The sequence below is a fragment of the Glandiceps talaboti genome, chromosome 4 (assembly GCF_964340395.1).
Source record: "Glandiceps talaboti chromosome 4, keGlaTala1.1, whole genome shotgun sequence".
Taxonomy (NCBI): Eukaryota; Metazoa; Hemichordata; class Enteropneusta; family Spengelidae; genus Glandiceps; species Glandiceps talaboti.
The window spans coordinates 3,144,326-3,285,397 of NC_135552.1; the positions used below are offsets into that span (position 1 = coordinate 3,144,326).

General features: G+C 35.8%; 3 protein-coding genes across 3 annotated transcripts; 2 read left to right on the forward strand and 1 right to left on the reverse strand.

The window, feature by feature from the left end:
- Nucleotides 1-4,862: 4,862 nt before the first annotated feature.
- LOC144434528 (pyridoxal phosphate phosphatase PHOSPHO2-like) lies at nucleotides 4,863-9,473 on the forward strand. The gene is made up of 2 exons (XM_078122991.1): nucleotides 4,863-4,893; nucleotides 8,324-9,473. The coding sequence occupies exon 2, from the start codon at nucleotides 8,332-8,334 to the stop codon at nucleotides 9,064-9,066; it is 735 nt and encodes a 244-aa protein (XP_077979117.1). The 5' UTR covers nucleotides 4,863-4,893; nucleotides 8,324-8,331; the 3' UTR covers nucleotides 9,067-9,473.
- A 3,261-nt stretch (nucleotides 9,474-12,734) lies between these two features.
- LOC144433544 (ORM1-like protein 2) lies at nucleotides 12,735-40,935 on the reverse strand. The gene is made up of 4 exons (XM_078121857.1): nucleotides 40,840-40,935; nucleotides 21,265-21,451; nucleotides 20,235-20,386; nucleotides 12,735-18,665 (listed from the first exon to the last, which is right to left on the reverse strand). The coding sequence occupies exons 2-4, from the start codon at nucleotides 21,436-21,438 to the stop codon at nucleotides 18,530-18,532; spliced, it is 462 nt and encodes a 153-aa protein (XP_077977983.1). The 5' UTR covers nucleotides 21,439-21,451; nucleotides 40,840-40,935; the 3' UTR covers nucleotides 12,735-18,529.
- Nucleotides 40,936-41,128: 193 nt separating this feature from the next.
- Nucleotides 41,129-85,676, forward strand: LOC144433668 (PMS1 protein homolog 1-like). The gene is made up of 16 exons (XM_078122015.1): nucleotides 41,129-41,260; nucleotides 44,031-44,316; nucleotides 46,105-46,385; nucleotides 49,816-49,938; nucleotides 56,491-56,637; nucleotides 57,777-58,598; nucleotides 58,930-59,127; nucleotides 59,879-59,975; nucleotides 60,589-60,712; nucleotides 61,640-61,730; nucleotides 71,915-72,069; nucleotides 72,941-73,042; nucleotides 74,132-74,221; nucleotides 76,641-76,771; nucleotides 83,967-84,127; nucleotides 85,437-85,676. The coding sequence occupies exons 1-16, from the start codon at nucleotides 41,129-41,131 to the stop codon at nucleotides 85,596-85,598; spliced, it is 3,102 nt and encodes a 1,033-aa protein (XP_077978141.1). The 3' UTR covers nucleotides 85,599-85,676.
- The last annotated feature ends 55,396 nt before the right edge of the window (nucleotides 85,677-141,072 follow it).

The following is a 141,072-nucleotide window of genomic DNA, read 5'->3' on the forward strand; positions in this document are numbered from 1 at the left end:
AACTCTTAAAGTCCACACACGAGCGCATTTTGGGTTTCTCTCTAATATTACACCACCATATTTGTTTGGAAATATCTTGTGACCTTTTTACATATTCGGAGAGAAATATTCCTTATTGCCTACTTCCTGACACAACCAAAACATGACCAAACCCATACGAATAAAGAATATTTTTGACAGAAGATACGCGTATACCCAGATACGTTTCGTGTATGGTCTATATTATAACACGGAATGCTAAATAGAGTGTAGAGTTGTTACAAAACGTGGCTAATGTATTCGTGATGTATACGACGTCCTCAGTTTGTCTTTTTCTTCATTTAATACATTTTGTTTTTATCTATGGAATCCCAACCGCATTGGTATCAGGACAACTGCACTCCCCCGGGACAATTTCCCCCGAACAATTGCCCCCCCCCATGCAGGACAATCCCCCGGACAATTGCCGATCTGGATGAATGTCTAACTCAAACTTTAGAATGCAAGCAAACGTGTATCCTTCGATGTATGTGCATCATGCCGATTAGTGAAAACTGAGAAAGGTGATAAGAGTGACCCTATTTTTTCTGTTTCTTATTACACGACCGACCCAAATTTTCAGCTCTGACATCAAAATAAAAAATATTTTTATTTTCGCCCGTCCTTCCATAATATTCTTGCAACAGCGCCATCTATGACAAGAATAAAAAAAGTGTCTGGTCTGTCGATGTCATCTACAGTCATGGCGGTGGCAGTAACACTTGTTCACGAACAAAGCATTTCTTTCGTGACAGAAGTTAAATGCAAGTAGGGGAGGGCTGAGAACATGCCAATTGTGTAGAGAAGCTGGGTTGTTACCAGGAATCCAATAAAAAGAAGATAGAGAGGAGGAAAAGGAGAGGCAGAAAAACAGAGGATGATTTTTAAAATAATTTTTTAACTTTTTTAAAACCAACCGACCGGCCCATAGTTGCCGTGACAACGTATTAGAAACATTTAAAAAATGGGGTCACCCTAAATTGATAATGACGTTTTCTATGTGAATCTTATTACACATACAAACATGTACAGGAGGATGTCTGAGCAGTACTCACCATTGTTGCAGGTGAAAATTAATGAGGTTCTCTACGACATGTGAATATATAATCTATAATGAAACCACTATTAATAAACCCCGACCACTTTATCATAATTGGCGGTCTATCAAACGGACACTTTTACCAATTCAAATTCTCATAGCCTACAACTTACATTGTTAAACTGTATCAATATGTTTGTCATCAGAAAGAACATATGAATCTGAACATTATTTGTAGTTCTATTTTTCCAACTAAATGTTTTGCAATAGACGACCAAGAATATGAGAAATATGTGAAATGAAATATGTTGTACCTGCACTTGTCTTAGAAAAGTGAAGCTTGTATGTCTTTGTGAACATTATTCTTACGAGTAACTGTGTTCTCTATTTAAATCATGTGGCTCCTTGGGGGGGGGGGGGGCAGTTGTCATACGGGGGCAATTCTCTGGGGCAATTGTCCCAGGAGGAAATATGTTTTACTTGCGCTTATCTTAAAAAAGTGAAATAAAGTTTGTATATCTTTGTGGACATTGTTCTTCTGATTTACTCTGTTCTCTATTTCAATCATGTGGGGTTCTTATCGGGGGGGGGGGGCAGTTGTCTGGGGAGCATTTGTCCTAGTAGAACCGTATACATTCTTTTGATTGGCGGTTGTTTAGATTTTGCTGCATGGACACCTGTTTGATACTTAGACGTCACTTTGAGTGCGAATGAGCTGACCATTTTTTTCAACTAGGCCTTCTTCCAGAATTTATGGTGTATGGATGTCCGGACACTTGGCGAAGGAGTTATGAGAGAGTTTTTTTTAAAAGATAGACTGAATATGTTTGGGTAAGTAAAGGCTGATTAATGACATTACCATTGTTCTGCTTCTGCCGTGTCGTACATAAGTGTGTTCAACAGGAACCAAAATGATGTTGCAATGTCGACAGAATTCGAAAACTTGAGTTAATAATGTTGTGTTACATCTCAAAAAATTGTTGCAGATTCACTTTAAATTTATGTAGTTTTAAATGTCTGGTCTTCTTTGGTATCGTTCTACATTGCGTTCATTTTATCAATATGTTTAATATTCTCGTTTATTGGTGTCTGTAAATATTAAGTTTTCGGACAATCTAATGATTGACTTTCTTGGCTAACAACTGTTTTCAAATCAGTCTTAAGGTAATGTATTAATACATATATTTTTACCTAGATTATAAATAATTCAGTGACATAATATATTATGTTCACTAAACTGGACCAGGTATGGCCGGGGAATTCAACTGAGATTAAAAGTAATAAAGTTTATGTTATATAATAACTTTTGAAATAGAAGATTATTCTTGCCGCCCATATCTCTTTAAGTATACATAACGGTAGTGTTAAATGTGACAGCCAGACTTCAGTCGATGCAACAAGTTTGAAATGTATCAACTTTGAAAGAATCAAGACGACAATCACTAGTTTAGCATTCAAAGACGTGAATCAATATGGCCATGTGACACACACACACACACACTAAAAACGACCCCATTTTAGACCGAATGGCTAGAAAAAGGAACCTCAAAGGCGGCGCATATCGTTCCAATATATTCATGCGTATAATCATATAGGGGAAGTAATCCCCCCCCCCCCCCATCGGATGATTAGGCCTATATAAATCTATATAAACCTGTACTTTCCTTGTCGGTGATATAATGCTTTTACATTGTTAATTACAAAAAAAAGAAAGTCAAGTCGTGTATGTAAAGCGCGGCAGTGGGGGTGGGGGTAGAGGTGGGACAAATATATATGACCAGGGTAGCAGTAGTCCGAAGCTGGCCTGCTAACATAAAATCTGGACTATCTGGTAAATTGTCAATGGCCACTTTTAATCATGTGACAGCAAAACAATTAAACCTGTCCAAACTTGTCACATCAAAACGAGTAAGGTATTCGATGCAACTTTGTATATTAGGGCGCCTTCAGTTATTATAACGGGGGAGGAGGGGGGACACTTTTTATAAAACGGTTCTCAGGGGATAGCCATATATTAGATAACGGGATTAGAGGAGAGTTTGATTTTACCCTGTCAGTGACTATATTGTATTTGTCTAACTTTATGGCATCATTTTAACATTTGTGATTTTTGCATTCAACCGCTGCCATCAAGACAACAGAATAATACGTTGAGCAGCTGTACATTTTGTGTGAGGACACGGTACTATTAAACTATGCAAGTCAAAACAATGTGAAGAACTTGATAGTGAAGTTTTTATCAAACATGCGTTTAGTGATAAACACTCTTTTGAACAAATACATTCTGCAATTGCAGTAACTTTGTCCAATGTTTTTTATTATTTATTTATTATATACTTTATTGTCATGCTAAATTTACATGAAATTCGATGTACATTGGCAGGGGGAAAGAGAAGAACACACAGAGACTAATTCAACTTATTTTACCTACATACATATACATAAACACACGTCAGACTGCTACTGATTCAATAGATGGAAGTTGACCTTGGTACAAAACTGTGCTTAAATCTCAGAAAAGAAAGGCATGGTAATACATGGACATCCTTTGTCAATAAGTTGTATGGTATAACTGGAAAAGTGACATCTCTGAGATATGTAACGAATCTTACTACAAGTTAATTGAAAAAAAAATCATATCGATAGTATTTGGATACCAACGATTAAAAAAACTGACAACAAATTACGTACAACAGCCGCTCATTTAGTTTGGGTTTTGTTTATTTACTGTTTTCCTACCTGTTTTAAAATTGAGCGTAATCGGAACCACACATTTTTTTTGTTAGGCCTAACTAAGCTCAGGATCTCAGTACATATATTTACCAATGGTAAGACTACGCTACCAATGAATTCCCCAATTGAAAGAATATGTCATTTTATGTGTAACACTATTATTAATGAAATCCATGCTATAATGCATTACAGCAATACACCTACGTAAGTGAAGCTAGAATACAATTTCAAAGAACAATTAAAATTTATGATAACATTTTTTTTTCAAAAAAAATATTTCAAAAGAATAATGAGTTACTGTTTGAATGGTGATTTTATCACTAATAGCTTTGGAAAGTTCACTAATTCATTATTATCATTGTGTTCAGTACTTTATTTTAGTGTTTTATATATATTTATATCTAATGTTTTAATTGTTTCAGTATGTAATATGTTGTTTTGACTCTGGATAATGTATTTTTTACATTATGTCAAATGTCAACTACACTACACTACACTACACTACACTACACTACACTACACTATTATGTCAAATGTCAACTACACTACACTACACTACACTACACTACACTACACTACACTACACTATTATTACATTTATTCTATAACATTGTTCATAGTGATCGAAGGCGGGTAACGACCGCAGGGTGGCGCTGTCACGAGAATGCATTGCATCATCGCATCGACCCAACGTCAGACCCAACGTCACTAACGCCCTCTCAACGACCAGGGGTCATGTCATTAGAATCTGCAAAGTAATAACAAAGACGTCAGAAGATCGATGTTGGCAAAATATTAATTGCTTTATTTAGGGGTGGGGGTTGACTTAATATAATTATTTTAATTATTGGAAGTTCTCGTGCTTCAAACATGAAAAACGATTTTACATTCGTACTGCGTTTTTTGTAATATCAGTAATCTGTGTCCGGTGCATTACGTAATTTATGTCATATAATCGCCCAGTAAAAATAAGGAAACATAAACAAACAAACAACGCTTTGAAAGAAAAAGGACCCCCCCCCCCGCGGTGACCCAATGACGTCACTCGAGGCTCTCCGGGTCACCACATAATCGAACACAACCCAACATAGATCGTGTTACAGGTAAGGAAATGTAACACTCATTTTCAATAGCTAAATTTCCTTGTTATAACAATGTCATAATGTTGTTTCAATCATGAAGATAGGGGTCCAATTCCTAGGTTGTCTTTCAACTCGTCCCAAACTAGTCTGGATGCCAACGTGGCCTCTAACTAAACTGTGAGTGGGTGGAGGTGTAAATTCGCCAATTGCAATGATACCGGTTATGTGGCGCGCCAAAGTTTCCCACCTCCGGATTGGGTCATCACAGGGTCATCGCACGTGCGCACATTGGTCATACACATTAATAAAATAATAGGGTGTCATTGCATTGGTCTAGTCTCTGGTCAATAAATACTTTAATACCCCAGTTACAGTGAATTGTCAATAAATGCTGTAATACCCCAGTTACAGTGTATTATCAATGGTCTCTGGTCAATAAATACTGTAATACCCCATTTACAGTGTATTATCAATGGTCTCTGGTCAATAAATACTTAAATACCCCACTTACAGTGTATTATCAATGGTCTCTGGTCAATAAATACTTTAATACCCCACTTACAGTGTATCATCAATGGTCTCTGGTCAACAAATACTTTAATACCCCACTTACAGTGTATTATCAATGGTCTCTGGTCAATAAATACTTTAATACCCCACTTACAGTGAATTGTCAATAAATTCTGTTTATACCCTAGTTACAGTGAATTATCAATGGTTACACTAACAGTGTATTATTAATGGTCTCTGGTCAATAGTTACAGTGAATTATCAATGGTCTCTGGTCAATAAATGCTGTAATACCCTAGTTACAGTGAATTATCAATGGTTACACTAACAGTGTATTATTAATGGTCTCTGGTCAGTAGTTACAGTGAATTATCAATGGTCTCTGGTCAATAAGTAATGTAATACCCCAGTTACAGTAAATTACCAATGGTCTCTGGTCAATAAATACTGTAATACCCAGTTACAGTAAATTATCAATGGTCTCTGGTCAATAAATAATGTAATACCCCAGTTACAGTAAATTATCAATGGTCTCTGGTCAATAAATACTGTAATACCCAGTTACAGTAAATTACCAATGGTCTCTGGTCAATAAATACTGTAATACCCCAGTTACAGTAAATTATCAATGGTCTCTGGTCAATAAATACTGTAATACCCAGTTACAGTAAATTATCAATGGTCTCTGGTCAATAAATAATGTAATACCCCAGTTACAGTAAATTATCAATGGTCTCTGGTCAATAAATACTGTAATACCCAGTTACAGTAAATTACCAATGGTCTCTGGTCAATAAATACTGTAATACCCCAGTTACAGTAAATTATCAATGGTCTCTGGTCAATAAATACTGTAATACCCCAGTTACAGTAAATTATCAATGGTCTCTGGTCAATAAGTAATGTAATACCCCAGTTACAGTAAATTACCAATGGTCTCTGGTCAATAAATACTGTAATACCCCAGTTACAGTAAATTATCAATGGTCTCTGGTCAATAAATAATGTAATACCCCAGTTACAGTAAATTATCAATGGTCTCTGGTCAATAAATACTGTAATACCCAGTTACAGTAAATTACCAATGGTCTCTGTTCAATAAATACTGTAATACCCCAGTTACAGTAAATTATCAATGGTCTCTGGTCAATAAATACTGTAATACCCCAGTTACAGTAAATTATCAATGGTCTCTGGTCAATAAATACTGTAATACCCAGTTACAGTAAATTATCAATGGTCTCTGGTCAATAAATACTGTAATACCCCAGTTACAGTAAATTACCAATGGTCTCTGGTCAATAAGTAATGTAATACCCCAGTTATGTCTAGTGCAACTTTAAGTCTTTAAGTAATATTTAACAGTCCTAGTAATTTCTAGAAACATGAAAGGACAGATATGATTTAAGTGTCATATACTATTTCAGGTGCTGGAGTCTGAGCATGACCAGATTATGTTGCATACTTGCTATTTTGTTACTGTGGCACTGTCTCGACTTTCCCAGTCATTCCACAGGTTCTCCCTGCATCACTCAGGCCAGGCAATTCATAGTACATTTGGTCTGTTGACTTTCCCGGTCATTCCACAGGTTCTCCCTGCATCACTCAGGCCAGGCAATTCATAGTACATTTGGTCTGTTGACTTTCCCAGTCAGTCCACAGGTTCTCCCTGCATCACTCAGGCCAGGAAATTCATAGTACATTTGGTCTGTTGACTTTCCCAGTCAGTCCACAGGTTCTCCCTGCATCACTCAGGCCAGGAAATTCATAGTACATTTGGTGAGTAATTGTGGGATGTCCTTTCAGTCCCAACTTTTAGTGCTGAGCATTTATTATTTTATCACTTTGCCACATTTGGATGTTTAAATTGTTAATTTCTGAAAATTGTATGAAATATTAGATACATACAACATTCAATGAGATTAATACTTGGTAATAAGTTGGAAACCTTATGCCTGAAGGAGTACATGTACATATATACATGTACAGGTGATACACTTGAGATTGTTTTCTTTTAAAACTGGACTGACTTTTGAGACATTGTAGAGCTGTTAAGATTTTAAGAAGACCAGGTTGACAATGAATGACAGCGAGAACACTGTAGTTAACATATAAACATGTACATGTATGTGCAGAGAGACACACTGAGACATAAACACACCCATGGATATGTGTGTAATTAATATCATATATTTATGTGCACTGCATGTGCATCTGTATCATCATGTATACGTGTACATGTAGTGTACACACGTCTGACTCTTCTGTCTTTGAACATGTACATATACTATTGAGCTAATTAACATTATCATAACAATACTTGCAAACAAAAGTGGCCTTGGTAATACAATGTATTTAAGCATATTCATAGTAATACTTTACTTAAATTCATAATGCATAAGGGAATGAACTTAATTCCCATGGGGGGGGGGGGGGGGGCTGAGGAGAAAATATTTTGAAAACATCAATTAAGTTACATCCCTCCCCCTTACCATTTTGCACTCACAAATAATATGATGCCTGTCCCGTAATATACTGAAGAATTCAAAAACTTGCAATACAGAGAGACTCCATTGATGTGTCTGCCCCCATATAATCATGTACAAGCTTTCTTTTAAGACTTGAGAGTTGACCATGACCTTTAACCTTCAGAGTCAATTTTCAAAATTAAGCTATTTCATGCATACTGGTGTTAACCAATTTTTTGTTAATCTTATTCATTATTCACTGTATGTGTTCAAGTTTGGCAATAACCCCCACAAAGTTAGGGGGTCTTTATATCCCTGCCGTTCATATCCACCCCCCCCCCACCCCCCGATATACCTCCCCCACACACTTTGCAATGCCTAAACCACTAGTGATTCTAATTTGTGCTAAAAATGATCCCAAATTAAGCCCATATCACTGAATTTCATTTTTTTTCTGACCCTATCTCTTGTAGGAATAAGAATGATGGCTACCAGCAAGAAAATCCTGCTTGTATGTGACTTTGATAACACAATTATTAATGGTGCATGTGATTGGCTTGTAACAAATCTGATGCCAGGTGTGAATGCTCGTGAACGCATCCTTCAACACTATAGATTGTCTGGAAACTGGTCCAGTACTATGCAGGAGATTTACAAATCAATGCGCAATTTGAATATAACCCCAAACCAGATGATTGAGTGTTTGCATACAGTTAATGTCATAGATGGAATGAGAGAGCTGTTGGAGTACCAATCAAAACAAGATGGCATAGATTTTATACTGATGTCAGGTTGCAACACAGTGTTGATCAATGTAGCCATTGAGGGCGCTAGACTAAAAGGCCTTGCCATGGACATTATAGCCAATCCTGCGAAGTTCAACGATGAAGGTTACTTGGAAATTGAGAACTATCACACACATGACTGTGATAATTGTTCTACAGACATGTGCAAGAGAATAGCCCTGAAGGACTACAGAGAAAAGCAGCACAAGGAGGGCATAGTATATGATAGAGTCTGCTATGTAGGAGATGGTGGAAATGATTTTTGTCCATCCCAGTCTCTGTGTGAATCTGATATAGTATTTCCTAGAGTTGGGTTTGCTTTGATGGATAAAATTACTCAGTTTCAAGAGGAAGGTAAAAGTTTAAATGCTAGAGTTGTTCCGTGGGTTTCTGGTCAAGAAGTACTTGACACAATCAAGACATTTCTATGAATACCAATCAAATACGGCAATTTCTGTATAGCCCCTACACACGGTCTATGGTTCCTTTAAAGACAATACACCCACTATTGCATAATTCTCAGTTATTTCAACATCGATGTAAACTAGTATAAATTATATTGTACCTCTAAATACTAAATATAATGCCTGCCTAAATAGTTAGAACTTTGTACAAAGAATTATCACCTGAACAAGATTCACCACTACTGCTGAAAGAAATATTGATCATGTGAAAACAAATATTAGACAATTTTATTGATTGCAGAAGTGTACACACTGACATCAGCTACCACTTCCCAAAAATCAATTATCTTAAACACATTTTTAAAGACAATACCTTTTTTTTTTTTTTTTTACAAATGTGACTTTAAAATTTTTCTTGTGTGTTATATTTTGATGTGTGAAAGAGATATTTAGTGGAGTATTGATTATTTAGATTGGAGTGAATACTTAGTATTTACATTAGTTGATTGATACCCTTCTCTATAGTAATATGTATTCTGATTTTGAACCATTTGAAATAAATATAGTTTGTGAATGGTGTATGAAGTAGGTTTACTTTCTGGTATTGGTTTGAATGAAGTGTAAACACCATATAGACTCTACACTTAGTAAGTTTTCAAGTAATACAAGGTGATCCATATACCTGCATGAAGTGTAAACACCATATATTAGACTACATTAGTAAGTTTTCAAATAACACGAGGTGATCCATACCTGTATGAAGTGTAATGAATTGAAGGCAAAGGCTATCCGAGAAATATACAATCTGCTATTGTGACTGTACCATCTAGTGGCACTGAGTGACCAAGGCTAGGTGAAAGCTGTCTTTAACACTTCTATGATTCTAGTTTTATGACATTGGGTTACACAATTTCAGCATAAAATGTGTAATTTGAATGAATGTATCTGAAGGTGTAGGTTTTTAAATAAATATCTAGTCGCTGTTTATGACACACACACACACACACACACACACACACACACACACACATACAAACACACATGCACAGACATACATGTACACACATGCAAATACACACACATGCACAGACATGGACAAATAATTTTGCTAAGGTTAGGAACCCAGTAACGTAGGTGCAAACTCTGGTAAAAGTTCACAGATTGCCATAGTAACCCTGAAATTTATACCTTGGAACACAAGTGGATTTCAATTATTGCCTTAACAAAAAATAGCACCAATGGTGTTGTAGCACAACTGTATTTGGCTGTTGCTATGGGCATGGTCTTGTTGTTAGGCATATTTGCATACCTTTTCAGAATCTTTATTCACTTGCCTACCCTTCCCAGTTTTCATCTTTGCAATATAAACCATCATTTGGATGTTGCTATATACATGGTCTTGTTGCTAGGCATATTAAAATACATTTTTTGATTCTTTAATCACTTACCTGTCTCTGTTGTTATCCTTGTAATATGCATCATCACTTCATTGTTGCTAAGGGCAGGGCCATGGTTGCTAGAGCCAGTTGTGTCAAAATATTTTGAGCAAAAATTGCAGATAACACCTCCATAACATCCCTACCAATTTTCAGCACCATTGACTATAGTTTTCATGATATGTTTTTGACCAAAATTGAGATTTTTAGACCTATTAAAGTTGCATAGTGCTGATGGGATGATCATATTGTGATTACATCTTCATGTACACATCCCTATAGCCATCCCCATTAAATTTCATCCCAATCTGCTAAGTAGTTTTGAATTACAGAATTTTGACCAAAAAGACTCATTTTAGCCTAATTTGCATATCACTGATGGGATCATCATGTCATGAACAATTCTTAAACTAAACACCCCAAAAACCCTCCCACCAAATTTCAGTCAAACTGCTCTGTAGTTTGGAATTACAGATTTTTGACCAAAAAAGACACATTTTAGTCCTAATTTCCATATCACTGATGATATCATCACATTAAGAATACATCTTAATCTAAACACCCCTTAGAACTTTCCCACCACATCCCAGCCGCATCTACTCAGTAATTTTGGAATTATAGACTTTTGATAAAAAAAAGACACATTTTATCTCCCGTACCCTATTGAAAGGGGATGTCTGTGTGTCTGTATGTCCGTATGTATGTATGTATGTATGTATGTATGTATGTATGTATGTATGTATGTATGTATGTATGTATGTGTGTGTGTGTGTGTGTGTGTGTGTGTGTGTGTGTGTGTGTAATTTGGCACATACATTAACCTAAGAAAGCACGCTTGTCCAAAAAAGGCTGTTACCATAGTTTTTTTTAGTTTAATGAGTTATTTGCATGATTAGTTATTCCCTGATGAGAGGAATTCAGTTTAAATCTGGTTAGCCCTAATTTGCATATCACTGATGGGATCATCATGTTATGAACAATTCTTAAACTAAACCATTCAAGAACATTCCCCCCTGAATTCAGGCCAATCTGCGTGGAGTTTTGGAGTTTAAGTTTTTTGACCAAAAATCACATTTTTTAAACCCAAAACGCACATCTCTGTTGCGATCATGTCATTTGAACAATTTCTCATCTCGACTCCCTAAGTAATGTCCCCACCAAATACGAAAGCAATTGGTCTGGCGGTTTTTGACTTTAAGTCATTTACACACACACACACACACACACACACACACACACACACACACACACACACACACACAGACATTTCACCATGCCTATTAGCACTACTGAACCTCACTAGAAACAGCCATACACAAAAAATATACCAGTAACATATATTAATCATTCCAGGTAGCAGCAAGACCATGCTGGAGAGATGATAATGTCAATATTGCAATGGAAGCCAATTTAGTTTAAACAAACAGTCTGGCTCCAGAAAAACTAGACTAATATCTTATCAACACTGTTAATCTTATTGTCTGACTACACTAATATCTTATCAACACTGTTAATCTTATTGTCAGACTACACTAATATCTTATCAACACTGTTAATATTATTGTCAGACTACACTAATATCTTATCAACACTGTTAATCTTATTGTCAGACTACACTAATATCTTATCAACACTGTTAATATTATTGTCAGACTACACTAATATCTTATCAACACTGTTAATCTTATTGTCAGACTACACTAATATCTTATCAACACTGTTAATCTTATTGTCTGACTACACTAATATCTTATCAACACTGCTAATCTTATTGTCTGACTACACTAATATCTTATCAACACTGTTAATCTTATTGTCAGACTACACTAATATCTTATCAACACTGTTAATATTATTGTCTGACTACATTAATATCTTTATATCAACACTTAATCTTGTCTGACTACACTAATATCTTATCAACACTGTTAATCTTATTGTCTGACTACACTAATATCTTATCAACACTGTTAATACATGTATTATTGTCTGACTACACTAATATCTTATCAACACTGTTAATCTTATTGTCTGACTACACTAATATCTTATCAACACTGTTAATCTTATTGTCTGACTACACTAATATCTTATCAACACTGTTAATCTTATAAAATATGATAAAATGTAGCAATATTAGTAAGATTTTTGTTGAGCCTTTGTTGACATTGTGTTTCAAGTCAATTGGCTTGTATTGTATGACCAAACATAAACTACCTACTAGTACACACAATCGTAAACACATATTATAATACAGTGTTAATTTCAGAAAAAGATCTTTATTTCTCCAATTAGTGATGTTACAACTCTTATTGAAACGTAATACAACACAAATCAAACCAAACAGCTGCAATTACAATTGAAATTCTTATTTTAATAACCCAGAATCTAAGAAATTGAAACAGTATACCCTACCAGCGGGTTATTTTTTTCCTGTTTTCAACAGACAAACAGGGCATCATTAACTGCTATAGATTTGACAAACACATCAATTTGAGCCTTCACCATGCATTTCTGTATCTCCATCTATTAGTCTTAATACAATTAATAATCAATTAATCAGCAAAAATGTTATGGTTTTCTTGAAGGCTAAGATTCAATCCCAGGTTCTCACATTAGTATTACTGGTATCTCATCTATAGAGTGCTAGACCAGGTTCTCACATTAGTATTACTGGTATATCATCTATAGAGTGCTAGACCAGGTTCTCACATTAGTATTACTGGTATCTCATCTATAGAGTGCTAGACCAGGTTCTCACATTAGTATTACTGGTATCTCATCTATAGAGTGCTAGACCAGGTTCTCACATTAGTATTACTGGTATATCATCTATAGAGTGCTAGACCAGGTTCTCACATTAGTATTACTGGTATCTCATCTATAGAGTGCTAGACCAGGTTCTCACATTAGTATTACTGGTATCTCATCTATAGAGTGCTAGACCAGGTTCTCACATTAGTATTACTGGTATATCATCTATAGAGTGCTAGACCAGGTTCTCACATTAGTATTACTGGTATCTCATCTATAGAGTGCTAGACCAGGTTCTCACATTAGTATTACTGGTATCTCATCTATAGAGTGCTAGACCAGGTTCTCACATTAGTATTACTGGTATATCATCTATAGAGTGCTAGACCAGGTTCTCACATTAGTATTACTGGTATATCATCTATAGAGTGCTAGACCAGGTTCTCACATTAGTATTACTGGTATCTCATCTATAGAGTGCTAGACCAGGTTCTCACATTAGTATTACTGGTATATCATCTATAGAGTGCTAGACCAGACAACTGTTTTTCACACCTAGATTTTAATCTCTAATGGGAACTGAACCTTAGAAAAACTACCAGAAAAATTTCTGGAATTTGAATAAACTCACAGGACAGCTAGTGTTCAAAAAATGTGTTGAAACTGATCAAATTTGATATTTGCACAGCACAGCACAGCACTGTTCAGTTCAGTTCAGTTCAGTACTAGTATATAATGCTATGTCAGAATGATTTGAGAATACAAGTGTCCACATCTTTGAAACTAAGTTATGAAATACATCATAGTAGTGAGTGCTGAATACACAGGGAACCTTATACACCCCTGTAACATTCACATACCTAGGACAGGGTTGTGCACATAGCTGTACCAGCTCAGTGGAGCCGCAGGGACTGTACCAGCTATGTGTACAATATCCCTGTAACAGCTCTGGCCAACATCAATGTAACATGGATGTGAAAAATAGCAATGTAGCATACTATAGGTTTTTACAACATTCATGTACAAGAGTTTTTTCCCACAGCTATGTACAAGCTATGTTAGCATAGCTGTAACATAGGTATTTTCCACAGCCATGTACCAGCTATGTGAGCCATGCTAGTCAAATATGAACAAAGGGTTGCTACAGGGTATTATTCCACCATAGCTGTTACATATATATGCACAACTGTGTGCTAGGTGTGCAGTACACAGCTATGGTACTTGGATGTGCAAAACAGTCATGGCACAGAGGTGGTACTCCACATCCATGTAACAGGCTTATTTTTCACAACCATGTACCAGGCCACATCCTTGTGCTAGGATGTGCAAGGTTCCCTGTGTAATACTTTCCAGTTTGAGAAGGAATTCATACACATTTCATAACATTCTGGCACTACACAGACTTTTGTGTAAAGAAATCAAACCATTTTCTGTTGAGTCATTCAACTTGGCACTTGATACAAATGTATGCTGGGCTGTTATCATTAATTTATAATGAGAAGTTGCTATTTTACATAACAATAATGTACAGTGTTATGTAAATGTAGCTATTGCCAAAACAATCTATGGAGAACAGACACATTTATACAGATGTTTTGGTTTTGGGTCATTTTTGGTTGACATTTCATGTTCCAAACTTGTGACTGGAAAGTAAGTTTGCCAAGTACAACACATCTAATGAAAAAAAAGATCTGCTATATATAAACTTAGTCTATGGGACAGTTTCCTTTTTAAGACTACAGCTGTACATACCATGGACATTTTGGTTGTAATACCGTTACAAAATAACATCTCAATGACAAATCTCAAAGTACCCTAGTCATTTCAAAAGACTAAGGCTTTAAATTCAGGTAAATAAAGATGACATGAACAGTGACAGTGATATCAATCACGTTAATTGTTTAGGACTTTGAATCCATCATAGATTTGAAATAATGTTGCACTTTGCTATGAGGAAAGAGGTACTAATCTAAGAATCTTAATTAGCTTACAGGTGTGGCTCTAGTTTGTCTTTGTCTTTACATGTTTTGAAGTCAGCAATCATTATACACAGTAGAGTCTTCTCATGTCCACAACAATAAGAACTGGTGACCAGCACCACAAGACTCTATAATGATGCAAACCTAGCACAAATGACAAACAGCCACTGCTAACCAATAATTCTTGGTACCTGAAATAGAATTATCCACCTAAGTAAATCATAAAAATAATGCTCATTCAATTTGTTGGTTGACACATTGACTTCCATTCCATGTGTCACAAATGTATTAGTATAAGTGCACATGAGAATAAATTGACCTTCTTGTTCTATTTTGACCAGGTGAAATGCTATTACAGGTACCATCAACTGACTTGTATCAATTATACATGATACTATGAACTGTAAGCTTTTAAATAAAGAAATATTTCACCAGGAATTGTATTTGTAAGAACATAGTCCCTCCTCAAACATGCTACAGGGACAATGTTCACACACAATAACTAACTCTATAATGACTACAATATTAATACTCAAAAACACATTTGTTACTAAAAATTACATCAAAGCGCCAAAATGTATTTTCATAATAATTCAGATAAAATTAAATATTTGTCTCAATACTTGTTTCATCTGTTCACTGACTTTTAGTCAACAGAGTTGTCAAATACCAAGATGGTTCGCTTGTATTAAAATGCCCTCAGTTGGGAAGTTCAAAGAATTTGGTTTGATTCCTCTTTTTCCTTTCACTGTTGATAATGAACACAGATCGCACTGTACCGATGTATTTCAAAAACTTTGAAATGAGGTAAATATGCAGTAAAAACAAGGTATGTAAAGATAACAAAGTCTGAGATGACAGGCTAATTTGCATATTGATTTTTTTCATACAGATTTTTTGCCAGATTTTGATAGTTATAAGTAAAGTTAAACCTAGACTGGCATCACTTCCTTGTCAGATTTTGTTTTGTACTGTAATCACTTGTAAGTTCTGTAACTTTATCTGACCATGTTTTATTATACAATTGGGAAACAAGGACAAACCAAATCTTTCCCTCACTGGTTAAAAATCAACTAAATCAAGACATTTCTGTTGCACTTTCAACTGCAAATATAGGAGACTCAACACTGACTTTTATGACAGTAATACCAAGTGAGAAGTTATTCTTAAACTTACACTTTGAGTTTATAGCTGCAACATGTGCCCAAATCAAAATGAACACTTTATATTTGTAATATAATTATATTCTTTCATTGCATTGATTGTGTAGTGATCAAAACCATCCCTAGAGGGCTCCCTACATCTTGGAGGGTAAAAATCAAAGTTTTCACAACTTAGAAGTAAGTTTACATTTCACACTAATTCTTACTACGCCATTAGTTTATTTCAAGATTTTCAAGCGTATTTTTTATAGTAAGGAATTTGCAATGAATATTATGGATATTTTCAACATGAATGATTAAAATACCAAATATGTGTAGTTTTTTTGAAGGGTAAATTTATCATACCTCTATACATTACATTGTATAATAACATATTTCCTGCCAAAATGAAATGACAATTTTCCTAATATTAAAAAAATTCTCAGTTGATTTAATAGTCCAGTATTTCTTAAATAATGAATTAGATTTACAATTCTACCCTTGCGTACTGGCTCAAGTGTTCTGTCTATATGTTTGAGACAAAACAAGGGTGAACGAACTCTCATGATTCTAGAGAGAATACAATCTATTGTGGTTGAAATAATTGATGACTAGAATAAGGCTACATTTACATGATGATCAAATAAAAATGCTAATAATCAGTAAAATGTTCTTTTTGTTTCAACATTAGGCAGACAAATGTTTTGACTGTTTACAAGAAAACACTGAAGACTGAAGAAAAAACACAATGATTTGGGGTGTGTGTAAGTATTTCATTGATGGGACTACAGTTGTTCTTAAGGTCAAACATGTGTTTTTGTTCTATTTTTGGTCGACTACATAATTATGATGTTCATGAATTTTTTGTAAAATGTTTTGTAGTGGGTTCAGGTTTTACAATAAAACTAACCAAAAAACAACTTCTTTATCCTCTAGTATTAGTAATTATGAAATATGACATAAAATCCCCAAATGACAATTTGTTAGTCTGTTCAAGAAACTGATAAATCTGTAGATATTGTTGATTTTGTAGCACTGATAGGTGACATCACTAAATACTGAAGTACAAGACAATTATTATCAAGTTTGTCAATACACTTGTTTGCAAATATTAACAGAATTTCATTTGAACACAAGTATCTTGTGAACTCTAAAATTAGACTGCACATCAAAGCTGTAAAAGGCAATACCAAACACTATAACAGAGAGACTTTAAATAGTTTGAATATTATTATCAAGATCTGAAGTGTTCAAAAAGAGACATTGTGTACAGAAATATCTTATATATTCACATTGGAAACTGTGTTTGACAAAAAATTCATTATAAGTTTGATATTATGATCAGTTCATTTAAATGTCATGATGATGGGGGGGGGGGGGTAGTTTATAGTTTTTGAGTATACATGGAAAGAGTGCACTAGTGACTTGTTCTGGGTAATGTCCCTATTCTAGTACATGCATCCTACAACAGACTCTCCTAGGAGAGAGAGAGAGAGATAGGTCAAGTCAAGCCAAGCCTGTAGGCTATTCCTATAGACAGCATAGCACACTACCTCTAGTACCAGCCCTTTTGAAAGACCACTTTACAATTCTGTACAGATTCAAAAATGTAATTTAAAATAGAAACTGGTTTATTGGCCTCTAAATTTCAAAAAAACATTGCTGAATAGTTGGAGAGGGGTGTGTTACCGGGACAAGTACAGCACATACCAGTGAAGACAATATTAAGAAAACAAGTCAATATTTACATTTGTCAAGATCAAATACATGTAGATGCAACCATCATTTAGATAATTCTTCCCTAAAAAATCTTAGTAACCATGGTAATGAGGTTTACAAGTTGAAATAAACTTATAAAAGGAAAGTCAACCCAGATCAAAGGCCCATTTTCATTATGCTCACATCAGGGTAGGGCTTTCTTTGCATTATGCTCACATCTGGGTAGGCTTTCCTTTCATTCTTTACTGCATATAATGATGTCAGCAAAATTTAGCATGCACAGATAAATTGACAAAGATCTGCAGTAACAGAAAAACAATGTTTTTTATTGTAAATCTCCTATATCCCACTATTGGGAAAGACAATCAAGTTGACAGCCTGTCATGCAAATGGTATTTTTTTGAAGATAAGTTTTTACAATGAATGTTTAAATTGATGTGACTGTTGGTATATTTCCACCTTAGTACTCGTTGATACCAAAAAGCCTTTTGCGATGAAAGTAAGGTAGTTTTGGCAATAACACAGCTAAGAGTGCCACTGCATTGACAGCAAAATGCTGACTGTCATATTTGGTGTAGAAACTTGCAAGGAGAAACCTGTAAGAAAACAAAGGAAAGAGCCAGTCACTATCTCTTCAACACTTTTAACAGCTAGGATCTTTTACATGAATACTGGGATGTCTATAAAAAACTGTTGTGTTTGGTGTTAGTCTCTAGGATATGGTGTATCATGGGAGTTGGCCAATGCATGAAGGCACCCTGCCATGGCACACCTTACAGACTAGCTTGGTTCTTGATAATAAAGTGTTTTTTCACACAGTGTGCTCAAAGTACTTTACAATTATTACCCCTGCCATGGACCTATAGCAGCACAACAACACTCAAATCACTGTGGAGCATACATGTACAATCCATTGCATCCTACAAATGTGGAAGTGCATAGGATTAAAGAATTCACATTGCAACAGTTCCTTTTATCCTACCAGGTGTATTAAACTATACAGCTACTGGGTTGACTAGGGCACATCATGTTTCAAATCTTGCCCAAAGATTTTAGCCACATTGAAAGGAGGCAGTGAGGCTTGAACCTACAACATTCCAAGTCGGCCGCTCTAACCACTTCATAATGTTATGTTATATCATCATGACTCCTGATTAGACATGCTAAATTCATTCACATAAATGTCTTTAGCACACTAGCTACAACAGATTCCATGCTGTACTGTTTCACTGTACATGTATGTCTGTAGTACATACAATAGCTAATATGGATTCCATGCTGTCCTCTTTTACTGTCTATGAATACCTGTAGTACATAGCTAATATGGATTCCATGCTGTCCTCTTTTACTGTCTGTGAATACCTGTAGTACATAGCTAATATGGATTCCATGCTGTCCTATTTTACTGTCTGTGAATACCTGTAGTACATAGCTAATATGGATTCCATGCTGTCCTCTTTTACTGTCTATGAATACCTGTAGTACATAGCTAATATGGATTCCATGCTGTCCGATTTTACTGTCTGTGAATACCTGTAGTACATAGCTAATATGGATTCCATGCTGTCCTCTTTTACTCTCTATGAATACCTGTAGTACATAGCTAATATGGATTCCATGCTGTCCTCTTTTACTGTCTATGAATACCTGTAGTACATAGCTAATATGGATTCCATGCTGTCCGATTTTACTGTCTGTGAATACCTGTAGTACATAGCTAATATAAATTCCATGCTGTCCTCTTTTACTCTCTATGAATACCTGCAGTACATAGCTAATATGGATTCCATGCTGTCCTCTTTTACTGTCTATGAATACCTGTATTACATAGCTAATATGGATTCCATGCTGTCCTATTTTACTGTCTATGAATACATGTAGTACATACAATAGCTAATATGGATTCCATGCTGTCCTCTTTTACTGTCTATGAATACCTGTAGTACATAGCTAATATGGATTCCATGCTGTCCTTTTTTACTGTCTATGAATACCTGTAGTACATAGCTAATATGGATTCCATGCTGTCCTCTTTTGCCATCTATTAATACCTGTAGTACATAGCTAATATGAATTTCATGCTGTCCTCTTTTACTGTATGTGTGAATTCAAAATTTACCAATTATAGCTAATATAGATAAATCAGAATTGTACAGATTACTTACAGTACAATTGGTACAAGTGTAAGAAATTTTTTAGTGGCTGTATAATGTTCCCCATAGTCCATCTGTTCCCAGTGTGTTAGGTAGCGGGCTTTGCCTTGATCACCCGTCTGCCAAGGAGCACCTTTTACATAATGAAATGCCATATACATAATCTGTATACAAAAGATGAGAAGATTATTTAAGTCAAGTCATGCAGTTGGTGTTTTTGTTTACTTTTAGAACAGTAATGTATGGAAAAGATAGTTTTCTGACAAATGTTGTCTCTGTAGATTTCAGCAGAGTTATTGGTAGACATCACTACCTATCACAAAGCACAAATGATATATACAATGCACAGGTATGATATGGAAAATTATTGCACAGGTCAAGCCCACGATTTCTCTATAGCAAATATGTAAGATGTGATAAAGCATGTGATGAATACCATATATACCAGATGGTCAAGTTTGGATTTTTACATGTTACGGTCAAGATGGTCAAGTTCGCATTTTTACATGCTACTCGCCAATATTTTTCTTCATTTAGCCAAGGAAAGTACAAGTGACCTATGAGGCCTTCTCACTATGAGTCGCTAGATGAGTATTTATCAGCAGAATGAAGAAAAAAATTGGGGAATAATATTATCATACAATGTATCCCCTCAAGCATAATGCATGATAAATGGTGAAAAATAATGGTGATTTGGAACAGTTTGACTTGTCATATGCTGAACACCACACAATCAGTGAAGTAGACACAGGTTGTTGGTCTGTATGTTGTGTTGACGGACAATAACTTGGCTTGTGAATAGTACATTGTGTATAACATAACATGCTTTATTACTTAAAACATGCTACATTTGTATATGGAAAGCATGGTATACAATGTAGTAAATACACCATTCATAAATTAGCTGCTGAAAAGATCAATCTGTGACTAGGAATTAGCTCTAGATGTCTACGCTGCCGGGTTTCCACACATCTTCTTGACTCGAAACCCTGCAACGTGTACATCCAAAGCTACATCTACATGTAACAAGAAATATACTCACTATATTGTGTATGACGTTTGTCAATGTCCATGCCACAGCAACACTGAACCATGGGATACTTAGTATTATGTAGTGGATTGCTGCTACTGCTAATATATATGTAACCCATATTCCTCTGCTATTAAGCCATGTTGTATTAGGATTCAACTCACTATGTGCCACACCAACATTCATTGTGGCAGTGGATCTGAAAGTGCAAACAAAATCAAACTGTGATTACTGCAGTAACAGACAATGTAAAATGGTGCTAGTAGTCATGAATATACATGAACATAAAATTTCAGTTTTGAATCGTTGACCAACCATTTCCAAATCTGATCAAATGTGACCAAGGTGACCCTATTTTTTTGTCTGTCTGTCAACCAACCCAAATTTTCAGCTCTGACATCAAAAAAAAAAAAAAATTATTTTCACTCGCCCTTAATATTTTGCTGAACAGTGCCCTCTTTGGCAAGAATAAGCAAGTATCTGGATGTTCAATGTCATCTACCGTCATGGCGGCGATGACGACACTTGTTCATGAACAGAGCATTTTTTCATGATGGAAGTTATTCAAGTAGGGGGTTGAGAATATGCCAATTGTGTAGAGAAGATGGGAAAGGGCTTGTTACCAGGAATCCAATAAAAAGAAGATAGAGAGGAGGAAAAGGAGAGGCAGAAAAACATGAAGAATATTATTTTTTTTGTTACCTTTTTAAAAAAAAATTGACTGACCGATCCATAGTTGCCATGAAAAAGTAATGTATGAGAAACATAAAAAAAATACCACAAATGGCATTGCAGCACAACTGTAGTTGGCTGTTGGTATGAGCGTGGTCTTGTTGCTAGGCATACATTTTTGGAATCTTTATTAATTTGCCTACCCTTTCCAGTATTCAACTTGCAATATAAACCATCATTTATTATTTAGCCATTGCTATGAGCGTGGTCCTGTTGCCATGTAGTTTCAAAATATTAGTTTTTGACCAAAATTCAGATGTTTAGACCTAATTTGCATATCACTGATTGGAATCATCAAGTTGTGAATACAGCTTCATCTACACATCCCCAGATGCATCCCCATAAAATTATTGGCTAATCTGATTGGTAGTTTTGCAATTACAGATTTGTTATTAAAAAGACACATTTTTAGACCTAATTTGCATATCACAGATGGGATCATCATGTTATGAATAATTCTTAATCTAAACAGCACTAAGAACGTTCCTATCAAATTTCAATTTTTCAAATTTCACCCCAATCTGCTTAATAACTTTGGAATTATAGATTTTTCACTAAAAGGACACATGTTTAGCCCTAATTTGCATATTACTGATGGTACATGTATCATCATGTCATGAATCTCAACAACACCCCTAAGAATGTTCCCACCAAATTTCAGATGATCATCTGCCCAGTAGTTTTGGAATTATAGATTTTTAACCCAAATCACACACAGCTGGTAAGATCATTTTGATTAGGGTCAGCGTTACAGCAATCCTCAGTCACACAATCACATGGCAGTATGGTTATAACAATCCTAACAGCCTATGAATACCTCAGTTACTTTCAATGCAGTTCTTTCACAATGAAAATACACAATGTACATCTTACATTGAAAGTAGCATTTAGATATCTCACAGATGTACATGTGGTTATGTGTCCTACACAATGTTGAAAGACATTTATCTTACATTTCAACATCAAAGGAAATATCACAATGGCATGAAATACATGTATCATATCAAAGTGAATAGAAATATTGTTACTATGACTACCATTTATGATATTTTCAAAAGAAATGTTTCAATCATTTTTACATGTGTTAGAGATTGTCAAAAAGTAATTGAACACATACATGTACTGTACAAACATTATATCAGTCATTATTCTACTCTCTTGTGAAATACTTACATGAGTTTGGTAAACACGCTTTTTATTGTTATGTTGTCAAATAAATGTCTGATTTACGTGACTGTATATAGGGTAAAATATTAGTTTCCACTGATCAAGGTATTCTGGCCAACTGATACTCTACCAGTATTACCATATTACTTTAATTTGATTAAATGTCAATTTTAATGTACTTTCATCAAATTCAACTTCATCCGACAAGGAATTGTAATCGCCACACCTCCTAATAAAGTCTGCCCAGGTGCATAAGTATTTGTATTTAGACTTCTAGCCATTTTAGGATTTTTGGAGGGTGAGTAGTCTATTTGACTCTTACCACTACAGTGACTCACTGGGTTCAAAGTTGCCCAGTGGTCACTGTGTTTCTTTGATGAAGTTAACCAGGTACATGTATACATACATGTATATGTATATGAACTGCATGGCTAAGAACACAGGTACTTGTTTCCCAAGATGTACATGATGTATGCTCTTGAACACATTAAGATATCGATAATATTGAGATATTTTGCAAAGAATATATGTGGACTTACGCGATCTTAGAAACCCGGTAAAATAACATGGGTTTCTAAGATCGCGTAAGTCCACACACCACGAAATACACACAATGTACATATACAATACATGTACATGTATAAACAAGGCTTGCAACAGAACACAATCACAGAATAACAACATGTACTTTCAAACAACCGTTTTACTCAACAAACATTTCAACAATTTTATGTTCCGTCTACTTCCTAGTTCCCACATTTAATAACCTCCGATAAATCACATTGCTGTTACTATAGGACCATGCCAACCAAATATATTAACCGATTCCTGACACCATGCATTGTGAAATGAAGGAAACAAGTTTTTCTATCTACAACATCTACCTATTATGCTGCTGCAGATTAGACTGCATAACCCAAGCCTTACCCTTGACAGCCTTGCCTTCACTTAACGTGATTGGATAATCTGTGTTTATGGAGAAGGCTGCTATGGTTCTATTTGAATTTCTATCTGTCCCAAGGGGTAAAGCATGGCTGTTACATAGAGGTCTTTGAAGGACTTGAGTTACATTGAGTGGATTCATTGATGTACATGTATACATCTTCTGTTCAGAAGGCCACATACATCGGTATTTGTTGGTATTTTTGCCATTTTCCCCACAACTACATGTACATGCACCCAATTAAAAAACTGAACAATTCGTTTACAGTTCTGCTTCTGAACTTTGATATACAAAATACAACATTTAATACTGAAAAATGGCAAACTAAACATGTATTTACAGTTACGTGTAGACTGCCATTTTGATGTACAATGCACATGTAACATCGTCTGATACAGAATGCCTGGGTGGTTTTGAATCATATGGCTATAGTGCTACGCATACAGAACACACATAAATATGCCCAACTAAACCTCTCTGGTATAGCTAGATCTAAATACCTACATGACGTACCTGTACCTGTACATGTATGTTACAGGTACATGTACATATACAAGTACATTCATGCCATACATGTACCAGTAGATTTATAAATAAGGTAACTTATAACTAGCAGCTCAAAGTCTTTAGCATTCAGCTTTCAATCTTTCTTGATGATGATCCTAACTTTGCAAATCATTTGATCTACATTTTGTACGTACCACCGATCTAATGAATTTTTATAAAGGTCATTTACTTGTCACTATTTTGTTGAGCTACATGTACATGTAGGTGACACTTTCAGAGTGTGATAAGTAGGTGACATCTATCCAAGTATCCCAGACATTTTACTACCACTACCAGGTATATACAATGTACCCACAAAAAACTTGGTAAAAGTATGGAAATTGCACAAGTTTACATAATGGCATATACACACATGAGTATTTCCCATGGTCTCAAACTTATAATGAAATATTTTCAGTAATAACCCAATGCATTTTGAATGTGCATGCTCCATACATGGATGTTATTGTAACATTTCCATTAAAATCAGTCAAGCCTACAACGTTTGATGAATGTATAATCAATTTACACAATGTACATGTACTAAACAACTGGTGAGTGGTCATATACATATAGTGTATTCAGGAATGCTCTTTCAATATACTACATGTAGTATACAATGTAGCTAAATTGAAAATTTGCCCCAGATGGCAGAAACAAGTCTTCTTTGTACATACATTTTTAAATCAATATCTTAAGGCCAGAAAAATTACGCTGTTCAATGGGCCTGACCTGCATGTACCCTTATTTTTTTATTGGGGGGGGGGGGGGGGGACTTACACATACCGGATGTTGCCAATAACATAACAGTACGGACATTACATATTTATGTTGAAAGGTTTTTTTAATGTACACAACACGTACATATGATATACCCGGTATACATTTTTGTGCATGGTAACATTAAGTTAAAGATAACTGATAACTCTAAATTTCCATAGTTCAAACATGTGTTTAATTTTCAGACTACCAGATCAATATTTCAGATGGTGACCCAAAGTTGGGGTTCTATTATCAATTTATTTGCTACATGATGTATTCAGGTATTCAGATGCATGTGTCATTTGTGCTATAATTTCCCATGGATACTGCTGTCTGGTTTCCATTACATTGTACATTTAGGAAAGCAAATTTGACACAATTTATGTATTCCCTATCCTATACTACAATATGTGATGACAGCAAGAAACCCCATTTTATACCAGAATGCTGCACATGTATGTACCGTATGTATGTATGTATGTATGTATGTATGTATGTATGTATGTATGTATGTACATACATGTTATGTTATAACTTATAAGTTATATTATATACATGTACATATACTTATGTATACATGTCACATGATGTGTGTGTGTCTGTGTGTGTGTGTGTGTGTGTGTGTGTGTGTGTGTGTGTGTGTGTGTGTGTGTGTGTGTGTGTGTGTGTGTTTGATGTCTACATGCCATGACTTACATTATGCACTGACAGTCTGAAAGCTTTCATGTACATTTGTTGTACAAAGAAATACATTGTGAAGCAGTGTTGTAAAACATTCCTGTGATAATACCACTGGTATTATCACAGGAATGTTTTACAACACTGCTTCACAATGTATTTCTTTGTACAACAAATGTACATAATAAATCAAATTACAAATATTGGCAAATAAGTTCTGATACAATAACTCAAACTACATGTACATGCGCTCCAAAGTACTTTCAGTAGTCAAGGAATGTCATACTACACACTCCCCTCCAAAGGGAAGGCAGCCAGAGAATCTTTCAGTTAATCTGGTGGTAGTAAAACAAATACATTTGTATGCTAATAACTCTTCCCACAACAGCTAAATGAGAAATATGATGATGGGGACCAGACTATTAAGCAAGTACTGAAGTACTGTACTAGCTAGGAGTGAAAGACATACGCACCTTTAGTACCCTACAGAGGAATAATCTTAATCATATGAATTTCACACTGTTTGATAGCCTCCATGTAAAATCCAGTCATGTGGGGATCTCACTTTTACCCTTGCACTTTGCTATTGGCCATGTATTCAAATCTAAAATTAGCTTAGCATTTTCCATATGATGAATATGGTACATGTATATGTCTACATTGTATAGCTCAACCCTTAATTGAGTTGATTCTAATGATATGTCGACAATATTGGCGTCATATCACAGTGAGAAAAAATGACACTCAATGATTAATTTCCACCTTCTTAAAGTTCTTCCTGACTGAAGCTTCACTCAGTAAAATACCACAAGCGAAATGCCAGGTGGTATGGGAAAGGCAAGAAGAAAATCCCAATGACTGAAATTCTAGGCCAACTACATCCAATTGATGGCACCGTGCACCATTGACACTGCACTGGGATTGTTCCACTGAAAACAAGTCATTGAGAATGACATAGTCCCCGCTATAATTGGGTTTTAAGGAATTATCACTACTCTGATCACGCAACAACATTTGTGAACCTAAAACAAACAGACTTAGATATGTTGTGTGTGCTTGTTGGACATGGAATATGCCTCCAACAATAAAGGATTGGTTGGGTATGGGGGATCATATCACGATGAAAATGGAGTCTGAGTTATGGCTTTGGACATGGAAAATTCACAAAACACAAGCCATTGAGAATGACATAGTCCCCGCTATGATTGGGTTTTAAGGAATTAGCACTACTCTGATCACGCAACAACACTTGTGAACCTAAATCAAACAGACTTAGATATGTTGTGTCTGCTTGTCGGACATGGAACATGCCTACAACAAGAAAGGATTGCTCGGGTATGGGGGATCATATCAATATGAAAATGGATATGCAAATGTATGTCATAGAACACTGTCCTAATACCAACTCTGAATGAGATCTGTTCAAGCATGTCTGAGTTATGGCTTTGGACATGGAAAATTCACAAACAAAATGGCTGCCAGGCAGCCATATTGGATCGTATCATGACGAAAATGGATATGCACATGTATGTCATAGAACACTGTCCTAATACCAACTTCGAATGAGATCTGTTCAAGCATGTCTGAGTTATGGCTTTGGACATGGAAAATTTGCAAACAAAATGGCTGCCAGGCAGCCATATTGGATTGTATCACAATGAAAATGGATATGCACATGTATGTCATAGAACACTGTCCTAATACCAACTTTAAATGAGATCTGTTCAAGCATGTCTAAGTTATGGCTTTGGACATGAAAATTCACAAACAAAATGGCTGCCAGGCGGCCATATTGGATCGTATCACAATGAAAATGGATATGCACATGTATGTCATAGAACACTGTCCTAATACCAACTTTGAATGAGATCTGTTCAAGCATGTCTGAGTTATGGCTTTGGACATGGAAAATTTGCAAACAAAATGGCTGCCAGGCAGCCATATTGGATTGTATCACAATGAAAATGGATATGCACATGTATGTCATAGAACACTGTCCTAATACCAACTTTAAATGAGATCTGTTCAAGCATGTCTAAGTTATGGCTTTGGACATGAAAATTCACAAACAAAATGGCTGCCAGGCGGCCATATTGGATCGTATCATGACAACAATGAATATGCACATATATGCCATAGAACACTGTCCTAATACCAACTCTGAATGAGATCTGTGTGAGCATGTCTGAGTTATGGCTTTAGACAGGGAAAATTCGCAAACAAAATGGCTGCTAGGCGGCCATATTGGATCGTATCATAAAACAAATTGACGTGCATATGTATGCCATAGCATGTTGCCCCTGTACCAAGTTTGAAAAAAATCGGTACAGGCATCTCCAAGAAACGGCTGCGGACGGACGGACGGACGGACGGACGCACGGACCCACGGACGGACAGACGGAACCCAATCCATAAGTCCCCGTTCCGGACTTCGTCCGCGGGGACTAAAAATGGCTGCCAGGCAGCCATATTGGATCGTATCACGACGAAAATGGATATGCACATGTATGTCATAGAACACTGTCCTAATACCAACTTTGAATGAGATCTGTTTAAGCATGTCTGAGTTATGGCTTTGGACATGGAAAATTCACAAACAAAATGGCTGCCAAGCAGCCATATTGGATCGTATCACGACGAAAATGGATATGCACATGTATGTCATAGAACACTGTCCTAATACCAACTTTGAATGAGATCTGTTCAAGCATGTCTGAGTTATGGCTTTGGACATGGAAAATTCACAAACAAAATGGCTGCCAGGCAGCCATATTGGATCGTATCACAATGAAAATGGATATGCACATGTATGTTATAGAACGCTGTCCTAATACCAACTTTGAATGAGATCTGTTCAAGCATGTCTGAGTTATGGCTTTGGACATGAAAATTCGCAATCAAAATGGCTACCAGGCAGCCATATTGGATCGTATCACGACGAAAATGGATATGCACATGTATGTCATAGAACACTGTCCTAATACCAACTTTGAATGAGATCTGTTCAAGCATGTCTGAGTTATGGCTTTGGACATGAAAATTCACAAACAAAATGGCTGCTTGGCGGCCATATTGGATCGTATCATGACAACAATGAATATGCACATGTATGTCATAGAACACTGTCCTAATACCAACTTTGAATGAGATCTGTTGAAGCATGTCTGAGTTATGGCTTTAGACAGGGAAAATTCGCAAACAAAATGGTTGCTAGGCGGCCATATTGGATCGTATCATAAAACAAATTGACGTGCATATGTATGCCATAGCATGTTGCCCCTGTACCGGGTTTGAAAAAAAACGGTCCAGGCATCTCCAAGAAACGGCTGTGGACGGACGGACGGACGGAACCCAATCCAAAAGTCCCTGTTCCGGACTTCGTCAGCGGGGACTAATAAACTGGTAGATGTCATTCTGCCATATTTGATTCAGTCACAAAACAAATTGACACATACCATATACATGTATGTCTACATATATATAGTACAAATGTATGTTACCTTTGTGCCAGGTTTGGTTAAAATTGGTTGGTGCATGCCAGAGATATGAGGGTGAATGCATGGATGGATAGATGGATGGACAGAACCCAATGTATAAGTCCCCTCTGGGCAGTGCCATTAGGGACTAATTAAGGAACTTAAAAAATAAAATGCACTAATTTAGTGAAATGCTTTCTACATGCATGTGTACATGTATATACAAATGTACAATGTATTTGTATTTTCATTTCAAATGTCTGCACTACATGTATATGTATGTATACATTACCACTGAACAGATGGTGACATGCTTAACAAGTGTTGTGCTTTTGTTAACATGTCCAATTCATGTGATAGTGGTAGTGACCAGACAATTTTGATATTATAAACATGTACCGTATACTTGTACATGTATCCATTCATGAAGAATGGATAGATGGAAAACTTTGCATGTTTCACCATCCATGTACATGTATCTGTATATGACTGGTGTTTCACCTAAAAATACAACAATGACAGAAAGAATGGACTATCGAATATGGGTATTATTGTTTCATTTATAGGAGTCATGACTTATTATTTGCATGTGCCAGTTTGTGTCATATATCTCAATATCTGACTACATGTGATTACTGTAGGCCTAAAAAAAAATAACTGTTTGGTTCTGGTTACCCGACCCCACCTAGCTTTTCACTGCCGACCCTAAACTTTTTTTTTTACATATTCAAGAAAAAAATAATAAAATTGCAAAAACTGTGAAGTCTCACGAGAAATAGTGGATGCGGAAACTGACATCAACTTAAAAAGACAAAATAAAACTGTTCTTACAATCTGTAATGGCAGTACAAATGTACATCTGATAGGAAGAAATAAACAACACAGAGACCATTTGGAAAACAATGGAAAACCTGAACTAGACACTCACACAAAAAATAAAATAAAAAAATACCACCAATGGTGTTGTAGCACAACTGTACAGTTTTTAAAATGTTTATCCATATGGTAGTCCATGCTAACAATAAGTGAATGCTGAATGACTATCCAGTTGCCTATCCAACCATGTTGCTATCTTTACAATATATGCTATCATTTGGCTGTTGCTATGGGCGTGGTCTTGTGAGTAGGCATATTTACATAAATTTTTTGAATGTTTATTCAATTGTCTATTAATCCCCGTTGTTACATTTTTTTTTGTACCTTTGCAATATACATGATTATTTGGCTGTTGCTATGGGCATGGTCTTGTTGCTGGGCACATTTGCATACATTTTTTGAATGTTCATTCATTTGTCTTTCTATTCCTGTTGTTATCTTTGCAATATACATGATTATTGGGCTGTTGCTATGGGCGTGGTCTTGTTGCTAGGCGAATTTACATACATCTTTTTAATGTTTATTCAATTGTCTTTGTGAAATACAGGACCGTTTGGCTGTTGCTATGGGCGTGGTCATGGTTGCTAGGGTATTTGCATACATTTTTTTTGTTTACTCATTTGCCACCAGATGATGTTGTTATTTGACCAAAATATACTGTCATTTGTTTGTTGCTAAGGCCGTGGTCATGGTCACTAGGGCCAATTTTGTCAAAATGTTTTGAAGAAAATCTGCAGAATAACACTTTAAGAAACATCTCACCAAGTTTCAGACTCAGTGACCAAGTACTTTTTGAGATATACCGGAGTTTTCCGAAAACAAGCCCATCCGAAAAGTTGCCCATGGGCGATCATTTGGCGGGTGGGCGTCTAATGGGGTTTTCAGATTCACTACGGCAAGAATTTTGCCTTGTTATATTGGTAACGTTAGTTTTTATTTAGTTCGAATGTTCCATTGAAAAAAACCATAAACTTAGAGTGCCAATAAAAAATGGATGTTTTTTACACGAGGAGAATGTGATCGTGAAGGTAGGTACATACACCTTTGTGCTGAGATCGATCAACAAGTCGGCAGATGACTCATGGAGACCTGCAGACATCACTGTCAATGCGACACACTGGGTCTAAAAATAGGTCAGGGTAATTTGCATGGTGAGTGTGCACACAAAGTGAATTACATCGAGTGAGAGTTGAAGTAATGTGTAATGTCATGTATAAATCAGTTCATGGAGATTTAACGATCGGTACAAGGCTAATGTCAAGTTTATCCAGAGTGAACAAATCATTTTGTGAACTGGTGGTCCGCGGACCAGTGATGAAAAAAATGCAGTGGTCCTGCTAAAAAAATTAGTGGTCCCAAGTCCCGCTAATGTGAAACATTGAATCTTGCCTATTAATCTGTATATTCAGACGTACACTATTTTTAGTTGAACAATATCCACTTTATAATAATAAATATAAAGTTGACATGCTTGGTTTCAGTCAATTGACAATTCTATTCTATTTGTAATGGTTATTTTTGAGGCATCGACGCAACAATACAATCAATGCTGATAGAATGATAGCAAATAAAATGTTTCATTTGATATATTTGAATTATTATAAAATGAAATTATTATTCTTGTCTTCCTAATTGTTGTGTCCCTAAACTGGTATGTCCCCATTAGTAATGATATAGCCACATGGCTGTTGAGTGTTGACTGCCAAATAATCGCCCTGAGCTTCTATTTAGTTCCTCTGTTGTGGTTCCGAATTTGCTGATTTTCCGAATAGTGGCCCAGGGCTAGTTTTCGGAAAACTCCAGTAAGTTTTTGACCAAAATTGAACATTTTTACACCTAATTTGCATATCAGTCATGGAATCATTGTATGCTTAATATTTCTTAGTCCATACATCCCTAGATGCATTCCCATTAAATTTCAGCCCAATCTGCTCAGTAGTTTTGGAATTATAGATTTTTAACCAATTTTAACACATTTTTAGCCCAAATTTCATATTACTGATGGAATCATCATGTCATGAACAAATCTTACTTTGCACCCCCTTAAGAATGTTCCCATCAAATTTCGCACAATCTGCCCAGTAGTTTCTGAGTTAAGTTTTTTGACCAAAAATCACATTTTTTGACCCAAATCACACACCTGTGATGCGATCATTTTGATTTAAACAATCAAAAAATGTTTACTTTATCTACATGCTGATCCATGCTAGGTCTAGGTGTTCATTTGCTGAATGACTATCCAGTTGCCTATCCAACCCCGTTGTTATCATTGCAATATACACATGTACGTCACCCGTGATCATTTGGCTGTTGCTATGGGCGTGGGTCATGTTGCTAGACATATTTACATACATTTTTTGAAATGTTCATTCACTTGTCTATGAATCCCTGATGTTATCTTTGCAATATACGTGATCATTTGGTTGTTGCTATGGGTGTGGTCTTGTTGCTATTTGACCTTGAAGGAGACTTTCAAGGGGCACCTAAATGGAGTCACTACATATTCCACCTACAAGTTATGATGCATATTGTAAAATTCAACAAACAAATATGGCTGCCATTTGGCCACATTTGATTCGGGCGTAAAACAAAGTGTGATCAGTGTTCTCCCCAGAGGGTTTTCACATATCTGGCCCGATATCTTTTAATTTTCGCCGATATATGATCAGTTTTCCCGATATGCAAATCAGATTGCTTAGGGTTCGGTATATTGCACGTTGCATTGTTCATCTGTCACTCAGTAAATCTGAACTGGGCCTTTAAATAACACTTACTGTGTCATCAATCTCTCAAGATTTACACAACATTATTTCAACTCTTTCTATGTGCTGTTTTCACATTGTACAAAATAATTGCACGTACAAAAATTATTGAATATCACAAAATAAAATAAGTGCTATAGCAAATAAATAAACTACATTACAAAACTAAATAAATCCTTCCAATATATGGTGCCATCTGTTGAAAATCCGACAAAGTTGCCTCAGGGTGACAAGTGAACCCAAATAAACATCTCTGTAAGCGCCATTTCAATTCACAATTACGTGTAAAGAAAAGAATCAGAATTACATTAATTTTTGCATTTTATTTTTGCATATTTATCATTTCAAAAAACACACACCTGATTTTCCCTTTAATACCAATAAATGATAAATGTGTGTTTTCAGTATGCAGAGCAGACAAGGCATATTTCATATTGAAGTTAACAATTTTGACAGACAGATATATGTACATGTATCTATTTATTTATTTATTTATTTATTAACCATCCAACAGGCATTGCCCAATAACAGGAAAGTTCAGTGTTAATGCAGGAGGAAACCGGAGTACTCAGGGAAAACCTGTGTTGTTTGGTAGAGTCAAACTGAACGACACTCTTCTTACTTACAGCGTGGTAAATTTAATCAAACCCAGCCGATACCAGGCAGGTTCGAACCCAGGCTGCAGAGGTAAGAGGCGTACGAGCTAACCGCTCGGCCACTGTCTCTATTCATTTCTCATACATGTACATAATACTAGCTCTGGATGTATATGCTGCGGGGTTTTGACACGATTTTCAGTAAAAAACATCCATACCCTTGCTAAAGACTATAAAAATTACAGAAAGTAACTTTCGATCATTATATTCAACCCATGTCTTGTCTATGAGTATTCTTGTCTTACGTTTGCTCAAGCCACAAAACATACGACAGCTGCTTAAATGTGTAAAAGGTTGTGCACATGTGCAATATTGAGCAAATCTGTTTGTATGACTTACCGTTGTCTATTTTGCGGCTTGAGCGAACATAAGACAAGAATTGACAGAACAGACAAGCCACAAGTTGAATTTAGTGATTTAAAGTTCATTTCTGTATTTTATATAGTCATTAACATGGCTACATGTATAGGCAGTGTGTGAACTTAAGGGAAAATGACTACTGGTCATAAGGACCGACATGTAGCAAATGCTGCTGGTCCTTAAGGAAAACTGCTGGTCCATACTCAATGCAGTTCACATTCATGACCTGTACCTACATCATCCCCCAACCCCTACCCCACTTACAGATCAAATGATTTTGAACTTTAATATGATACAACATATCTTTTGATATACTAAACGCATAGGCGTTCTCTGTAGTAGGCTTCTCATCGAACGTAATCAGGTTGCGTCTTACCTCAGTCTGTCAGACCACTAATGAACAGCTTGTAGTGTACGCAACACAATGCAATGCAAAGCGACCGAAATTTTCACGACGAGGACTTTTTTTAGAAATTCAAATTATATCTTAAATTTCCTCTTTTCTGGATTCATATAACACAACTTCGGCTCAGGAAGTTCAATTACTGGACTTCCTGTTGATATTCAATGTTTGTTGATATTCATTGCATACATGTATGCCCACGACAAGTAAGACACAACCTGATTGGCTGTGTGTCTCACTGAGCAGAAATTCCTTTGCATGTGCGCCAGTTCAGATGTAGAGGAGGCGATCAGGCTAAAAAATGTAAACATGTACCAAGAAGGTCAATTCAGGCAAAATAATGAAGGTAAAATAGCAATGAACGATTAGCCGACATCTACATCAGATTTTAATCAGATTGTGATATACACATGACTAATGGTGTACGTATTCTGACAAAGATTACCACAGACTTGGCTATCTTGACTTGATGATGTCATTCCACAGAACAAGTCAGTATTATGTTGAGTCCGAAGGCCAAGTCTCTGGGTGAGACACAGATACATCTACATTGCATGCATTGTACATTGTACATGTATTGATTTCATTTGATTTGGTTAGCATTTCCTGTCAAGTGTACCCAACATTCAAAACTGGTGAGAAGAAGTCACAGCATTTCTCAAAATTTCACACACAGCCTTAATTTCAACAACATGACATGTGATTTTTAACAGAAATGGTCCATGGTCTATCTGATATTCCAAGCATGGTCTCACAATTTTTCAAAGACATTTATTATTTTCAAATGGGATGTTTACAATTTGTTTTTACTTCTTTGGAAATTCTGTTAGGGAAGAAGTGCCAGGTTTTACAAACTACATTTGTAAATACAATATATAGATTTAAGTCTTAAAAAACAATTTGTTACGTCTTAGATTCCTTCTTGATCAAATCCAAGATGTTGTGAAACCATGACAAACAGAACTATTTTGGTATTCAAGTAGACTGTAAGATACGTCGTGACGTTTCGCCCTCACCGGCCTCCTCTCACACGACTGTACTACTCTGCACTAGTATGTCGGACACTTCAAAAGATTTGGGCCCCGCCCTGAACTAGCGATTAGAAGGTCGTGCAGAGGTCGTCATGTAGATTAGAAATCAAATATGTAGAATAGCTTGTACGTCAGGCGATAAGAGCGAATGTTGCCATGGTAATATATGTCAATCACTCGGTCGGCGACATCCGCTCTGGGATTTGACTTGCATAATCACCGATACTACCACCACGTAAATAAACACACACACATGTGTAGGCCAATATACATTACCAATAATGACCAATAAAACTAGTTTGAAACTCTCCTAAAATAACGTACTTGTACTTCAAATTTTCATGTTCAGTTTTGAAATAAATGTAACAGAGTCATGGATGACGGTAAAACGCCAACGAAGTCCACGATCACATATTCAAACTTACGTGTACGGAGTGTGCCGTCTGTGGTGTACAATTACACCCTAAAAAAGGCGATCCGTGTTTCCTACAGAAGATAGTTTCAGGTCCTATTTACGTGACTTATTTTGTGTCCCGTTACGAAAAGAAGATCATGAACGTGCTGGGGTTTGCAAGTTGTGTTTCGACCACGTGAAACGAGAGGCGAAATAAAAAGAATTATAGAACCTGGTTGACCCTTGATGACTTTGGGTGCTAGGTAATATATGATCGACTTCCCGTAACCAGTCGGTAGTATCGCGAACACGTCTCTTCCAGTGCAAAAAAACCTCCAGACATTCTCTCTGCTTCTCTTTCAACACTATTCCAAATTCATGGGAAGACTTCGTAATGGCATTCACAACAGACATTTTGCTGGTAACTCGACTTACTTTGCTAAATGCTTTAATAGGTCAAACTGAGAACGTAATCGAGTATACATTACATTGTGTACACATGATAAGATACAAGACGGTTGTGGGCGGAATGTATGCTAATATCGGTGACGCAATTTTTGATTACGTCGCCAGCGAAATTAAAATAAATTAACATAAAAGTGTCATTTAACGGTCTCTAATCGTGTACATGCCTGTGATTGGCCGCAACCAGTTCTGGTTGGAAACGCTGGGAAGAGTCCAGTTCGATACAGACGTGTTAGGGGTTGGCCGATGTTTGAGGGCGCACCGTCACGGCGTACCTTACAGACTAGGTATTCAAGTTGACTGTTGTCTTCAGACTATGATAACATATCAAGAGAGTTTGTTCTACCAACAAATGTAGTTGTACATGTTAGTTTGTTACACAGTTGTTTAGTAAACATTAGCATATCAGGTATTGAATATTTTTTATTTGTTTGTTTGCAATAAAGTTACATATACATGTACCTTTGCATTTTGAAAGTTAACACATACATTTGGGTAGTTTAAGATTATGTTAAGGTAAATTAATTTCAAGTATACGACTTACATATATCATGCAAAATACTTTTGGCTTTTCCAGTGTGAATAAAGAATTGCTATATTTTGAGACAGTTTCAAAAATGTACATGTAACTCAAAGTTACAAAACAAATACATGTACTTGTATCTATAGACTATATATTAGTACTGGTGTATGTACTAGGGTGAATATGCTAAACTTGTGGATTAGGGTACAAAATACTGGTACTTGGGTTGATATGCTAAACTTGAGGATTAGGGTACAAAATACTGGTACTTGGGTTGATATGCTAAACTTGTGGATTAGGGTACAAAATACTGGTACTAGGGTGAATATGCTAAACTTGTGGATTAGGGTACAAAATACTGGTACTAGGGTGAATATGCTAAACTTGTGGATTAGGGTACAAAATACTGGTACTTGGGTTGATATGCTAAACTTGTGGATTAGGGTACAAAATACTGGTACTAGGGTTGATATGCTAAACTTGTGGATTAGGGTACAAAATACTGGTACTAGGGTTGATATGCTAAACTTGTGGATTCGGGTACAAAATACTGGTACTAGGGTTGATATGCTAAACTTGTGGATTAGGGTACAAAATACTGGTACTAGGGTTGATATGCTAAACTTGTGGATTAGGGTACAAAATACTGGTACTAGGGTTGATATGCTAAACTTGTGGATTCGGGTACAAAGTCACACCAAATGTAATTACCATGATTCAACTCAAAATGACTGTATTTACTTGAAGAAAGATTCAGACTATGCTAATGTTGTCTTTCTACTTTTTAGAAAATGTTGACACAATCTTTCATAGTCTAGATTTGAAGGTCTTCCATTTATAAATCCATTTCTAGATTTGAAGGTCTTCCATTGTTATCAGTTCCATCCCTTGGGGTTCAGTCAGTTTACTGTAGGCTAACCATTGTATGCAAATCATCAGTAACCTATCCTTTACAAAGGACAATAACATACATTATTCCATTTATAGCTAACCCATATATCATTATTAAACCAGACTAAATACTTTACAATTGAGACATGTCATACAGTAATCAAGAAATTTCATACATTTTCTTCAGATACATGTACATGTACATTGTACCGGTATGTTTACTTTAGTTATATCTTACCTCAAACTTCAAAGTGGACCTCCCTTAGTAAAAATTTCAATCCTAATAGATGTGTCATACACATGATACAAGTACCAACATGATTTACCGTAAGGGTGTAAGCAAGACTTGGCTGATTACATGTACTTTGTAGGTTTCACTTATATCTGAAGCATGTATTTACAAAGTGTATTCCTAGTTAGTTTACTATTTGTTTACATGTTTAGTAGTTCAATGTTATAGTACATGTATACATTGTATTCTTGACCATAGTTTATGTTGTGTCAAACGTAATTGCAAGTACATGTAGTAGAGTGTTGCAGCCAGAGGGGCTTTTTGGGTCATTTGACACACATTTTTTGGACCTGACCCACAATTTTGGAAGTGATGGGTCATAGATGACCCACACAAACATTGTATGCAAATATGTTTAGCAATAGTGGGTAACATGACCATGTCTATAGCAACAGCCTAATGATCGTGTATATTGCATAGATAATGACAGGGTTGGATAGGCAACTGCATAATCATCCAGCAAATATCTAGGATGGATCAGCATGTGGGTAAATATTTTGCAGTTGTGCTACAATGCCATTGGGGCTTTTTTAAAATAATAATGTCCCAAAAAAACTTATGATGACCCAGAAAAATGAAAGTCTTGGGACACTATGTCCCACTCTTTCCAAAGGCTGGCTGCAACACTGATAGTATACTATTATTGTACAATACAATACTACACTATAACATATGTATACTGTACTGTACTGTACTGTACTGTACTGTACTGTGCTGTGCTGTATTGTGGAATTCTGCTTGCAAATGTGTTGTAATTTCCAACAGAAACATACCATAGAATGTATAGAATGAAGGAAAGTGAACCTGTGTGCTTTCAATGTACCATTCATAGACATGGTAACATATACATGTACATGTGCATCATCATGTACTGTATGGTAAAAGTCAACACAATATGTTTGTGTTTTCTGGCACACTGCATACAATTGTATAACCATGGAGGTATAACAAAACATCAATGTGCACAAACATGAATGTATACAGTATATGATAAATATACCCTGGCTGCATTTTCAAGTATTGATCTGGCATTTGAATAGTGTATGAACAGCAAATGTTTATCAACAGCAATGCCTGCAGACAAGATAACTATCCATACAGTAACTTACTCCTTATTTCTATGCTACAAGTACTAACATTATTATGGGATACCAACAGCCACTTTAGAGCCTTAAATCCTTGTGATTCATGAGAAAATTTAAGGGTCCTTGTAAGAACTTAATACTTTTTGAGGATTTACAGTGTGATGTACGTATACAATTAGGTTGGTCTGACTTTCTTGTTTTTTTCAGATTAGGAAATCTATAGACCCACAGTGTGTCATCCAATACATACGTCATGTACATGTACTGGTAGATGTTTGGACTTGAATAACATGTTTGCAGCCAATGTTGTATACATCACATATAAGAATATTCCAAGCTACACAATGACAAAAGTTGGACATAAATAAGGCAAGCAATTATTTTGACATATTCATTTCACTACACAAACATTGGTAAAAAAAGAGAAAGTCTTAGAATTTGCCATGTTTACAATATGCCAATAAATTTGACCAGATTTCCCCTACCCTGTCACGAGAATGATAAAATCTCATGAAACACATATAATTATTCTATTCTATTCTATTCTATATATGTGTGTCCTGTGCCCTATCTATATTGTTGATGGTATTATGATTTGACTACTAATGACAGTGTTTATCATAACAATGTCCTGTCCATCATACTGTCCTGGTAGGATAAATGTGATGCTAATGGTAAAATTGTCTCATCGGACATGACACATATTAAAATTGCCTCTTTCCTCTTGCACCATATCAATAACATGGACACGTCATAACAAACAAGTTGTAAACAACAGATGTACAAACTATCATTTGTTTTCAGGTCAAAAAACACCATTTCTGTTCAATAGTTTGACAAAGGTACAGGTAACATATTAGCCATAAATAACTATTACAATACGTTGGTTCCGGAGAGGTCATTGTATGATATTCCCAACATTCATTGACATTGGACTTGCTGACAATGACATGCATGTATGTACAGAGCTGATGACGTATTCTTCAAATGAATTGATGTATATATGGTGTATCTAGACTACATGATATTGTTTAGTTGTAAATGAAGAAAAAATACAAATGTTATTATTTTGTCGCGATCATACATAAATATATACTATGGACATTATACACGAGATGTTAGTCTGACAGTCATCACCAATTGTGCAATGTAGTCCGGTAACTGAGCATAGCAGGCTCGGCATCGCCATGTGAACTAGCTACATATATGAATTGATAAATCCCAGGACGTTAGTTTTAACAACCGCGGTTTATGGCACTTCTGTGGTTTAAACGAAACAATTTTTTTTTTCGCGTTCAAGGTCATACGTTGCAATTTTTTCTGTCGCATTATTAACAAAACTTTCGTGAAAAAACGGTGAATACAAATGTACGGTGGAATCAAACTAGGGCCACGGGGCAACTTTGTTAGTTCGATATGCAGCCAGTAGTAAGAAGTAACGTCATCGTGTGCGACAAAAATATACAATATTGGGCGGTGAAAACGTAACATAGAGTTGAAGGTTTGCGTTACTTTTAGAAAGTGGTATACAACGACAAAACTTACCTGTAAAAGTCGTCACAATATCGTTTCAACTCTGCAAAATTGAGAGTGTTTTTGGTCACTTCCGCGAACAACGTCGTTTGGCACAAGTAAACACACACGGTGTGCGCAAGCGCATTAAAATATTACGTCGCTCGTATCCAACAATACACTGCGAATCAGCTGATGACACAAATTATTCCGGCGCAACTTGTGAAAAGAGAAACTCGTATCATATATATGTACAATCGACAATATAGATATGGAAGTTAAAACTCCTGGACATGAACGGAACGGAACGTCTCCGACTGGAATGCAGATGCTGCCAGCATCTACAGTGAGATTGATTACGAGCTCACAGGTTATAACATCCGTGGTCAGTGTCATTAAAGAACTAACAGAGAACTCGTTAGATGCAAAAGCTACAAATATTGACATAAAACTGGTACGTAGTTAACATAATTACTTTGTGTATCTTTACTTCCATGGTGTAAAACTTGAATGAGGGAACGAGACTTAAATATATATGTTTGACTGAAAGCGTTCGATGTGTAAAACATGGGTGATACTAAAGTAGTAAAGACATGGATGTGAGTACATGGAGAATCAAAGTCCCCCACCCCCACCCATGTCTAAGGGAGTGTACAGTTTTAACTTCCGGGGGGGGGGGCGGAGGATTTTCAGGGGGGGGGACACCAATTAATCTCAAGAAAAATTAGGGGGGGGGGTAAACAAAAATTTCACTATTTGTTAGGGGGGGGGCATGTAAAAACCCCCTAAACCTGAATGTCAGGATGGACAAGTGCCAGATATGTATATAAAATAAAATATAGGCAAAACCCAATCTGATTAAAATCTGATGTTAGATAGGCTGGTTTTCCTGTATTTACCTTTATTCCATCGTTATTGCGTCTTTTACGTTAGTTTTTTTTTCCTTTTTTCGTTGGAAAGGCGTTCGCCCAGGAAAAAAAAACTAACGTAAAAGACGCAATAACGATGGAATAAAGGTAAATACAGGAAAACCAGCCTATCTAACATCAGATTTTAATCAGATTGGGCAAAACCCAACACTTGACTGTGCACAATGTCCTACAGAAGTAGCATTTAACATGGATTGATGATAAAACAGTGCACAAACCTATTAAATCACAATATTTGTATTCAATGAAACAAAAATTGACTGGCGACTCTGCCACTTCTCAAGGTAACTTTCCCATGAAATTGTGTAGGACTTGTTTCATCACAATCACTGTCTGAGATATCAGCCGTGCTTGAAGTTTCAGAGTTATCAGAAAAACAATCATCACTGTCTATAACACCTATTATAGCATTTTCACTTTCAGAGTCACTACCGGTACTATTTGTATCACTGATGTCTGTAGTTGTAGTTTGAAGTTCATTTGCAGTCACTTTTCTTGACCTAAATTCAGGTGTTCCAAGTATGTGCGTTGATATTATGTCTACTTTTTCTCCTTTTAATTTTCTATATTTTGGCAATTTATGCTTGTCTAGATATTTATCTAGCTCTTTTACGTTCAGTTTTTCTAGAGTTCCACTTATGAATAACTGCAACCAGTCATAGTCATTATAATTCTTGTTTTCTCTTTTCTTCTGTACCTCTAACCGATGTCTGGATCTAATGTTTTTCATCCTCTCCAAATTTCTCAAATGTTCAATGTAGTTTTTGTGCATATCTGGCATAGGATGTGGTATTCTGTTCATAGATGGCGATACCCAATCTGTAGTGGAACAGTAACTGCACTTTGAGCCATTTTGTATACATGAATCCCTAATAAATTCCATATAGAGCTAATATTGTAATGGGTTTCAATAAATTTGCTAATTTTCTCCATGTATGAACTGCCTGGAATTTGTTTCTTTTTAACTTCTGACTGTGACGAAAGATAACTGTTAACATTGACACGATTAAAAAAAGTTGAAACATGTTTTGAATCTAAATGGGAACACTGTCTACTACACTATTTTTGGCACAACTGGAACTGAGGTTCATTGTGCCTACATGTATGTCATCAAACAGTGTGCATGAGTGTGTAAATCAATGGGACTGATTGATTTGATATTTGGTATGGACATTACTTATAATGTAATCAACTAAACATAAACCTTCTGTAACAGTTCCTACTTTTCAAAGTATGAGGTGATATTTAATATTCACTTGGTAGAATTATTTTAATTCTGAAATTAAAGTTTGAAGAGATATTTTCATTCTATCACCATGGTAGGGTTAAGGTATTATATGATAGCTTTTGTGAGTTTGAATTAAACACAAAATTATTCACAGGTGCTGGGTGAGGAATGTATTCATAACAAGCCATGCATTCATAAAAATATTATTCAACCCTTTGAAGTGATACATGTACTGCCCCCCTCAGCGCATCAGTTTAAAAATCCCTTGCTTCATTAGAAATCCTCCGGCCTCCCCCTGGAAATTAAAAATGTACACTCCCTAAACTACGACGGAGATGTGTAAAGTATAACCTTATATCTCCGTGGCACACCAGAGCTAGTCCTGTTTGTAAATGGAATAAGTCAAAACTTGATTCAGACAACATCCTTTAACTTTCTTCAAAAAGGAAAACAAAGAGAAGCTGCCAACGTTACTGTATTCCCACAATGCCTCTCCCCAGTGACCAGAAGGTCTTAGGTGCACCAGCTTATTTCCCACAATACCTCTCTCTCCAGAGACCAGAAGGTCTTAGGTGCACCAGCTTATTTCCCATAATGCCTCTCTCCAGTGACCAAAAGGTCTTTGGTGCACGCGCGCACCAGCTTATTTCTGACAATGCCTCTCTCTCCAGTGACCAGAAGGTCTTAGGTGCACCAGCGTATTTCCCACAATGCCTCTCTCTCCAGTGACCAAAAGGTCTTAGATGCACCAGCTTATTTGCCACTTTTTGTAGCTCTATTTGAAAGAAGCTGTGTGATACGGACTTGATAGAGATTGCTTTTCTGGGCATCCTTGGGATAAGAATGACAGCAATGACAATATAATCAACTTCACATACGCTCCTCTTTAATAAAATTTCAAGACAAATTACGTACATCTGTTATTCCTTCAAACAAAATCAAACTTCAATCTGTCAATTTGTTATACCGCTAATTTAATTGTGCTTACTTAAAAAAATAATGAAATAACACCACTTTTGAAATTTAAGTACTTTTTTTTCTTTTAAATCTTTCATTTCTTTCTTCAGGAAAATTCTGGTTTTGACAAAATAGAAGTGAGAGACAATGGTACAGGAATTAAACAAAGTGACACTACATACATGGCACAGAGACACTATACTTCGAAAATTGCCGACCATGTAGACTTAGAAAAACTGCAGACCTATGGATTCAGAGGAGAAGCTTTGGCATCCCTATGTGCTGTTGCCACGGTTACCATAGTAACAAAAACAGGTGATGACACCATAGGGATGATGTACACTCTAGATCAGCATGGTAAAGTGACTGCTGTTAAGCCAGCCTCTGTAAACCAAGGTATTACTTTTATCTCACCTAGTTATTTGATTGTACGCATTGCTGCTGGATTGTTTGTTGCTATAAACTTTTGCAAATTCACCTGTTCCCAAGATAATGAAAAAGAATCATGCAAGTGACCACAGTTTAAAAAGACTAGATAGACAAATAATGAAGCAGTTATTTGAATTATTTACCAATATAGAGTATACAAACCTATTATTTTAAATAACTTGTGTATCTCCATTGCATATAATATAATATAAATAATAATGATAAATTTATAGTACTAATTATGATAAATGTGACTGGGTCAGTAATGACTGGCGTAGAGATTTGTTATACTCTATACAAGACTTTATTCACACAAGATGTAGACAACAGGAGACAAACCAAACAATGAGTATAAAAAAAGGAAAAGTATACTAAAGCTTACACAGCTCAAAGTAGATGATAAGATGAATATGAAAATAATTCATTAAATAGGACTAATAAAAGTAACACAAGTATAATGAATTATAACTACATGACCCTTACCCGGCACGTTAGCTGAACATAGAGACAGACAGTTGAGTGATGCTACCTACGGCAAGGTGACAATATGGAAGTGCACGTTGGCTGAATCTTGAGACAGTTGAGTGACACTACCTACAAAAGGTGCCAGTTCTGGAAGTGTCACAAATGGGGTGCGTCTCGCCTTATAAAGCTCATTTGAATATTGAACAACCCAAGGTGCGGATTCACCTGTTGAAAACAGCAGGTGACCAATCAAGAGAGAGAGAGGAATCTAGGCTCAAGTAATAATAATAATAATAATAATAATAATATAAATTATAATCTATGGTATGATTAATGATAATATACAGTGCTTTTCCACACTGCTCAAAGTTGGGTCACAGTGTAGTTTTTGGCCCTGGTATAGATCTCAAAGTTTGGTGTAGTTTTTGGCCCTGGTATATATCTCAAAGTTGGGTGTAGTTTTTGGCCCTGGTATAGATCTCAAAGTTGTGTGTAGTTTTTGAGCACCTAAAATATAATCTAGCATCTGTAGTATCTCCTCCAAAACGCCCCCTAGTGATTAACCAGGCATCCAGGTTAAAGACGTTCCAGTTAGATTCTGGTTCGATTGATGATTAACATAAAATTTACATAATCATGGTGGACAGCCTAACAGCTATTGACGTGCAATCATGCATGTGACTTTTTTCTATCCACGGATAGACCTTACGTTATCCATCAAGTGAACTTCACGTTCTTTTAATACTGAGGCTGTAAACCATGTTTACATGAGTTACGTCAATGAACGACATAATGCATGTTTTATAAATGACCTTAGGCCTGCCTGTCGACATGTCGGTCATCCATGGTCTGCATCAAGTATGTGTAGTCGCGTGCACACAAAAATGTTACATTTGTTTTGTTATGCAAATAAACAAGGATACTCATGAATAATTCATATATATCTGCTTACAGAGGGTTTAATAGATTGTGTTAATCCTATGTGCCTATAAAGGGTTTAATAGATTGTGTTAATCCTATGTGCTTACAGAGGGTTTAATAGATTGTGTTAATCCTATGTGCTTAAAGAGGGTTTAATAGATTGTGTTAATCCTATGTGCTTACAGAGGGTTTAATAGATTGTGTTAATCCTATGTGCTTACAGAGGGTTTGATAGATTGTGTTAATCCTGTTCCACTGTAGGTTCATGCCATGGGTAATAATTTTAATTGTGCTTTGTACACAGAGTGTTAAAACACTTTTAATAAAAACCTAACAGAACTAAGATGTTGATTTTGTTTGCTTATACAGGGACTGCTGTTTGTGTTAGCCATTTATTTAAACATGTACCTGTCAGAAAACAGTATTACAACAATGCAAAGAGAAGAAAGGAAGAGATGAAAAAAGTGGAAGATTTAGTGATGGCATTTGGAGTTATTAATCCTGAAGTCAGGTTTAGTCTACGACATGACAAGACAACTATTATACAGAAAAATAAAGTGACTGACTACAAAGCTGCTTTGATGAATGTACTAGGAACTACAGTAATGACACATATGGAGTCAGTTACTCATGAAAATAATGATGCCCAGGTTTGTTAGTTTTATTTGGTAGTGAATCGATCTGAATGGCAGTAGAAGTTTGACTTGCACTCTTCTTGTCTAGTCATATTTTTTACTCTTGCAATGACAATATGATGTCTTTTACATTGTAGTATGGAATTATATACATTTGTACTTATCTGAAACTTACAGCAAGAATTTATAAGGCTGCATTTGCAAATAATGGGCAGGAGGGGGTGTCGGAGGAATTGAGGAGGGGGGGGGGGGTTTGAAAATTTGGAGGATGGTGGAGGGGGGGGGGACTTGAAAATTTTTGGTGGTTTTTTTTTTGGGGGGGGAGGGGGGGACCTAAAAATATTTTTCACATATAATAATGATGAAAACACATTTTGAGATACCCAATGTCTTTTTAATAACTTAAGTGTGTGTTGAGTTGCTTATCTCACCCATTGTTGATCACAACTATTAAACCAACTGTAAAATGAGCACAGGAAGAGACTGCACAATATAGATAGCCCAAAATCACTGCAAAATGAGTATGACAATTTCAAAGCATTGCACTATTTATCATACTCGACATCAGCTGATGGCATGTTGAACTGTCCTGAAGTGAATTTTAATCTTTTAAATAAACGTTTTGAACTATCTTGAACTACATAAATAAATAGATAAATAAATAACAATGATAAATAAAACTCTTCCAAAAAACATGTATATAAAATCCTTTATAATTTCAGGCAGAAAGTACTTGTGACATTTCTTACAATTTATATTTGTAAAATGAATGTAAACTGGTAAATAAAAAATGTATAAATATAAATAAATTTTGTAAAAATTAAATAGTTTAATCGTTTAAAAGTTAAATTTGCACCATCCCTTAATTATTTGTTATCCATTTGTACCTGATTGATTATTGAAAGTTTTGAGCAAAGGACATCAAGCTCTGCATCTGAAGGCACATTTTGATAAATGTGAAATGAGTATAAATAGACTGTCAGGCTGTCACTGATATTTGGTTGGTGGTGGTGGATCAACAGGTTTGATACTAATACAAATACATATTTGCAAATAAGATTGTTGTTGAGACTCTTCATAGGGCTAATAACCACACGGACTAATAGTCTTTGCAAATTAGGCTCATCTAAAATGTCTAGAGATGCAGAGCTCATTGTGTAGTACTATTGAGTGAAACTTTCTCCTATCCAAAAAATAAAACAATGCAATATATGAAATTTTAAAATATATAAAAAAAACAAGGCAATATTTAAAATAACCCCTCAGCAACATGATTTTGTCTAGTCTCTACAACCATCTACTGCACTTCTGTCCATTTTGTCACTCTCAATAGCTTACTCCTCATTCTCATTCTCCTCCTCTTGGTAAGGAGTGGAGCTATTGTCAAACTAAAAGTGAAAGAACTTTGTAAATATTTAGCAAAACACAACATTCCCATAGCACCAGGAATGATAAAGGCTGACAAGATAGAAGCTATTAGATCCCACTTCTACCACCAACAGAACATAAGTGATTCTTCAACCAGCTCTGATACTGACAGTTATTCTGACAGTGACAATGATTCATCTGACTCAGATATAGTGGAAAGGGAGTTTGGGTCACCTGAAGTCAGTGAGAGTGAAATTTATATGTATACAAGATCAGGCCGGAGAGCAACAACAGGGAAGACCAGAAGAATTGATGAATAGTTGTACAAAGAGACTGTCAATTACAAAAGAATTGTTGCAAACTGAAACATTATATACAATAATGGCCACCATTTTACCTGTTATTTCCATGGATCTGCATCATAGCTACCACGATGTGTATTTATTTGCTTGGAATACATACAAGTCTGTCAGTGTTTGGCTTAAAGGACAGAGTTGCCCTATTTTAAAAGTTTACATGTATTTTTTTTTATTTTGAATGCAAATTTGTATGTGCTGTTTGCAAAGGACTGTACAGTAGTCTAATTGTCTCTAGATCCATTAATTTTAAAAACACTATGCAAAAATAATATTTGAAAATATTCATGTAAATTTGTTAACAGGGTAGGAGTATGGCTTTAAAAAATAATTCAACACTGTTTAGCCAAAAAACATTAGTGAAACTGGAGAACTAAAAATCATGTCAAAATTTGACAGCCTTTTAACAAAAAAGGTTGCAAAACATGTATATACACAGGTTCCTGTATAAAAAACAACTAACATTAATTACCCTGTGTTCAGCTTCAATATACACTCAAGTAATGTCAAGGTCTGTGCAAATGAGTAAAATCTGGAGATTCCAAATGTAAACATGTTCATGCAATTACATTAGAGACAATGTATGTATGTATGTATGTATGTATGTATGTATGTATGTATGTATGTACATGTATGTATGTATGTATGTATGTATGTATGTATGTGTGTGTGTGTGTGTGTGTGTGTGTGTATGTATGTATGTATGTATGTATGTATGTATGTATGTATGTATGTATGTATGTATGTATGTATGTATGTTTGTGTGTGTGTGTGTGTGTGTGTGTGTGTGTTTGTATGTATGTATGTATGTATGTATGTATGTATGTATGTATGTATGTATGTATGTATGTATGTATGTATGTATGTATGTATGTTTGTATGTATGTATGTATGTATGTATGTATGTATGTATGTATGTATGTATGTATGTGTGTGTGGCTATATATATGTTATAAAAATAAATGTGTGTGTGTGGGGGGGGGGGCTTGAAAATTTCTGACCATGTGGAGGGGGGAGATCTGAATTTTTTGGGGTTATAAAGGGGGGGGGACTTGAAAAAAAATCTAATTTTGTCATGATTCCTCCGACTCCCCCCCCTCCCTTTATTTGTGAAAGTTATACATGTAGATAAGAGAGAAAAGTTATTGTGACAGGTAATAATTAGTCTGTAATTAGACATACAGGTATCAATCATCTTTCAAAGCCCAAACAGTGTTGAAAATGATCACATACATATTACTTAGTATCACTTCCTTTGTAATCCAATGCACATTGCCCTATCATACTCAGATACACTTTGCCCATTAATGGCAATTAGTGAGCTCATTGATATCTGTTTGCTAAGTCACAGTGATTTAGCTTTGTTTGTTGTTTTCACTATCTTTACATTTTTGTGCACAAAATAATGTTCCACTATCAATTTATATAATTATGTGATTCAAATTATGTTTCTTTGCCATTACATATGGTTAAAACTTTTATGGCCTGGATGTGGGTTTTGAACATCTCAGTAGTATAGCTTACATGCCCTCATAAAGATAAGTCCTTCCACTTGGTCTGCAAAACCAGAATGGCAAAACCCACATCAGGGCTAGGCTGTAAAGATCATAATTACATCATGAAGGTTAGTGTATCATCATTTTGTAGCCATATTTGTATGCCACCAAATGTTTCCGGCACAATTCCCTTTTCGTCATTTTTTGTATTTTTTTTCCTTGTAGGTCACCATCAAGGGCTTTATTCCCAAATCAGGTTCCAATGCACAACTCACAAGTCGACTTACAAATGATCGTTGCTTTATCTTTGTCAACAAAAGACCAGTACATCTTAAAGAGATTGAAAAGGTTTGTGAAATCTGTTATTTGGAGGCCTGACTGTTATGTATTTACAGATACATGTACTCTTACTAACCATTGGTGAAATAGGTAAATGGTGCAAATGGGTACCATTAAAGTATAGCGCCACCTATCAGAGAATAATGCTTTTATTTTGTTTTTTTACCGCCCGTAAGGGTACGGGAGATATTAAAAGGGGGATGTCTGTCTGTGTGTCTGTCTGTCCATCTGTCTATCTGTGTGTGTGTGTGTGTGTGTGTGTGTCTGTGTGTCACCATTTTCTTAAAAACGGCTGGCTCAATTATACACATAATGTTAGGTGTAATGGGCAGACTAGTCTAGCTGCTAGACCTCGGATGTTCTTCCTATACAATATGACACACGACTGAAAATCATTATTGAGGATTGAACATCCGAGGTCTAGCAAAAGTCATCTCTGCAGTTCAGGGATATAAATAACTGCAAATCAGAGAACCACATTGGCGATAAGCACAAACAGAGGACAATAGCTAATCTTTTCATGCATATTCAGCTTAAGGAGGGGCTTGTAAAAATAACCATCAATGCCTTAACTGAAATGTGTGAATGACAATGTCTACACACTCATCAAACTCACAATTACCATAAACTGATAAGACATAATAGTTAGTAATTTGTTTATCATCACGTGATATTGGACATTAGTATTATAGAGCATTTTAGCATTATAGAGGTGATCATTATAGAGGCCATATGTGATCTCAATGGAATGTAAAGTCTGAAAATGACATTAGCTAGACGTTCGGGCAAGCCCTCACTGTGAACTTCATTCGCTTATCTTATCGAAAGAAAGCCAGAACGTCTAGCAGCAAGACTATGGGCAGACCTGATTACTTTTTGAGCGAGATCTGTTCATGCTAATTAGGTTAATTTGTATATCAATGAAATCAACTAATTAAGCAATATATTAAGACTGCATACTTCAATTTCAGTATAATTTAGTATATTAGTTAAACATAACCAAGTGCGTATGTCGTATAAAATTTGTTGATGTACCTTACAGTGTTAATGAACAATTTGCATAATTAAGTATTTTCGGTAATTAGGCTATATTTTAAGAATGCATACTTCAATTTCAGTATAATTTAGTACATACATTAACCATAACAAATCGCATATGTCCTATAAAGTTTGTTGATGTACCTTGCAGTGTTAATGAATAATTTTCGGTAATTAGGCTATATCTAAAGACTGCATACTTCAATTTCAATACAATGGAGTACATATGTTAAACGTAACAAATCGCATATGTCCTATAAAGTTTGTTGATGCACCTTACAGTGTAAGTGAATAATTAGTCCCCGCCGGATGAAGTCCGGACGGGGACTTATGGATTGGGTTCCGTCTGTGCATCTGTGCGTCTGTGTGTCCATCCGTCCGCAGCCGTTTCTTGGAGATGCCTTGACCGATTTTTTTTCAAACTTGGTACAGGGGCAACATACTATGGCATACATATGCACGTCAATTTCTTTTATAATATGATCCAATATGGCCGCCTAGCAGCCATTTTGTTTGCGAATTTTCCCTGTCCAAAGCCATAACTCAGACATGCGTGAACAGATATCATTCAAAGTTGGTATTAGGACAGTGTTATATGACATACATGTGCATATTCATTGTTGTCATGATACGATCCAATATGGCTGCCTGGCAGCCATTTTGTTTGCGAATTTTCCATGTCCAAAGCCATAACTCAGACATTCTTAAACAGATCTCATTCAAAGTTGGTATTAGGACAGTGTTCTATGACATACATGTGTGTATTCATTGTTGTCGTGATATGATCCAATATGGCTGCCTGGCAGCCATTTTGTTTGTGAATTTTCCATGTCCAAAGCCATAACTCAGACATGCTTGAACAGATCTCATTCAAAGTTGGTATTAGCACAGTGTTCTGTGACATACATGTGCATATCCATTTTCGTCTTGATACAATCCGATATGGCTGCCTGGCAGCCATTTTGTTGGCGCAGTTTTCATGTCCAAAGCCATAACTCAGACATGCTTGAACAGAGTAGTGATATCAAAAACAACCATATGAGGCCAAACAACATTAACCAGGTTTGAAAATGACAACATAAACTGCCAGTTCCTTAAAACCCAATCATAGCGGGGACTATGTCATTTTCAATGACTTGTTTGCATAATTAATGAGTTTCAGTAATTAGGCTATATCTAAAGACTGCAGCATACTTCAATTTCAATACTATTTGGTAGATATGTTAAACATAATAGAGTGTAAATGTCCTGTAAAGTTGTTGATTTCGCTTAAAGATTTAGTGAATAATTTGCCGAGGTAATAATAAGGTCCCACATGTTACAAAAGCCTTCTAAGCCTTTGTGTAATGTTTACTTATGAATTACTAATTACGCTTGCCATATACATTTGTAGTATTATCTGTAACTGTACATACATTGTATTGTGGTGTACCAGTTTAGTCTTCTGGCAACAAGTGTTTTGTCGGCAGCACCTGCAGTGAAACGATCACCCTACACACATTTCCGAGTGATATAACTGAGTAGGTAACAGGTGAAGGCAGTTTAACCACGCGTAAAAACTGGACATTGGCGCCATACAGTGAAAGCTGGTAAATGTTACCGGGGCTGGGGTTCTCCACGCCACGGTGTAGCCATGATCCAAGCGAAAAAAGGAAAACATGTAAAATAATTTGTTCAAATGATGTTTCACGAATCAAGAAAGCATGTTGGCTTCATAAAATATTTTCAGACTACGCATTGTTTCCAAAAAATTGCTATCGTACTGATAGCAATTTTTTGGAAACAATGCGTAGTCCGATTGTATGTTTTGATTTCCATGTTGCTGAGAGTCGATCGTGATACATCACATGTACATACTGTCGCAATCTTATCAAAGTAAAAAGACGCAACGCTCATTATAATGTTGCTATTTTTGTTTCCATTGTTTTGTCTACCTGAACAATTACTGTGTCATGCCAATCACATGTCCAAAGTGGATGGACACAGCAAAGTACAGTCAGCACTTCATGCTCTCAGGTCAAATAACTTCCACAACGTAAGATATGTCTACCCATCAAAAAGTCAAACAAAACAAAAATGGTTGGAGACCAATATGCAATACACCACAGTACGGCCGGCTTCAGTGAACATGGGCCGTGCGTTGAAAAAAGATGAAACCACTTCATGTCACTGTGTGGATGGTAATGAACGCAGTAAAAAATGAAATAAAGTGTGTGTACACATAGTTTTCAAGAGGGATAGCTATCCAACAAAACGTTCTGCTCTAACGAATTTGTGTGTCTACTGAACAACTTGAGAGAATATTATGGGGAACTCATTGTGTTGTGTTGACTTCTTGTGAAACCATTCTCATCCGATCTCTGTATGATCGATGGGTACAGAAATATTAGATAATTTTCATTTCGATTAGATTGTCTGTGGGAGCTGTTTTCCACCCATTGAATAGTTATGTCAACAAAGGACGCTGATAACAGCCTTCACTTTATGTAAACAATACGGCTTCACTAGGATGTAAACAATATGGTGGATGGTCCATGTTGCGGTACAAGACAGCAAGGCATAGTCAGAAAACAAGCACTAAACTTGCATGGTGGATATTTAAACACAGGTATACTATTACACATAAGGCTGCATTCACAAATAATGGGCAGGCGGGGGGGGGGGGGGGGAATTGAAAATTTGGAGGGGGGGGGGGGAGACTTGAAAATTTTTGGTGTTTTTTTGGGGGGGACCTAAAAATATTTTTCACATATAATAATGATGAAAACACATTTTGAGATACCCAATGTCTTTTTAATAACTTAAGTGTGTGTTGAGTTGCTTATCTCGCCCATTGTTGATCACAACTATTAAACCAACTGTAAAATGAGCACAGGAAGAGACTGCACAATATAGATAGCCCAAAATTGCAAAATGAGTATGACATAGTCTATGGACAATTTCAAAGCATTGCACTATTTATCATACTCGACATTGGCTGATGGCATGTTGAACTGTCCTGAAGTGAATTTTAATCTTTTAAATAAACGTTTTGAACTATCTTGAACTACATAAATAAATAGATAAATAGATAAATAAATAAATAACAATGATAAATAAAACTCTTCCAAAAACATGTATATACAATCCTTTATGATTTCAGGCAGAAAGTACTTGTGACATTTCTTACAATTTATATTTGTAAAATGAATGTAAACTGGTAAATAAAAAATGTATAAATATAAATAAATTTTATAAAAATTAAATAGTTTAATCGTTTAAAAGTTAAATTTGCACCATCCCTTAATTATTTGTTATCTTGTACCTGATTGATTATTGAAAGTTTTGAGCAAAGGACATCAAGCTCTGCATCTGAAAGCACATTTTGATAAATGTGAAATGAGTATAAATAGCCTATCAGGCTGTCACTGATATTTGGTTGGTGGTGGTGGTGGATCAACAGGTTTGATACTAATACAAATACATAGTTACAAATAAGATTGTTGTTGAGACCCTTCATAGGGCTAATAACCACACGGACTAATTAGTCTTTGCAAATTAGGCTCATCTAAAATGTCTAGAGATGCAGAGCTCATTGTGTAGTACTATTGAGTGAAACTTTCTCCTATACAAAAAAATAAAACAATGCAATATATGAAATTTTAAAATATATAAAAAACAAGGCAATATTTAAAATAACCCCTCAGCAACATGATTTTGTCTAGTCTCTACAACCATCTACTGCACTTCTGTCCATTTTGTCACTCTCAATAGCTTACTCCTCATTCTCATTCTCATTCTCCTCCTCATCATAATCATCATCATCATCATCATCATCATCATCATCACCATCATCATCATCATCATCATCATCATCATCATCATCATCACCATCATCACCATCATAATCATCATCATCATCATCATCATCATCATCATCATCATCATCATCATCATCATCACTATTGCTTGAGTCATTTATACCCTTTCCTATTTTCCTATTTATCTATTTGCTTGGAATACATACAAGACTGTCAGTGTTTGGCTTAAAGGACAGAGTTGCCCTATTTTAAAAGTTTACATGTATTTTTTTTAATTTGAATGCAAATTTGTATATGCTGTTTGCAAAAGACTGTACAGTAGTCTAATTGTCTCTAGATCCATTAATTTTAAAAACACTCTGCAAAAATAATATATGAAAGTATTCATGCAAATTTGTTAACAGGGTAGGAGTATGGCTTTAAAAAATAATTCAACACTAGTGAAACTGGAGAACTAAAAAACATGTCAAAATTTGACAGCCTTTTAACAAAAAAGGATGCAAAACATGTATATACACAAGTTCCTGTATAAAAAACAACTAACATTAATTACCCTGTGTTCAGCTTCAATATACACTCAAGTAATGTCAAGGTCTGTGCAAATGAGTAAAATCTGGAGATTCCAAATGTAAACATGTTCATGCAATTACATTAGAGACAATGTATGTATGTATGTATGTACATGTATGTATGTATGTATGTATGTATGTGTGTGTGTGTGTATGTATGTATGTATGTATGTATGTATGTATGTATGTATGTATGTATGTGTGTGTGTGTGTGTGTGTGTGTGTGTGTGTGTGTGTGTATGTATGTATGTATGTATGTATGTATGTATTTAGGTATATGTATGTATGTATGTGTGTACACATGTGTATGTGTGTGGCTATATATATGTTATAAAAATAAATGTGTGTGGGGGGAGGGCTTGAACATTTCTGACCATGTGGAGGGGGGGGGATCTGAATTTTTTTGGGTTATAAAGGGGGGACTTGAAAAAAAATCTAATTTTGTCATGATTCCTCTGACCCCCCCCCCCCCCGCCCATTATTTGTGAATGCAGCCTAATGTGTACCAGCCATGACTACATTTTTCTGTGAAATTTACATAAAAAAACTTATAAAGCAGTGTCATTCAGTCTCTGTGGTTGACCACCACCTTCCTCACTCATTCACTACCAGAGGAACTATCGATACTGCTAGCGGTCGGTTTTAATGAATATGGCTAAATCACACCAACAGATGATAATGCTGGAGTGTATTGCTCTATGGTTGAGGCATCTGACGAATATTCAACGTTGTGTTCTGGCGAGAACCGGTTGTGAAGTTGACCTAATGTGTACCAGCTGACTCGGCGCTGACGGCTTTGCATGTAAAGATAAACTGAGGAAGACGTTTGTGTTCCTCAAGTGACGTCACGATGTCCAAAATCTGTCCTATCCATATGCAAATGAGAAGTACTTCCAGAGGTGCTCTGTGGCTGAGCCTAGAGTGGCTCATTTTTCACGCAATTTCTCATGTCAGAACTATTCTATACTGTCACTAAACACAATGTCATTTATTTTTATGGCAAAATGAATATAATGATGAAAAAAGTATCACCCTTTGCATGTACACTTTAAACAGATGCATATTGTTGATGCAGAAGTTTGGCTATTTTTTTTAGTATGGTGCCATCTATCAGAGAGTAATGCTTTTATTTTGTTTTTATTTCTTTATGCTAGGTAGTAAAACAGTATTACAGCACCAGCACAAATTGTGATTTTTCACATCCACGCTACCCAGTGATGTTTCTTAGTATAGAAGTATCTCCAGATGTGGTTGATGTCAACTTGGATCCTAATAAAACTACTGTGTTGTTACATGATAAGGTAAAAAATATTACAATCTGTAACACCCAAGTCAGGTGATTCCACTGTGTGTCACAGTAATTTTCAAACCATGATACCCGAGTAAAGTGATTCCACTGTGTGCCACACTTAATACTTACAACCCAACACACCCAAGTCGGGTGATTCCACTGTGTGCCACACTTAATACTTACAACCTTTAACACACCCAAGTAGGGTCATTCCACTGTGTGTCACACTGACAACCCAACACACCCAAGTGAAGTGACTCCTCTGTGTGTCACCCTAAGTGAAGTGACTCCACTGTGTGTCACACTTACTTACAACCCATAACACCCAAGTAAAATGTTCCACTGTGTGCCACACTTATTTACAACCCATAACACCCATTGGCAAGTAAAGTGATTCCACTGTGTGTCACACTTACTTACAACCCAACACACCCAAGTAAAGTGATTCCACTGTGTGTCACAGTAATTTACAACCCATAACACCCAAGTAAAGTGATTCCACTGTGTGTCGCACTTATTTACAACCCATAATACCCAAGTAAAATGTTCCACTGTGTGCCACATTTATTTACAACCCATAACACCCAAGTAAAGTGATTCCACCGTGTGCCACACTTATTTACAACCCATATAATACCCAAGTAAAGTGATTCCACTGTGTGTCGCACTTATTTACAACCCATAATACCCAAGTAAAATGTTCCACTGTGTGCCACATTTATTTACAACCCATAACACCCAAGTAAAGTGATTCCACCGTGTGCCACACTTATTTACAACCCATATAATACCCAAGTAAAGTGATTCCACCGTGTGCCACACTTATTTACAACCCATATAATACCCAAGTAAAGTGATGTTGTGTACAAATAGCCCTGAATGGATATAGTGTACAACAGTATGACCTAATCCCCAAACCTGAATGGAGAGAGTGTACAACATACCGGTAGTCCTATCACATAGTCCCCAAACCTGAATGGAGAGAGTGTACAACATAGCTCTATCACATAGTACCCAAACCTGAATGGAAATCTGTAGATTAATTATGGGTGTCTTTGTATATGCATATCTGTATACAAAATATTGCTGGGAGTATTCCCACTTCAAATTTTCTGATACAAAATGTTTTCAATCTGTTTAACCATGTAGGAAGCCATCTTAGAAACACTGTCAGGAATGTTGGACAGGGTGTATGCCAAAACACAGCCAAGTGGAACACATACACTCAGCGCTCAGATTGAAAAATCTAGTACAACCTTTGAACAAGAAGACAAGGGAATTTTATCAGGAAGTCAAAGTGAAGGCCTTGCATGCAGTTCAGATAGAGATAATGGTGGAAAGTGGGATATCATAGAAATTAAGGCAGGGGGAAAAGAAAATATGATGAAGGGGCATCTCGAAACAGAGAGTGAGGGGTGTGTAGAAACAAACAGTGTTAATTTCTCCATCTTGGACAATGACTTAATGAATATGCTGCATGATGAATTACAAGATTTTAATAACGATGTGATTACAGAGGTCAAAGACAGGTCAGAAATTACAACTCATGGAAGTCTACCTGGAAGCAGCCATGAACAAATTACACATGCAGAAATAAGTTTGACAAACTTGACTGAAACTATGACAACCAAAGATGATGATAGCTTAAAGCAGAAAGTATTTAGTGATGAAAAAGATAGTGTTCAAAATTCCACCAATACGGAACAGAGGTTTATATCTAGAGAACACCTGGTAGGAACAAATGAAAGGTCTTGTGACATATCAACCAATCAGGATACAGAATTCATTAAATCAGCCAATAGGATACTCGATATAGGAGATGATGAATCTTCAAAGAATGCTATAATGCAGAGGATATGCAGTGATCAGAAAGAACTATGCCAAGGTCAAGAAAGATCAAATCCAGACTTTGGAACAACAAGTTGGAGTAAAGGTCATGCTATTGTTGATGATGACGGCAAACCAGTTCAGGTACAAAACATCTTATTTTTCATTTCTATTTTTCTACATCAAATTGTTTTTGAACATTGAAGTCGAGAATACTTTTTAAAAAAAATGGAATTTAATGAAAAGAAAGTCCTGCATATGATTATAGTGTGATATCCAAAAGTGGTACAATTCAATAGCTAAAATCTTGTGAACCATAACTGTGAACTAAGTAAAACTCAGCTGTTCAACTTTGTGACAGTTGCCTGTTAATATCTATGTCAGCCAATGAGATAAGACCACATGATAAAACCTTCTCACCGTGTACAGTTTATGGAAATACATTCAGGTTTGTCTATGTTATCCTTTACATCAGCCTGTACAGCTTTTAACAGGGGCATCTTTAAGAAATGAGTCAGACATGAAGACAACCACTCCATCTTTAAGAAATGAGTCAGACATGAAGACAACCACTCCATCTTTAAGAAGTGAGTCCGACATGAAGACAACCACTCCATTTGGTAATTCACCACAGTCTAGTCCTGGAAGGAAAAACAAACCTCTTGAATTTAAGGTAATTAGGTTGTAGAAACTTTATGAGGATGTATTTCTTAACTAACTATTTGACCTTTTGAAACAGAGGAGAGATTTTTTGTGTTTTGAAAGTAGAGATTTGGTAAAGTGATTTATATTAGTTTGTTGAATATGATTTGTGTTTCATGTTATCAGGACTGAACAACACAGTGTATCTTACAATATAGGTTTATATGTGCCCGGAAAAATCCTGGAATTTCAATCCACTCCTGTACAATCCTGGAATTTTCATGTACTCCTGTAAAATCCAGGCTGGAATTTCAATCTACTCCTGGAATTTCAATCTGCTGTAAAATCCTCAAATTTAAATCCATTCCTGGAAAATCCTGGAATTTCTATCTACTGCAGACCTGTAAAATCCTGGAATTTCAAATCACTCGTGAAGGTCCCTGCAAAAGTTTAGTTCACTGAAATGATCTGCTTTTGAAAATTATCATTGACAAATGAATGTTTGCCTATGACAATCAAATGTTTGTTATAAACAACAAAAATGGTCCTAAAAAATGACATTGTTTGGCTTTGAAAATTACTGAAAAAATGAATAAAAAACCCTTGACAGTAAAGTGTACATGTATAAGCCCAGGCAAACTCAACTAGTGCACGGGCAGAAGTGGAATCGGGTAACTTGTAACCTTTGCATGTTTGATGGTGCTTGACCAACCAGCCACCATTTTTGACTTCCTTAGCTCTTTATCTGTAACACCTAACTACCATTTCATACTTGTATACAGGAGGGTCAGACTACTCTGTATGACATGGTTGGTTGCACTCCAGTGAAAAGACCTGTACCTGCCATACACTACTTTGCGAAACACATCAAGCCACAAGGTACGTACAGATCCTAGCATTAGTTACAAGTGAATTTGGCTGTAGGCACAGGAAGTGACTGAAGCCCCTATAGACATCATGCAGTGAAGTTATGCATGGTATTATAATTCAGGCTAAAATTCCTAAGGTTTTCATACAATACATCTAGATATGCAGTAGATATATGTTGTCTTTGTCAGTAATTTGGTCAGAATTAGTGATCAGAAATGTTTTATGTTATATAAATTATATTTTCCCTGGAAGTGGAAATGTAACCAAACCTTCACCACATACAATAATGAGTAGTTAGTTTAAAATTATCAGTATGGTATTGATTATTCCCAGTGACATAAGGGGCCTTGTCACTACCAGTTAAAGATGAGAAATGACTAAATCCTTATATCATGAGTATTTTCTGGCTAAAAGAAGAAAAATAGGGAGAATAGTGTAAATATTTTGGCACAAAACATAGATGAAACAATAAACAAGGAAAACTGTCACAGTGGTAATTGTGAACGTTCTGATTGATATTTTGAGCACCACATGACCAAATGACATAACCACATGTAAAACAACCAGGCTATAAATGGTATATGTCTTGTGCTATAGCTTTAAACTTAAATATTGTTTGCAGTCTTACAGCAGAATCCTGGAGTTGATGCTTTGACCATCAATAGAATCATTGCTGAGAAATGGGAGGAAGTTGAGACTGAAGAAAGGGCCAAATTTGAAGCCATAGCTAGCAAAGATACTAACAGGTATTATTAGATATAAATATTAAAAAAAAAGACTGGTTTTATTGGAGTGAACTTTTATGTCAATTATTTCATCCATTGTACAAACATTTTTAAACAGACCCACCGTCCGAAAAACAATTTCTTGTGAATCAAAACATTTACTAGTAATTATTATTATTAAAAAGATAAATAAATAAACAAATAAAAAATAAATATATACTATTATAATAGTAATGATAACTCAGTGTGATATTGTCCTTAATATTGTTAATCAAAGTCATGTCAGTAAAACACATCTATACCGTGATGTGACCAATCTGATCAATAAAGTTTACCTAATCAGTTGATACACTGCCTCTGCCAAATAGTCTGTTTTATACTACTAGTAGAAACATAACAAAGGGCCATAAATATAGTATAAACCATGGTGCTGTGTTTCTGTTCATGGTGTGTTCCTTGTTGCAGTAAAGCTTACAAACAAACATAGTAAGATGACATATATTGAAGATACAGGTGATTATAATAGTCAATTGTATAACTCATGGTGATTATAATAGTCACTTGTATAACTCATGGTGATTATGTTAGTCAATTGTATAACTCATGGTGATTATAATAGTCAATTGTATAACTCATGGTGATTATAATAGTCACTTGTATAACTCATGGTGATTATAATAGTCACTTGTATAACTCATGGTGATTATAATAGTCAATTGTATAACTCATGGTGATTATAATAGTCAATTGTATAACTCATGGTGATTATAATAGTCAATTGTATAACTCATGCCTATATTATCAGAATTTTGCAAGTAATCTCGTTACACTAAGTTTCAATGTGTACGTATGAGGTCAGTTCTGGAAATGTAACATTTGCAAGAAGTACAATAAATGCAACTGAAATTTTGAGTTAAACATGTCAACATTTATTGTTCATTTGTGTAGATACCAGGAAAAGGTGCACTCAGCAAAGAGACCACGGACTCCTCTTAATATTGCTTCTATGCAAAGAAGTAAAAGAAAAAAAGTTGAATTGGTAATTTAAAAAGCATTATTCAAAACAGTTGTGTGTGTGTGTGTGTGTGTGTGTGTGTGTGTGTGTGTGTGTGTGTGTGTGTGTGTGCATGCATTGGGTGTGTGTGTGTGCATGTGTGTGCATGCATTGGGTGTGTGTGTGTGTGTGTGTGTGTGTGCATGTGTGTGTGTGTGTGCATGTGTGTGTGTGTGTGCGTGTGTGTGTGTGTGTGTGCGTGTGTGTGTGTGTGTGTGTGTGCGTGTGTGCATGTGTGTGCATGCATTGGGTGTGGGTGGGTGTGTGTGTGTGGTGTGGTGTGTGTGTGTGTGTGCATGTGTGTGCATGCATTGTGTGTGTGTGTTTGTGTGTGTGTGTGTGTGTGTGTGTGTGTGTGCGTGTGCGCATGTGTGCCTCTGCAAAGATGGATATTTGAACATGTACACAATTTCAAAATGTACAGCATGTGTACCTAAGTGGTGTATGGCGTTTCATTAGGGCCTTTATTATGTACATCTTATTTGACTCGCCTCGACAACTTATTTGGCAACTCGACATCTTATTTGACTCGCCTCGACAACTTATTTGGCAACTCGACATCTTATTTGACTCGCCTCGACAACTTATTTGGCAACTCGACATCTTATTTGACTCGCCTCGACAACTTATTTGGCAACTCGACATCTTATTTGATTCGTCTCAACAACTTCTTTGGCTCCTCGATAACTTATTTGCCTCGACAACTTCTTTGGCTCCTCGACAACTTATTTGACTCGCCTCGACAACTTCTTTGGCTCCTCGATAACTTATTTAGTCAACATGTATGACGTTCTCTTGGAGGCGATATTTTAGCATCCCTAGCTCCCCTTCAGTAAATATGTGCTCTCTTGCGCAAACGTCACTTCGCGTCATACAAAATCTGCTGTTACGTCAAAGAGCGTCATCAAAGTTTTGTGTAGTTTTTTTGAAGAGTGACTGGTGGGTCCTCACAATGTTGACCCGGAAACGCGGAAGTAAATGTTATATAACCAAAGTATACGTTCTAAATATGTTGGAGAAAGAGATCAAACAGAGCTGTCCGAGAGGAGAGAGGACTTAATGATGGCTTACCGCTTTATCTCGAGAAGGAAACAACAGTGTATCGGATACGTCACGCGTGTCTAGTCTGTGGAGATTACATGTACTTTGTCACAGGTAGAGAAATTTAAACTTTATCTAAATATTCAATACGCTATTTATTATTTAATTATTTGTTGTGATCCCGTCCATTATTACTGTCTGACGATCGTTCCGTGTACGTTCACGGTGACACAGCACAGTCAGTGTCACTTGTGAGCTAATAGTTCTATTCAGGCATCGTCATATTCAAAATATACCGTCAGCATTGATAATAGTTTTGAATATCGTAAATACCAAATAACACCATTACTTATGACCCATCACCATTCTTGAATAGGATTAAGGGGTCGGTCAGTTCCTTCGGCCTGGGGGTGGGGGGAGGGGGTCACCCTGTTTTTGAAATTGCCAGTGTGGGGGGGGGGGGGGGTCATGCTGTTTTCAAAATTGTGGATAGGGGGGTCATTGTGTTTTGGATTGTGATGGAAGAAAAAAATCCTCTTTCTACAATGGCATATAGCCTTGTCTGAAATGTGGTACATGTCAATATTTGTTCTTCTCCCTGTTTCTTACATGATTTCTTTAAATATTCCTTATTAGTTCACGCATAACAATAAATATACATATACATGTATTACCTAGCTACCACACTAGTTACAGAACATGTCATGTAAATGCTTGGCTGTTTCACAATCAGTGCTTCACTTATATTGCACTATGGGGCAAAAGTGAACTTGAAGGTTTTGTAATGGTAATCTTCATAGATAGTTTATAAAAGAAGTTAATCTAAAATGTTCATTACTCGTCACTATGAACTTGTCAGAAGGGATTAATACACTTTCTATTTTGGACACTACATGTTATTGACACTACAAATCACCACATCTCATCAGATTCCAGTTTCTATTATACACTCGGTATGACAATTCCTAAAGTTCTCTAATGTACCGGTGACTTTACTGTACATGCAATATTAATGCCACTATACCAATGTTACAGGGCCATTTTTGTGTGACATGGGAAACTCATTTAAAACTTACATTTACGTTAGCTATTCGAAGCTTGGAAATATTACCTCAAAGGCAATGAATAACCTAAACATTGTCTTAATAGAAGCCAAAAACTGCAGATCTGCCAGGGGGAAAACCCCAAGGACTCCCTCACCCCCAGAGGCCACTCTTGCATTCAACCAACAATCAGATGCACCAACAACCTGTCATAATGGTATTGAACTTTTCTTAAATATTTTCACCCAATTGTAATTTGAGATGATATTGTCTTTTAAAGATGTGAAATGTTTGCCAAGGTAGTCTAACATTGCCTTAAACTCCAAATCTCCCCTAGCAATGATACTACCAGTAGATGTGCTGACCTTTACTACATGTATTTAATGATGCCATTTAACTGTTTAACTTTAAGAACATATTTCAACCCTATGTAAGTTATAGAGAATAGTTTCTGATACTTGATGGTACTGTCTTGTAAAGCATGGATTGAGTTATTGCTTGAAAGGGTCTGAATAGACTAAAAAATGGCTTTTATAAGAGTAAAAATCCTCCAGGGCTTCTAGAGGGAGACCCCCTTGGACACCCCCCCCCCCCCACATGAGATGGACATATCCCAGTCTCAAGCTCTTCCCCTCTTACTGTCAAGATGTAAGTAAAAAACCTCCAGGGCTTATAGACCCCATAGGACCCCCCCCCCCCCCCCCAATGAGATATACATATTCCCTGCTCAAGTTTTCCCATACCTTTCACTGTCAAGATGCTATTAAACTCCTTTTGGCCCTGTGTAGTCAATAATTATAATTATGATAGTGCTAACCCAGGATCTTATAAAGTAGATGCAAGACAGTCAAGCAGTCCACACTGAGTCATGATCAAAAAATACCTGTTATGTGAATATCATATATATATATATATATATATATATATATATATATATATATATATATATATATGGGGGCGGGGGGTCAGCCTGTTTTTGGTTTTACAGATAGGGGGGTCAGTGACTTTTTGTCGGCCCAATTTAAGAATCCACCCCCCCCCCCCCCCCCCCCTCCAGGCTGAAGAAACTGACCGGTCCCTAAGCTCACAAGTGACTTTAAACTGTAATCATTAGCACATTCCTGATGTTGACTAAATTGTGTGATTTGTTTAACTGTTAGTTGTCAGCCCCAACAATTTTGGTTGATAAGTCTGCACATACTTTAGTGTAGTTACACGAGTATTATACTGAGGCTCAGTACAGAGTGCAATAGTGGCAAATGTTTGAGTGATAAATAACACAAATTATTATGATATATGTCATCAGTGACTGAAAGTGAAATAGTGTTTGGAAGTTTTTATTTTTTCGAACCAACAATTTTGTCTTGACCCTTTTGAACTTTTAAGGTCATGTCCCCAGATAACCAGCTGTGAAAATGTAACGAGATTAATACATGCGATACTGAGCTGCCAAGTGAATCTGTTTACAGGGACATGATGATGATGAGTGATAAATGCCAATGTTGTTATTTTGAGTTGTTATTTCCCTTTCCATTTTGTAGAGTGTAAAGTTGTAGTAGTGTTTATTTTCATTTTTCAATTCCAAAATGTTTTACATTCATTGCAGGTAATGCAAGCAATAATATCCAAACTGAAAGTTGTCAAATTGAGAAACATGTAATTCTACTTATGTTTTTTTTTTTAGCTGGGGGGGGGGGGGGGGGGGGGGTGTAAAAAGTGACCCTCCCTCAATTTTCTTTCTCCAACAAATGACCATGCCCTGTAAAAAGATTTTAATGAAAAACATTTTTAACTGCCTCTCTGTGGCATAGTTGTTAGAGCTCAAGATTAGTCGTCAGGAGGTCCTGGGTTCAATCCCACTAGAAACAGATAATTTTTCTGTAGTAAGATCCCACCACATTGATGATTTTTGAAGGCATCAGTTTGTGTTTGTATCAAAGCCTGTGTTTTGATCTATTGGCTGAGCTGAAGGCCGGAACTACCAAAGCCTAGATGGAGTGCACAACTGACAACCCCAGGGCTGATTGGTCAACATCTCAACTCCACCACATTATTGGGATGGGTTGTCGGTGGTCGAGTGGTTAAACCATCCGCCTCTTACCAATGCGGTCAGGGTTCGAACCCCGTACAGGGCTTGATTAAATTTCCCTACTGTAAGTAAGAAGAGTGTCGTTCAGTTTGACTCTGCCGAACAACGCAGGTTTCCTCCGGGTACTCCGGTTTCCTCCTGCATTAACACTGAACCCGTGGGGGATGGCCCTCACTGGACTTCTTGGGAGACAAGCGTTCAATGCTTAAAGAACTATCCAGTATAAATAAAGATTATTATTATTACCAATATCTTGTAATGTTGTTCCCCCATTACTACTGTGAGACCCACTCTGCTCCTCACACCAATTTCCATTTTCTAAACTATGGCCCTCCCTGAGGACCCATTTGGAAAAAGTACCCCCCCCCCCCCCACCACACACACACACCTTATTATTTCTTAGGACTCTATTACATAGCTATTCTGTCACCAATTTCAACTATTGGTTCCTATTTTGAGTGTTTTTTTCATGTTCATTTTGAGATTAAAAATGATGATTCAACATTTTTCTGTTTGATGTTTTATGTTGACAGGTCAGCCTTCAAAGTTGTATTACTCGACAAATCCAGTTCCTTCTCTACACATGAGACATACAGTGTCACAATCCCCATCCACAGGCAGAATGGAAAGATATGAACAAATCATGCAGAGGTCAGAAAAAAAACTCAGTGGACATCAGAGAGGTTCCCTTCTACATATTTTCCAGCAATAAAATTAAACCAGCTGATTCAGTAGCGAGTTTAATAGACACCGAGACTTTAAAAGAGGGACATCGCACCATTTCAACACAGACAGTGCAGTGGTACAGATATTTCTCATGCAGAGATAATGAGACTTTATATATAGAGATTAATAATTTGAGAAATGCACCGAGACGGACTCAACAGAATCAGGAACAGTTTACTGTTTTTACTAAACCATTGATGTTAATAATGAAAAGGTGAAGTTTTATACCGGACTTAAATTTCACGACAATAATGACTGTATTATATTCAGTCTGGTTGAAAGGTACATGTACAGTATTTACTAAATTTCAATAAGTATTGTTGGCAATGACAAAAACTTGGCTTGAATTTTTGATTAGCTTAAAGCATAATTAGAATCGTTTGTGGCAAAGTATCCTGTTTCATCCTACTGCACTTCAGTTTTGTATCCTTTCATGGATGCTTCTTCAGGCTGACTGATGACACTCGTGCCCTTAGAGGTTGTTTTCATTACTTGTGTAATGACTCCTACTGAAAACCCCTCACTCACTTGTATTCTCTTTGGCTGAATGAAGAATTAAAAAAATCTTTGGGAATTTATAAGTAATGGCCACCTATGCCTGAGTCCACTGTATTTTGAGACCCACATTTAGTAATTAGAGTCAACTAAGGGTAGCAATATTAGAATAAAATTGGGCATACCTATTAATTTGTGTTGTTTTGAAATATATACAAGGCCAAAGTACTAAACACCTATCACATCAGTATGCAGACATAGTAGCTAAGATGAAATGTAAGTCACCAGGCGTTCATCTTATAAATAAATATTTCTAGTTAATCACAGTTGTAGTTGTTGTTCTAAATAACCCCTCATTATCTCCTTTTAACTTTCTATTTTCACTTGTGGCCCATTGTCTTAACTTACATGTACACACAGTTATACATATGAGCATGTGTCCATAGGTGGATGCATGGTTAGTATACTCCTTTTTACGGATTTCTCTGCAAAATCATTGTTTCAACCACTATATTTCCATCATTGGTCTCACTCTTAGATAATATAGTACTGCCTATGCTTCACATTTTACTGGCTACATTTAAAATTAGCTACATCCCTATGTACATCCATCCATCCATCCATTCACCCACCCACCCACCCATACATTACATTACATTACATTACATTACATTTCATTACAGTACATTAAATTACATTACATTACATTACATTACATTACATTACATAATGTATAGAAACATGAAATAAATCAAATTGAAAATTATATTTTAATATAAAAAACTTGCATACCCAACAAGGTAAGTATTACATCAGAATATTACATGATCATTCACAGTCAACAACAGTAACACATGTCAAATTCTCAGGATATAAAGCTGCAGGGCAGCAACTCAATATTCCATTCAGATGTAATGAAGGAGTTTACACAAGACTGGATCTTTCAGTCTACAGATCCTCAAGTAAAGTACTGTAACAACAATGTAGAATGTGCTGCTCACACTAATATACTGAGGATAAATCATATGAATTCAAATTGTCCACCATCTTGATTTCCATAGGTTCTTCTTATAGAATTCTTTGAATACAGCAGATTACCACTACCTTGAACATGCTAGACTGTTTATAGCATGGAAACGGTATGATTGCACTAAAGAAAAGCATATACACATATCTGCTTTATAGTGATGTGACTAAAATACACAGGAAAGGACTCTTCAATTCTTCAGTCAAGCTATTTTTGTCTATAATCATACACACTACCTTAAAGTGGCCATACATGGATGAGGATTTATTTTGAATTGTTTATTTATAAAACAATGTTATCATGGCTTTCTTCAATGTGAAATAATACTGACCAAGTCTATGTAAGTCATTACATTGTAAAAAGCTAAAATAATGTGTAAAAAGTTTGATATTGTACATACAATAACAAACATGTTATACATTTGTTAATCTTTCAGAATTTAAGTTACAAACAAAGGACTTAACATATGTTGTTTCACATTGTTTTATAAATTTAAAATCCAAAATAAATAGCTAATCCTCATATCCATATGGCCATTTTAATCCAGTTCAGTGACTGACGTGGGTAGAGTTTCAATGATTATCAATGACTGACTATAATATATACTTTTTACATAATGGATACAGCAACTGTCTTACACCGATTTTCATTGATTAACTAACACATACTCTTTTAACTGGATTCATAGACTGGGATTCAGAGACTGACATACACTAAGTTTCAATGATTGTTCAGTGACTGTCTGACTTGCACAGAGTCACTAATAAAGTAACCAGTAGGCTTTGTCCCAGTCTAGTCTACAAATGTAGCTGTTTTTGATTTTCACAGATGCCTCAATTCAAGCTAAAATAATAATGCAGCTAAATTGTTACACACAAAAAACAACTTCTTACAAATAATCACCACACAAAAATATGCAAAACACAATTCACAGACATGTCTGGTTTTGCATAAAAATGGGGCGCTTTAATAACCAGCAAGATCAGAACTAAATGTATTAAATTGATTAAACAAAGCACTCCACCTTACAGTGAAAAATGGCAGAAAGGTACTGAAAACGGTGAGCTAGAAAATGATAAAACTTTGGAATTGCAAAACTTGAAAATTGTCTGTACACTGAGTAACTGCAACCCTGGTGAGATTGTCTGTAGACTGAGTATGTGTAACCATGGCATGATAAGATTGCCTGTGGACTGAGTAACTGTGACCATGGCAATAAAATATCGTCTGTACCCTGATTAACTGCAACTGTGGTTGCAGTTAATCAATTATTATTGCAGTTAATTAATTTTGGTTCATCTAAGGCTTGTTTAACACCATGAGCACAGCATTCACCAAGACCAGCCATGTAATCAGTGAGCTGCTACTATCTTTCCACCAATCTCAACAATCACTCATGGATTCAGTGGTTTCTTTATCAAGTGCTGACAATACAGGACCTAAAATAAATATATATTTTGTTAGCAGGTTACTAAAATACTGATTAGATATTTTATGCCTATATCAAAATAAGCTATGGTAAAATATTGTTTCTATTCATCTATGGCATGTTTATTTCTGTTTCACATGAAAACACTTGGCACAGTGAATCTCTGTTTGTTTTACTCCATGATTTCTAGGACGAGAATCTCAAAATCAATTAAGATTAGGGACAATTGATTTATCCTCAATATTATCATGCAATACAAAAACATTACAATTAATCAGCATAGATTAGAGATGATTAATTATATAGACTTCTGTTTATATTGTGCATGGAGTGCAAAGCATATTCAAACACTAGACTGCACACATGTATTCTATATTTGTTTCTTATAAAAGTGATGTGATCATTATGGGATGTATGAATGTGACTTGAATCAGTGCCAGCTGTTTGTGTATACATATGACATGTATCTTATCAACATGTTGTTTTTTTAAAATGATAAACATTTAATATTAAATTAAATATGATAAACAGTGTGATACAACAACTAAGTGAGTTCGTTAAATGTGTGCTACATAGCAATGATGCTTCTTTCAACTTCAAAACTGCTGGCACAATGTAATACTTGATTGGGATGTGGGAAGGCGGAGGGTGGTCTTCAAAAATAGTGTCAGCACCTTCGTTGACATTGTGAAGTGACGCTACATATATGAGGAATAGTATATAAATTCTATAGTTTATGTAAATATAACCACTGCACTTCAAATTAGTTTTCAATTGAAAACATAGGCGAAAATCTTACCTGTGGCAGTGCCTCGCTACAATTACTAGTAGGAGTAGTACTAGTAGTCGTCGTCGTACGAGTCGTAGTTCATTGTGGACATACTAACGTAAACACTTCTTTCAAGTTTCACCCATCCTGACACAAATTGATTGAATGCCTCTAGGATATTCCACAGATCGATATCTGATTATTGATATAAATATGGATAATGACGATGTGTCTTGTATTGTGAGATTTGTGATACTCTCGAGCAGCAACGTATGGTTTCTGAGTGGTATGCATACCGTCTGATGTATTTCCGGGTCATGATACAACGGTACCTCTAGCCTACTGAAAAAGTATTCTAAGAATAATACATGTCACATTTGACTCGACTCCTTTTTCTGATGCTCGATAACTTATTTGGCATGGTAAACATCTCCAGTGACTTGGGGTGTTCAAATTAGGTCTACCAGCAGAACGTGCGATAGAGTACTTGAATGAGATGTACACATGGCGAATATGCAGATGACGACTCAAATAAGTTGTCGAGGCGAGTCAAATAAGTTATCGAGGAGCCAAAGAAGTTGTTGAGGCAAATAAGGTATCGAGGAGCCGAATAAATTGTTGAGGCGAGTCAAATAAGTTATCGAGACGAATCAAATAAGATGTCGAGTTGCCAAATAAGTTGTCGAGGCGAGTCAAATAAGATGTACATAATAAAGGCCCTAATGAAGCGCCATAGTGGTGTCAAATTAGTCAAATTTTGGGGGTTCATGGTCAATTTGGAATCTGCATATCAAGCCTGACCACAGCCATTTCTCTGTGAATGGCTTAAGTCCTTGGGCAATATTTAAACCATGGCAGTGCCCCCATCAACCTAACTGTATGATTTGGGCACATGCTTGGAGGTTGTAATACTTTAACCCCTATTGTATGCTCCACAGTAAGTTTAGGAAGTATGAAAGGTTGTTGTGCTGTTATAGGTCCATGCCAGTGTTAAGTGTAAGTGTAATAGCAGTTATTAACACAGTGTGAGAAATCACAATATAAAAAACAAATTAATAAATTAATACACACTTCATTGTCCATATTTGAAACTCATTGTCAAAAAAGATGTTTAATATTGATAATTATGAAAATAAGAATGCTAAACCAATGTTGTGGAAATACATCACATTCCAAAAAAAATATATGTAAAATGTCTATGCTGGAGTAAACAGCTCTCAATACATAATATGTATATAGGGTGGGTGTAAATAACAATATCAAGCAATGATACACAGCTCATCATCTGATAACAACAGCGTGAAACACTGTAATGGCTCCTGAGTATCTTGCTTGATATTGTGTTAGTAATATATATAATCACCTTCCAGATTAATTTCAGTGTTAATGGATTAATATATATATATTACAATCTAATGAAAATGGATGACTTGCCCTTTAATCTTACAATGATTCTAAGTTAGTATCTAGATGAGGTGAAATTGGGAAAGAAGATGATGATCACATTGAAAGATGTCCTGATAACTCATTCTGAATATTTACTTTTATAGTCACCCAATCAGACTTTGCTAGAGACAATGATGTCACCAAAACACAAGGCAACAACCAATCAAAATACAGAATCTAAAGTGTCGATCAAAGTGATTGATGTGCCCTTTGACATGGAGCTTCTCAGGCGAAATGATAGGAAATGTTCATCTGGCAGGTAAGCAGTCAGGTAGAAATTCTTATGGCCAATTTACTGTTGGAAAAGTTAAATCCTACATAAACTAATAGGCCATTGTCTATTTTTGTCTTAATATTTTGTTCTTTTATACTCTTGCTGCTAGACCCCTCAGGCTTTTCTGCTTACTGTCAAGGTGACCGAAGGTCGCTAGTGAGGGCGACAGCTCAGGCCTTCGCCTTCGATTGTGTGCCACCTTCAGAAACAGAGTGTTGAGAGGAAAGCCTAAGGTCTAGCAGCTAGACTAGTTCTTTATTTGAATCTCATTCATTCTTGTCAGAATCTAGTAGAAGTAATTACTGTTTATGTTTTAAAATGTATTTTTATATTGTCATACAAATTTCACTTATGTCAAACACTTCCATGTGTTGTAAAGTAAAACTCACTTTTTGAGATTTACACTTGTTTACAATATACCGGTATATATGTATCTTTTGTGTTTTCTTCACCTGTCTGTCTGCCTGTCTGCATGTGTATGTCTGTCTGCATGTGTGTGTCTATCTGTGTCTGTCTGTCTGTCTCTCGATCTCTTTTTCTGTCTATGGTGAAATGTACATGTACATATTTAATATTTTTCAACTGTCTGTCTCTGGCTGTTCCTCTGTTTGTCTATCAAATTACTATTTCTCTGAGTTTCACTGTGTGTGTGTGTGTGTGTGTGTGTGTGTATTTGTGACTCATTCACACATGCGTGTACGCGCACATACATACATACAAACACACACACATGCATACACATACACACAAACAAACAAACAAACACACACAAACACACACATTAATTAATTGTTCTTTCTCCTTACAAAACCCTTACTCAATCACACTTAAAAAATACATTTTGTTGTTTCCATAGTGACTTAAATAATGACAGCCTGTCACTGATTGGTAGAGTGAAGCCTCATGGGATATGGTTAGCATTAAGAAATCAAGATATAGTAGTGTTCAACCAATACAGGTATGATGTCACAGGTCAAAGGTCAACAGCTCACCTCATCTATAAATAATCTTCGCAATTGAATACTAGTTGACACTGTAACAATGTTATTACAGCAGTCTAATTGTATACTGTCAGTCTGACTCATATAGTCCTTAAGATTTATAACTCACTACATTTACAACATAAAGATAAAACAACATTATATGAAAAGTCATATTTGACCATGTCTTTCCACCGGGGTAAATCTTGAGGAGAGGTGTGTACATGTGGTGAGTATGAGACGAAGTGACACCTTTGACTTACCCATGGTGATCTTGCCCCTGGGGGCTGTAGAGAGTCAAAAGTGGTACTGCGTCTCATACTACCCCTGGACAGAGATCATGGTGTTTAGGTGGGTCACAGGGAAGGTAAAGGTTGGATAAGGTTGGGTAACTTGGACTTTTTGTGTAGTGCAAGGTATTTAGAGATGCAACTAAGTGATTAGTCTGTTATGTACCATACAACGACAGACAACAATGTGTTATGCCACACCTATCAGAGACGATTGATTAGGGCTGAATGACAGAACACATTGTACAGTCTACTGAGCAATGGGCAAATTATGTATGGGTATTTTTGGAATGCACAATGGTAACAAGAAAGAGTTATTATGTCTAGCTGTGAATTAAAGTGATGATGACAGTCACTTCACTGTTTCACTCAAAGTTATAGTGGAATATGAAATAACTGCATATTGCGAAGTCATGATGGGCGAATTGTTAGAGTGGCCCACTTGGAATCTGCAGGTTGTGGATTCGAGCCCCATTGCTGCTGTTTGTTTCTGAATGGCTAAAGTCCTTGGGCAAGATTTGAACCACAATTGTGCCTCAGTCCACCCAGCTGTATAATTGGGGACCTGGTAGGATAGAGGTTGCAATGCAAATGCTTTAATCATATGCACTTATACAGGCTGCAATGGATTGTATGCTCCCCAGGGAGTTGAGGAAGTAAAGGGCTGTTGTGTTGCTAAAGATCTGTGATAGGGGTAATAATTGTAAAGCACTTTGAGCACAAAGATGTAAAACATGATATAAAAACCAACATTATTATTATTATTCACCTTTTCAGGGTTGAAGAAAGCCTGCTTTATCACAGACTTTTATCACAACACATGTTACCAAGACAACCACTTGATATACCCATTGTATTAAACCCAAGGTAAGTATATGCTATCATATCTAACTAGTAGAAAACTGAACTAAATACCCCACAAATCAGTCCAATCAGTGAAACTGAACTAAATACCCCACAAATCAATCCAATCAGTGAAACTGAACTAAATACCCCACAAATCAGTCCAATCAGTGAAACTGAACTAAATACCCCACAAATCAATCCAATCAGTGAAACTGAACTAAATACCCCTCAAATCAATCCAATCAGTGAATCTGAACTAAATACCCCACAAATCAGTCCAATCAGTGAAACTGAACTAAATACCCCACAAATCAGTCCAATCAGTGAAACTGAACTAAATACCCCACAAATCAATCCAATCAGTGAAACTGAACTAAATACCCCACAAATCAGTCCAATCAGTGAAATTGAACTAAATACCCCACAAATCAATCCAATCAGTGAAACTGAACTAAATACCCCACAAATCAGTCCAATCAGTCAAACTGAACTAAATACCCCACAAATCAGTCCAATCAGTGAAACTGAACTAAATACCCCACAAATCAGTCCAATCAGTGAAACTGAACTAAATACTCCACAAATCAGTCCAATCAGTCAAACTGAACTAAATACCCCACAAATCATTCCAATCAGTGAAACTGAACTAAATACCCCACAAATCAGTCCAATCAGTCAAACTGAACTAAATACCCCACAAATCAGTCCAATCAGTGAAACTAAACTAAATACCCCACAAATCAATCCAATCAGTGAATCTGAACTAAATACTCCACAAATCAGTCCAATCAGTCAAACTGAACTAAATACCCCACAAATCAGTCCAATCAGTGAATCTGAACTAAATACCCCACAAATCAGTCCAATCGGTGAATCTGAACTAAATACCCCACAAATCAGTCCAATCAGTCAAACTGAACTAAATACCCCACAAATCAATCCAATCAGTGAAACTGAACTAAATACCCCACAAATCAGTCCAATCAGTGAAACTGAACTAAATACCCCACAAATCAGTCCAATCAGTGAAACTGAACTAAATACCCCACAAATCAATCCAATCAGTGAAACTGAACTAAATACCCTACAAATCAGTCCAATCAGTGAATCTGAACTAAATACCCCACAAATCAGTCCAATCAGTGAAACTGAACTAAATACTCCACAAATCAGTCCAATCAGTGAAACTGAACTAAATACCCCACAAATCAGTCCAATCAGTGAAACTGAACTAAATACCCCACAAATCAGTCCAATCAGTGAAACTGAACTAAATACCCCACAAATCAGTCCAATCAGTGAAACTGAACTAAATACCCCACAAATCAATCCAATCAGTGAAACTGAACTAAATACCCCACAAATCAATCCAATCAGTGAAACTGAACTAAATACCCCACAAATCAGTCCAATCAGTGAAACTGAACTAAATACCCCACAAATCAGTCCAATCAGTGAAACTGAACTAAATACCCCACAAATCAGTCCAATCAGTGAAACTGAATCCAAAAGGATAAAAGAATGCAACCAATACTTAAGTTAAGTATCAGTAGTAAATGAATAAAAATACAGCCAAATGTTCATTAGTTTAGCACCTCAACAGACTTTTTCAAGACATTATAGAGGGACTATATGAAGATTTAAGTCATTTTTTTTGTACTCATTTACAGATATCTATAAACTACACATCAGGATGTTGTGTTATCTCAAAATGTCCTAAAACCTAATCAGAAACATTGTCATGGTTTCAATCAATTATCATGAATCATTTAATAGTGTTGGATGATTGAATTGATTACCACCTCCCTTACCAACAAACCCCCCCCCCCCCATGTACACATCGACAGACACACAGACATACACACACATGTGCAGACAGACAGACACACACACACACACACACACACACACACACACACACACACACACACACACACACACACACACACACACACACACACTACAATATGTATCATACAGCCAATAACACAGTAATTATAGGAGTGATACCAAAAGGAGAAACAATGGTACCATAGTGTTAGAAAAAAGTAATTGTTAGAATTCCAACAAAAGACAAAATGAACTTACAAGTAGAGATTTGAGTATGCCCTTCACAAAATGATTTTGGTAACTGAGATAGGAGACTAAATTAAAGAGTGAAATCAAATGTTCAGTGATTATTAAAATGCAAACATCAAGTGAATTATTGTATTATCATGATTAAAATGCAAACATGATCACCTCCCTGGAATTAGAATTTTTGAAAATGTCAAAATGTATGGTTACTATGGTAACATGTATGATTATATTGCATTTCTAAATACTATAAAATAGAAATCATCATGAATGCTTGAACATCAACACAACAACAACAACAACAACAACAACAACATAATCAACATAACATTAATATGAAATGTATATATGTTATCCTATGTAGTTTAGTAGGTGGTATGATCAGCTGGCAGACATTACTAAGTATGCAGAGTACAGTTAGACTACCAGATCCAACCAGACATTATACCGATAACAGACTCCTTGCCAATGGCTTTGATATACAACAAACCACTGGTAAGTTTATTTAACTTAAACTGATGTAGAGTAATTTTCTTGAGATGGTTACAAAACTTCTCTTATACAAAGGTTTTGATAAGTCTGACAGGTAACAAACACTTATATCTCTAAATCACATGTGAATACATCATTTGGACACTACTTTGGGAATGTCTATTGGTTACTTCCTCAAAATGTGTACTTCCCGTTGTAAACAAAGAAAACTACTGTATGCTGTGTGTGGTTGGTGACTTACATCAAAGAGTAGAACTCTGCTAAGAATAAACAGAAGTGAAAGAAATTGTAAAAAAAGTAAAATAGTAACAATTCACACATAATGTTTACTGTTGGTTCATCTTAATATAAATCTTCCCTTTACAGACCTCTTTAATCAAAGCAACAAGTAAACAAGTCTCTGTCAGTCATCGTGTTGTAAACCCCCTACATTCCTGTTAATTGGTTCTTCCTCAACAGAAAAGTAGGTCATACCAAGTTTGTAAAGAAATAGGGGTGTTAAAGGAGTAGATATTATACTTCACTTTATTTTGAAGAAATATAATTATAAAAATCATGAATTCATAAAATTGATAAATTTCTATATGAAGATAATCAGTTGACAATTGGGGTACAACAGCATAGTTTTATAAGAGATATACAAAATTGATGCTCATGCATTCCTCTAGTGCTATTGCATTTTGATATATTTTGAATTGAATGGGTCATTAGATACAAAAAGAATTTTTAAAAATATGTCCATTTCACCAAAAAAAAAAGGTGATAATATACATGAAAATGTACAGGTTTGCAATGGTGCAATAAATTGAAGGAGGCGAACAAAAAAGAAATGATATTAACAGTAGTAGTAATAAATAAACTAATTAATATGAAATTAGTATTTATATGTTAACGAACATTTGAAATACAATGTAAAATTGATTGTAAAAATTAAATATATACACGTACACGTTCATTAAAATATTGACAAAAGTTTAGTTAATATTCATCGAATGCTGAAGAGTTTATTAAAATAATATATGTTAGACATTCATTTTAACAACAAAAAATAGAACAAGGAAGTGTAAAATGTTCTCTTCATATTTGTATATTTATACATGATGTTTACCTGATATTTGCATTTCAAGGTAAATGCAGAAGTGAAATTAAAGTTTAAAACATTTGAAAGAGGAAATTGAAATTGTTGATGTGGAAATTATTCCACATCATGTGACTTGGTGTGGAGACTTTATATAGGGTTGTCTTTCACATCATGTGACTTGGTGGGGAGACTTTATATAGGGTTGTCTTTCATTGTAAACCCTCATTAGCTGTCGTTTGTAATATTGTGGTCTACCATGAATCTCTGACATGGGTGTAATGTGGTGAAGAGAGCAGACAACCTGTTACAGACTGGGTTTTTTTGTGGACTCGGAATTATTCAGTTTTGATGTGGAAAAATTCAGAGTAAGACATTTCTTCTGTCTTCAGTCTCTTTAGTTTGATGAATGTAAAACAGCACAAGTGTGAACTGAACATCAGATACTGATTCATGGTGTGAGTTTAGCCTGCAATACTTCCCAAATTGATGACAACAAAGTTGAGGCCTGAGAACAGCTGGAACAGTATGGCTATTGTATGGCAACCATATTGTTGCGTAATTATTTTCCTTTTCTCACTTCTCCTGATGTCATCTGCTTCAAGATGTAAGACATACAACTATACAAGCATTGACTGTGTTCTAAGAGACCTCACTGCTGTACCAGACACACTGGCAACCTCAGCAACCAACATAGACCTATCCTTCAACAGCATCTCTGTTCTCCCACAAAACGGCTTTGCAGCATTTTCCAAACTATTGAGCTTAAAGTTATTCCAGAATGAACTGACTACATTAGGGTCAAAGTCACTCCGAGGACTGGGAAATCTACAGATACTTGATCTGACAGGAAATAAGATTTCTATGATTGATAGACAATCTCTGAAAGGATTGGCAAAATTAGAAGAAATCAACTTCCATGACAATGATCTCACTAGTCTACCAGAACATGTGTTTTCTGACCTAATAAAGTTGTCTATCTTACTACTAGATTTCAACAAACTTGCTAAATTGTTTTCCACAACATTCACAGGATTGAAAAACTTGCAAGAGTTGTATCTTGGGTCGAATTCCTTGTCTGACCTTCCAAAAAATGTCTTCTCAGATCTGAAAAGCTTGGAAGTACTTGACCTTGGATTCAACAATTTTGTCTGCCTTCCATCTGAACCTTTCGCAGCACTAAGTGCTAATTTAGCAGTTTTACAACTTGGATATCTCCATATACCAGATGACTGCACCCTTCCCAGTTTTGCCAAGTTTTCATCTTTGCGGAAAGTTTCAGTCCCCAACAGTAACATTAAGACAAGTACAGTGCAGAAGTTTGACCTAGGAGAGATAAGACTGGAAAAGTTTGATTTATCCGGTAACATGATAACATCATCCAAACCTGGATCATTGAACAATCTCCAGAATGTGACTAAAATTGATCTGAGTAACAATCCTGTCTCAGAAAAAGAGTTGAAAACCATGCTCGATGATTTTCAGCAATCCAGAGTTCATTCATTAATACTGAAGTCATTACAAAAACAAGGAAAAAAGCTGAGTATAATTACAACTGAAACATTGAGAGGACTATCTAATACACTTCTAGAAGAGTTACAACTATCTGATAATAACTTAACTGTTATTCCACCCAAAGCTTTCAGATGGCTGCCCAGTCTAAAAACTCTAGATCTACTAAACAACAATTGCCATCAGCTTGATCCAAAATCTTTTGATGGTTTGAAAAACTTGACTACATTAAAGCTACAGTACAACAAGCTATCGGACTTTGATGAAGTCTCACAGAGTCTTATACCGTTGTCTTCACTTCAGCACCTCTACCTCTACACTAACTACTTATCTGGTCGTATTCATCAAGATTGCTTTGTGTCTGTCAAGTCACTCAAAGAACTACTCCTGGCAAATAACCGCATTTCATCTGTTCATCCAAGAGGTTTCAGTTCCTTGTCCAACCTGGAAGTATTAGAATTGTCTAATAACTACTTGGAAGTACTGGAACCTCGGGTGTTTGCTGACCTTATATCATTGAAAGATCTCAAACTGGATGGAAACCCCATTGAGAAGTGCCTTTTCTCACCAACTACTATTGACAGACACCCCTTTCAAAATCTTTACAATCTCCAAGCTCTAAGTATCAGTGGCCTTGCAGCAAATTTTCTTCACGTGGATGATGCTTCATCTCTGATACAACTCTCTCTGACAAAGTCTGTTACCTCAGCCTGTGTTGCCTATTACCACTCACCAACTTTCAACTTGACCAAACTGGAAAGACTTACGATTACTGGCTCATGCTTTGATAAATCTGATCCCAATGCTGTCATTCCTATTGTAGGAACATCTTTAAAAAAACTCCATGTTTCCGATTCTGGTTTGTTGAGTTTGAATTTTACACAGCTGAATTATTTTACAAATCTGGAAAGTCTGATAGTGAGAGAAAGCAGTATTGATGTTTTCCATGGTAAACCTAGTGCACTAACCAAACTCCAAAGACTTGATTTATCTTCTGGTCAAATTTCTGTATTCAATACAACTATCCTGAAACATCTGCGGAACCTTGAAGAGCTAGATTTGGGAGGCAACCCATTTGATTGTTCATGTAAAGCTGATGATTTTAATAATTGGCTCAAAGAAAACAAGCGAGTTAGAGTTGAAAATTTTTACTCCTCAGTAACATGTTCAAAACCTGAAAAATTAAATGGGTTATCTCTGTTTGCTTTAAATTTTGGATGGGAATGTAATCTTGCATTTATGATAGCTGTACCAGTAACTACTATATTCATACCATCCCTGACGTGTATTATACTTTGTATTCGCTTTCGCTGGCATATACGCTATGTAATATTCATGGCAAAACTGAAATGTGGTGGATATCAGCAAATTGATGGAGACGATGATGCTGATGATGGTGCACCACTTAATAGGAAATATGATGCTTTTGTGTGTTACAATGAGAATGACCGTCCTTGGATTATGCAACAGATGGTTCCCAATTTAGAAAACATTGACCCACCTAATTTCAAACTCTGTGTGCATGACCGTGATTTTATACCTGGTATGGACATCTTTGACAATATATTGGACAGTATAGAGAATAGTCATAAAACTATACTGATTTTGTCACCTGGCTTTGCAGATAGTGAGTGGTGTTATTTTGAGATGAGAATGGCTCAGAATTATTTGTTCAACAAGAAAAAGCGAGATGTTCTACTCATGGTTTTACTGGAAGAAATTCCAGATGACGTTATGCCACGAGTGCTACGCAAGATCCTGCTTACAAAAAATTACATCAAGTGGCCCCGGAATGAGATAGGAAGGAGATTATTCTGGGAGAGACTAAAAGTGGCGATGAGAACAGATAACAGAGTGAACAGAGTTGCTAATGTCTAGCCTTGTTGATTGACATATTATAAATCCTAACATTTCTACTTTACAAGGCTAAGATTCTTGTTTGCATCCGTGATATATACTGAACTTTAATTTTAATATTGTCCTCTAGATTTGATGATTTTTTATTTGAGGGCTGTGTCTTCTACAAAGACTTGTTAGTTATATTTCAAAGCTTATAGTAGCCATATTTTTGTCAAGTTTTATGATACATGTGTGTGACAGTAAAATAGATTGTATAAAATGAACTGAACACAAAACTCATTTACCGGAGAGTCACAGAAGTGAAAAAGTGATGTGACAGTTTTATTATAATATGAAACTGATGTTAATATAATCTGTTACAAATTTATACATGTAATGTGGTAATTTAACTCACTTAGAAGGTTCTTATATTTAAGAATTTAAAAGTAAGATTATTTTATTTGTGCTAGTTAGGATTCTGCCAGCTATATCACACATAAACATCAGAAAAGACTTCTTTACTATTCTAGTTTGTGGCATTTGAATTTAGAAATAAATCACATTTATTAATAAGAACTTTTTACATGCTGTCTTTTACTGGTAGAACTTTTTACATGCTGTCTTTTACTGGTAGAACTTTTTACATGCTGTCTTTTACTGGTAGAACTTTTTACATGCTGTCTTTTACTTGTACATATAATTGACTGAAGTAAAATGAACTGTTAATTGTCATAATAGAATTATTGACATTGTTTGATGTTTATTATTCACAAACAGATTTGATGGTCCTAAGCCAGTAGGGCTTGGTCACCAATTACTATTATTCTTAGACTTTCTTACCTTCTTTTATGATCAGGGGTCACTAAACATTTAATAGCAGTGGCAAGGAGATGTTCAATATTTTTGACAGCCTTTATTACGGAAAATATTTGACATAACAAGGGGAGAATAAGCTTAAAATGAATACACACAGAGTTTGATAGGTCAGGTCAGATATACAATATCCATGGTGCTAGTAACTGGTATCAAATAGAATAGCCATGAATAAGGGTACAGTATGCCTCACTTTATATGTGTCTAATTTGAATAATTAATGAACTTAACAAATGTGTAGATGATCACCTGGTGAGAATCACCTGTTGTGTAATCTGGTAATTACATTCAAAATGGATGTCGTCTTCTAAGTTGAACAGCTTAAATTATACAGGCTCACACATTCTTTCTTTCTTTCCTTCTTTCTTACTATATATCATTCTTTATTTCTCCCTCCCTACCCTCCCTCATTCTTTCTTTTTTCTTTCAAATATTTATGTTACTCTCAATTTTATACCTGTTTCTTTGTTTGTACAGTCATCACTGGGGCAAAAAAGTGCAGTTTAGTTGAAAGACGAGACATCAAAATTAAATATGAATAAAGGCAACCATGGCCAGACCATAGCAATAGCTAAACCATTTTTTCAGCACAACGGAACTTGTTAGGTTCATTAGTGCTATAGGCGTGGTAAAATGTGTTTGTGTGTGCATTTCCATGTCTGTGTATATGTGTGTGCATGTGTGAACGACAAATTCAAAAATTGCCACACAGATATTTGGTGGGATACTACTGAGGGCGTGTAGCTGGAAACTGTTCACATGAAAGTGATTGCATCAGAGATTGTGTGGTTTTGGTCAAGAATGTGATTTTTTTGGTTTAAAAACTGAAACTCCAACATTACTTGGCAGATTGGTCAGAAATTTGGTGAGATGTACAAAGGGATGTGAACCAATGATGTGCTAAAAAGTTACATCCCTTAATAAGGTGTAGTTTAGGCAAGGTGACATCCCATAATAAGGTGTAGTTTAGGCAAGGTGACATCCCATAATAAGGTGTAGTTTAGGCAAGGTGACATCCCATAATAAGGTGTAGTTTAGGCAAGGTGACATCCCATAATAAGGTGTAGTTTAGGCAAGGTGACATCCCATAATAAGGTGTAGTTTAGGCAAGGTGACATCCCATAATAAGGTGTAGTTTAGGCAAGGTGACGTCCCATAATAAGGTGTAGTTTAGGCAAGGTGACATCCCATAATAAGGTGTAGTTTAGGCAAGGTGACATCCCATAATAAGGTGTAGTTTAGGCAAGGTGACATCCCATAATAAGGTGTAGTTTAGGCAAGGTGACATCCCATAATAAGGTGTAGTTTAGGCAAGGTGACGTCCCATAATAAGGTGTAGTTTAGGTAAGGTGACATCCCATAATAAGGTGTAGTTTAGGCAAGGTGACATCCCATAATAAGGTGTAGTTTAGGCAAGGTGACATCCCATAATAAGGTGTAGTTTAGGCAAGGTGACATGACATGACATACAGTTTAGAGAATGTTAAAATGCTACATTGCAGGTTTTGTATAGTTTTTAAAGTTATGGATTTGTGTTATTTGTGTCACATTGGTTGTAAAATGACAATGACAAAGTATTTTGTATTTCAAAGAATTAATATCATTCAAAATAGTTAAAATACTAAGATGTTGGAATAAAATTAGTCAGTAGGTTAAAGTATAAGAAATATTGTCACAAATTCATAACTGTAGGAAGGTATATTGACTATCAAAATTTACAAAGGTGTTTGTAAAATAATTTTCAAGCTTTTGATAAAAATTGTCAAAAATAAAATCAGGTTTCTTTCCCCTTCATTACAGTCAATACAAGTCATCATCTTTACAAAACTTTGTGAATTTCACTCCTCTATCATTGGCAATAAACTTGTCATTTTCTTTGTTTTATATATTCAACAGATTCAGAAAGTGGTGATGTCAGCTTGAAAATAGTTTCCATGGCATCATGCTTGCCTTATTATGGGTTATGTGATCTCAAAGAATTACTTGAACTTGTTACCAAGACAACAGCCAATACTGTTGCTAAGTGCAGGCCAGTCAAAGTGATTCACTATCTCCAGGTATGTTGTGGTGTCAACAATAAAGAGTGATCTTTCTAAACCAAGTTGCGTGTTTGTCACAAACGTCACTGACCATATTCAGTTAAGACATGCAGACGATATCTTTTATACAGTATTTTAATGCAAAGAATGATAGCAACAAGTTTTTGTGTTTTAAAATCCAATGGTCTTCTGATGTACATGCCCAAATGCATTTCATGTTGTTTGATGACAAACACTATGTATTGCAACAAAGCACATTGTAAAACCTTACCCACCCAAAGTTCCTCCCACTGCACTATGTAAAACTTACCCACCCAAAGTTGTGCCCACTGCACTATGTAAAACCTTACCCATCCAAAGTTCCTCCCACTGCACTATGTAAAACCTTACCCACCCAAAGTTCCTCCCACTGCGCATTGTAAAACCTTACCCACCCAAAGTTCCTCCCACTGCACTATGTAAAACCTTACCAACCCAAAGTTGTGCCCACTGCACTATGTAAAACCTTACCCACCCAAAGTTCTGCCTACAGCACTATGTAAAACCTTATCCACCCAGAGTTCTGCCTACAGCACTATGTAAAACCTTACCCACCCAAAGTCCACCCACTGCACTATGTAAAACCTTACCCACCCAAAGTTCCACCCACAGCACTATGTAAAACCTTACCCACCCAAAGTTCTGCCTACAGTGTCGAGTTTGACTTGTTTGCATGATGTCAGAGTTCACTTTCTGGGGATATTTTTCTGTAAATCATGTTAATTTCTCTTCAGAAACAAATTTGTGCGTGCATTCCTAGTTACTGGCTAGGTTTTCATAGTGCACAACTCTGAGGTATGTCTGTGAATCAGAACTTAAAGGGGAATGCCACTCCATTTGGAGATGTGGTTTACACCATGCCAGCAAATGAAGTCATATTCATAAACTATGGGTTCTGGTGTCATTTCATGAGTTTACATCACCTACAATAATTATTACTCCCGATTTCAGAGAAAAATTAAGTTGATCTAAGACTTGTGCATTTATAGGGTATCTTTGTTATGGGCTATTGCATCATGGGAGTCATCAGAAATAACATCTTTATGGTTACACATTGAATATTCATGAGAGATCTTTTACACTGAAGGAATAGGCATTTGGGACTCATCACAAAGATACCCTATAAATGAACAAAGTCAACTTGACATTTCTTTGAAAGTAATTGTAGGTGATGTAACAACATGAAATGACTCTCCAGAACCCATACTTTATAAAACTGACTTCATTTTCTGGAGTGGTGTTCCACTTTAAAATAATGGTATCTATTACTGGATGTTACTGTTTGCAGGGTGAAGCAGTGAGGATGGCACATAATTTATCCACAAATCTGAGTAGAATTGACATTGAAGATATGACATGCAGAATGCAAGAACAATTACCAACGGGATGTAGAGAGTGTTTTCATGAGAAACCCTTTGAAATCCCAATTCACAGTATTGGAAAGACATAGTATTCACCACAGACAGGATGTCTGTCCTTACTGATATCATCAGAAACCCAGTCAATGCTGTGTAAAAGACATAGAACTGACTACGCACAGTTTAGATATCAGTCATATTACAATGGGAGAGACAGTCGATATACCAGAGAGATAGCACTGACTACCAGACTACCAGATACACAGTTTTTATACCAAACTTAGCTATTATTGCAATTGCCTCACACTGAGTCACAGTAAGGTACTGAATACATGATGCAATGTTTGTCATTGTCAACCATGTTAATATTGTATATTGGCATTATTGCAAAGACACTGAGCAGGCTAAAGAGGCTAGCACACTACCACAAATTCTTACTTGTGATAGCTACTGGTGCATAGTATTTGCGATTTTTTGCCAGCGGCAAGTACATGGCACACTGCAACAAGACCAGCATGACATCATTTCAAAATGGCATTGTCCAACTAATCTCACATAATTGCAGCAATTCTCCTTATTTTACTGCACTGTTGAAAACGATATTATAAGACATCTTTTCAAACAACATAATGTCACTCCTGGCTCCTTTGAAGACCATACTATGGAGCATATAATTTTTGGAAAATATCATAAACCATAGCACACTCCTTGCAGTTGGCTATCGCCGGTAAAAGTGCACCGGTAAAATTCAAATATTTTTATCCTTGCAGTCAAGTCAGCAGTCAATGGCCAGATGGTAAAAAAGTCGCTTTTCAACCCATAGCATGCTGGCAATCTGCTGAACACTATGTCTGTAGCTATTGCAAGTAAAAATTCCCATAGTGTGCTACACGCAATATTTGAATGCTTTTTTCTAGTCTACATGAAAGACTATAAGTCCAGATGGCAGTGTTAATTTACTAGGATGATTTATAAGATTATTATCACTATTGCAGAAGATTTCAGACAGTCCACAGTATAGAGTTACTGCATCTTTTATTTAATATTTTTTGTATTCACAGTAAAAACATTACAAAGAACTTTTTGGGTTATACCAGATCTGTTATTTAAACATGTTACTAATACATGTTTGACGTCACCCAACAGTATAAATTTACCATTGCAGTACAGCAGAAACAGAGTTGATGTTTCATTGATGGGACAACGGAAATGTAGTTGGTGTGGCATTTCACTGATGGGACAGAAATGTAGTTGGTGTCAGTGGCATTTCACGGATGGGACACAGTATTCTATACATATATACTAGTCTAATATACACTTCTAATGCAAAATAAATGATTATGGAAGTGTTTTGCAAATTAAGGATGTAGGAGTAGAGAAATAATCATGTTGCTTATCAAGAGGAAAGTAAAACATTCAAGTCACTATTAAATCATCAAGTCCATGTGTAATCAATCAACACAAGGTTGTTTCTACTGCACGGTACAAGAATAGCCTTGTTTATCACTAGGAGAAGTATGACTAGGTACAGGATCCTGCTATATCAATGGTGCCTCTGTCATTGTTAGTTTAATGACATTGTTAGTTCAATGAATCACCATACCGACCCTATTTCAGCAGTAATTTGTTGTCTTTAATTCATTACAAAAAAATATGTTTCAAAACACTTGTTGGTTTATATATGTCTACATGTACCATGCTGCACTATTTGTAAACCTAAGGGAACCTTCAGTAATTATGGGGGCTGGGGGAGGGGGGTCATGTTTTAGAGAATAGAATTGAGGAAGGGTCACTTTTTAGCATGGCAGAATCAGGGGAGGATAACATTTTATGCAACAGGCCAGGCCTGATTTCCCTTCTAATTACTGAAGGCTCCATAACCATGTATTTTGTATCCTATCACTGTCACAATGTTAACACTAAGTCATTTATTTCAATAAATTCTTTAACATTGCTATTTAAACTATTAACTCACCACAGACAGTTGAAATCTTTTGAAAGCAACACTGAAGCTTTTGTCCACACTTGTAGAGGGTGTGGTGTGTTGACCAGTCTGATGTTCTGGTCAATATCAATCCATGCATAATAAATGCAATCAATTTGTGATTGGTAACTTTGACTGTAATCTTCCTGGTTAGCTTGCTCCAATGACTACCTAAGAATACCTTTTGTATTAGAAAGTGCTCTGAGAGATCTTGTTTGAATGTTTATCAAGGAAACCAAAAGCAGCATTATTTGATCTGCTGGTATGATATATACACGTTTCTATATAGTACCCTTATTTGATTTTCAATGACTATGTACCAAATTTGGTTTTGACCATTTTTTGTGACCATTTTTAGCCAGAATTTGCATAACTTATGCAACCTAGTAGAAACAACCCTTTAAATATCAATGATCTCAGTAACTCTCTAAATATAATTGACACAAATTCATTTTGTTATTTTTAATGGTGAAGTAGCTTGAATAGCATAACAAATTAATCAGGAAGAATAGAATCTCCAGTGACAGTTCCTAAAATATTTCAAGTCTTTTTTTTACAATCATATTTTCCCTCCATCACAAGTAAATGAAAACCATTGAAAGTATATTTCTACATGATTAGGTTATCAGGGGAAACCAGTTCTGTGGCTTGTCTAGTTGTCTGCTTATCCAGTTCTGTGGCTTGTCTAGTTGTCTGCTTATCCAGTTCTGTGGCTTGTCTAGTTGTCTGCTAATCCAGTTTCATTTTAAGTAGAATTGAGTAAAATCATAGATGTTTGTTTGATTGGCAGGATATGTTTGAAGGTGAACAAAGGCAAGACTCATTTTGTCCTAACTACTTTTAAATTAGATGATGTCCACTAATTCAAGAAAATTTCTTTTCCCCACCTCTGTATTGTGCAACTTCTCCAAAAATAAGAGATTTAATTATTCAAATTAGTCATAAACCAACCTTTTTACACTGGGGTGGAGAATTCTGGGTATGCAAATAATTGGGGTGCCCAATTACCTATGCTGATGTCACTAGTGTCTATCATTTCCATACGTACCAATGATGCTGGTGATATAAGCATAGGTAATTGGGCACCTTGACTGTTTGCATACCCGGAATTCCTTACCCCAGTGTACACTGGATCTGTTCATATCTAATTTGAATAAATGTATCCCTTAATTTTTGAGAAGTCACTTGATGCAGAGGTTGGGGAGGGGTTTTCATGACTTACTGGACAACAACGAAAGCGGCAGCAGTTGGGAAACAATCAGTGTTGCCTTTGTTCCTCTTTTTAATTTAAGTTGTCCATTCTTGCATATTGTTCCCCCAATATCAATCAGTCAATCAAGTAGACATGTAGATAAGATATTTACCATCATGAAATCTTATAAGTTGCAAATACTTGTACTACATAATGAATTGTGGTATGAAGGGTTTTGGTGGTTTACCATGTACTATTAAACACAGACTATTGTAACAGTGTGTAGTGCGTTCCAGAAATGGTTACTATTTATGCCCATTAGAAATGAACTCACACCGCTACACTAAATCAATGAAAGTCTCGGAAAAATTTAAAAAATCAGCAACTTGGAAACAATGTTGTTGATAAAGTCTCACAAAAAATTTAAAATTTTCAACTTGGAAATTATGTTATTGAGAACGTAGGGTCTGAAGTCACACATGTATTCAAAGAGGACATCAAACCTCTACATAATGCTTACAAAATCAAGAACCGAAAATCAATACCAATCAAAACAGGAGTGTCTTAACCACTGTACTTATACTTTAACAATATGAGCACCTCCCCCCCCCCACTCCCCTCTCCCTCCCCCCGACCTATATAATACTGCTTGTTCACTGTGCAATTATGCCAACTGGTTGCACCAAACTTCTTCACCAGTTAGCTGACAGACAAATTTACCATTTCTGTCAAATTTCTGTACTCATGGATTACCCATCTCTGTAACATCCAGAAATTCCTCTCCATCCACAGTCACTGCTCTTGGCCAATGCAGCTTGCCATCCCCTTTTCCCTTGGCACCAAATTAATAGTCATTTTTGAACACTTGCACACCATTGTTGTTGTTGGTGTCTAACACATACAACAATCCATGTCTGCTGACACAGGCACTTTACTGTTCCTCTGAATTTCCCCCTCTCAGTTTCATAACTACCAATTCTTGTGATGTATTTACCATTTGCAGAGAATTTCCCAACACAGTGTTAGTATCAGGAGTTTTTCCATCCCACTCTGTCACATAAACTACCATCAACACTGAGGTGTGGTATCTCCAAAAGTCATGACAGGATTGCCATCTTTATCACTTACAAGTTACAATTAGTTGGTGGTTGTTAGGATCTGTCATATACCAGTTGCCAAGTTTTGATACAGCAATATCCCGGGGAATGAAAATTTCTTCAAATTGAGTCAATGGGAAAGTGTTCACACAATTCCCTTCCATATCTATTTCTTGCATTCTTCTATTTCCACGATTATTGACAAGTCGTCCCCTTTTGTTCATTCTGACATTGAATGGAAAGTGAAAGTCCCCCTTTCCTTTCCCCTTCATTCCTAGTGTCGTCAGGAATTGTACAATATGTATATTGACATAACAGTACGGTGGTGATCATGGAATTTAAGGATTTCCTTTAGCCTTGCCAATACTGGCAATGAAAAACGGCATACCGTCATTTTTTTCACTTACTTCGACTTCTTCTTTATCACTCACTCTTCTTGTCCTATGTGGTGATGGCAGGGGGTGTAGTATTCTTGGGTTGACTTGAGATATGGCCATTGTGTCACCTGATTCATCTGCTATCATGGACAATTCTTCCATACTAATGTTTGAGAAAAATATTTCAGATTCTGTTGCTTCCTCTCCAGCAGGACGGTGATCTCCCTCTGTATCGAGTCCTGAGGAGAGTGTTACTTCTTCTGATTGATCTTTCATCTGTAGTGTTGGTATGTTTTCATTCTTTACGGCTCTTGGCAGACTTGCTTTCATGCTCATATAATCCCTCTCTATGTTGCCGGCGCTATCTTGCTTGTCTTCTTTCTGTCTAGAAAATGACCCAAGAATGCCAGGCACAACCACATCTAAAGCTGGTATAAATTCATTGATTACTTGTGTTGGTTGTCGCCTGGTTTCCATGGAGATAAGCTCATGACAGTGTTCTTCTGCTTTCTGTTTATTTGATAACAGTTGTGTGACACACCTGTGATATATCAATGTCTCTAGGTAGTTACATGTACTAGAAATATTGCCATCTTTCATTTCCCATTCATCTACTTCTGCTTCCGCAATTTTCAGTTTGTTATTGTATTCTCTCCTCAACTGTTCTACCAATCGTTTCTCTTCCTTTCTCACTCCCTGTACGATATCTTCTGCTTTTTTTCTCACCTTCTCTTCTTCGTACTGACACTGCACTTGGAGCTGTTCTCTGGTCTTCAACACTTCTGATTTACATCTTTCAGATTCTATTTTCTTCTCTCTTAATTGTGTCACCATTTCCCTTACTTGTACACTATATTGATCGGCGGCGTCTTGTAGACTTGTGTGGACATGTTGAGGGATTCGATGTTCCACAATAATGCAGTCAGAACAAACTGGTACCTTGCATGTATCACAGTAAAATTTAACGATATTCTCTGAATGCACTTTGCAGAAGACAGTTTGTGTTAGTGACCACCTCTTGGACTTTGTTAACAAAGCTTTGTACTCGTTCAGTGTGACGACGGTGTGACTTCTAGTCGCAGCAACTTTTGAATGTGGCTTGGTACAAAAAAGACAGAAATTGATTCTGCACTGTACACACCTATGTGAAGCTGTGTTTTCTTCACATCCTTCACAAAGTCCTGCTCTGTTCACATCACCACACGGTTGATTCTCTCTAGCGAAATCTAGAAGTGTATTCATGAAAAAGTTCGTTTTCAGGTCAGGTATTCCGCCATTGGGCAGTTGACAATCCTCAGAACATATAGGGCAAGTTGCCACATCTTTGCCCTCGTCGAGGGTGGTCAGACACTCCGTACAAAATGTATGCTCACATGGTAAAATTTTCGGATTCTTATAGTGCTGCAAGCAAATTGAACAAGAAAAAAAATCTTCCCCGAATTTGTCCAAAAACGTACTCAAGTCTGGAGCTGCTTTAGCCATGATGGTAGACTGGGCATGAGTGACTATACTTCGTGTATCAGTAACCAGTTAACGTCATATCAAAGGGAAAGACAGTGCAAATACCCAATGAGAGGATCGATGATGTCATCTTTTTCAGTTAATCGGTCGATTAGAGATACTGAAACGGTCTATTGGTCAGCCTATTTATCGCGTACAACCCTACTGAACCGGTCAGAGGTTACGCGCGTTTGTATCAGTACTCCACTCCTAACTTCCTGTCTGCATGGTCGACGGTCGAGCACTTCTGTTTTTCATCACCTAGCTGCAATAATTGTAGCGTCTTGTTGCGGTTTTGAGGGTTTTTCGTTCGTTTGGTGACTTTTTAAGTTTTAGTGTTTAACCCGCACCTAGGTGCGGGTTAAACGCTAAAACTTAAAAAGTCACCAAAACAGACGAAAAACCTCTCCTCCCGATACGACCCTAATTTGCAGCTCCGACATCAGAAAAAACCCTTCTTTTTTTTTTTATTTCCGACCGACCCCTGAGTTCAACACAGCAAGTTTGTAAGGTTCGAACGAACATCAAATGTTCCTCATGGCGTCTTAGACCAGTGTTCTGCGAGGCCGCGACCTTGCGACATTGGCCCCCTAAAATTACAAATGACGCAATAATTTCCCACCATGCGTCGCTTTGGCGCATTCATTTCATCAAAATTATCTCTATAAGTCCAGGACCAGGCCCTCACGTCAATCCCACAAGAAGTATAATACTGACTCCGTAAGGGAAAGTTTTGTTGACATCATATAAGATACAGTGACAACGCGCAATTCTATTGTTAACATAAAAATGCCACAAAAAGATCAACTTTGATAAACCTAATCTACAAATTGAAACATTATTATTAGAGGGAGTAGATGAGACGTCGAAATGGACGTCTCTCTTCACATGTTTTGTCGCGAAGGCCGATGTATGTGCGCCCGGTCAGACATGAAGAATGAACTTGTTGTGCAAATCAGAAAATAATTACAGTGGTATTTACGAAGCATCCTAACTTTGACGTTGTTGATAGTTGATTTCTGAGTTTCAAGGACACCTAATGTCAGCTTTCCATATCAAGTTTACGGTATGTAACTAATGCTGTCATTTGATGTAGCAGGACCACAGCTAGTAACGGTAATTAATAAAAAATAAATTATTTCAAAGTTTGTTATACTGTATTATTTGTAAGTTTTTCGTTCATATTTGGTACTTTTTAAAGTCAGGGATTTTTTTCTTCAAAATGTTGGTTTTCTTAACCCCGTCATGAATTTGAAGAGGGAATAATAAACATACCAGTGTACTAATAGTTGTAAGGGACCGGTCAGTTCTTCGGCCGGGAGGGTCACCCTGTTTTTGAAATTGGCAGTAGGGGTGTCATGCTGTTTTGAAAATTGTGGATGGAAGAAAAAAATAACAAAATCCTTTCTACAATGGCATATAGCCTTGTCTGAAATGTGGTACATGTCAATATTTGTTCTTGTCCCTGTTTCTTACATGAATTCTTTAATATTACTTATTAGTTCAAACCTAACTATACATATTCATATACATGTACCGGTATTACTTAGCTACCACACTAGTTACAGAACATGCCATGTAAATGCTTGGCTATTTCACAATCAACGCTTCGTTTATATTGCAGTTTGGGCAAAAGTGAACTTGAAGGTTTCGTACTGGTAATTTTCATAGATTTATTTAGTTTATAAATGAAATTAATCTAAATTGTTCTACTCGTCATGTTATTGACACTACAAATCACCACATCTCATCAGATTCCAGTTACTATTATACACTAGGTATGACCACCTAAAGTTCTCTAACATACCAGTGACTTTATTATACATTTAATGCCCCTATACTAATGTTACGTGTCCATTTTATGTGATATGAGAAACTCATTTAAAAACGTACATTTACGTTAGCTTTTCGAAGCTTGGAAATATTACCTCAAAGGTTATGAATAACCTAAACATTGCCTTAGTATCTCAAGCAAAAAACTCCAGCTCTGTCAGGGGGAAAACCCCAAGGACTCCCTCAACCCCAGAGGTCACTCATGCATTCAACCAACAATCAGATGCACCAACAACCTTTTTACTGTCATAATGGTATTAAACTTTTCTTAAATATTTTCACCCTATTCTAATTTGAGATGATATTGTCTTTTCAAGATCTGAAACGTTTGCCAAGATAGTCTAAAATTGCCTTAAACTCCTTTTCGAATATATTTACCCTGTGTAGTCAATAGTTATAATTATGACAGGGCTAACCCGGGATCTTATAAAGTAGATGCAAGACAGCCAAGCAGTCCACACTGAGTCACGATAAAAAATACCTGTCATGCGAATATTATATATATGGGGGGGGGGGGGCAATCATGTTTTAAAATTAAGTATCATATATATATATATGAATATTTCATAGACAATAATAATTGACCCCACTCCCTGTCAAATGACCCCACTTTTTGCAACCAAGGGGCCTTTGTCCCCACTTGTTGGAAACCTTGGCAGAACACTGCCGTCTACCCCACCCCCACCCCCTTTGTTACGTCGGAGCAGCATGTGTATTTCATGGCTGAAGTCGTTGAGGTTTGATGAGGGACAGAGCTCGAAATTTATGCTATCGCGCGGTACATTTTGCTGCAATGTAATAATAGCTCAGAATATTTCTATCATTTTCAAAATTATGCTTAAAATTGGTAAAAGTCATACTGCATTCCCAAAAAAACAATTTCTTGACCAGTTTTTACCTCCCGTAAGGGTACGGGAGGTATTAAAAGGGGAATGTTTGTCTGTGTGTGTGTGTGTGTCTGTCTGTCTGTCTGTATGTCTGTCTGTCTGTCTGTCTGGCTGTCTGTCTGTCTGTGTCATCATTTTCTAAAAATCGGCTGGCTCAATTGTAATGAAATTTGGGATATATAATCTTTAGGGTAATAGCTAGACCTGATTAGGTTTTGAGCCAGATCTGTTAATGTTTAATTAGAGAAATTTGCATATTAATGAAATCAACTAATTATGCAATATCTTAAGATTGCATACTTCAATTTCAATATAATTTGGTATATTTGTTAAACATAACAACATACATTTGTCCAATAAAATTCGTTGATGTATCTTACAGCGTTAATGAATAATTTGCATAATTAATTATTTTTGTAATTAGGCTATATCTTAAGAATTCATGCAACAAATTCAACATAATGTAGTACATACATTAACCATAAGAAAACACATATGTCCTATCAAGTTTGTTGATGCACTGTACAGTGTTAATGAATAATTTGCATAATTAATGATTTTCGGTAATTAGGCTATATCTTAAGAATACATACTTCAATTCCAATATAATTCAGTACACACGTTAGCCATAACAATCGCATATGTCCTGTAAAGCTTGTTGGTGTACCTTTCAGTGTTAATGAATAATTTGCATAATTAATGATTCTTGGTAATTAGGCTATATCTTACGACTGCATGCTTCAATTTCAATACAATTCAGTACATACATTAACCATAAATTGTGTATGTCCTATAAAGTTAGTTGATGTACCTTACAGTGTTAATGAATAATTTGCATAATTAATGATTTTCGGTAATTAGGCTATATCTTAAGACTGCATTAAGCAGTATCATACACTCTTACACACATTAACCTAAGAAAGCACGCTTGTCCAAAACACAAAGCCTGTTACCATAGTTTTTTTAGTTTAATGAGTTATTTGCATAATTAGTGATTCCCTTACGGGAGTCATTCAGTTTAAATCTGGTTAGCTTTAAATCAGTTGTGTCATCGGGGAAATGACCGACCCGTAATGCAATGCGTTTCATGACCCATGGCATGCATGACCTTGGAAGACGTTTCGATGTTTACATTATTACTTTTAATTACTTTTAAACAGTAATCCCAAAGGGGTTCTGAGTTCTAGAAATGTTTACATGTTATCTGGAGGATTATTTTGACAAGTTCACACTGAAGAAAAATGTTTCATAGAAGTAATGATTTATATAAATGAAAATTCTTCTTGCACAGTGATGACAATCACGCAAGTGTTTCAAAAAGTTACGCTAAAGTTCAAATTGGATAACTTTAAAAAAAATGTTAGTGATGTCAATGCCACTTTGATTAATAGGACGAATGTATTAGTACTCCTGATAAAATCATACAATAGTTCATGGCTACAGATAGACATCCATCAGGATTTTAAGTATTCATCTTCTTACAAAGTTGTTCTACGGACTTGTCAACCTTGCTAAAATGAAGGAAAGAGACCTGTAACAAGGAATTCAATAAAGAGAAGAGAAAAGAAGTTGTAGAGAGACTGAAAGGACAAAGAATAGAACTGAAAAAATACAGATTTTATTTCCTTGCCCCCCCCCTCTTTTTTTTATTTCGCCCGCCCGCCCCGCATGACTATTCCACTGGAGATGAGAAACGGAAAAAAGGTCACCCTTACGGGAGTTTTCGTGGTTGTCACACGTAGCGGGTTAAAATCATGGTAAATATAGTACTATTGTTTTTAAGTTTTAAATTTTAAGAATGTAGCATTGTGAAGGGTGCTAGTAATGTCCAGTCAGTTGGTGAAGGTAGTGTTGCAAGAGATCCAGTACAACCACTACAGTCTAGACCTCAGACGAAAACTGTGAAATCCCTCTCTCACGTCACTGCTTCAACCCTGCAAAGTGACAGACAAACCACCAAAAGAAAGAACAGCTGATTACAGACTTTATACTTAGGGATGATTAGACAGTGTTACACAATTCAAGCTCAATTAACGAACTTCGCTTGTTTCGATGGGGGGGGGGGGGGTGTAAAGTGTAAACTGAAGCAGATTTATATTATATATATATTTATTAAAGATATATACATATTCATTTCTATTTTTTTTTCTCCATGTTAAATAAAGTATTGAAAATACAATTGCACAGTGTTATTGTTATTTTTCTCCATACCAATCACCATTTCTGTTGTGTTCATCCACACAATGGTGTTTGATCCTCTGTCCGTCAAGTGCTTCTTGGTTTTCTATGAATTCTGCAACTTTTCCTTTTGTGCAGTCACTGCTCTCTTCCGTTTCCCCTTTTCTATCTTTGCAGCAAGCTGAGCTCTATTAACTTCTTGGTTATTTTCATGTTACTGGTACTTTCAGTGGCATCTTCTCATGTGGTGTTTTCGTGACATTGGTACTTTCAGTGACATCTTCTATTGTAGTAGCTAAAGGGTTCAATTTCTTGAAATTATCAATCAATTTTGGTAGAGGATACAGTTCTCTTATTTGTTTACTGTTTTACTCTGAAAAAAACGTTATTTTGGTGCTTTTGATTTTAAAAATTCCTTATGAAATACAATCGGATTCACTACTGCATCTCTTTGTTGTTTGGCTTCCAGATGTTTTATTTTCTCCTCAATTTCTTCTGATGTTTTCCAAACTGTGTCAACTTTGTCGGTCTAGTCAGAAAGACTTTCTTGGTGTGTTGTCCAGTTTCTGTCTTTTCTTTCATTTCTTGTTTCTTCAACAAAGCAGCATGCTGCTGTCGGCTGATGATTTCTTTTCTCAGTTCATACTTTTTCTTTGCTTCAGGGATGTTCTGGCGGGCATCATTTAACATAACAGTTTACTTTTCTCTTCTTCGGATTTTTCTCAAGCCATGCTTTTGTTCCGTTGTTACTCCACATTATCTGTGCCTCAAGGGCAGTGATTGAACATGCAGGTTTTATTCTAAGTAGCAGGTCTAGCATGCCAAAATGATGTTCGGAAATGGTGTTGGTAGTTGGTACGGAAGTAGTACTAGTGCTCCTCTGCAAAGCAGGACTTGAATTTTTACCACCATATGAAGTTGGTCTTCACATTGTCGCTCAAGTATTAAAAGCATGCATGAGCATAACATTTCATGACATTGTATTGTATTGTCATCTCATCCTGTTCAGTATTACTATCTGTGTCGCTAAATAAAGCATGGTAAATTTCATCTGTATGAACCTCGGCATCACTGAATATGAACATTCATTTCAGGAGAGGACTTGCATCAACTCACCATTTATCCAGTTTGACATGAACCTCGACATCACTGAATATGAACATTCATTCAAGGAGATGACTTGCATCAACTCACTATTTATCCAGTTTGACATGAAGAACATCCAGGTATGGGATTTACAGACATGATTGAGGGTGATCTTTCTAACAGTCTCCAGAATATTCCTATTTCAGTTTGTCGATAATTCCGCAAATTCCAGAATTATGTGACTTAACAGCAATATCTTCACCAACTGCCTGTAAAAGTCTGTTTAGATTTGGCCACATTCTGAGAAACTTCCTGATATGTGCTACATTATAATACAATGCTCCTGCATCGTAGAATAGTATATTGAAGCGGTTGCCTCCTTAAGAAACAAGGTGTAAGTCGTGAAATGTTCTTGTTTAATTTGTGTATTACTGTTCTGATTACATTATTTACTTGATTCAAGGACACATTCATTGACAAATAGCTCCATAATTGTTCCTCGTCTTTCATTAGTATAATTACCATCTTCAAATGTCGAGATTTCTTCACTGTCAACTACAGCCAAATCAGTCTCTATAGCTTGTGTTTCTTTTTCTATTGACTGAATTGTGAGTTTTATTCTTGCAATTTCTTCTTTTTCATTCAGTTTTCGCGTGTTTGCTGGTGGACATGTTCTCTGTATCTAAGCTGTTTCTTTATCTTCTCTCTTTCCACTTTATATTCATCACTTATATTCATTTATGAATGACGTCATGTAGTTTACTTGTTGTTGCTTCCATATCTTGTCGGAGTTTCTGTAATGTAGCTTAATCTGCATGTTTATGTGTGCTTGCTATCTCTGTTTTCATCTCCTTTATCATTTCTTTTTGGTGTGTTTTTGGAGTCTCTTCTCTTGATCTTCTTGTTTAGTTTCTTTGTATTGCTCTTTCTTCCGATGCGTGTACGTTCTGTGTTAATGTCATCAACCTCTCTAGACTTTTTGTCATGCTCTTGTCGCAGGAACTCTACTTCATGTTGAAGTTCTATCTGCTCTGTCATCAAAATTTCCAGCAAACTCTGCGATTTTCTGATTGACAGTTCCCATAACTCTCAGCAAGTCAATGTATCTTCTTTCCAGTCTTTCAAAGGTTTCTTGCAAATTTTCTTTCTCGGCTTCAACTTCTGTGAGTTTCTTTTTAACAGCTCCTGTGCATCAGATTCCCTAACTATCTCTTCTGTTACATCTATCACTCTTTTGCTTGATACCGAGAACTTACCATCAAGACATTATTTTTTCTTCTGTTGTCTTCATTTTTGTGACTGTATCATATACTTTTTTGGCTTTATTGTACATTGTTGTGTCACATACATTACCATCTTTGACTGCAACAAACTGATCTTTCAGAGCATTGGATTGGATTTCACCGAGTCTTTCTTGATCTTTCGTTGGGTTTGAAAAACTGTAAAAAACTGCACTGTTTGTGATGTCTTGAATTTCCATGTTTACTATCTATGAAATAACCCCAAAAAGAGAAACAAACACAAGCACAAAAACAAAAATAAAATAAGGGGGAAAAATAAAATGGGAGTGAAAAAAGACATAAGAAAGGCGATCTAATCTCAAGTACCATAACAAATATAAATGTATAGGGTGATTCGTAGGATATTTTAAAATTTTCGATGGAAAGTCTGCAGAAATGAAAAGCTCTTTATTAATTTGACATTAAAGTACACAAATCATCACAAAGAGGATGCAACTTTTGACATCAAATCTGTAAGGTATTATGTTCATTTTTGATTTTCAAATAAAATTAGACACATTTATTCACGATATAATTCAGCAGTGGCACTTTTTTTATCCGCTTATTTGTTTGAGTGTAAGGTCAACTTCAACTGAACTCGATATAAGAAGCTTTTTCTAGACAGTCAAATACGCTTTTGCTATCGTTGATGTATGTACAAATGTATATGGAATTTGAATTCTTAAGATATCGTATAAGTACTGGAAATCGTAGCGGTCTGAGACTATGCAAAAGATTCGTTAATATTACATTGTAAATCCTAACCAGTTATGCATTACATTCCTAATGTGTACTACTGTTATGTTTACTATTTATAACATGTATCGGGTTTCTTTAGATTTGACGCTGTAGTTTCTCTCAGTATATCGATTCCACAGACAGACAGACAGACAGACAGACAGACAGACAGACAGACAGACAGACAGACAGACAGACAAACAGATACACACGACAGACAGGTAGATACACACGGAGACAGACAGACAGACAGACAGACAGGTAGATACACACGTAGACAGACAGCCAGGCAGCCAGGCAGATATACAAACAACAATGGTCAAACAACATGGGATTACTCATGTTGTCCATCATGTTGAGTAGATGAAATAAATGAAACTTGTATGTTATCTTGGTGCGACAATTTTTGACAACTTGATATTTCACCTTGACCCCAATATTCAATGTGAAATGGCCAAACTTGGAGTTGCATGCCACATCTCTACCGTCAGGAACTAATTTCAACTAAATTTGGCGCAATCGTCAAATAGTATATATAGGATAAAGCTGCACGCATACGTGGTTCACAACGATCTCAAAAAACAGCTGAACAAAGGCCATATGGTTATTTCTACACAGCTAAGGTTTGGCTAGAGATTAAGACTACCATTTATGGTTATTTCTACACAGCTAAGGTTTGGCTAGAGATTAAGACTACCATTTATGGTTATTTGCTGTTATGTTTACTATGCATTACATTACTAATGTGTACTACTGTTATGTTTACTATGCATTATATTCCTGATGTGTACTATTGTTATGTTTACTATGCATTATATTCCTGATGTGTACTACTGTTATGTTTACTATGCATTGCATTCCTGATGTGTACTAATGTTATGTTTACTATGCATTGCATTCCTAATGTATACTACTGTTATGTTTACTATGCATTACATTCCTGATGTGTACTACAGTTATGTTTACTATGCATTACATTCCTGGTGTGTACAAATGTTATGTTTACTATGCATTGCATTCCTAATGTATACTACTGTTATGTTTACTATGCATTACATTCCTAATGTGTACTACTGTTATGTTTACTATGCATTACATTCCTGATGTGTACTAATGTTATGTTTACTATGCATTGCATTCCTAATGTATACTACTGTTATGTTTACTATGCATTACATTCCTGATGTGTACTACAGTTATGTTTACTATGCATTACATTCCTGATGTGTACTAATGTTATGTTTACTATGCATTGCATTCCTAATGTATACTACTGTTATGTTTACTATGCATTACATTCCTGATGTGTACTAAGGGACCGGTCAGTTTCTCCAGCCTGGGGGGGGGGGGGGCGGTGGATTCTTAAATCGGGCCGACAAAAAGTCACTGACCCCCCCTATCTGTAAAACCCAAAACAGGCTGACCCCCCCTATCACTTAATTCTAAAACATGATGACCCCCCCCCCCCATATATGATATTCGCATGAGTGACAGGTATTTTTTGATCGTGACTCAGTGTGGACTGCTTGACTGTCTTGCATCTACTTTATAAGATCCCGGGTTAGCACTATCATAATTATAATTATTGACTACACAGGGTAAGTATATTTGAAAAGGAGTTTAATAGCATCTTGACAATGAAAGGTAGGGGGAAAGCTTGAGAAGGGAATATGTACAGCTGTCATGGGGGGTCCTAGGGGGTCTCCCCCTAGAAGCCCCGAAGGTTTTTAACTCTGAACAGTCAATTTTGAGACTATTCAGACATTTTTAGAAAATCATTTCCAAGCTTTACAAGACAGCACCAACATGTAAAAAGCAACTACATAAGGTTGAAATATTTTTGAAAAATAGTTTGATAGGATCTTGACAGTAAGATGTAGGGGGGGGGGAGATCTTGAGACTGGGATGTGTACACCTCATGGGGGGGGGGGGAGGTTCCTAGGGGGTCTCCCCCTAGAAGCCCTGGAGGTTTTTTCCCTAAAGAAAGTCAATTTTGAGACTATTCAGACCCTTTCAGACAATAATTTCCAAGCCTTACAAGACAACACCAACATGTAAAAAACAACTACATAGGGTTGAAATACTTTTGAAATATACTTTGATAGCATCTTGACAGTAAGAGGGGAAGAGCTTGAGACTGGGATATGTCCACCTCATGCGGGGAGTCTGAGGGGGTCTCCCTCTAGAAGCCCTGGAGGATTTTTATTCTTATAGCCAATATTTACGCTATTTAGACCCTTTAGCAATAACTTAATCCATGCTTTACAAGACAGCAAGTATCAGAAACTATTCTTTATAACTTACACTAAGGGTTGAAATATGTTCTTAAAAAGTTAAATGGCATCATTATATACATGTAGTAAAGGTCAGCACATCTAATGGTAGCATCATTGGTAGGGGAGATTTGGAGATTAAGGCAATTTTAGACTATCTTGGCAAACGTTTCAGACCTTGAAAAGACAATATCATCTCAAATTAGAATAGGGTGAAAATATTTAAGAAAAGTTTAATACCATTATGACAGTAAAAAGGTTGTTGGTGCATCTGATTGTTGGTTGAATGCATGAGTGACCTCTGGGGGTGAGGAAGTCCTTGGGGTTTTCCCCCTGGCAGATATGGAGTTTTTTGCTTGAGATACTAAGGCAATGTTTAGGTTATTCATAACCTTTGAGGTAATATTTCCAAGCTTCGAAAAGCTAACGTAAATGTACGTTTTTAAATGAGTTTCTCATATCACATAAAATGGACACGTAACATTAGTATAGGGGCATTAAATGTATAATAAAGTCACATAAAATAGACATGTAACATTAGTATAGGGGCATTAATATATGTATAATAAAGTCACCGGTATGTTAGAGAACTTTAGGTGGTCATACCTAGTGTATAATAGAAACTGGAATCTGATAGATGTGGTGATTTGTAGTGTCAATGACATGACGAGTAGAACGTACAATTTAGATTAACTTCATTTATAAACTATCTATGAAAATTGCCATTACGAAACCTTCAAGTTCACTTTTGCCCCAAACTGCAATATAAGTGAAGCATTGATTGTGAAACAGCCAAGCATTTACATGACATGTTCTGTAACTAGTGTGGTAGCTAGGTAATACATGTATATGTATAGTTATGTTTGAACTAATAAGTAATATTAAAGAATTCATGTAAGAAACAGGGACAAGAACAAATATTGACATGTACCACATTTCAGACAAGGCTATATGCCATTGTAGAAAGGATTTTTTTCTTCCATTATAATTTAAAACACAATGACCCCCCCCCATCCACAATTTTCAAAACAGCATGACCCCCCCTACTGCCAATTTCAAAAACAGGGTGACCCCCCCTACCAATCCACCGGCCCCCCCCAGGCCGAAGAAACTGACCGGTCCCTAATGTTATGTTTACTATGCATTACATTCCTGAAGTGTACTACTGTTATGTTTACTATGCATTACATTCCTGATGTGTACTACTGCTATGTTTACTATGCATTACATTCCTAATGTGTACTACTGTTATGTTTACTATGCATTACATTCCAGATGTGTACTACTGTTATGTTTACTATGCATTACATTCCTGATGTGTACTGCTTTTATGTTTACTATGCATTACATTCCTGATGTGTACTAATGTTATGTTTACTATGCATTACATTCCTGATGTGTACTAATGTTATGTTTACTATGCATTACATTCCTAATATGTACTACTGTTATGTTTACTATGTATTACATTCCTGATGTGTACTACTGTTATGTTTACTATGCATTACATTCCTAATGTGTACTACTGTTATGTTTACTATGCATTACATTCCAGATGTGTACTACTGTACTACTGTACTACTGCCAATTTCAAAAACAGGGTGACCCCCCCTACCAATCCACCGGCCCCCCCCCCAGGCCGAAGAAACTGACCGGTCCCTAATGTTATGTTTACTATGCATTACATTCCTGAAGTGTACTACTGTTATGTTTACTATGCATTACATTCCTGATGTGTACTACTGCTATGTTTACTATGCATTACATTCCTAATGTGTACTACTGTTATGTTTACTATGCATTACATTCCAGATGTGTACTACTGTTATGTTTACTATGCATTACATTCCTGATGTGTACTGCTTTTATGTTTACTATGCATTACATTCCTGATGTGTACTAATGTTATGTTTACTATGCATTACATTCCTGATGTGTACTAATGTTATGTTTACTATGCATTACATTCCTAATATGTACTACTGTTATGTTTACTATGTATTACATTCCTGATGTGTACTACTGTTATGTTTACTATGCATTACATTCCTGATGTGTACTACTGTTATGTTTACTATACATTCCTAATGTGTACTACTGTTATGTTTACTATGCATTACATTCCTGATGGGTACTAATGTTATGTTTACTATGCATTACATTCCTGATGTGTACAACTGTTATGTTTACTATGCATTACATTCCTGATGTGTACCACTGTTATGTTTACTATGCATTACATTCATGATGTGTACTACTGTTATGTTTACTATGTATTACATTCCTGATGTGTACTACTGTTATGTTTACTATGCATTACATTCCTAATGTGTACTAATGTTATGTTTACTATGTATTACATTCCTGATGTGTACTACTGTTATGTTTACTATGTATTACATTCCTAATGTGTACTACTGTTATGTTTACTATGCATTACATTCCTGATGGGTACTACTGTTATGTTTACTGTGCATTACATTCCTAATGTGTACTACTGTAACAGTTATGTTTACTATGTATTACATTCCTGTGGACTACTGTTATGTTTACTATGTATTACATTCCTAATGTGTACTACTGTTATGTTTACTATGCATTACATTCCTGATGTGTACTAATGTTATGTTTACTATGCATTACATTCCTGATGGGTACTACTGTTATGTTTACTATGCATTACATTCCTAATGTGTACTACTGTTATGTTTACTATGTATTACATTCCTGTGGACTACTGTTATGTTTACTATGCATTACATTCCTAATGTGTACTGTTGTTATGTTTACTATGCATTACATTCCTGATGTGTACTACTGTTATGTTTACTATGCATTACATTCCTGATGTGTACCACTGTTATGTTTACTATGCATTACATTCCTAATGTCTACTGCTGTTATGTTTACTATGCATTACATTCCTAATGTGTACTAATGTTATGTTTACTATGTATTACATTCCTGATGTGTACTACTGTTATGTTTACTATGTATTACATTCCTAATGTGTACTACTGTTATGTTTACTATGCATTACATTCCTGATGGGTACTACTGTTATGTTTACTGTGCATTACATTCCTAATGTGTACTACTGTAACAGTTATGTTTACTATGTATTACATTCCTGTGGACTACTGTTATGTTTACTATGTATTACATTCCTAATGTGTACTACTGTTATGTTTACTATGCATTACATTCCTGATGTGTACTAATGTTATGTTTACTATGCATTACATTCCTGATGTGTACCACTGTTATGTTTACTATGCATTACATTCCTAATGTGTACTACTGTTATGTTTACTATGTATTACATTCCTGATGTGTACTAATGTTATGTTTACTATGCATTACATTCCTGATGGGTACTACTGTTATGTTTACTATGCATTACATTCCTAATGTGTACTACTGTTATGTTTACTATGTATTACATTCCTGTGGACTACTGTTATGTTTACTATGCATTACATTCCTAATGTGTACTGTTGTTATGTTTACTATGCATTACATTCCTGATGTGTACTACTGTTATGTTTACTATGCATTACATTCCTGATGTGTACCACTGTTATGTTTACTATGCATTACATTCCTAATGTGTACTGCTGTTATGTTTACTATGCATTACATTCCTAATGTGTACTAATGTTATGTTTACTATGCATTACATTCCTGATGTGTACCACTGTTATGTTTACTATGCATTACATTCCTAATGTGTACTACTGTTATGTTTACTATGTATTACATTCCTGAAGTGTACTGCTTTTATGTTTACTATGCATTACATTCCTAATGTGTACTACTGTTATGTTTACTATGCATTACATTCATGATGTGTACTGCTGTTATGTTTACTATGTATTACATACCTGATGTGTACTACTGTTATGTTTACTATGCATTTCACTCCTGATGTGTAGTACTGTTATGTTAGCTATGCAACATAGTTTTTCTGGCACTTTCGATTTCAAAGCCAAAGTTCTGATCTTGGGTGTAATCAGGATGATATGAATATGGTAATGGCTTTATCTCTACTTATTTACTTGCTTACCTACCTCAATTGCCATTGTTGTAGATTACATAGAGTTGTAAAAATTTGAAGTAAACCAAACCTAACTTGCCACTGTCGAATCTAGATTTCCTCATCAAATCACACAACACACTTTAGATATATTCATCATAAAACACAATAATGAGACACAGACAACAAATTCATATAAACTTGTAAAATTGTTTTATTGATTTCAGAGCTGCGAGCCGGCTACCCAACCCTTCCTTCAAGCCAAACAATTCCAAAATTCCTAAGGCAGGGAGGTAGGATTTGTCCAATGCTCTGACCAGCAATAAGGTGTTTACTCACCTTAAATAGTCTTGTATAAATATATGACAAGTTTTAGTTTGTAACCAAAGTAAGATAAATATTCTCAAACTTAACTAAAAACTGACAGACTGGCTGACTAATTATAAATTGACAGACTATTTAAAATAGATGGATAGATAGATAGATAGATAGATTGACAGTTTGAAAAATTCAAAATTGCTGCCTGATTGTGTAACGGAAAATTTACGAAACCTTTTAGAACATGAAAAATGAATTGACTAAAATTGATAGACTGACTAACTAAAATTAACAAACAGATTGAATAACTAAAATTGACATATTGTCCAATTAAAAATCGCAGACTGATTGACTTATTAAAAACTGACTGGCTAATTGTCTGACAAATAATTGACAGACTGGTGTGATCAACTAAAAATTGTCAGACAGATTCACTAAGTACTAACACACACAGATTTACAAAAAACGAGAGACCGGTTGACTGACTAAATATAGGGAGACTGATTGACTTACTAAAAATTGACAAACTGGTTGACTAACTTAGAATTGACACACACATCGACTAACTAAAACTGACAAATACATTGACTATTTAAACATGACAGACTGATTCACTATAATTTGAAAGACATGTCATCTCACTTCAAATGAACAGACAGGTTGACTGATTGAAAGTTGACAGACAGGTTGACCAACTAAAATTGACAGGTTGACTAACTAAAAATTGACAGGTTGACTAACTAAAAACTGACAGGTTGAATAAGTAAAAATTGACAGGTTGACTAACTAAAAATTGACAGGTTGACTAACTAAAAATTGACAGGTTGAGTAACTAAAAATTGAAAGTTGGAAATAAGTAAAAATTAACAGACTGATTGACTAAGTAAGAACTGACACAATGTTTCACAAAATATTGTCAGACTTGTTGACCATTTAAGAATTTACTGACTATCCAACTAAATATTGACAGTTTGGCCAAGAAAAATTGACAGACTGATTGACTAACTAAAAATTGTCAGTCAGGTTGACTAACTAAAAACTGGTATGGCGATTCAAAGTTGAGAGATTGACTGAATGAAAATTGACACAGATTGACAAACTTAAAATTAACACACTGATTGACTAACGAGGAAATGATAGATGGTTTGATTCACAAATTACAAGTTGACAAACAGATTAGCTAACTATAAACATTAACAGACTGATTTAGTAAAAATTAAGAGACAGAATGACTCAAAATTGACTAACTTAAAATTGACAAGAGTGATTGACTGAGTAAGAATTGACACATAGTTTCATAAAATGTTGACAGACTGGTTTACCATTTAAGAATTCGCTGACTATTCAACTAAAAATTGACAGACTGATTGACCAAGAAAAGATTGACAGACTGGTTCACTAACTAAAATTGACAAAAAGGTTGATGAACTGAAGGTACTCTCGGCTGACTAACTAAATATTGACATACAGACTAAATAACTAAATATTGACATACAGACTGACCATACCTCCATGGACTGACTAATTAAATATTGACATACAGACTGACCATACCTCCATGGACTGACTAATTAAATATTGACATACAGACTGACCATACCTCCATGGACTGACTAACTAAATATTGACAAACAGACTGACCATACCTCCATGGACTGACTAATTAAATATTGACAAACAGACTGACCATACCTCCATGGACTGACTAATTAAATATTGACAAACAGACTGACCATGCCTCAATGGACTGACTAACTAAATATTGACATACAGACTGACCATACCTCCATGGACTGACTAATTGAATATTGACATGCAGACTGACCATGCCTCCATGGACTGACTAACTAAATATTGACATACAGACTGACCATACCTCCATGGACTGACTAACTAAATATTGACATACAGACTGACCATACCTCCATGGACTGACTAATTAAATATTGACATACAGACTGACCATACCTCCATGGACTGACTAACTAAATATTGACATACAGACTGACCATACCTCCATGGACTGACTAACTAAATATTGACATACAGACTGACCATACCTCCATGGACTGACTAATTAAATATTGACATACAGACTGACCATACCTCCATGGACTGACTAATTAAATATTGACATACAGACTGACCATACCTCCATGGACTGACTAACTAAATATTGACATACAGACTGACCATACCTCCATGGACTGACTAACTAAATATTGACAAACAGACTGACCATACCTCCATGGACTGACTAACTAAATATTGACATACAGACTGACCATACCTCCATGGACTAACTAAATATTGACATACAGACTAACCATACCTCCATGGAATGACTAACTAAATATTGACATACAGACTGACCATACCTCCATGGACTGACTAACTAAATATTGACATACAGACTGATCATACCTCCATGGACTGACTAACTAAATATTGACATACAGACTGACCATACCTCCATGGACTGACTAATTGAATATTGACATGCAGACTGACCATGCCTCCATGGACTGACTAACTAAATATTGACATACAGACTGACCATACCTCCATGGACTGACTAACTAAATATTGACATACAGACTGACCATACCTCCATGGACTGACTAATTGAATATTGACATGCAGACTGACCATGCCTCCATGGACTGACTAACTAAAAATTGACATACAGACTGACCATACCTCCATGGAATGACTAACTAAATATTGACATACAGACTGACCATACCTCCATGGACTGACTAATTGAATATTGACATACAGACTGACCATACCTCCATGGACTGACTAACTAAAAATTGACATACAGACTGACCATACCTCCATGGAATGACTAACTAAATATTGACATACAGACTGACCATACCTCCATGGACTAACTAAATATTGACATACAGACTGACCATACCTCCATGGACTGACTAACTAAATATTGACAAACAGACTGACCATACCTCCATGGACTGACTAACTAAATATTGACATACAGACTGACCATACCTTCATGGACTGACTAACTAAATATTGACATACAGACTGACCATACCTCCATGGACTGACTAACTAAATATTGACATACAGACTGACTAACTAAATATTGACATACAGACTGACTAACTAAATATTGACATACAGACTGACCATACCTCCATGGAATGACTAACTAAATATTGACATACAGACTGACCAGACCTCCATGGACTGACTAATTAAATATTGACATACAGACTGACCATACCTCCATGGACTGACTAACTAAATATTGACAAACAGACTGACCATACCTCCATGGACTGACTAACTAAATATTGACATACAGACTGACCATACCTTCATGGACTGACTAACTAAATATTGACATACAGACTGACCATACCTCCATGGACTGACTAATTAAATATTGACATACAGACTGACCATACCTCCATGGACTGACTAACTAAATATTGACAAACAGACTGACCATACCTCCATGGACTGACTAACGAAATATTGACATACAGACTGACCATACCTCCATGGACTGACTAATTAAATATTGACATACAGACTGACCATACCTCCATGGACTGACTAACTAAATATTGACATGCAGACTGACCATACCTCCATGGACTGACTAACGAAATATTGACATACAGACTGACCATACCTCCATGGACTGACTAACTAAATATTGACATGCAGACTGACCATACCTCCATGGACTGACTAACGAAATATTGACATACAGACTGACCATACCTCCATGGACTGACTAACTAAATATTGACATGCAGACTGACCATACCTCCATGGACTGACTAACTAAATATTGACATACAGACTGACCATACCTCCATGGACTGACTAACTAAATATTGACATACAGACTGACCATACCTCCATGGACTGACTAACTAAATATTGACATACAGACTGACCATACCTCCATGGACTGACTAATTAAATATTGACATACAGACTGACCATACCTCCATGGACTGACTAATTGAATATTGACATGCAGACTGACCATGCCTCAATGGACTGACTAACTAAATATTGACATACAGACTAACCATACCTCCATGGACTGACTAACTAAATATTGACATACAGACTGACCATACCTCCATGGACTAACTAATTAAATATTGACATACAGACTGACCATACCTCCATGGACTGACTAACTAAATATTGACATACAGACTGACCATACCTCCATGGACTGACTAACTAAATATTGACAAACAGACTGACCATACCTCCATGGAATGACTAACTAAATATTGACATACAGACTGACCATACCTCAATGGACTGACTAACTAAATATTGACATACAGACTGACCATACCTCCATGGACTGACTAACTAAATATTGACATACAGACTGACCATACCTCCATGGAATGACTAACTAAATATTGACATACAGACTGACCATACCTCAATGGACTGACTAACTAAATATTGACATACAGACTGACCATACCTCCATGGACTGACTAACTAAATATTGACATACAGACTGACCATACCTCCATGGACTGACTAATTGAATATTGACATACAGACTGACCATACCTCCATGGACTGACTAATTAAATATTGACATACAGACTGACCATACCTCCATGGACTGACTAACTAAATATTGACAAACAGACTGACCATACCTCCATGGACTGACTAATTAAATATTGACATACAGACTGACCATACCTCCATGGACTAACTAAATATTGACATACAGACTGACCATACCTCCATGGACTAACTAAATATTGACATACAGACTGACCATACCTCCATGGAATGACTAACTAAATATTGACATACAGACTGACCATACCTCCATGGACTGACTAATTAAATATTGACATACAGACTGACCATACCTCCATGGACTGACTAACTAAATATTGACAAACAGACTGACCATACCTCCATGGACTGACTAACTAAATATTGACATACAGACTGACCATACCTCCATGGACTGACTAATTAAATATTGACATACAGACTGACCATACCTCCATGGACTGACTAACGAAATATTGACATACAGACTGACCATACCTCCATGGACTGACTAACTAAATATTGACATGCAGACTGACCATACCTCCATGGACTGACTAACGAAATATTGACATACAGACTGACCATACCTCCATGGACTGACTAACTAAATATTGACATGCAGACTGACCATACCTCCATGGACTGACTAACGAAATATTGACATACAGACTGACCATACCTCCATGGACTGACTAACTAAATATTGACATGCAGACTGACCATACCTCCATGGACTGACTAACTAAATATTGACATACAGACTGACCATACCTCCATGGACTGACTAACTAAATATTGACATACAGACTGACCATACCTCCATGGACTGACTAACTAAATATTGACATACAGACTGACCATACCTCCATGGACTGACTAACTAAATATTGACATACAGACTGACCATACCTCCATGGAATGACTAATTAAATATTGACATACAGACTGACCATACCTCCATGGACTGACTAACTAAATATTGACATACAGACTGACCATACCTTCATGGACTGACTAATTAAATATTGACATACAGACTGACCATACCTTCATGGACTGACTAATTAAATATTGACATACAGACTGACCATACCTTCATGGACTGACTAATTAAATATTGACATGCAGACTGACCATACCTCCATGGACTGACTAAATAAATATTGACATACAGACTGACCATACCTTCATGGACTGACTAATTAAATATTGACATACAGACTGACCATGCCTCAATGGACTGACTAACTAAATATTGACATACAGACTGACCATACCTCCATGGACTGACTAAATAAATATTGACATACAGACTAACCATACCTCCATGGACTGACTAAATAAATATTGACATACAGACTAACCATACCTCCATGGACTGACTAACTAAATATTGACATACAGACTGACCATACCTCCATGGAATGACTAACTAAATATTGACATACAGACTGACCATACCTCCATGGACTGACTAATTGAATATTGACATACAGACTGACCATACCTCCATGGACTGACTAACTAAATATTGACATACAGACTGACCATACCTCCATGGACTGACTAACTAAATATTGACAAACAGACTGACCATACCTCCATGGACTGACTAACTAAATATTGACATACAGACTGACTAACTAAATATTGACATACAGACTAAAAATTTAAGACATCTTGAACTAATTAAAAATCGACTGAACGATTGTCCAACTAAAAATTGACAGACTGGTTGACCAACTAACAGTTGACAGATTGATTAACTAGACATTGGCAGACTGATTATTTAAAAATCAAAGTCAAATAAGTAGAAATTGATGGCGGTATTAACTAACTAAACATTGACTGATTGACTACCTAAAATTGACAAACAGATTGGCTAATGATAAATTGACAGACAGATTGACTAACTAAAAATTGACAGACAGATTGACTAACTAAATATTGACATATTGACTAATTAAAAACTTGATTTACTAAATTTTGACATATTGAATTACTAAAAATTGACACAGATTGATCAGCTAAACGTTGACACTGATTGATTTAAGAACTGACTCACAGGTTCTAGAAATTGACAGACTTGTTGACAAACTAAAAGTTGACAGACTGGTTGACAAACTAAAAGTTGACAGACTGGTTGATTAACTAAAAATTGACAGACTGGTTGATTAACTAACAGTTGACAGACTGGTTGATTAACTAAAAATTGACAGACTGGTTGACAAACTAAAAATTGACAGACTGGTTGACAAACTAAAAGTTGACAGACTGGTTGACAAACTAAAAATTGACAGACTGATTGACTAACTAATTAACACAAAACTGACAGACTGGTTGGTTGACTAATTAACACAAAATTGACAGACTGGTTGACAAACTAAAAATTAACAGACTGGTTGACTAACTAAAAGTTGACAGACTAGTTGACAAACTAAAAGTTGACAGACTGGTTGACTAACTAAAAATTGACATACTGGTTGACTAACTAAAAATTGACAGACTGGTTGACTTACTAACAATTGACATACTGGTTGACAAACTAAAAGTTGACAGACTGGTTGATTAACTAAAAATTAAGACTGGTTGACAAACTAAAAGTTGACAGACTGGTTGATTAACTAATTAACACAAAATTGACAGACTGGTTGACAGACTAAAAATTGGCAGACTGGTTGACAAACTAAAAATTGACAGACTGGTTGACAAACTAAAAGTTCACAGACTGGTTGACAAACTAAAAGTTGACAGACTGGTTGATTAACTAATTAACACAAAATTGAGACTGGTTGATTAACTAATTAACACAAAATTGACAGACTGGTGGACAAACTAAAAATTGACAGACTGGTTGACAAACTAAAAATTGGCAGACTGGTTGACAAACTAAAAATTGACAGACTGGTTGACAAACTAAAAGTTGACAGACTGGTTGACAAACTAAAAGTTGACAGACTGGTTGACAAACTAAAAATTGACAGACTGGTTGACAAACTAAAAATTGACAGACTGGTTGATTAATTAACACAAAATTAAGAGACTGGTTGACAAACTAAAAATTGACAGACTGGTTGATTAACTAATTAACACAAAATTGACAGACTGGTTGATTAACTAAAAATTGACAGACTGGTTGATTAATTAACACAAAATTAAGAGACTGGTTGACAAACTAAAAATTGACAGACTGGTTGACTAACTAAAAATTGACAGACTGGTTGATTAACTAAAATTGACAGCCTGGTTGACTAACTAAAAATTGACAGACTGGTTGACAAACTAAAAATTGACAGACTGGTTGACTAACTAAAAATTGACAGACTGGTTGATTAACACAAAATTGACAGACTGGTTGACAAACTAAAAATTGACAGCCTGGTTGACTAACTAAAAATTGACAGCCTGGTTGACTAACTAAAAATTGACAGCTTGGTTGACAAACTAAAAATTGACAGACTGGTTGACTAACTAAAAATTGACAGACTGGTTAATTAACTAAAAATTGACAGCCTGGTTGACTAACTAAAAATTGACAGACTGGTTGACAAACTAAAAATTGACAGCCTGGTTGACTAACTAAAAATTGACAGACTGGTTGACAAACTAAAAATTAACAGACTGGTTGACTAACTAAAAATTGACAGACTGGTTGTCAAACTAAAAATTGACAGACTGGTTGACTAACTAAAAATTGACAGACTGGTTGATTAACACAAAATTGACAGACTGGTTGACTAACTAAAATTGACAGACTGGTTGATTAAGTAATTAACTAAAAGTTGACAGACTGGTTGATTAACTAAAAGTTGACAGACTGGTTGATTAAGTAATTAACTAAAAGTTGACAGACTGGTTGATTAACTAAAAGTTGACAGACTGGTTGACAAACTAAACATTGACAGACTGGTTGACAAACTAAACATTGACAGACTGGTTGATTAACTAAAAATTGACAGACTGGTTGATTAAGTAATTAACTAAAAGTTGACAGACTGGTTGATTAACTAAAAGTTGACAGACTGGTTGACAAACTAAACATTGACAGACTGGTTGACAAACTAAAAATTGACAGACTGGTTGATTAACTAAAAGTTGACAGACTGGTTGACAAACTAAAAATTGACAGACTGGTTGACAAACTAAAAATTGACAGACTGGTTGATTAACACAAAATTGACAGACTGGTTGACTAACTAAAAATTGACAGACTGGTTGACAAACTAAAAATTGACAGACTGGTTGATTAACTAAAAATTGACAGACTGGTTGATTAACTAAAAGTTGACAGACTGGTTGACAAACTAAACATTGACAGACTGGTTGATTAACTAAAAATTGACAGACTGGTTGATTAAGTAATTAACTAAAAGTTGACAGACTGGTTGATTAACTAAAAGTTGACAGACTGGTTGACTAACTAAAAGTTGACAGACTGGTTGACAAACTAAAAATTGACAGACTGGTTGACAATCTAAAAATTGACAGACTGGTTGACAAACTAAAAATTGACAGACAGATTGACAAACTAAAAATTGACAGACTGATTGACTAACTAAAAGTTCACAGACTGGTTGACAAACTAAAAGTTGACAGACTGGTTGATTAACTAATTAACACAAAATTGACAGACTGGTTGATTAACTAATTAACACAAAATTGACAGACTGGTGGACAAACTAAAAATTGACAGACTGGTTGACAAACTAAAAATTGGCAGACTGGTTGACAAACTAAAAATTGACAGACTGGTTGACAAACTAAAAGTTGACAGACTGGTTGACAAACTAAAAGTTGACAGACTGGTTGACAAACTAAAAATTGACAGACTGGTTGACAAACTAAAAATTGACAGACTGGTTGATTAATTAACACAAAATTAAGAGACTGGTTGACAAACTAAAAATTGACAGACTGGTTGATTAACTAATTAACACAAAATTGACAGACTGGTTGATTAACTAAAAATTGACAGACTGGTTGATTAATTAACACAAAATTAAGAGACTGGTTGACAAACTAAAAATTGACAGACTGGTTGACTAACTAAAAATTGACAGACTGGTTGATTAACTAAAAATTGACAGCCTGGTTGACTAACTAAAAATTGACAGACTGGTTGACAAACTAAAAATTGACAGACTGGTTGACTAACTAAAAATTGACAGACTGGTTGATTAACACAAAATTGACAGCCTGGTTGACTAACTAAAAATTGACAGCCTGGTTGACTAACTAAAAATTGACAGACTGGTTGACAAACTAAAAATTGACAGACTGGTTGACTAACTAAAAATTGACAGACTGGTTGATTAACTAAAAATTGACAGCCTGGTTGACTAACTAAAAATTGACAGACTGGTTGACAAACTAAAAATTGACAGCCTGGTTGACTAACTAAAAATTGACAGACTGGTTGACAAACTAAAAATTAACAGACTGGTTGACTAACTAAAAATTGACAGACTGGTTGTCAAACTAAAAATTGACAGACTGGTTGACTAACTAAAAATTGACAGACTGGTTGATTAACACAAAATTGACAGACTGGTTGACAAACTAAAAATTGACAGACTGGTTGATTAACTAAAAATTGACAGACTGGTTGATTAACTAAAAGTTGACAGACTGGTTGACAAACTAAACATTGACAGACTGGTTGACTAACTAAAAATTGACAGACTGGTTGATTAACACAAAATTGACAGACTGGTTGACAAACTAAAAATTGACAGACTGGTTGATTAACTAAAAATTGACAGACTGGTTGATTAACTAAAAGTTGACAGACTGGTTGACAAACTAAACATTGACAGACTGGTTGACAAACTAAAAATTAACAGACTGGTTGATTAACACAAAATTGACAGACTGGTTGACTAACTAAAAATTGACAGACTGGTTGACAAACTAAAAATTGACAGACTGGTTGATTAACTAAAAATTGACAGACTGGTTGATTAACTAAAAGTTGACAGACTGGTTGACAAACTAAACATTGACAGACTGGTTGATTAACTAAAAATTGACAGACTGGTTGATTAAGTAATTAACTAAAAGTTGACAGACTGGTTGATTAACTAAAAGTTGACAGACTGGTTGACTAACTAAAAGTTGACAGACTGGTTGACAAACTAAAAATTGACAGACTGGTTGACAATCTAAAAATTGACAGACTGGTTGACAAACTAAAAATTGACAGACAGATTGACAAACTAAAAATTGACAGACTGATTGACTAACTAAAAGTTGACAGACTGGTTGACTAACTAAAAATTGACAGACTGGTTGACAAACTAAAAATTGACAAACTGGTTGACTAACTAAAAATTGACAGACTGGTTGACAAACTAAAAATTGACAGACTGGTTGACTAACTAAAAATTGACAGACAGATTGACAAACTAAAAATTGACAGACTGATTGACTAACTAAAAGTTGACAGACTGGTTGACTAACTAAAAATTGACAGACTGGTTGACAAACTAAAAATTGACAAACTGGTTGACTAACTAAAAATTGACAGACTGGTTGACTAACTAAAAATTGACAGACTGGTTGACTAACTAAAATTGACAGACTGGTTGACTAACTAAAAATTGACAGACAGATTGACAAACTAAAAATTGACAGACTGATTGACTAACTAAAAGTTGACAGACTGGTTGATTAACTAAAAATTGACAGACTGGCTGATTAACTAATTAACACATGAAGGCGTACCATGCATCTCAGCACATGGGGTGATGTACCATGCATCTCAGCTCTTTGAACAGGTCAACTGAGAGACCGATAAACCAACTAAATTTGACAGAAATTGACTAACTAGAATTTGACAGACTGATTGATTAACTAAAAATTGACAGACTGGTTGATTAACTAATGAACACAAAATTGACAGACTGGTTGCCATGACAAACTAAAAGTTGACAGACTGGTTGACAAACTAAAAGTCGACAGACTGGTTGACAAACTAAATATTGACAGACTGTTTGACAAACTAAACATTGACAGACTGGTTGACAAAGTAAACATTGACAGACTGGTTGACAAACTAAAAATTGACAGACTGTTTGACAAACTAAACATTGACAGACTGGTTGACAAAGTAAACATTGACAGACTGTTTGACAAACTAAACATTGACAGACTGGTTGACAAAGTAAACATTGACAGACTGGTTGACAAACTAAACATTGACAGACAGACTGACCAACTAAAATTGACAAGTAGATGTACAGATATACTGACTCAAAACTTAGAAAATGCTTGAATAATCAAAAGTTATATTGACCGACTGAAGAAGTGAAAGAAAAGAGAATGGCAAATTGAACATCAATGAAAAAGAAGGTCTTTTCTTATAAATACAGGGATAGGTCAGATGCCAATCATCCTTTGAGGGGAGATGTGATTGACCAACTTAAAATTGACAGACAAATTGACTAACTAAAATTGACAGACTGATTGACTAATTAAAATTGACAGACTGATTGACTAATTAAAATTGACAGACTGATTGACTAATTAAAATCGACAGTTTCACTAACTAAAAATTGACAGATTTACTAACTAAAATTTACAGAGAGATTGACTAACTAGAAATTGACAGACTGATTGACTAACTAAAAGTTGACAGACTGGTTGACAAACTAGAAATTGACAGACTGATTGACTAATTAAAGTTGACAGACCGGTTGACAAACTAGAAATTGACAGACTGATTGACTAATTAAAATTTAGACAGATTGACTAACTGAAATTGACTGACAGAATGACTAATTAAAATTTACAGACATTGACTAACTAATATTGACAGACTGATTGACTAACTAAAATTGACTGACTGATTGACTAACTAAAAATTGTCAGACTGATTTACTAACTAGAAAGTGATAGAACTTAACATTGACAGGTATAGATAAACTAACACAAAATTAACAAAATGCTTGAATAATCAAAAATATATTGACTGACTGAAGAAGTGAAAGAAAAGAGAATAACAACTGAACATCAATGAAAAAAGGTCTTTTCTTATAAATACAGGGATAGGTCAGATTGGAATCATCCTTTGAAGGGAGACGTGATTGCCTAACTAAAATTTGACAGGCTGACTTACTAACTTAAAATTGACAGACTGGTTTACTAACTACAAACTGATAGACAGATTGTCCAACTTGAAATTAGCGGACAGATTGGCTAACTAGAAATTGACAGTGAGAATGATGAACTAAAATATAACAGACTGATAGACTAACTAAAATATGACAAAATAGATTGACCAACTTAAAATTCACAGACTGATAGAGTATCAATAATTGACATGTAAACAATCTAAAAGGTGACAAAATGATTGACAAGGTAAATATTGGCAGATTGGTTAACTTTAACACTAACAGATTGGTTTTGCCAACCAAAAATGACAGTTACGAACTTAACATTGACAGAGAGATTGACTAACTAAAATTTGACAGATTGGTTGGCTAACTAAAATTTGACAGACAGATTTACCAACTTAAAATTGACAGATTTACCAACCTAACATTGACAGACAGGCAGACAGACAGACAGACAGACAGACTGACTGACTGACTGACTGACTGACTGACTGACTGACTGACTGACTGACTGACTGACTGACTGACTGACTGACTGACTGACTGACTGACTGACTGACTGACTGACTGACTGACTGACTGACTGACTGACTGACTGACTGACTGACTGACTGACTGACTCACTCACTCACTCACTAAAATTAGCCAGACTGGTTGGCTATTTGACAGGCAGACATTTATCAACTTAAAATTGACAGATTTACCAACCTAACATTGACAGACAGACAGACAGACTGACTGACTGACTCACTAAAATTAGCCAGACTGGTTGGCTATTTGACAGGCAGACATTTATCAACTTAAAATTGACAGATTTACCAACCTAACATTGACAGACAGACAGACAGACAGACAGACAGACTGACTGACTGACTGACTCACTAAAATTAGCCAGACTGGTTGGCTATTTGACAGGCAGACATTTACCAGCTTAAAATTGACAGATTTACCAACTTAACATTGACTGACTGACTGACTGACTAAAATTTGACAGATTGGTTGGCTATTTGACAGACAGACAGATTGACCAACTTAAAATTGACAGACAGAATGACTGACTGACTAAAATTTGACAGACTGGTTGGCTATTTGACAGACAGACAGATTTACAAACTTAAAATTGACAGCCAGATTTACCAACCTAACATTGACAGACTGACTGACTGAGATTTGACAGACTGGTTGGCTATTTGACAGACAGACATTGACCAACTTAACATTGACAGACTAACAGACAGACAGACAGACAGACTCACTGACTGACTGACAGACTGACTGACTAAGATTTGACAGACAGACAGATTTACCAACTTAAAATTGACATAGAGTGAAAGTAAAAGGTGAAAAACTGATTGACAAAGTAAATATTGACAGACTGGTAGACTTTGACTCTGACAGACTGGTTTACTAATCAAAATTGACAAGATTTAATAATTGAAAATTAACACAGATTGACCAACTAAAAATTGATGGACAAACTACACTGATGGACACTAAATATTCAAAGAAATCAATCAATCATAAAATTTATAGAGTGCCTGTATCCAATACAAAGTAGAGTTCAGAGACGCTGTACAGATAAATATTGAAAACTTTCATAAACAAGTACGTTTTAAGGTTCTTCCTGAAGACACTGACTGTGGGTCGAGGAAAATTGTTTTCTACGTTATATCCAATGTAGTCTGACTTGAAACTTGACACCATAAGTCTTTGGACATTTATGAAGCAAGTGTGTGAGGACGAATTTCAAGTCGAACCACGGCATGCAAGAAACTTTCAAAGATCCAGGAGCTGATGTAGGAGGCTACCATGGGGGGTGCATGTCCAATCCAAAATATTGACAGACTGGTTGTGTAACTAACACTTGACAGAGTGATAAACTATCAGAAATTGACATATAGACAAACTACGAGGTGACAAACTGATTGACACTAAATATTGACAGACTGGTTGTGTAACTAAAACTTGAAAGAGTGATAGGCTTGAACACTGACAGAGAATGGTTTACTAACTAAAAACTGACAATGATTGACTAACTAAAAACTGACAGACAGATTGACTATCATTGGACAGACTGTCTGGTTGACTAACTAAATATTGACAATGATTGACAAACTAAAAACTGACAGTCTGATTCACTAACTAAATCTTGACAGATTGACTATGAAAAATTGACATATAGACAAACTAAAATGTGGCAAACTGAATAGTAATGTAAATATCCTTTGAGGGGCGACATGATTGACTAACTAATATTGACAGACTGATTTACTATCAAACTAAAATTTGACAGATTGATTGACTAAGAATTGTCAGACACATTGACTAATTAAAAATTGACAGAATGACTGACTATCTAAAAACTGATAAAAGATGGACCAGCTAAAAATTGACACACAGATTGGCTAACTAAAAGTAGACAGGTACATTCTAAACTTGACAGACTGATTGACGAGCTAAAAATTGACAGAATGGTTCCTAAATAAAAATTGACATAATTTATGTCAAGTATTATTTACCAAACTTACTTTATGACTCCCTATCCATTCCATTAAGATAATGCTGCATTGACAAGTAAACTGACTCATAAATTCAACCAAACAGAATTCTAAATTCAGTTCTTTGCTATGTGACATTTAAAAATCCATCATTCAATGAAATACTTACTAAATATACAACTGTCAACATCAGACCGTGAACAAATATATTAACCTTTTACATAAAGGGACAGTAAACAACTGAATTGAATTAATAACACTTGGTACTGCATGTATTACGTTCCATCATTTAATAACAGTTTTGTCATTTCTAATATATAGTATTTCAGGTTCACAAACAGATTTCCTGTTCCCCTGGCAATTTATGTACATGCAAAGCGGCCATACAATTGTTCTTATCAAACCATAGTGTATAGTACAAGTCGCAGCTGCTCCAACATGCTGAACCAAGTGTTATTAATCCAATTCATTTGTTTATCTCCTTGTTTGTAACAGGTTCCATTCGTCCACTGTCTGATGTCTGCAGTTGTATATCATGTATATAGTGTCTATGAACTAAATAACACCCTATCTGACTCACTTAATGATTAATTTAGCCATTCACTAATTGACTAAAATTGTTGGTTCAACATCCAATTCCTGACTATTTCACTTCCTGTTTGGCAATATATGACAAGAGAGAGATACTCTACCTGCAGTAGAAACATTTCTTCAGTAACGAACACCTATCTACAATCTATTGCAAACACTGTCCACCTAGCTGTAAGGCAAATTATGATGGGATAGAAACACTACCTTGAGTTGAAATATTTCTTCAATAATGGATACCTACCTAGCGCATATTGGAATTACCAAAACAGTCCACCTAGCTGTAATTAAAGGCAAGATATGATGGGAGAGAAACACTACTTTGATTTGAAATATTTCTTCAGTGATGGATACCTACCTATGACACAGTGGTATTTTCAAAACAGTCCACCTAGCTTAAAGGCAAGATATGATGGGTGAGAAACACTACTTTGATTTGAAATATTTCTTCAGTGATGGATACCTACATACCATGGTATTTTGAAAATAGTCCACCTAACCGTAAGGCAAGATATGATGGGATAGAAACAGTACTTTGAGTTGAAATATTTCTTCAGTTTTCGATACCTACCTACCACACGATGGTGTTTTCAAAACAGTCTACCTACCCTTACAAAACTGGACTGCTTATTAAGTAGTTCGTAACCATGTCAGAAGCATGTCACATGGTTATTTCAGTAAAAATAAGTATTTCATAGCATGTGTATTGACGGCATGCTTATTTATGAATGTTCCACATGCTAACTCTAACATGTACATGGCTAATCTTAGAAATGTACAAGCTTATTTCACAAGCTTAGCAAATATTAACATGTACATGGTTAATCTTAAAAATGTACAAGCTTATTTCACATGCTTAGCAAATATTAACATGTACATGGTAAATCTTAAAAATGTACAAGCTTATTTCACATGCTTAGCTAACATTAACATGTACATGGTAAATTCAAGACATGCTTTGATCTGGGTGCATGTACAATATAAGTCATGCAATGACGTGTTGTTTCTCGCTTTTGCAGGGCATACATTTGATTAGTCCTGCTTCCATGACGGTGCACGAGTCTGTATGAGGGACAATTGTCAGAATCGAGTCCCGAATTCCTCCGTATGCAAGCAGGACTAACATTTGATAAGAATTGGTATTAGTATTGTGAATGCTGAATTTAGTGGCTCCGATTACTGTTCATGTTAAATTTACCTGTATTTGAAAGAAAACTGGGGAGAAATCGATCTGAAAATCAAGGTCATATGTTCTACAACACATTGGACATGGAGGCCGCCATATTTGTTTACTTCATTTTCATAATATATTCATAGCTTCCCATGTGACCAGATTCCTGCGATCTTATTGGTTGAAATTCAAATATCGGCCATTACTGCATTGTCCACGGAAATTTGAACATTCAACATTCATGCTCGCGTTATCAGTCGTATTTTCAACACTACAAAATGTTTACAACAGTGGAACCTTTACCAAAAGCTGTTACACCATACCAATTACTGATCAGGGTTACAATACAACCAACCCCTTGTGATTATGACATTTACGTGATTGTCAATACAGCTGCAAATGCAAGCATGGATACACACTGTGACATGTACTGCAATGTATGTATTATAAGTTACGGTAGGCCTTGATTTCCGTATAGCTCCTCCTCAGCCTGTTATTATCGATCTTTTTTTAAACTGTTGACTTTCATTACTAATAGTTTCAAAATTTGGTTGTAAATAAATGAGTTAAACTGATTTTTACATGTGCACAAGTCGTTTGGTTTTTTACAAATGTAAGCCAGCTGCTCCATGACCATCACTATGATTATGGGACACATGGCCGAGGGGAGTCACAGGCACTCAAATCAAGGTGTATGATTTTTTTTTAAATATATAGTGAATAAGGCCAGAAAAAAAAGCTGTTCAACGGGCCCTACCTACCCATATTTTTGGCATTTCATTTTTTTAAATTTTTTTTTTGTGATGGGCAAAATATCTTCATGCTGGCTTTGCATGTCAGTGAAATGCACACTTTGTTTCAAAATTAAGGGAATTTCTTTATATTTTCTGAATAGTACATGTAACAATATACATTTGAGTCAATTCCAAATTATGTACTATCAGTGGTTTACTTGGCTCTGATGATGCATACAAGCATGAATGGAGATAAAATTAAACTGTTGCATATCCAATATTCACTAAACGAAATGAGCAAAACTTTATGACCATGGGAAGGGCAGTCATTGGGCCATCAAAAGTCTGAAAGTCTTCAAATGTTTTACTCTTTCTTTATTCATGATTATTTTGGAATCAAATTAAAGTTCAGGAGAAGTCATTTACCACATCTGCAAAATACCTTTCAGCTTTGCCACAACAATTACACTCCATAGCCAGATAAAATGTATTGTATATGTCATAATTGTCTCTAAATTCTGGTATTTTAAATCCACATTCAAGCTTTGTAAGACTTTAAATTATGTTTTTTGTTTGATATTTTATGCCTCTAAATGGTCTCCTATATTGTCTTATTTTCAAAAAAGTTTGCATTTTTGAGGATGTATCCTTCCAATCAGTAGCAATCACGGTAATAATTATCTTTCTCCCAAAAAAAATTGACCTACCTACCCAATGTGTCGGGTTATGTTGCCTGTTGAACAGTTTTTTTTTCTGGCCTAAGAGAAGGTATGAAGGTATTCAACATTTGAACTGCAGATCCTCATTAGCATACACTTGTGGCTTCTGATTTGACGAAAGGGCAAAGTATGCAGCGATGGCAACAAGAGGTTATTATTTAATTAGTACCTTTTAGCTATTCATTAGCTAGAATCATGACTTATTTATATAACAAATTTTGTGATGAAATGTCGTAATTCAGGATGGCCAGCATTATGCTGAGGGTGGTCAGCAGTTCAAATGTTGAGTACCTTCATACCTTCTCTTATTCATATTCATTTTTCCTCCCCGAATCATACAGATTGATTCGAGTGCCTGTGGGCCTAATACAACTCATCTTTCAGCATTCTGTCACAAACTGAAAGCTATCATAAGTATATATGTCAGGTCTGTTTGTGGTCTCTCAGAGTTCATATTTGGCACCTTTTTACTAAACAATGGTGAATTACTTGTCAAAATCTGCATGTAGAGTAACTAGCACATGTGCTGTATAGAATTTTCACATGCTTATTGACAAGTATGTACACACTTATTCACAAGCATGTACATGGTTATTGACCAATAAGCAGTCCATAAACATGTGTATAGGCCGAATTATTTAAATGAGCTAAGTATGTGCATGCTTATATTGCATGTTTATTTAAGGTTATAGACCACGATAAAGCTAGAAAAAATTACAAAATTAACTTTTTGGGGGGAAATGACTACCAACCATTTGAGCTATCATTGTATGCAACCCAAATAAATGTAGCCCTTCTCAATCTTGAGATATGGGAAGGAATAAAAAACCAAAACAAATGCACATGGCTTTACAACCATTTGCACACTTTATTATAATATAACGGAAAGTGTCAAGTACTAGGCAGCTCATTAGCATACATTTGACGAAATGTGTCAAGTACTTGGCTACTCATTTACATAAACTTGCTGATACAGTACAGTCTCAGACCAGTAAAAGAATTGCTATGGTCATGGGGTCTGGGGTACAGTGTACCACAAGTATGAATAACAAGAGGACGTCCTTCCAGTGTCAAAAAAGAGTTGCCCAATAATGTAATGAGCGAGCTAAAAAATGAATAAAGAGAATGAATTAGAGTTGCTCTCTCTCTCTCTCTCTCTCTCTCTCTCTCTCTCTCTCTCTCTCTCTCTCTCTCTCTCTTACTCAGTCTTTTCAAAATATTGCTTATAACCGATTGTCTACTCAAAACTATTTAAATGGTGAAAACATTTCTCAATTTTAATGAAATTTTACTGTGCATAAAGGAATGTATTACAATAGGTGTCAAAATGCAAGTGAAAGTCAGCTTTGTTACAGTTTAGCACAGATGGTCTTTGCGAAGTCTTCCAAAACCCAAAGGCATCCTACAACAAAGAATGGTGGAAAGGTGTAAATAGTACCACATCATCACAATTTTAAACAAAAAAGGGAAAAAAGTATTTATCAGCTGATTTATCAGCAACGCATCGATCCTCTGGGGAATCCATTTTCGCTATCTAGGCGAAGTAATGATTCATAGCCTAGGTTTACAAAACATACTCGCCCTTGTGGTACAGTAGTGGTGATTATGTTTCAGCGAGTGAAGTCAAAACCCACGATTTGGAAGTTATCTTTTCGTGAACCACATGCATAGCTATTTTGTAATAAAAAAAATAACTCACCACTCGTATCTCTCCCGATATCTACATGTAGTAATCTATCTGTTAGACCTCGGATGTTCTTCCGTTACAATTACGACACACGACCTAACATCGCTATCGAGGATGTTCGGGCAAGCCCTCACTGCAAACTTCGTTCGCTTATATGTTATAGTAACTTATACGAAAGAAAGCCCGAACGTCTAGCAGCAAGACTAGTTATCTAGTACAGGTCAACAGATCGTTTCCATGTAAACATATACCGTCCCGTGTTGTTCATCGACACTACTTCACTTAGGTGACACTAAATAAAATGTCAGAGAAACGAACAACGTGGTACATTATCATTCCCAGTTATTGAATTTTTGGGTACATGTCCTCAAAAATCTACGATATTCAATGTACAGATTTTCCATCGGTATACGCGGTACGTCAGTATCGAACGCTAAGTCCCCCCCCCCTTCCCTTCGTAGCACGTGTCATCACGCTACAGTCTTCGACCTTCCAAATGCGAAGTCGTCGTATACGCGTAGTAGAGCGAAGCTGTCGGATAACTATCCCTCTTGAAAACTATGTACTCGCTTATTTCATTTTCTTTTGATTGAGTTCATTACCAACCACAAATTGACACGAGGTGGTTTCGTGCTCACTGAAGCCCTCGCGTGGTGCCGTGTCATCTCCGACTATTTTTGCTTTTGTAAAAAAAAATTAACATGCCGAAGAGCTAGAGACATGAGAGAGCTATATTGCTAGACATGTCTAACAGTTTTCGTTTTGCATTGACGTTGAAGCGATGTGTTGAATCATAGATCCTCCACCCATGGTTGAATGTACTGTGTATGCTGTATCCAGATGAACCGGCGCTGGCAGACACAACAAATTCAACAATGGCAACATATCAAATTACAACAATAGTGGTGCGTCATTTGACGTTGATTTCGACACAGATACATGTTATGTATCAAAATAAAAACAATCGACTCTGAGTAAGATGCTTCACAGCAAAACATAGTACATCTACAATCGCGACCGGACTATACATTGTTACTCCAAGAAAATACCATCTTTATGAAGCTAACTAGATTCTTTATTAGTTAAAACACCACTTTCAAAGCATTTGGTATATTTTCCGTCGTTTCATGTTGAACGGGAACCCAGGGAACATTTACTCTCTCACCGGAAACCACTACGTTTATTTTACATAAAACCTGAGACCGCTAAAACGTAGCTTGACACTCTGCTTTCCATAAAAGGAAGTAGGCTCCGCCCTCAATTTGTTCGCAAACATATGCAAATGAGGAAGTTAATTTTTAACTCGAATAGCCAAAATCGCATGTCGAATAGTGGGCGTTGGCTACCTTTGAACTGACAGATTTCATATTTTTTGGCCAATAGAATGGTCATAACATGGAAAAAAACAAATTTTCGAAGGTGATAAAGGATGTGACACTTACAACTTTTCTGTAAGGAATGTGTTAAACGTTTTTTGTTTGTTTCAACTCAAACACATGTTTTTGTCATTTTCTCAAGTTTACATTTTGTAAAGAATTGCTTTACTTTGTGGAAATTAGCAACCTCAAAGAGTACCCGACAATAACAAACACAGTAGGATCTTATTCACCACGTCAGTGGCTCCAAAACCGTGTCTCAGATTTTTGATTGCGTCTTTTGTTCGAAAGTAAGACGGATTTAGATGAGACATACATGGTTTATTTGGACACTATTTATTATTATTTATATATCTTCGTTACAAAAACAGGTAGGAAAAATCTGAGACACGGTTTTGTAGCCACTGACGTGGTGATAAACACTGTGCGTCGTTTTCTATTGTTGGTCGAAATTTGAAGGAGCTAATTTTTGTTGAACCAAACATGCAAATTATCACGTATGTAGAGGTCACGTGATCTGAAGTACATAAAACCAAATTTTACTAATTTCATTGTAAAGAGTGGATCAAGAACTTTCAGAAAATGTATAGTTATGGATGTGTAAAATCATTACTTTCTTAACTGCAAACCAATATCAGCAAGGGACATTGAACGTGGTCTATAACCTTAAACATGTACATGGTTATTCACAAGCATGCACATGCTTATTCACAAGCATGCACACGCTTATTCACAAGTATGTACATGCTTAAATAAGCATGTGTATAAATTATGCACATGCTTAAAATAAGCATGTGTATAAGCATGCACATACTTAGCTCATTTAAATAATTCGGCCTATACACATGCTTATGGACTGCTTATTTGCCCATACATGCCTATATACTTATAAGCATGTAGAATAAGCATGTGCATGGTTATTCTACATGCTTCTCACATGCTTCTCACATATTTCTTCAGTTTTCGATACCTACCTACCACACGATGGTGTTTTCAAAACAGTCTACCTAGCTGTAAGGCAAGATATGATGGGATAGAAAGACTACCTTGAGTTAAAAAATATTTCTTCAGTGATGGATACCTACCTACTGCATATTGAAATTACCAAAACAGTCCACCTAATTGTAAGGCAAGCTATGATGGGAGAGAAACACTACTTGGAGTTGAAATATTGTTTCAGTGATGGATACCTACCGCATATTGAAATTACCAAAACAGTCCACCTAGCTGTAAGGCAAGATATGATGGGAGAGAAACACTACTTGGAGTTGAAATATTTCTTCAGTGATGGATACCTACCTACCACACATTGGTATTTTCAAAACAGTCCACCTAGCTGTAAGGCAAGATATGATGGGAGAGAAACACTAAATATTTCTTCAGTGATGGATACCTACCTACCTCCCTCACAGTGGTATTTTCAGAACAGTCCACCTAGCTTTAAGGCAAGATATGATGGGAGAGAAACACTACTTTGAGATGAAATATTTCTTCAGTGATGGATACCTACCTACCACACATTGGTATTTTCAAAACAGTCCACCTAGCTTTAAGGCAAGATATGATGGGAGAGAAACACTACTTTGAGATGAAATATTTCTTCACTGTTGGATACCTACCTACCACACAGTGGTATTTTCAAAACAGTCCACCTAGCTGTAAGGCAAGATATGATGGGATAGAAACACTACTTGGAGTTGAAATATTTCTTCAGTGATGGATACCTACCTACCACACATTGGTATTTTCAAAACAGTCCACCTAGCTGTATAAAGGCAAGATATGATGGGAGAGAAACACTACTTGGAGTTGAAATATTTCTTCAGTGTTGGATACCTACCTACCGCATATTAGAATTACCAAAACAGTCCAACATCTGTAAGGCAAGATATGATGGGAGAGAAACACAACTTTGAGTTCAAATATTTCTTAAGTGATGGATACAATGTACCTACCTACCATTGTGTTTTTAAAACAGTCCACCTAGCTATAAAGCAAGATATGCTGAGAAAGAAACACTACTTGGAGTTGAAATATTTTTTTCAGTTATGGATACCTACCTACCGCATATTGGAATCACCAAAACAGTCCACCATCTGTAAGGCAAGATATGATGGGAGAGAAACACAACTTTGAGTTCAAATATTTCTTAAGTGATGGATACAATGTACCTACCTACCATTGTGTTTTTAAAACAGTCCACCTAGCTATAAGGCAAGATATGATGGGACAAAAACAGTACCTGGAGTTGAAATATTTCTTCACTGTTGGATACCTACCTACCACACAGTGGTATTTTCAAAACAGTCCACCTAGCTGTAAGGCAAGATATGATGGGAGAGAAACACTACTTTGAGATGAAATATTTCTTAAGTGATGGATACAGTGTACCTACCTACCATTGTGTTTTTAAAACAGTCCACCTAGCTACAAGGCAAGATATGATGTGAGAGAAACACTACTTTGAGATGAAATATTTCTTCAGTGTTGGATACCTACCTATCTCACAGTGGTATTTTCAGAACAGTCTACCTAGCTGTAAGGCAAGATATGATGGGACAAAAAGAGTACCTGGAGTTGAAATATTTCTTCAGTGATGGATACCTACCTACCACACAATGGTGTTTTCAAAACAGTCCACCTAGCTGTAAGGCAAGATATGATGGGAGAGAAACACTACTTTGAGATGAAATATTTCTTCAGTGATGGATACCTACCTACCACAAAGTGGTATTTTCAAAACAGTCCACCAAGCTTTAAGGCAAGATATGATGGGAGAGAAACACTACCTGGAGTTGAAATATTTCTTCAGTGATGGATACCTACCTACCGCATATTGAAATTACCAAAACAGTCCACCTAACTGTAAGGTAAGATATGATAGGGGAGAAACACTACCTGGAGTTTAAATATTTCTTCAGTGATGGATACCTACCTACCGCATATTGAAATTACCAAAACAGTCCACCTAGCTGTAAGGCAAGATATGGGAGAGAAACACTACTTGGAGTTGTAATATTTCTTCTGTGATGGATACAGTGTACCTACCTACCATTGTGTTTTCAAAACAGTCCACCTAGCTATAAGGCAAGATATGATGGGACAAAAACAGTACCTCGAGTTAAAATATTTCTTCACTGTTGGATACCTACCTACCACACAATGGTGTTTTCAAAACAGTCCACCTAGCTGTAAGGCAAGATATGATGGGAGAGAAACACTACTTTGAGATGAAATATTTCTTAAGTGATGGATACAATGTACCTACCTACCATTGTGTTTTCAAAACAGTCCACCTAGCTATAAGGCAAGATATGATGGGACAAAAACAGTACCTCGAGTTGAAATATTTCTTCACTGTTGGATACCTACCTACCACACAGTGGTATTTTCAGAACAGTCCACCTAGCTGTAAGGCAAGATATGATGGGAGAGAAACACTACCTTGAGTTGAAATATTTCTTCACTGTTGGATACCTACCTACCTCACAGTGGTATTTTCAAAACAGTCCACCTAGCTGTAAGGTAAGATATGATGGGAGAGAAACACTACTTTGAGTTGAAATATTTCTTCATTGTTGGATACCTACCTACCTCACAGTGGTATTTTCAAAACAGTCCACCTAGCTACAAGGCAAGATATGATGGGAGAGAAACACTACCTTGAGTTGAAATATTTCTTCACTGTTGGATACCTACCTACCTCACAGTGGTATTTTCAAAACAGTCCACCTAGCTGTAAGGTAAGATATGATGGGAGAGAAACACTACTTTGAGTTGAAATATTTCTTCACTGTTGGATACCTACCTACCTCACAGTGGTATTTTCAAAACAGTCCACCTAGCTACAAGGCAAGATATGATGGGAGAGAAACAGTACTTTGAGTTGAAATATTTCTTCAGTGTTGGATACCTAACTACCTCACAGTGGTATTTTCAGAACAGTCCACCTAGCTGTAAGGCAAGATATGATGGGACAAAAAGAGTACCTGGAGTTGAAATATTTCTTCACTGTTGGATACCTACCTACCAAACAATGGTGTTTTCAAAACAGTCCACCTAGCTGTAAGGCAAGATATGATGGGAGAGAAACACTACTTTGAGATGAAATATTTCTTCAGTGATGGATACCTACCTACCTCACAGTGGTATTTTCAGAACAGTCCACTGAGCTGTAAGGCAAGATATGATGGGAGAGAAACACTACATTGAGATGAAATATTTCTTCAGTGATTGATACCTACCTACCTCACAGTGGTATTTTCAGAACAGTCCACTGAGCTGTAAGGCAAGATATGATGGGAGAGAAACACTACATTGAGATGAAATATTTCTTCAGTGATTGATACCTACCTACCTCACAGTGGTATTTTCAGAACAGTCCACTGAGCTGTAAGGCAAGATATGATGGGAGAGAAACACTACATTGAGATGAAATATTTCTTCAGTGATGGATACCTACCTACCTCACAGTGGTATTTTCAGAACAGTCCACCTAGCTGTAAGGCAAGATATGATGGGATAGAAACACTACATTGAGATGAAATATTTCTTCAGTGATAGATACTTACCTACCTCACAGTGGTATTTTCAGAACAGTCCACCTAGCTGTAAGGCAAGATATGATGGGAGAGAAACACTACTTTGAGATGAAATATTTCTACACTGTTGGATACCTACCTACCAAACAATGGTGTTTTCAAAACAGTCCACCTAGCTGTAAGGCAAGATATGATGGGAGAGAAACACTACTTGGAGTTGAAAAATTTCTTCACTGTTGGATACCTACCTACCAAACAATGGTATTTTCAAAACAGTCCACCTAGCTGTAAGGCAAGATATGATGGGAGAGAAACACTACTTTGAGATGAAATATTTCTTCAGTGATGGATACCTACCTACCTCACAGTGGTATTTTCAGAACAGTCCACTGAGCTGTAAGGCAAGATTAGATGGGAGAAAAACACTACATTGAGATGAAATATTTCTTCAGTGATGGATACCTACCTACCTCACAGTGGTATTTTCAGAACAGTCCACCTAGCTGTAAGGCAAGATATGATGGGAGAGAAACACTACTTTGAGATGAAATATTTCTACACTGTTGGATACCTACCTACCACACAGTGGTATTTTCAGAACAGTCCACCTAGCTGTAAGGCAAGATATGATGGGAGAGAAACACTACTTTGAGATGAAATATTTCTTCAGTGTTGGATACCTACCTACCACACAATGGTGTTTTCAAAACAGTCCACCTAGCTGTAAAGCAAGATATGATGGGAGAGAAACACTACTTGGAGTTGGAATTTTTCTTCACTGTTGGATACCTACCTACCAAACAATGGTGTTTTCAAAACAGTCCACCTAGCTGTAAGGCAAGATATGATGGGAGAGAAACACTACTTGGAGATGAAATATTTCTACACTGTTGGATACCTACCTACCTCACAGTGGTATTTTCAAAACAGTCCACCTAGCTGTAAGGCAAGATATGATGGGAGAGAAACTACCTTGAGTTGAAATATTTCTTCATTGATGGATACCTACCTACCTCACAGTGGTATTTTCAGAACAGTCCACCGAGCTGTAAAGGAAGATATGATGGGAGAGAAACACTACTTTGAGTTGAAATATTTCTTCATTGATGGATACCTACCTACCTCACAGTGGTATTTTCAAAACAGTCCACCTAGCTGTAAGGCAAGATATGATGGGAGAGAAACACTACTTGGAGAGAAAGATACCTACCTACCATGCCATGGTATAAAAAACAGTCCATCTAGTTGTAAGGGAATTTATGAAAGGGAAAGAAACCCTACCTTGACTTGAGATATTTCTTCACTGAGCTATACTATTATACTGTGAGCTTTGTTAGGCCATAAGCTTTTTGAAACTTATTTGAAAATAATTTAAAAAGAGCACTAGTTAACTGCATAAATTGTTAAAATGTCTATGATTAGACATGTTTAGTAGTCAATTTTAGTCATCAGTAGTGTTGTAATATGTTGAAATTTTGATAATTTTGGAGCACTGATTTAGGGTATTGACCAAAACTAATTTCTTTTTAATTTAATATTGTACCATATCTTATGTTTATCTACACAAACATGTTTACCCGCAAATGATTTATGACTGTTCAGGGTGTATAATGTTACGAATAAATCAATATATCCTAATAAAACTTTTTAAAAATGTGTCAGTTGCAGCTTTAATTTTTTTTCTTCTTTTTCCAATTAAACTACACTTATATACATATATACCTACATATGGTGGCTTGATTATTTAAAGGGTCACAGGCAGAGTTGTTATATAAGTTTTGGGATGTAATATTTGCTATATATCAAAAAGTTACATTCAGTATTTTACTTTGAAGCATGTTCTTGTAATTGAGTGAACTCAAAGCCTGGTATTACGATCAGTGTGCCATCTAATGATAGCTAAATTTTGTTGTTCTGGGTATTAAAGTACGATAAACACTGGCATTTGTTGTGAGTCACCACATATTAATTAGAGATGGGGAACATCAAATTTTGGTGTGTCACTAGAATTGTGTGCGTCAGTGGCACGTCAAATTGCCATAGAGGGCATACTGATTATGAAAATATGTTATAAATGGTCTGAAGATGCAATGTTTTACACGTATGAAAAATCTCTACAGTGCAATCAACTGTTCTGACAATGTCAGGAGTAAATTATAATATCCCAGAAGGCATAATATTATACTAACTTAGTTTTAATTGAAATTTTATGTAAGTTTTTTCATGAGTAAATGTTTGTAAACTCGGCTTGTGCCACTTTTTAAGCCAATATTTCAAGAAATTTAGAATCTGTACCAATATTTGAACAATTTCAAGTATTTCTATAATGTATTTGTTTTATGAAAGGGAAAGCCACTTCAGGAGATAGACACATCTTAAACTATGGGTTATGGACAGTGATTTCATGATTTTATATCACCTTAGTTATTTTCAATTTGAGAGAAACATCAAGTTGATCTTGTGCATTTATAGAGTATCTCTGGTATGGGCTGTTGCATCATGAGAGATACACATGTAGCAGAAATATTCAATGGTTGAGCACTGAATATTCATGACAGCTGTTTCACACTGGTGTATAGCATTTTGTACTGAATAGGTGATGTAAAATTATGAAATTACTTTCCAGAAGTCATAGTTTATGAAAATGTCTCTATTTCCTGGAGAGGCATCCCCCTTTAATTATGTTGTGTTATGATATGTACAGGTCTATGTTTTTGAATTTTTCTTTGCTGTGGTAATTATAAATTCATCATTTTGTTCAATGGTCTAAAAGCTTTAGATATTGTGACTAAAATATCTCAAAATGGATAACTGTTTTCATTAGCTAGGTCTTGTAATATAGCAGATTTGAAAATAAATGAAAAAAAAGGTTGGCTACTGCATATTACACACACACATACATACATACATACATATATATATATATATATATATATATATATATATATATATATATATATATATATATATATATATATATATGTGTGTGTGTGTGTGTGTGTGTGTGTGTGTGTGTGTGTGTAAGTAAGGGGTGAGATCAATAGTTAAATTCTTGTACTTAGGCCTCAGACCACCACCCCCCACTCCAACTAAATTGGCAAAAATTAAAAATTACTTCAGACCACACAATCAATTTCAAATTAGTATGTAGTGCTATAAGTGTGTAGTGAGGAAAAATAGTTCTTTTGCTGACACTATTTTGAATGTTATGCATTTACTATAGCAAACATTCTTCCATTTCTCAACTTAACATTTTTAAAGAAATATTTGTATTTAAGGGTACAAAACATCCATTAAAAATAAAATCGTTTTTGTTGGATGACGAGAACTAAAATGGCTGAACCCCACACCCACTCCTACCCCAAAGAAAAAGAATTAATTTTTTTATTAATGTTAAATCCTACATTGAACTATTGATCTCGCCCCTAACTTAACTACATCAAAAAGATCAAACACTAGCTGTCTCAGTTTTCGGACAATTGTCTACTTGGATACATTGGTCATCCATGTTTTCTTCCACATGTCATATTGCCATTGTCAAACTTTCACAATTTTACTAGAGTGTTGTCTATTTTAAAAGTGTCACCTGTCGCAACACTATCGAGAAACCAAAGTGAAACTGTTACAAAAATTTCTGAAATATTATAATTGCATTTTAATTCAACTCGTGATTACCTTAGTTTTCTGCCAATGCTTCAATGAAATGACGTGGCATTTCCAATGATTTCAATGTTTTAATTATAAGCAAAATTGTTAAACATATATATTAATATTTCAGACAAGGATTATTTTCTTGTGTCTGGACGTTGCCCGCGACCGCTACGGCCTGTCATCGATGTGTTGTTGATAATTATTTTTTTTCTCCAAAAAACAATTAACTTTAGTGTACCAATGATAAATATCATTTAAAAAATTAGTTTGCATTATATATATAAATTAAAGAAAAGGCGTATAGTCCCAATATATGAGAGAGTACATAAACCAGTGTGAAATGTGTACTGTACACAATAAAATATGTTCGTTATAATAAGTTCTTGACATGTAGGGTCATATTAAACTTCGAATCCTACTTCATTTACAAAATCACTTCCTGATTATAAGGTTGTGATCTAAAAAAGTCATTAGGTTTTTGTAAAACTGATAAATTCAAATTGTACAACAATTTTACAGTACCGAATTTAACCAATAGCAAATTGTCGAATAACATGACCCTGTCCGAAAACTGAGACGGTCAATGTAATATTTGATACTAACCGCAACATTTAGCACACAATGTAACAACATTGGCATCTGGTGAAATTCAAAATTTAGAAAATAATTCGACGCAAGACTTATTCACGCATATATTGATTAACAAAAGAAACGACCATCAAAATATGTCTAATTATTTATAACCTACAGAGATACATCTTGTCTATGTTAGAATTAGAAACCATTGGAAGCATGTGAAACTGAACTGCACCACGCGTTGATCCCATCAAATTTCAAAACATGATTGTATTATACTAATATTTACCATGTTGTTTACCGGGTATTTAACACTCACATTTCTGGAATCCCTACCTAGACCTTAAGGAAGCCACGGCTTCAAAACAAAGTCCATCGAAAACCATACGTGTAACGTGCGTAGACATTAAAATAAATGAACAAGTTACATGCAATCATGAGATCACTGTCAGTTGAATAACAGTCAACGACTTTGAACTTGAAGTATATCAAATAAAACTTTACAGAAATATGGTCCGCGTCTTCTATCTGTGGGAGTCAATTCGCGTTGGACTTATGTAAAAAAAAAAGATAATATCAAGCACTCACCGTGATGATATTCGACGACAGTTTTGATACGGAGCTGCGATGACACTCGCGACATGAACCGGAATGATGACAAAGGAACACAATATTGTTGCATGTCACATGTGTTGCCGTTGACTACGCTCGCCGTGATATTCTCTGTTTGGACAGTGGTGGCGCTCTACATTGTTTTGAAATTGATGCGCACCAGACTGGATGCGCACACGTACACGACGAATTCAACGTATGACACAATACATTAATAGATTGATGAAACACTGGTTAAATCTACGGTCTAACTCTAGAAAAGTCAAACAACTATGCCACTTTATAAATGGTCACCTTTACAAAATCCTGTTGTGTATAATTTATAGTAAAAAGTGTCATTCTGTTGAATCACCTTTGTTTTAATTTGTGTCACATTTTTACTTCGTCGCTACTCTCTATTAGCGCCAGCATTGTCATTCTGCAGTATTTTTTTAAAAATACATTAAAGTTGAGGTTGGTCGGGTTATAGGAAGCTGTCGCACTGTGTTTTTATTTGGCCTTATATTTCATTATTGTTTTTTTACGGACACACTATTTTACTGTCTTCGTGTCAAACGAAAATAAGAGATGAATAGGGTTGACAAACATATACAGCTATGCAGAGAATACACACAACCAGAAAGTATCGCCAGGGTTGACAAACCTATACAGCTATGTAGAGAATACACACAACCAGAAAGTATCGCCAGGGTTGACAAACCTATACAGCTATGCAGAGAAGTCACACAACCAGAAAGTATCGCTAGGGTTGACACACCTATACAGCTATGCAGAGAATCCACACAACCAGAAAGTATCGCTCGGGTTGACAAACCTATACAGCTATGTAGAGAATACACACAACCAGAAAGTATCGCCAGGGTTGACAAACCTATACAGCTATGCAGAGAAGTCACACAACCAGAAAGTATCGCTAGGGTTGACACACCTATACAGCTATGCAGAGAATCCACACAACCAGAAAGTATCGCTAGGGTTGACAAACCTATACAGCTATGCTTAGAATCAACACAACCAGAAAGTATCGCTAGGGTTGACAAACCTATACAGCTATGCTTAGAATCAACACAACCAGAAAGTATCGCTAGGGTTGACAAACCTATACAGCTATGCAGAGAATCCACACAACCAGAAAGTATCGCTAGGGTTGACAAACCTATACAGCTATGCAGAGAAGTCACACAACCAGAAAGTATCGCTAGGGTTGACACATCTATACAGCTATGCAGAGAATCCACACAACCAGAAAGTATCGCTAGGGTTGACAAACCTATACAGCTATGCTTAGAATCAACACAACCAGAAAGTATCGCTAGGGTTGACAAACCTATACAGCTATGCTTAGAATCCACATAACCAGAAAGTATCGCTAGGGTTGACAAACCTATACAGCTATGCAGAGAATCCACACAACCAGAAAGTATCGCTAGGGTTGACAAACCTATACAGCTATGTAGAGAATCCACATAACCAGAAAGTATCGCTAGGGTTGACAAACCTATACAGTTATGTAGAGAATCCACACAACCAGAAAGTATCGCTAGGGTTGACAAACCTATACAGCTATGCAGAGAATCCACACAACCAGAAAGTATCGCTAGGGTTGACAAACCTATACAGTTATGTAGAGAATCCACACAACCAGAAAGTATCGCTAGGGTTGACAAACCTATACAGCTATGCAGAGAATCCACATAACCAGAAAGTATCGCTAGGGTTGACAAACCTATACAGCTATGCAGAGAATCCACATAACCAGAAAGTATCGCTAGGGTTGACAAACCTATACAGTTATACAGAGAATCCACACAACCAGAAAGTATCGCTAGGGTTGACAAACCTATACAGCTATGTAGAGAATCCACATAACCAGAAAGTATCGCTAGGGTTGACAAACCTATACAGTTATGTAGAGAATCCACACAACCAGAAAGTATCGCTAGGGTTGACAAACCTATACAGTTATGTAGAGAATCCACACAACCAGAAAGTATCGCCAGGGTTGACAAACCTATACAGCTATGCAGAGAAGTCACACAACCAGAAAGTATCGCTAGGGTTGACAAACCTATACAGCTATGCAGAGAAGTCACACAACCAGAAAGTATCGCTAGGGTTGACAAACCTATACAGCTATGCAGAGAATCCACATAACCAGAAAGTATCGCTAGGGTTGACAAACCTATACAGCTATGCAGAGAAGTCACACAACCAGAAAGTATCGCTAGGGTTGACAAACCTATACAGCTATGCAGAGAATCCACATAACCAGAAAGTATCGCTAGGGTTGACAAACCTATACAGCTATGCAGAGAATACACACAACCAGAAAGTATCGCTAGGGTTGACAAACGTATACAACTATGCAGAGAATCCACATAACCAGAAAGTATCGCCAGGGTTGACAAACGTTTTACAAAGACTGCTATATTTCATTGTCTGCCTCTACATTTTCTTTGTATGAGGTTCATTTATTATTATGTCTGATTTAAGTTGCCAATTCTGACATTTTCAAACAGGCTTTGGCAATACATTACTATGTAACACTGTTAAACAAATGTTATACATATAACAATACATTACTATGTAACACTGTTAAACAAATGTTATACATATAACAATACATTACTATGTAACACTGTTAAACAAATGTTATACATATAACAATACATTACTATGTAACACTGTTAAACAAATGTTATACATATAACAATACATTACTATGTAACACTGTTAAACAAATGTTATACATATAACAATACATTACTATGTAACACTGTTAAACAAATGTTATACATATAACAATACATTACTATGTAACACTGTTAAACAAATGTTATACATATAACAATACATTACTATGTAACACTGTTAAACAAATGTTATACATATAACAATACATTACTATGTAACACTTAAACAAATGTTATACATATAACAATACATTACTATGTAACACTGTTAAACAAATGTTATACATATAACAATACATTACTATGTAACACTGTTAAACAAATGTTATACATATAACAATACATTACTATGTAACACTGTTAAACAAATGTTATACATATAACAATACATTACTATGTAACACTGTTAAACAAATGTTATACATATAACAATACATTACTATGTAACACTGTTAAACAAATGTTATACATATAACAATACATTACTATGTAACACTTAAACAAATGTTATACATATAACAATACATTACTATGTAACACTGTTAAACAAATGTTATACATATAACAATACATTACTATGTAACACTGTTAAACAAATGTTATACATATAACAATACATTACTATGTAACACTTAAACAAATGTTATACATATAACAATACATTACTATGTAACACTGTTAAACAAATGTTATACATAACAATACATTACTATGTAACACTGTTAAACAAATGTTATACATATAACAATACATTACTATGTAACACTGTTAAACAAATGTTATACATATAACAATACATTACGGTATAAATACAACAGTAACTTTGTTACAGTATAATAACTTAATGTACATGAACCACAGTAGTAAGGATTACTGGTTGTTTTTCATTATTTCTATGTTATATTAAGAGTGAAGGTGTGCGTCTTGTTATTCTTCGTAATAAAGAATTTATAATCAGCTCAATGGATTTTAAGTATACCGGGTGAGTATAAATTGTTGGAAAGGAGACGCAAAATAAAACAAAAAAGGCAAATAAACCATTTATGAGAATGTTTACAGGAAAACCGATATTATGTAAACACAACCATTGATTATTGACTATCTTTAGTCAATTTGGATTCATAACTCATACTGTGCCAGGTGTTATTAATCCAATTCTGAATCATTTCTTTACTTTGATTGTTTGTAACAACTTTAATTTATTGTTTAAGAGTTTGCTTGGTTATTTAGATTG

What these genes read in the sequence shown, in the direction of transcription:
- LOC144434528 (XM_078122991.1), top strand. Translation starts at nt 8,332, where the DNA reads ATGATGGCTACCAGCAAGAAAATCCTGCTTGTATGTGACTTTGATAAC.
- LOC144433544 (XM_078121857.1), bottom strand. Translation starts at nt 21,438, where the DNA reads ATGAATGTTGGTGTGGCACATAGTGAGTTGAATCCTAATACAACATGG. An exon ending in CAAACGTCATACACAATATA is followed by an intron (nt 20,387 to 21,264) that starts GTGAGTATATTT and finishes TTTTGTATACAG; the next exon opens with ATTATGTATATGGCATTTCA. An exon ending in ACACTTGTACCAATTGTACT is followed by an intron (nt 18,666 to 20,234) that starts GTAAGTAATCTG and finishes GTTTTCTTACAG; the next exon opens with GTTTCTCCTTGCAAGTTTCT.
- LOC144433668 (XM_078122015.1), top strand. Translation starts at nt 41,129, where the DNA reads ATGCAGATGCTGCCAGCATCTACAGTGAGATTGATTACGAGCTCACAG. An exon ending in GCCAGCCTCTGTAAACCAAG is followed by an intron (nt 44,317 to 46,104) that starts GTATTACTTTTA and finishes TTGCTTATACAG; the next exon opens with GGACTGCTGTTTGTGTTAGC. An exon ending in ATGAAAATAATGATGCCCAG is followed by an intron (nt 46,386 to 49,815) that starts GTTTGTTAGTTT and finishes TTTTCCTTGTAG; the next exon opens with GTCACCATCAAGGGCTTTAT.